Below are 137,574 nucleotides of genomic sequence, written 5' to 3'. Positions count from 1 at the left end.
TGTAAATTCTACGAAATCCATGTATCCTTGGGAGAATGGTGGGGGTGCAGGAGATAATCTTTGCATTCGATAGAGCACTGACCCTGATAAGGGCCTGTCTTCTATTCATTGAGGTCTTGTTCCATTATGTGTTGTCTACTCTGATGGATTTGGGAGGTATGGGTGGGAGTGTCCATGAGCTCAGTCCCTGAAGAGAAGTAGGACGCGATTTCCCGATTGAATTTGAAAATTAGCTGCCCTGCTTTAATAGTCTTGATTGGGAGGCTGGGTGCACCAGGTTCAATTTGTACCGTGTCTTTGGTCTTCTAGGCCTGGAGTTGGTTGGGTCCCCCAAGCATTGCTCTTGTATTATCGTGTTCTCGATGCTTGATGTGAGGGGTTGGAGCTCCCCCCCCACCCCAAGCCAGGGCTTAGGCTGTGAGTCGCTTTGGCGTAGAGGCAGCAGCATAGTGGACGTGAAGGTGCATTCGCCGTGTAATCCGTGAGAGATCTTGAAGCGTGTTCGATAATCCTGTCATGGTTTTGCCTTTTTTGAGCAACATAGATTGTTATTATCCTGAAATTCTTCAATAATCCTGGGCGTTTCTCCCTTTTGATTACGTTGTCGATTAAGTTTCGTCGTTTTTTCTCCTGTGTGAGCACGAGGGCAAGAGTCATTTGTCATCCTGTCCCAGCAAGAAACATATTCAGTCGGTTATGTGAGACGTGTGGTCTGTGCACAATTATGTGCTGTAACCTTTGTGGTTCTGGGAAAGGAATGCTTTTGGACGCTCGTTATTTTGTTCATAATGAAGATGAGTGGAGCCATGGCAGGGTGATGGGTGGTTGGTTGGTGTGGGGTTGGGTGGTAGGGTTAGTTAAGTCCTCACTAAGATTGCCCCCGCCCCGCCCCGCCACCAGTTCGAGCTAACCACATTGGATCTTTATTTTGTTTTTCGTTATTTTGGATTTAAGAATCCATGCCTGTCTCCTTCGGTTCCTCGGAAGATTACGAATCCTGGGGAGGCTGGAGTTTATTTCTTTGGATCTTCTCTCTTTGGAGCTATTAGAATGGGAAGAACCGATTGGGGGCGCACACCGAGGTGAGGTTGGTTCATTCTTGGCTGGGTTGTTGAAGAGAGAGACTGTTTTTCAGGCCTCCACATTATTGAAACCTTTCCATTGTGTGAGGACAGGTTTGATGAGGGATGTGGTAGCCTGGCTCCTTTAAGGGAGTGGGCTCCATGGACCACGTGATCGGTTTAGAGCCAATCACATGTGAACCCTGGCCAATGGGGAGTTTGCATGGTGCTCTAGAAACAGTCCCCAGGCAGTGTGGCCTGGCCAATGGGGAGTTTGCATGGTGCTTTAGAAACAGTCCCCAGGCAGTGTGGCCTGGCCAATGGAGAGTTTGCATGGTGCTCTAGAAACAGTCCCCAGGCAGTGTGGCCTGGCCAATGGAGAGTTTGCATGGTGCTCTAGAAACAGTCCCCAGGCAGTGTGGCCTGGCCAATGGGGAGTTTGCATGGTGCTCTAGAAACAGTCCCCAGGCAGTGTGGACCAGGGTGCTGAAATGTTAAGACTTATTGTAGAGTGTTTTGTGCCTCTTGCCTATCTGCCTTTGCCTTTCATCAATAAACCCTGTTGCTTAGTACTGGAAAACTCCGGTGTATGTCTCAAACCACCAGAGGGGGAGTTGGGAGCCCTCCTCCAAGTGGTCTTGCATGGTGTTTCCTGAATGTGCTCCTCATTGTGGCTGTTTTCCATGTGGAAGTAGTGTTTGTGTCTCAGTTGAGGCAGCGCTGTTGTATATCTCAATATCCTTCTTGTGATGGCGGCCAGTTCTGGGCGTGGTTAATCGTCCTGGGTCAGCACGGGCGTTCTTCCATGGAGGGGGGGTTCTCTTCATCTGGGTGAGCAGAGTGCTGTTAATCCTGTTACGGTTTGCTGGTCCAGGGGAGTATCTTGTTATGCTATTTAGGTGAAGCATAAGCGGCTTCCTTGTGGTGCACTCGACACAGGAAGGATCAGACGTGAAGACAACTCCAACACGTTTATTAAACTATATAGACTACTTTAACTTGGGTTCGACACTACTGTAAATCCTCGTATAGCTCCTCAGACTGACTAACCAGGGACAAAATTCTCCGACCCCACGCAGGGTCGGAGAATCGCCCGGGGCCGCCGAAAATCCCGCCCCCGCCGTGGTAGAAATTCTCCGCCACCCGGGAATTGGCGGGGGCGGGAATCTCGCCACTCCGATCGGCGAGGCCCCTGTGGCGATTCTCCAGCCCCAATGGGCTGAAGTCCCGCAGCTGGGAGGCCTCTCCCGCCGATGTGGTTTGAACCACCTCTGGTGGCGGCGGGATCGGCGGTGTGAGCAGGGTCCTGGGGGGGCGCGGGGCGATTGGACTCAGGGGGGTGCCCCCACAGTGACCAGGCCCGCGATCGGGGCCCACCGATCGGCGGGCAGGCCAGTGCTATGGGGGCACTCTTTTTTCCTTCCGCCACAGCCTCCACCATGGCGGAGGCGGAAGAGAATCCCCCAGCGCGCATGCGCCGGTGGTGATGTCAGCAGCGAACCGGCGAAGGCCTTTCGGCCAGGCGGCGGGCGTCAAAGGCCGCTGGAGCCGGTTTGGGCGCCATCGGTGTGGTGCCAACTGCTCCGGCACGGGCCTAGCCCCTCAATGTGAGGGCTTGGCCCCTAAAGGTGCGGAGAATTCAGCATCTTTGGGGGGCCCGACGCCGGAGTGGTTGGCGCCACTCCGCTACGCCGGGGCCCCTCCACCCCGTCGGTTAGGTGTAAGAATACCTACTGGTCCTCGCTATACAGTTGCGTGGAACGATGTTGGTTCTGTGGCCTGAGACTGGGGTTAAGTTGTGTTGTGTGACATATTTGTGACACCCTTTTAGGTCTGGGGTTCTCGTGTAGTTTTGCTGTATGACGAATGGGGTATAAAGGTGGGTATGAAGAATCCGTGATTGCTTCCTGCTTGGCATGGCATGCTCTGGTATCCCAGGAGAAGAGGTTGCGGGTGCCATTGGTACTTCTGGCGTTGCTGGAGTGGAATGAGATGGATATTGGTGAGCGCCAGAACATGGCACAAAAATATATCCTGAATGCTCGTGGTAATTGCGAGCAATCGCTGCCCGGGAAGGTGGGCACCATTTTACTATGTTTTCATGGCCTTACCCTGTTTCTCCCTTGTCCTGTGGCTGGGCTTAGAGAGACATCAAGTTATGTTTAATGATCGTATTGAGCTGGTTATTCTGCCTCTCTCCTGTCCCCCTCTGTATTCATGTATTCTGTATTCAGGGGCTGGTTTAGCTCACTCGGCTAAATCGCTGGCATGTAAAGCAGGCCAGCAGCACGGTTCGATTCCCGTACCAGCCTCCCCGGACAGGCTGGGGTGGATCAGTTTTGTAGTTTTGTTATGTTGTTTGTCAAAATGTAAAATCTCAATAAACGTGCCGTTTAAAAAAAAAAAAAATAAAATAAAATAAATTTGTAATGAGAAGGTGATTCTGGTGAGCTGGGTTTCCAATGAGCGCTCGTCAGATGCAAAGGGGTGCAGGATGTGGTTCCCGCCATGGAGCGGTGGGAAACTCAACCTGCTGTGAAATTCGGGAGGGGGAAATTCCAACTTTGTTTCCCACCGAGGGGGAACGGACCTTGCCACCACGATTCCCAACACCAGAAAATTCAGCCCTGCGTTATTTTTCTATCGGCACAATCGTTTCATTATTCTAGCTCTGCTTTTACAATCACTTCCTTCCCTTGTTTACCTATTATCAATCTTTTTACTTTTGCTTGCATGTCTCTAACGTCTTGCAGTAGTTGCATAATCTATTCATGAATTGTGCTCAGGAAACCATTATTTGTTCCGGTTAGACGTGGGGGGCAGACAGGCAGGGCTGCTCCAGGCAACATGCCAACCTTCAGGCCATCGCTGAAACAAAAGCAACATTCAAAAGATTGATACAGTTGAGAGAGTCGTATGACCCATTCAGACCTGTTTGTACCACAGCCTTCTCTCCCCAACGCACAAACCCATCAGCTTCCTAAATGATGGGGATATTTTTTTGCCCCTATTAAACTGCCCCGGAATCCATCCAACGCGCACATCTGTCCTTGTGTAAAGTTATCTGAGTCATCAACCCGGAAATTAGTTTGAATTTTCCTCCCTTTGTCGTAATGCCTCAGCTTCTGTGAATCAGCGTTCCATGGTTAGATTTTCTGTGCCATTAACTGTACTATGTCAAGTCTGCGGAGCTCCCCGGAACTCCAACCTTTCCACATAAATCTGCTTTATAACACTCAAGCTTATATGTGCAGAATCAGGCTTGGTAGCACGGTGGTTAGCATTGTTGCTTCACCACGCAAGGGTCCCAGGTTCGATTCCCAGCTTGGGTCACTGTCTGTGCGGAGTTCTCCTTGTGACTATGTGGGTTTCCTCCGGGTGCTCCGGTTTCCTCCCACAAGTCCCGAAGATGTGGGGCTGGATTCTCCGATCCTGAGGCTATGTCCCCATCCAGCGTGGGAACGGTGGCGTTTTATGTCAGAAACAATGGCGCAGAAAGGCCAGCGATTCACCGTTTCGCGGGGGGGGGGCTAACAGGCCGGCAGCGTAGAGCACCCGGCTCTAGCTGCCGATACGCCCCGGAGAATTGCCGGGTCCGTGGCCATGCTACATGCCGCTGGCCGCTCGTGGCCCCGGCCCATGAAGTAGTTCCCCCCCCCCCCCTTCGGCCGGCTCGCACTCCCCAGACCACCTCCCCACACTGCCCCCAGCCCCTCTCTCTCCCTTACTGGCATTGACAGGTTACAAATGAGGAAACTGTCATGAGAAGGGTTCAAAATTGATAAGGAGGAAGTGTTGTCGGTGCAGATCGTTGACGAGGCCGGGACCAGGTGAGATGCAGCCAAGGATACTGGAGGAATGAGAATGTAAATTGCAGGGGCGCTGGCCGTTTTCTCTCGACATCTTTTCTCTCGACTCAGGGGAGATGGCAGGGGTCCAGAGAATTGCAAATATTATGACCTTGTTCAAAAAAGGTGGTCATACATAGAATTTACAGTGCAGAAGGAGACCTTTCGGCCCATCGAGTCTGCACCGGCTCCTGGAAAGAGCACCCTACCCAAGGTTAACACCTCCACCCTATCCCCATAACCCAGTAACCCCACCCAACACTAAGGGCAATTTTGGACACTAAGGGTAATTTATCATGGCCAATCCACCTAACCTGCACATCTTTGGACTGTGGGAGGAAACCGGAGCACCCGGAGGAAACCCACGCACACACGGGGAGGATGTGCAGACTCCGCACAGACAGTGACCCAAGCCGGAATCGAACCTGGGACCCTGGAGCTGTGAAGCGATTGTGCTATCCACAATGCTACCGTGCGCCTGGAGAAAAGTAATAGCTCATGGAATAACAATTATAGTCGCAACGTGGATATAAACTTGACTGAATAAAAGGAAGCAGAGAATAACGATCAATGGATATTTTTCGGGCTGGAGGAAGATTTGTAGCGGAGTTCCCCAGGGGTCAGTATAGGGACCCTTGCATTTCCTGATGTATCTTAATGATTTCGATCTTGGTGTGTGGTGGGCATTTCAAAATTCCAGGACAATATGAAACTTGGAAGTATTCTAAACTGTGAAGAGGACACTGTAGCCCTTCACAAAGACATAGACAAGTTGGTGGTGTTGGGAGATAGGTGACAGGTGAAGTTCAATGCGGAGAAGTGTGAGGTAATGCATTTTGGTTGTAAGAACATGGACATCCAATATAAAATAAGGAATAGAATACTTAATGTGGTACAGGAGCAAATGCACATTGATCTATGAAAGTGCAGGACAGGTGGAGACAGTAGTTGATAAAACATATAGGGTATGATTCTGCGGCCTCTCAACCGCCGATTTCTCACCGGCAAGATTTGACGTGCCGTACGCTGGTTAAGGAATACCCAATGGAAGGAGTAGACTTGCTTTTGGGGAATGATTTGGCAGGAGAGAAGATGGTAGCTTCATCCATGATTACAGAGAGTCTGAGGGAAGTACTGCACTTAGCACATGAGATACCAACGATGGGGCATGTGGGAATTAGGAAATCGCAACGGGCAGTAAGTGACTCAAATTAAGAAGGCGTGTCGACAGACATTGATCACATATCAAATACAAGTGTAGTGAATCTAATTTGGCTGATACTGGTGAAATTATCTCTATGTAATGATTTCTAACACAGACTTGTCAAAGATAAAAGATAGAGAACCAGATTCTGAGGCCTCTAAGATTGAAGGTGACCATAAGAAAGAGGAGACCAAATCTACTAGTAATAACAGTGATGAGGAGTCGGATGAGAGCTCTGAATCCGAATTTGGTTCTGATTATGAAGTAAAAATAAACAGCTGTTACCAAATAGGTTAGTCCCTATTTATGGACTTCAGTAAGGCGTTTGATCAAGTTTCCCATGGCAGGTTGATGGAAAAAGTGAAGTCGCATGGAGTCCAGGGTGTACTAGCTAGATGGATAAAGAACTGACTGGGCAACAGGAGACAGAGTAGTGGTGGAAGGGAGTGTCTCAAAATGGAGAAGGGTGACTAGTGGTGTTCCACAGGGATCCGTGCTCGGACCACTGTTGTTTGTGATATACATAAATGATCTGGACGAAGGTATAGGTGGTCTGATTAGCAAGTTTGCAGATGATACTAAGACTGGTGGAGTTGCAGATAGTGAGCGGAACTGTCAGAGAATACAGCAAAATATAGATAGATTGGAGAGTTGGGCAGAGAAATGGCAGATGGAGTTCAATCCAGGCAAATGCGAGGTGATGCATTTTGGAAGATCCAATTCAAGAGCGGACTATACGGTCAATGGAAGAGTCCTGGGGAAAATTGATGTACGGAGAGATCTGGGAGTTGAGGTCCACTGTACCATGAAGGTGGCAACGCAGGTCGATAGAGTGGTCAAGAAAGCATACAGCATGCTTGCCTTCATCGGACGGGGTATTGAGTACAAGAGTAGGCAGGTCATGTTACAGTTGTATAGGACTTTGGTTAGGCCACATTTGGAATACTGCGTGCAGTTCTGGTCTCCACATTACCAAAAGGATGTGGATGCTTTGGAGAAGGTGCAAAGGAGGTTCACCAGGATGTTGCCTGGTATGGAGGGTGCTAGCTTTGAAGAAAGGTTGAGTAGATTAGGATTGCTTTCGTTGGAAAGACGGAGGTTATGGGGGGACCTGATTGAGGTCTACAAAATTATTAGAGGTATGGACAGGGTGGATAGCAACAAGCTTTTTCCAAGAGTGGGGGTGTCAATTACAAGGGGTCACGATTTCAAGGTGAAAGGGGGAAAGTTTAGAACAGTACAGCACAGAACAGGCCCTTCGGCCCTCGATGTTGTGCCGGGCAATGATCACCCTACTTAAACCCACATATCCACCCTATACCCATAACCCAACAACCCCCCCTTTAACTTACTTTTTAGGACACTATGGGCAATTTAGCATGGCCAATCCACCTAACCCGCACATCTTTGGACTGTGGGAGGAAACCGGAGCACCCGGAGGAAACCCACGCACACACGGGGAGGACGTGCAGACTCCGCACAGACAGTGACCCAGCCGGGAATCGAACCTGGGACCCTGGAGCTGTGAAGCATTTGTGCTAACCACCATGCTACCGTGCTGCCCGGTTTAAGGGAGATGTGCGTGGAAGGTTTTTTACGCAAAGGGTGGTGGGTGCCAGCGGAGGTGGTAGAGGCGGGCACGATAGCATCATTTAAGATGCATCTAGACATATATGAACGGGCGGGGAACAGAGGAAAGTAGATCCTTGGAAAATAGGCGACAGATTTAGATAAAGGATCAGGATCAGCGCAGGCTGGGAGGGCCGTCGGGCCTGTTCCTGTGCTGTAATTTTCTTTGTTCTAATATTAAGCAAGCAGCACGGTGGCACAGTGGTTAACACTGCTGTCTCAAAGCTCCAGGGGCCTGGACTCAATTCCGGCCTTGGGTGACTGTGTGCAGTCTGCACGTTCTCCCTGTGTCTGCGTGTGTTTCCTCTGGGTGCTCTGGTTTCCTCCCACAGTTCAAAGATGTGCAAGTTTGTTGGATTGGCCATGCTAAATTGCCCCTTAGTGACCAATAAGGTTAGGTGTGGTTACTGGGTTACGGGGATAGGGTGGAGGGCTCAATCTTTTTAAAAAAAATGATTTTTATCCCAAAATTTTCTCCCAACAATATAATAAACAAGGCGTAGAAAAAACAGAAACAAAAGCCCCCCCCCCCCCCCCAAACAAAGCAATACATTAACAACAAAAAAAGTTACAAACGTATAGTTGCAAAAACAAACCCCCTTAACAGACCCACAATCCCCCCCCCCCCCCCCCCCCCCCCGGGCCGGGTTGCTGCTGAGATTGACCACCCTCTAACACTCCGCCAGGAAATCAAGAAATTATCGAATGTCAGGGTTCAGATCCAACAACAATTACTCAGTCCTCTATCTTCTACCTTCTTAGCAGGACATTCCACTTCCCTGCAACCCTTTCCCATTGAGGATTCCTTTTCTTGATTGGTTTAATTTTGGTTTGAAATCGAAGATCAAATCTCAGTTTCTCTCGATTCTCCTAATAGAGGGAAGAATTATTCCCCTTCTTCCCTGTGAATCCCTTTCATTATTTTAACTACCTCGGGTGGACTGGCTTCCTCAACATCCACATGTTGAGGGAAATACATAAGAAGTTTACCCAGTCCGTTTTCTGATCACTAATGTCAAATTTTACCCATGAACGGGTAAAGGCAATGGGCTGGATTCTCCGGTTTTTGAGGCTATGAGCGAGGCATGCGTCTGGTCTCACGACCAAAAAGTCGGCGCTGCACCCGCACTGATGCTCCGCCTGGTGGGGGGGGGGGGGGGGGCTGGCAGCTGGGTTTGTGGCCGCGCGTGCGCATGGTGATGACCGACAGTGGTCACGCCGTACATGGTGCCGGCCGCTGGCGGTCCCAGCCTGCCAGATAATGCCGCCTGTAACCCCCCCCCCCCTCCTCGCTACCTCCAGACCAATCCCCACCACTCCTTCCAGCCCCCGCCGAAGCCCCTCCAGCCAGCGGAACGGTCGTCCCCCCACCCCAACTGTGGCAGGGCTGGCTGCAGCTGCCAAGTAAAGTCCCCGAAAACTGTGAGCGTGCCCGTCCTCCCTTCCGGCACCTTCCCCGCCTGCATGGAGTTCATTCTCCTTGATTTCTCACAGTTCTAATGGTGCTTCTAGCCCCCGCTCCTCCCCTACAACTGGCATATCTAGTCCACCGAGGAATTGCTTCTCCTCAAGTCCATCTCGGGGGGGGGGGGGGGGGGGGGGGGGGGGCTCGGAGGTGTACAGCCCCCAGTAGGAGGCCTTGAATGCGTCGGTGACCTTTTCTGGCTCTGCTGCTAGTTTGGTTGTTGGTGACGTGCCCATCTATGGGCTGTGATGTTTTCTCGTAAAAAGCCTTGTCGGCCAGGACGGCTGTGTCCAAGCTCCTTGGGGTCTTTGGGCATAGCTCCAGGGTCCCTGGTTCGATTCCCCGCTGAGTCACTGTCCGTGCGGAGTCTGCATGTTCTCCCCGTGTGTGCGTGGGTTTTCTCCGGGTGCTCCGGTTTCCTCCCACAGTCCAAACATGTGCAGGATAGGTGGATTGGCCATGATAAATTGCCCTTAGTGTCCCAAAAAAAAAGGTTAGGTGGGGTTATTGGCATAGGGTGGAGGCGTAGGCTTGAGTAGGGTGCTCTTTCCAAGAGCCGGTACAGACTCGATGGGCCGAATGGCCTCCTTCTGCACTGTAAATTCTATGATTCTGTACCATTGGGAAGTCGGCCAATCGGGGGCAGAGCATCGGAGGAGTGCCTTTAGGTGACGTCCTGAGGCCTTCCCAATGGCGTGCGGTGTACTCAGCGATGACGTCGTTTTTGAGGGCGTGGAGCATCTGAAAACCGGCTCCACCCCCTCCAAAGTACCGTACTCAGAGTGTACGCCATGCCACATTTCGACGACCTCAGGAAATTGCCTGAGGCCCCCCCCCGATGCTCTGCCCCGACCGGCCGAGTTCCCAATGGGGTAGGACACATGGGGTCTCACCCGTCGGCAACTCGGTGTGGTGGCTGCGGACTCAGTTCAGCCCCGCCACAGTCTGGGGTGGGCTGATCCGCGGGCAGGGGGGAGACATTACTCAGGGCTGGGGGTATTGTGGGGGGGGGGGGGGGTGTCCAAGGCGCGAGCCGGCTGAAGGAGGGGGGGCGGGCTATTTTGCGGGCCGGGTCGACAAGCGGCTTCCGCCATGTGGCATTGCGCGGTTACTGCAGGCCGCCGCCGTGCATATTCGCGACCACAGACCCAGATCTTCTACAGGACATATCGGCAGCTAGGGCCTGGTGCTCAATGCTGCTAGCGCCCCCCCCCCCCCTCCAAACGGGGAATCGGTGGCCATTTTGTGCCATTTTCCGTTCCCACGCCAGTGTGGGGACACAGCCCCAGAATCGGAGAATCCAGACCATGAATTCCCCAATTCCAAAGAAAGAAATGTAGATTGAAGATTCTCACCACAGGCCCACACCCAAAACATTTCACCCAATATGTACGTGCTTCTGTTTTTATTTTCACAGGTCTTCTGCTCAACAGGATTTAATTATCCTTGGGGTAAATGTGAAAATGAAATCTGTCACTGGGTCATTCTGAATCTTAACTTGCCGTCAAGCTGAATAATCGAAGGTGCAAAGTCATTTCCTTGGAGTTGTAGAGTAAAAGAATGAAAACAAAATTTCCCCTTCCCTTTTCCCAGAACATTGTATCAGCAGTCATGGGTTTTCCAGCAAAATGTCCCAAAATCTCTTCTGAACAATTTAATAAACTGTAAATCATGTGTTAGAAATGAAACTCCCACAGTATCATTATGAGCTAAGGAAAAGCCCTCTGGTCACTAAGTACATTATAATTCATGAGTCTTGCCAGGATTTCCAGGGAAATTAATAACACATTCAAAAATAACTGGGAATATTTACTTTATTTTGAAGGCAATTAAGCTGTCATAAAATTCTAGATCAAAACATTTCTAAAAGGGAGTGCTATATTGTCAGAGGTGCTGGTTGGATTTTTGTCTTCAAATCAGGAACTGTGAGTTGTGCCATTTCTTCTTGTTGAGATCTTGACTTCCAAATTCAGCCCACTCACCAGGTATTTTGATCTCTGAGTGTCTGGGCTGAAGCAGGCCCATGGTGGTAATGGAGGCTGCCTCCATTTACTGGGATATTGGTCCAATGCAATTCATAGGATTGTTATGTCCCATAGCCATCATATGCCAGCCCCATCACTCATTTAGAGATATATACATGGATTACTGTAGCTGTTGTGTTTTTTTCATGTTTGTAATTGATAACAAACTCTTGCCAAGTGTTTCATATGTGTTAACCACATTCTTATAACAAACGTTTTTTTTTTGGAAATGTTTTTTATTGAGTTTTCATATTTTATATCCAACAAATTACAAATTATTAGAAAACAAAACACGCAAAAATTAACATGTATATTTACAGGCAAGCATCTTCACAATAACAACTGTGGCCACCCCCTTTAACCGGAATACATATTTTACATTCCCCAATATGGCCGAGGCACATGTTTATAGGTATTTATTTACAATTTGGTTTTGGGCCTTAGCTTGCCATCAGACTGTCGCTTGCGGCTTTGTCCTTCCTTTTTTTTTGGAATAATTTTTATTCAAGTTTTCAACAACAAATTTTATCACAACAGAGAAAAACAGTAACCCCTCCCCTCCAATACAAAAACAATAATTTAACAAGAAAAAGAAATAAGCGTAAAACCATGCGAACAAACCCCCATAACGAACCCGTAGCCCTCCCCCCCCCCCCCCCCCCCCCCCCCGGCTACCTTCCCCCGATTCCCGTCCATTTTCCCCTGATTCTTGGCCACCCGATTATTCTTCCTCTTGTTTGTTGGCCACAAACAGGTCCCGGAACAATTGCATGAATGGCTCCCACGTTCTGTGGAAGCCGTCGTCCGACCCTCGGGTGGCGAATTTGATTTTCTCCATTTGGAGAGATTCCGAGAGGTCAGACAGCCAGTCTGCAGCTCTGGGCGGTGCTGCTGACAGGATTCTACGGCGGGCGATCAGGGAGGCAAAGGCAAGGGCGTCCGCCCTCCTCCCCAGAAATAGATCTGGCTGGTCTGAAACCCAGAAGACCGCCACGATCGGGCATGGCTCCACCCTCACCCCCACCACTTTGGACATAGCCTCGAAGAAGGCTGTCCAGTACTCCACAAGTCTGGGGCAAGACCAGAACGTGGTTGGCCGGGCCTCTCTGGCACCGCTCACATTTGTCCTCCACCTCCGGGAAGAACCTACTCATACGGTTTCTCGTTAAGTGGGCTCTATGTACCACTTTTAGTTGCGTCAGGCTGAGCCTTGCGCACGTGGAGGTGGAGTTGACCCTGTGCAGTGCTTCGCTCCAGAGTCCCCACCCTATCTCAATCCCCAGGTCACCCTCCCATTTCTTTCTTGTTGCGTCCAGTACGGTGTCGATCCTTTCTACCAGTCGGTCATACATGTCACTACAGTTCCCTTTCTCTAGGATACTTGCGTCCAGTAGGTCTTCTAGTAGTGTCTGTCGTGGCAGTTGTGGGTACGTCCTTGTCTCCTTTCGTAAGAAGTTTTTGAGCTGCATATACCGTAGCTCGTTCCACCTGGCTAGCCGAAATTTCTCTGTCAGTTCGTCCAGTGTTGCGATCCTGCCGTCCGTGTATAGGTCCCTGACTGTCAGTGTCCCCCCGTCCTGCCTCCACCTTTTGAAGGTGGCGTCAGTCAGTGCTGGCGTGAACCTATGGTTGTTGCAGATGGGAGCCTTGACCGACATTTTGTACAGGCCAAATTGCTGCTGCAGTTGGTTCCAGGATTGGAGGGTGGCTGTCACCACTGGGCTGCTGGAGTGTTTTTTGGGTGGGGATGGGAATGCTGCCGTGGCGAGGGCCCGGAGGGAGGTCCCCATGCAGAAGGCCTCCTCCGCACGCACCCACTCGGCCTCTGGCTCCTTGATCCATCCCCTTACTCGCTCGGCTGTTGCCGCCCAGTGGTAGAATTGTAGGTTCGGGAGGGCTAGCCCCCCCCCCCCCGGATTTTGTTTTTTGTAGGACCTTCTTTGGGATCATAGCATTTTTACCCCCCCCCCATACGAACGCCATGATTAGTTTGTCCAGCGCTTTGAAAAAGGCCTTGGGGATGTAGATCGGAATGGATCGAAACAGGAAGAGGAACCTGGGCAGTACGTTCATTTTGATCGTCTGGACTCTCCCTGCGAAGGAGAGCGGGAGTGTGTTCCATCTTTGCAGGTCCTTTTTAACTTCCTCCGTCAGACTGGTGAGGTTCCATTTGTGGATCCCTTTCCAGTCATGGGCTATTTGGATCCCCAGGTAGCGGAATTTGTGTTGGCCGTGTTTGAACGGCAGCCCCTTTAGTGCTGCCCCCCCCCCCCCCCCCCCCCCCCCTGCGGGTGTACTGGGAAGATCTCGCTTTTGCTCATGTTGAGTTTGTAGCCCGAGAAGGCTCCAAACTCTTTCAGGAGCGCAATGATTCCGTCCATGCTGCTGTGGGTCCGAGATGTAGAGGAGCAGGTCATCTGCAAAGAGTGAGACTCTGTGCTCGCTGCCTCCCCTTCGGATCCCCCTCCAATTTTTTGCTGCCCTGAGCGCGATTGCTAGCGGTTCGATTGCTAGTGCGAACAGCAGCGGGGACAGTGGGCATCCTTGTCTGGTGCCCCTGTGCAGCTGGAAGTATTGGGAGTTGGTATTGTTGGTCCGTACGCTTGCCATAGGAGCGTTGTATAGGAGCTTTACCCAAGCGGTGAACCCTGTTCCAAGCCCGAACCGCTCCAGTACCTCTATGAGGTATTTCCATTCGACTCTGTCGAAGGCCTTTTCTGCGTCCAGGGAGACGATCACCTCTTGTGTTCTCTCCCCAGAGGGGGTCATTATCACGTTCAGCAGGCGCCTGATGTTTGAGGTAAGCTGTCTACCTTTGACGAAGCCCGTCTGGTCCTCTGTGACCACCTCAGGTACACAGTCTTCTAGCCTTTTGGCTAGGATTTTGGCCAGTATTTTGGCATCTGCGTTCAGCAGAGATATGGGTCTGTATGACCCACATTCCGTTGGATCTTTGTCTTTCTTAGGTATCAGCGAGATTGAGGCCTGTGCTAACGTGGGTGGCAGTGTGCTCCTAGCTAGCGAGTCTCTGAACATCTCCCGCAGGTGCGGGGCCAGCGCTGTCGCGAATGTTTTGTAGAAGTCCACCGGGAATCCGTCCGATCCCGGTGCCTTCCCCGTCTGCATGGAGCTAATGCTCTCCATGATCTCTCCCAGTGCTAGTGGTGGTTCCAGGTCCCGTTTTCTGCCCTCTCCCACGACTGGTATGTCCAGTCCATCAAGGAACCGGTTCATCCCAGCCATCCCCGTTGGGGGCTCTGAGGTGTACAGCTCTTGGTAGAAGGCCTTGAAGGTTTTGTTAATCCTCTCTGGTTCTGTTTCCAATGTGCCTCTGGTACCCCTGATTTGCGCAATTTCTTTGGTGGCTGCCTGCTTTCTCAGCTAGTGTGCCAACAGGCGGCTGGCTTTGTCTCCGTGTTCGTACAGGGTCCTGCACGCCTGGCGGAGTTGGTGCACTGCTTTCCTGGTGGAGAGCAGGTCAAAGTTCCTTTGTAGTTCTTTCCTCTCCGCCAGGAGCTCTACGTTCGGGGCCTCGGAGTATTTACGGTCAACCTCCAGTATGGAGTCCACCAGCTTCTGCCTAGCCACCCTTTCCTCCCTATCTCTTTGCGCTTTGAAGGCAATGATTTCCCCTCTTAGTACGGCCTTAAGCACTTCCCAGAACGTGGAGGGTGAGACCTCCCCGTTTTGGTTGTTCTCCGTGTATTCTGCTATGGCCCGCGGTATCCTTTCGCTGAAGGCCTTGTCAGCTAGTAAGGCACCGTCTAACCTCCACGTCTCTAGCCGCACGTCCATGTAGTGTGGAGCGTGGTCTGATATCACAATTGGGGAGTATTCCACTTTGTCTATCCCTGGAAGCACCGTTTTCCCCACCACAAAGAAGTCAATTCTGGTGTACACGTTGTGTACTGGGGAGAAGGAGAATTCTTTCTCCCCCGGGTGGGCGAACCTCCAGGGGTCCACTGCTCCCATCTGCTCCATAAAGTGACTGAGTTCCCTTGCCATGTTTGAGGTTTTCCCCGTTTTGGGGTTTGATCTGTCCGTCTTTGGATCCTGTACACAGTTGAAGCCCCCCCCCCCCCCCCACCCCATGATTAGTCGGTGCGTCGCTATGTCCGGGATTTCTGCGATGGTCTTTTTGGTGAAACTCGCATTGTCCCAGTTGGGCGCGTACACGTTGACTAGAACTACCGGTGCCCCATCCAGGGACCTGCTGACCATGACATACCGCCCCCCTGGGTCTGTAACCGTCTTTGTCGCCCTAAACATTGTCCTCTTGCCGATCAGGATCGCCACCCCCCTGGCTTTTGTCCCATAACAGGAATGGTAGGTTTTTCCCACCCAGCCCTTTCTTACCCGCAGTTGGTCCTGCTCCCTCAGGTGCGTCTCTTGGAGGAAGACTATGCCGGCCCTCATGTTTCTGAGGTGGGTGAGGACTCTAGATCTCTTCACTGGGCCGTTAAGTCCCCTTACGTTCCAGGTGATTATCCTGGTGGGGGGCTTCTGACCCCTCGTTCCTGTGGGATTAACCATATTTATCTGGTGGACGCGCCCCTGCCCTCCGGGGTTTCCCTTTGTTAGGGGGCCGTCCAGGATGGCCGCTATCACTGCTCTCCCCATGCGGTCGGGTCTCTGCGCTCCGGGGTTTCCCCTTGTCCCGGGGGCACCCGCCATGGCCGTCCACTGTGTGTCCGCCACGCGGCTAGTCCCCTGCACTCTGGGGGGCCCCCTTCGCCCACAGACCGTACTGGGTGGGTGCTTACAGCGGTTCCTTGTTTCGAGCCCTTGGTTGTGGCACTTTGTAGCCTTGTTCCTTTTCTGGCCTCTTTTGTCCCTCCGTCCCTGCATTTCCCCTCCCCGGTCCCTCGCTCCCTGTGTGCTGTCCCCCCCCCCCCCCCCCCCCCCCGTCTCTCCCTTTTCCCTCCTCCCCCGTATACCCCTCCTTTGCCCCTCTATCCCCTATTCCTGTCCCCGTTTGCTCTCCCGACTTTGACGGGTGTTCCCTCCCCTCCCCTGCCTGGCGCCTTCCCCCCTGTTGGGGTGCACTGCGGCCCTGCTTTGTTGCGTGCCCCCGGCGCTAATTTTCCTGCTAGCGCAGTGGCTCCCCTCTCTGGGGTTATTGTCTCGCTTCTCCCCTGCCTGGCCTCTACGGTTTTCTGCCCGCTCTTCCCCCATCCTACCCTGCACCCCTCTCGCCTGCTCTCCCTTCTCCAATACTCTCGTTCCCTCGTGCTAGGGCCTGGCCTCCCACCTGGAGCGGCCCCTTGGGCAGTGGTTTGGTCTTTGTTCTGGGTGTTCCTGCCGGGGTGGGGGGGCTGGCATTGCCTCGCCCCTCCCCACCCCCCCCCCGTCAGCGTGTCATTGCCCGCTGCCAGCGGCCCCTCGTCCCTACCCCTGCTGGTTGTTTTCCAGCCCGTGCTCCTCGACGAACCTATTCGCCTCAGCGGGGGCTGTAAAGAAATAGTCCCTGTTTTGGTATGTGACCCAGAGTTTCGCTGGGTACAGCATACCAAAACGCACTCTGCTCCTGTGGAGAGCTGCTTTCGCTCTGTTGAACTCAGCCCGTCTCCTAGTTATATCTGCCCCAAGATCCTCATAGATTTGGATGGTGTGCCCTTCCCATTTGCAGGCTCTATTTTCCTTGGCCCAGCGCAGGATTGTCTCCCTATCCCGGTACCGGTGCAGTTTGGCTATGACTGCTCTCGGTTGTTCCCCTGCCTTTGGCTTCGGGCGCAGCGACCGATGTGCTCTGTCCATTTCCGGTGGGATGGGGTAAGTGTTCCTCCCCACTAAGCTGCCCAGCATCTCAGCCACGTATGCTGTGGGGTTTCTACCCTCGCTCCCCTCTGGCAGGCCCACTATCCTAACATTTTGCCTCCTTGAGCGGTTTTCCTGGTCGTCTACTCTGTCCTTCAGGCTCCCCTGTGTTGTGCCCAGTCTTGCCACTTCCCTCTCCAGGGCCGTGACCCGGTCGCTCGCGTCAGTCGCTGCTTTCTCCAGCTCCTTAATGGTCGCCTCCTGGGCTTCCAGTTTCTCCCCTTGGGCTTCCAATTTCTCCTCTAGTCTGGTCAGGGCCTGCTGCACCCCTGACATGGCCCTAGCCACTGCTGCCTGCACTGTGGCCTCTAATTCTGCCTTCACCTCTGCCTTGAGTACCTGCAGCTGCTCCCTCAGCTCCTCGGTAAAGTGTGCCTTCCAGTTCCCGCTCCCCCCTGGCCTCAGGGGAGAGGGAACCTGTCGGCCCAGCTCTTTTCGCTGCGGCGATACTTTTCGTTCCGCCGCTTCGCTCGCCTGAGCTGCCTCGCCCGGTCTGTATCTGGCGACCCTTCCCCCTCTGCTCTGGCTCTCTTCTGGCATTTTTTCCCTCCCACTTCCCTTTCTTCTTCCCTTGTTTTTCTTTCCCCCCCTTTTCGCACTCTATCTTTATTCTTTGTCTCTTCCCTCCTCCCTCCTTTCCTTTGCTACTTTATTTCCCCCCCCCCCTTTATATAACTCCTCTTAGGTGGGCTTGTTTTGGATGGGACAAGAGAGTGCAAGGAGAGTAAAAAAATAAAATAAAAAAGTAATAAAAATATGTATATATTTCCCCCTCCCCTCTCTTTAACAGTTTTCTTTGTGTAACAGTTCTTCTCTTTTTCTTCCTTTCCCCTCACTCACCCAGGGTAGAGAGAGGGGTTTCTGGTTCAGAGTCTCTTTGTTCCTGCCTCGTGGTGGTCGCTGCCGGTGGTGGTGGGGGGCTTTGGGTCGCACCCCGCGCTCTCCCGGTGGGTGGGGGGGGGGTGGTTAGGTTGCTGCTCCTCTGCTCCCTTCTTGCCGCAGGCTGGGCCCCATTTCCGACCGGGTCGCTGCCGCTCCTGGCCTGCGCTCTGGTGCCGCTGGGTGGTTACACTTCCCTGCCCTGCTCTCCCTGCTGCGGAGAGATAAACGCCCCGGCCTCTTCACTCCGCAGGCGCCCCCCTTTTAGTGCGACCGCTCTGCTCGCCGCCTGGAAGTCGAATCTAACAAACGTTTTTTGATTACAGCGCCTAGGAGGACTGATGAATCACACCTGAAGTGAAGGCTCTTATGCTCATTCTAGCCAAATTCAACATCAAAGTTATAGGTCAGGTGAGCTTCATAATACACTTTGGAGTTTCTAAGCCCTGGCCCATAATAAATGATTGACAGTTTTATTAGTCTAGAGACAGGTGCTTGAGATTGTTCAGCTATCTTTCCTTTCACGCTTGAATGCATCTCCAGTACTTTGCTTTGATGCGAACCACAATTATAAACATTCTTGCTATGATGGACAGCCCCTCACCACATCAAAAGGAGTGAAGGGGCTTCCTCTTATTCACAGCAGAAAGTACTTAGCACTTGGGGCTGCCAACTGGCGATGTCAAAGATCGCGCCCTTTGAACTTACCAGGGCTGCCGTTTCCAAGTGCCTGCTTATTCACAGGAAAGCCTGTTTACCAAGCTGTTGGAATCTTGCCTCTCAGGCTCTGCAATAACCAATTGCTTCAGCTGCATTCAAACTAACCTACACACCTGGGCTAAGCAGGAAACAAAAAAAAAAAGACTTTCAAACAGTCCCGCCCATTTTCCAAGTTTGAGAATTTCTCAGTGAAGCAGACAGCAGCAAGCAAAAAAATGCCGCATATGATTCTTTTATTCCCACCGTGACAAAGTGCACATTGCAACTTAGGATGATCTTCGGCAAGTATCCAAACCCTGACTAATGGAAATCACACCGGTGTCCTCCAGGTTGCATTCCTTGGATTTTCCTGAAAGCAAACAATTGAAAAGACAGAGTTCAGAGTTTCGGACAGATGGTAACAATTTATTTGATGAACTGAAAATAATTTGTTTTCCATTTTTTTCCCTCTCCAAATGATTCAAATAGCGTTCGAATGCAGATGGAAGTACTTGGACAATTGACCTTTCAGGAATTTCACCCGGATAACCTTGTGGGAGTACGGGATAGTGCCGAGAAGTTGTACTGGTTGCAAAAGGGCAAGTTGGACACATCCCAGAACCCAAACCACATCTGTTTCAATTACTTCAAAAAATATCCCGAAGCTCTTTGAGAAATGTTGGTGTGAAGACAACTGAATAAGTTTGTGCGTTATATTTGATTTTTAGTTGATCAAGTTAATGTTATAAAATATTTTAATTTGTGCAGGTAAAGGATGGAATTGCAGATTGGCAAATTAGGAAAAGGGTTTGACAATACTTGTTGAATTTACTACCCCTGCCCCATCCCAACATCGGCGTCCAACAGGGGTTGCAAATGTGATAGGCAGAATAATTCTGAATATCTCTAAAAGTCATTTAAAGAACACTATGCATCGTCAGGGGAGTGACCTCATTGATCTTCAGTGGTGAGTTCATTATTAGAATGACTAGTACTTTTAAACTCAACGCCATTTTGTAAATTCTCTGACCTACTTTTTTGTAAATAAATTTAAAGCACCCAATTCATTTTTTCCAATTAAGGGTGGTCAATCCACCTACCCTGCACATCTTTGGGTTGTGGGGGCGAAACCCACGCAAACACGGGGAGAATGTGCAAACTCCACACGGACAATGACCCAGAGCCGGGATTGAACCTGGGACTTCGGTGCCGTGAGGCAGCAGTGCTAACCACTGTGCCACCGTGGTGCCCTGTCTCCCACTTTACTCATGTTACATGTTACACTTTTACGGAGAAGAGCAGGTTTTTGAAAATGGCGCTGTTCATTTGATGACGAGAAGGGGCACAAGAGTTGGATGAGCTCCCTTATCAATGGAGAAGCAAAGACGAGCACAGCAGACAGAGCAGATTTCACCATCCATCTTTATTCTCATCTTTATTGTCTTTCTCTGATTCATCGGTCTTAAAAAGATACTTTGTGTACAAACATTCAACGTAATCACGTGGCATGCTGTCGCCTGCTATTCTAACAGTTGCTTGAAACAGGGTAATTTTTAGGCTGCCTATATTTCTGATTTTCTATACTTCTCTTCTTTTTTTCTGTTCTTAGTGCTCTTTATTGGACTTTTTCCGCTTAATTTCCTTTTCCCCCAGCTCTCTTGAGGGCACGGCCTCACCCAAGGGTATTGCACCACAGAAGCTGACAGTCAGTCCTGTCCATCAGGGAGGGAAGGTAGATCAATTCAATTTAGAAATACACTCCATTCAATTTGCACTACTGTTAGAAATGGATATTAAGAGATCAGAAGGGGTAAGCAGGTTGTTCAGGGGCCCATGGGCCTCTCCTGCATTGACTAAAGACATTGGGGAAAATTGGGGAAAATGGTACAGAAGTTCATCTGTATCAGACAGGTGACATCTTCCCACCTTCTAAATGACTTAAGAAAGCTCAAGTCCACACAGTTGCGAATAGTGAACTGTCGAGAGGTAAGGACAATGCTGAATGTTAGAAACCTGAAACGAAGAATGGAAATTACTGGAAATACACTGTAGGCTCATAAATAGCTGAAAATGGAGGTGACGGTTAACCCGTCAGTTCTGGGTCAGAACTGAAAGAGGAATGCTGATCAAAGTCTATGTATATCCATGTGGATAAGGATGTCCATGTGGATAAGGATGTCCATGTGGGAAGGACATCCATGTGGATAAGGACATCCATGTGGGAAGGATATCCATGTGGAAAAGAACATCCATGTGGAAAAGGATATCCATGTGGAAAAGGATATCCATGTGGGAAGGACATCCATGTGGGAGGGGAAGGACGTCCATGTGGGAGGGGAAGGACGTCCATGTGGGAGGGAAAGGACGTCCATGTGGGAGGGAAAGGACGTCCATGTGGGAGGGAAAGGACGTCCATGTGGGAGGGAAAGGACGTCCATGTGGGAGGGAAAGGACGTCCATGTGGGAGGGAAAGGACGTCCATGTGGGAGGGAAAGGACGTCCATGTGGGAGGGAAAGGACGTCCATGTGGGAGGGAAAGGACGTCCATGTGGGAGGGAAAGGACGTCCATGTGGGAGGGAAAGGACGTCCATGTGGGAGGGAAAGGACGTCCATGTGGGAGGGAAAGGACGTCCATGTGGGAGGGAAAGGACGTCCATGTGGGAGGGAAAGGACGTCCATGTGGGAGGGAAAGGACGTCCATGTGGGAGGGAAAGGACGTCCATGTGGGAGGGAAAGGACGTCCATGTGGGAGGGAAAGGACGTCCATGTGGGAGGGAAAGGACGTCCATGTGGGAAAGGACGTCCATGTGGGAGGGAAAGGACGTCCATGTGGGAAAGGACGTCCATGTGGGAAAGGATGTCCATGTGGAAAATTGACGTCCATGTGGGAGGGAAAGGACGTCCATGTGGATAAGGACGTCCATGTGGGAAGGATATCCATGTGGATAAGGACATGTATAAGGGTCAGCAGCTGGTTCTGCCAAAACCCAACAAATGAGTATCCTAACTTGCACTGACCAACATAGACCTGTTGGGCTAAACCTTCCATGCTGCTGTAAGAAGCTTTGTAAAGCCCTGCCAATCACCCCTTGCTCATTGACACGCACTGACTTCTGGCCTGGCAACAATCTCAGATTTTTAGATACTCGTTCTTGGTTTCAAATGCCTCCATGGTTTCACCCCTCTCTATCTCTCTAATGTCTTCCAGCTCTACACCCCTCCAACATCTCTGTGCTCCTCTATTTTTGGCCTCTTGCACACCTTGGATTTTCATTGCTCCTACATTGGCGGCCGTGCCTTCATTTTCCCGAGGGCCATGACCTGCGGAATTTCCTCCCTCGCTTCAAGACATTTCATAAAACCCACCTCCTTTTGACCACGTTGCTGGTCATCTGACTTAACATTTCCTTGTGCAGTTCAGTATCAAATTTATATTAATTTATATTATGTTAAGCACCTTGGGTTGGCTAACACAGTTAAAGGTGCTATGGAAATGCAAGTTATTATTGTTTTAAAAGAAAGCAGGCAGGTGCCTGGGGGCTGGTTTAGCACAGGGCGAAATAGCTGGCTTTTAAAGCAGACCAAGGCAGGCCAGCAGCGCGAGTTCAATTCCCGTGCCAGCCTCCCCGAACAGGCGCCGGAATGTGGCGATTAGGCGCTTTTCACAGTAACTTCATTTGAAGCCTACTTGTGCCAATTAGCGATTTTCATTTAATTTTATTTCAGTCAAAGAGAGTAGTCACAGAGCTGGAGGAAGCTATTGAGTGGTTGCCCTGGCGATGTGTACTGGAACCTTCAGCATACGCCCTACATTCCTGGTCTGCAATTACTGCTTCAATCTAAGTGAGTTTAATGAATGATTGATACCCAGCAAGGAAGACCATGGAATCCAAAGAGGTAACAATCTCTGGTGGAGCGTTTGCTGGGGTTTTCACCTGGGCTGCTTGATGGGAATTGAAGGTACAAGGTAAATATGAAAAGCAAGTTTACTGCATGTGGGTGAAGCCAGACATGTAGAAGGGGAAACTGGAAGAAACAGAAGGTATGAGTTAATCGGCCATGCATCGTGTGAGGGAATTGATGAAGGTTTAATGTTGCCAGATCCCCAAAGCACATATCTCACAGCGACCCTGTCAACTCTTGGGTGCTGAAACGTGAAGGAGCCCGTTCAGGCCTTGAACCTGTTCATTTCTAAAGCAAAGGGCTGAATCCTGGTGTCCATGGGAATAGGGGGCGTGATTCTCCGATTGCGGGACAGAGTGTCCATGCCGTCGTGAACGCTATCGCGTTTCACGACGGCGCGAAACGGGTGCAGACACTAGCAATTCTGTCCCCCACTGGGGACTAGCACGGCGCTGGAGTGGTTCACGCCACTCCAGCCTCACTTCCTGGTGTGCACTGGGGGTGGTGCCAACCCGGGCATGCGCAGTGGTGACACGCCAACCCCCGCATGCACGGTGGCCTTACTGAACGCTCCGGCCCCGACACAACATGGCACGGGGGTCCTGGGGCCAGACGCTCAACAAAGTAGGCCCAGGTGGGGTGGGGAAGGCCGGCCCGCCGATCAGTGGGCCCCGATCGCGGGCCAGACCCCATCAGAGGCTCCCCCGGGGACCGAGGACCCCCTCCCCACCTCGGAGAATCACGCGCCGTTGTCGGGGCTGCGCGGTTTCGGCGATTCTCCGGCCCGGCGCGGGGCTGGGAGAATCGCTCCCAGGTTATGGGGAAGTTATGGGGAATACACTGAACATTAGAGCCAGATGCTTCAGGAATGAAGTTAGGAAATACGTCTACGCACAAGTTTGGAGCAACCTTCTGCAAATGGCAATTGTGCTAGATCAATTGTTAATTTTAATTCTGAGATTGATTTTGTTAGCCAAAGGTACGAAGGGTTGGGAGTGAGTATGAAGGGTGTTAAGCCATTCAATTATCCCTTTGAAAGGCTTGAGGGGCAAAATGACCTCCTCCTGTTCTGATGTTCCCGGAGCTCTTCAGCCCTGAAGCAAATTGCTTTGAAAAGACAACATTTTATGATTGAATATGAAGCATTTAACAGGATAAAGGGGAGTAAATTAACCACACTGCTGCCAGATAAGCTCAGGAAACAGGACAAGAGGGGCGGAGTTCATGGTTTTGAAGGCGAAATTTAGGCACAGTTCCAGTTCTATGTGTACTTGCATAGAGAGACCAACAGCTGGAACTAATTTTCTGAAGGAATGGATGTGTGCAGAACACAGCACTCATTTAAGGAGTAACTAAATACCACATAGCAAACTGGTAGATTTTTAGATGAGATCAAATAGATGAGGTCAGCCTCATTCGACTCGATACATGTACAAGAATGTTAATTGCTTCAACAAAGAGCCAGCCAATATTCCTACTCACTTTGCAAGTAGAGGTTCCAACAGTTAATGGGCGACCAACCCATCAGCTGTCTCTACACACTTGCCCTTTATCTACTATTCTCCCCACCTTTCTTAGTTTCAGTCAGTCCTGTAGAAGGGTCCTACCTTTCTCAACTTTCATTAAGGGTCACCAAGCAAGACGCCATCCTATATTTTTTTCTTTACAAGTTCTATAATGTATTTCCAAGGAATTGTCCACTTTTATTTCAGGATTCCCAAAGTTTACTGCACTGAGAACAATGACCCAAACAGTGTTACAAGCCAGACACAGGATAAAACTACTCATTTATATACAGTGTGAATATTTAACATGGTTTAATAGGTGTCAGGATTCCACAGTCAGAAAATACAAATATTTAGATAATTAACATACAATATTTGGTACTTTAATAAAATACTCCTTCATACAAAAATACAAATGTTACAAATACTCCAGTGTACATGAGAAGTATACATATGTTACATACACATAAAATTGTACATTCACATAATTGGTACATATATATAAAATGGTACATTTACATAAATGGTCGTGTGTTTGCATGAGAAGATCACTCAATCACTAGGCATGAGCCATGAATGGTATATTATAATCATGCAAATTACATGTTTACTGCATTTTGAAACACAGTTCGATCCTACGTATTTACAATAGGCTTTTAGGCCAATGCAATAATAACTTTTCCTTGTGCAAAGTTTGTGCCTCCCAAGGTGAGGGACGCAAGGGTTGGCAAATTGAACATTTTGCAATTTCAAGCTGCCACCACCAGGAAACAATGCTCCAAGGCTCTTTGCAGATCCCACTATTGGTTGGACAGCAAAGCTCCCTCTGATCCATCTCAACCTTTTGCCCTCTGCTCTGCCCAGCGCACCAGTGGGGGTAGTTCCAGCTTCTCTCCAGGGTGATTCTTGTTGCCCTTTTTGAGTGAAACGTCCAGACTTTGTTGGAGTTGGCCTAGATTAGGGCCGGTTTCTGTGCCATGGACCAACCAGGAACTGGGTTGGGACTGCTGAAACTTCTCTCGCAAAGGACCTTTAGGTCCAGTGGAGGTGAGGGGGTCATTCCGTCAACCTAGGCTGGAGTCAGGTCATAGAGGTGACTGACATGCTGCCAGCTGCTCATAGCTTTTCCTGGCCTCTTCCCCATTTCAAATAGGAAATGGGTGTGGTAGCAATTAGTCCATATATATCCAGATGCCAAATAACGTTTTAAATAGACAGAATGGACTTGTAGCTCAATCACATTGGCAGCGTGTTCTAGGGAAGTACATGAAGCAACGTTTCCATCACTTCTCTGGTTTACTGGTTAATATCAGATTGATGCCAGTTGCCACTCCACTGAGAAGTTTGACCATGTTCAAAATGTCCTTGCCTGAAACTGTGTGTTCACATTTTTTGGACTGATGGCTTTGCAGGGGTTCCCACAACATGGCTTGCAAATTTGTCTCTCTCTCTGGCATTTCAGGAGTCCAGGCTTTCAAACCTGAAAGAGAACGAGACAGGAATCAGGACGAGACACACACACACAGTTATCATTGATCTATCATCCATAATACAACAAAACCATTAAATATTTAAGCTAAACAAGATTAACCCTTCCATTGTGCCACAGCTACCGGAAGTTCAATGTTTTGAAATATTCATTCTTTTAAAAAAATAATTCAGCTCCCAAATACCATTAGACTGATGAAACATCAGTGAGCACACCAATCTCCAAACTGGCTTCACTCTTCCATTTAAAAAAAAAAAGAAAGTTTAGTTTTATAAACATATGAAAAGTTCTGTTCTGTCCGTCTCTTGTTTTTTGTGTTTCCTATTCCTATATTTTCTTTGTGTTTAAAGAAAAATTGCCTCTGTTCTCCTGCCTTCGTGCATCTCTTCAGCCTGGGCACTGGGACTCATGTCAGTAAAACTCTGGCCCAGGTGAAAGTTTTCTCCGCCAGCACAGACCACTGTTCTATAATCTGCCTGATAGGCCAATCACACGTCTCCTGTGAAACTGGGACTCCAGCCTTGGAGCTCTATAAAACGTAGTTCAACAACGTGCCAAGTGTTTGAGCCGATAGGCTTCTTGAATCTTGTCGGAAGAACCAAAGGAAAGCATCTGAATTTGAAAGCCTAAACTGTCAAGATTAGATGTTTTTATTTCCCACATCACAAGTATGTGTTTGGCTTTGGGGAAATCCTGCTGGTTGATTTATTATTGGAATCACTGAAGATTGGTGAATGAGATGGGCCGTTCCATAAGAATTCAGGAATAGTCTTTGACAAGTTACTTCCTTAACTAGTGCTGTAAGACATGTGACCACCGCACAGCCATTAAGCCAGCATCCACCTTGGGACCAAATTTCTTCACTCTGCTATAATTCTTGTTGGGTATTGGCATAATTACAAAGTCCAGCAGGAAATGACTATTGCTGAGAATCTTCAGTATAATTGGGTCATTACTGTTTTAAAAATCCGAAAGGTTCACAAAGTAGGTTGACCATCAAATGTATGTGACAAAGCGTTGCTGAACAATAAAAAAAATGTCACAATGCACGTGACTAGGATAGGGCAGGGGAGTGGGCCTCGGTGCGGTGCTCTTTCAGAGGGTCGGTGCAGACTTGATGGGCTGAATGGCCTCCTTCTGCACTGTAGGGATTCTAATATCGTGAAAGGCAAAATCCTAATAGGCAGCAATGTCCAACCTCATGGATCAAGGGCTCACCACTTCCTCTGATCAGTGAATGCCGATTTGTTTCATCCAACATGTGTTTTACAATCTCATTTGATATCGTACACAATGTACAATATATATTCTGAGACATTGGAAAGGTATGTAAGTGTGATTAGTCCATCGATAATAGCTTTCGCGTATCTTCAAACATCGTCTACTGAAGCTCAAATTTCTTTCAGCTTTACTTAATTCACCATTTCTTGCCTTGCCCAGTCTCGGAGGAGGAAATCTCTTGTCCCCAGTTCTTTGCAAATATTTTTTCACCTCCATATATGGAGAAGGAATCTGATCAAAAACAGCAAGTGGTGGGCCAAGGGAGACATGAAGATCAAAGGGATGCTACAAGGCACACCTTATAAAGGGGAGATGCTGATGTATATAAGGGTAACGTTCTTCTACGCTGATGAATCACAGGATCACAGGACTGATAGATATAAGATGAATATGTTACTTCCATCCCACCGTCCCCCTACTGTCATTCCGACCATATACAAGGGAAAGCTTAACCCCATTTGTGGGAAGCTGAAGAGTTGGAATTATTGTACAAAGTGGATCTAACTATTTTTAGAGGGAGATACAGTCTTGATATATAGTGGGATCCATTAGTTACAGAGTTTTGCCTCACTGTCGCGGGCCCTTGACAGTTTGCCACAGTTCATGTTTAACAAGGCAGAAAGCTCCCATTCAAACTTCCATAGACTCAGCGAAGGCCATATTAACGGCAGCATCAGGGCACCATTCACGAACATTAAGGTGAAAACTCATTCCATCCCAAGTGTATTGCAAACTAGGAGGAACCTGTCCCCTGAATCCCTTTCAAAGCAATTCACACAGGGGATGTGTGAAATCTGTGAAGAAACATTGTCATCGCAGTTCATCTATTCACCTCGTTGTTGGTAGTTAAAGTGACATAATTGCAATATTAGTGACGCCTGTGGCTGCATATCTCATAGTTATCCAGCTAAATGTGTCGGCACAGGAGTATTTCTTGAGGATATCCATATCTGTTTTGAGGCTATAAACTATCTTCCTGGTGGCTCGAGCAGGCTTATCCGATTGGTAACTGAGCCATTATTACCAGAAGGGAAGCAGGCTCCATGTCCAGTGTGTTAGCTGAGGCATGTTAGGGGCAGTGTTGCATTTACTGTAATTGGCTTCAGGCATGCCGGCTGAGAGGAGGAATATCAAAGTCTTCCAGGGAACCATCCAGCAAAACTTGATACAAATGTGTGGATGTCAGAAAAGAACAGGATTAGGCTTGGTTTTGATCCCCATTCTTCCATGGAGGAATGCTTGACGATATTCACATCCACAGCTCAAACATAAAGATCAGTTCCTTCCGTGAGATCTATGGGCATCTCGTGCTTGCGGGAAGAACTTCAGTCAGCAACGCATGGAGATTTGTTTTGAGAGAATTTTTAAAAAAGTAATATATATTCACAACATTAACTTAGGCAATTATTTTTATTTACTTACCAATAATCATTGTTTATGGATTCCAGTAGACATGGACGCATGGGCTGAATGGCCTTCTTCTGCACCATAATGATTCAGTCCATGAATCTTCTATAGATCAATACAGGTCCAGTGTTTCATTGTTCTCAGCCATTTGTGTCAGTGTAACTGAGCAGAAAATGGGCAGAGGCCGGTTACACCAAATTTCTGCCAATTTAGTGCACCATCCAATTTTCCCCTTGGGTTTTGTACCAGCTCTTGAATTGCCCGCCAGTTTACAATTAAATACATGAACAGCGGATTTGAATATCTGTACAATTTTGTGCCATTAACATCAGTGCAGTTATCTGTTATCTGCCCACTCATTCAAAATACCTGTCCATGGCTAAAAAGAAGTGTGTGATTTCCCTGGGAAAGATCGTGGCATTAAGAGTTGTAGCAGCATTTTAAACTTCTTTCTCCGTTCTACCCTGTTGGCCCTCCTGCTTTCTGCCGTGTGTGCTGACTCTTTGCACGGCCACAACATTAGGACAATGAGCTCCCCAGGTGAACATCCCCTTTCACTTACTACTGGGTGAACTGATGCCGGTTTGGAAGAGGAGCAAGGCAGTGCCCTCACCGGCTGGTATCTTCCCACCCACATTTATGAGCAGGGGTAATCATCGGGCAGCAACTGTGCAGGATCAGCAGACCATTGACAGGTGCGGAGTTGTACCATTTACTGCGGGACAACCTGCAACTGATATATACCAGCATATGGCTGACACTGTCAATGTCAGTAACTACCATAAATCCTCTATTCCTATTGTCCTCCAGGCATGCTGCAGTCAGGCAACAGAGTCTGTCCTCGAGTAGCATTATTCTTTACTATCTCTGCTTTGCCAGCCATCAAACAGGGGTGGCTGCTCCATCATTTGTCCGCTGATTCTGAATCCCACCTACATATTTATTGCACCAATCTGTTTTGTCAGACAAACATCTTCTGCAAACGTCAAAATATGCATGATGAATATGGTCAGAAAGTCCATCAACAGTTTCTTTCCTGGCTTTTTCCCCTTCCTGTTTCAAGTGGATGTGGACATCACTGGCAAGGCTGGCCCATTCCTCATGGCCCTTGAACTGAGTGGCTTGCGAGGCCATTTCAGAGGGTAGTTAAGAGTCAAGTGCCTTGCTGTGGGCCTGGAGTCACATGTCGACCAGACCAGGGTAAGGGCGGCAGATTCCCTTCCCTAAAGGAACCAGCTGGGTTTTTAAAACAATCGACTGCAGTGTCACGGTCACTATTACTGAGACTAGCTTTATATTCCAGGTCGATGGGCCGAATAGCCTAATTCTGCTCCTGTATCCTAAGGTCTTTATTCGTTGAATTTACATTCCATCAGCTGCTCTGCTGGGATTTGAACCCATCCCCAGAGCATTAGCCTGGGCTGCTAGATTATGAATCCAGTGTCATTACCAGTTATGCGCTTTTACATTTATTCTAGTCTCCATTTATGGGGTTGCTTGCACAAAATTTCCTTCTCCCAAACCTTTTGGTGGACTCTTAAGGTTAGGCCCAAATGTAGATCACCCATACTACGCTGCAAACTGAGCTAACAAATCCAAGGTTCCAATGGTCAGGCAGAGTGGCACTCACGATCAGATAAGTGTTAATGGAATATTGCCCAAATAATAACCAATTGCCCACATCATTGGAATATCTCATTAAAAGGTAAGCAGCCCTGTTCAGTTGATTCAATTGCCTCACCTTTGTTCAGCCACCCCAAGTCTATACTGGTTTGAGTTCCTCATTGTCGTGTTACTACCTTCTAAACTCATTAAATAATATTTTAATATTTTGTCCTCGAGGTGTTTGGGATCGAGATGTCCCTACTGTTTATCCTAACACATGCTAGTTTGTTACATGGAGCCAGGCAGTGTAAATTAGGAAGTAATTCAGTGTTTCTGCCCTCTAAGTGTTTGGGGGTTGGTATTACTGTCTTGTGGCTGTCTCCGATTCACAGTTCCCTGAGCACTGGAAATGAAGGATTGCACTGGAAATGAAGGATTGCTAAAGTTACCTCTTGTGCCTTCCTCTGGTGGAGAATATTATTTTCCATATGGATTAAGTTGCTTCATTTCACCTATCTGTACAGAAAGGATTAGCGCTTGTGAACATGACCCCGTACGCGCACTGTATAGTGAACGGTTCACATTTGAAATCTATTTCTCATCCACTTGAAATCATTTGCCCTTGCGCCTTTTCCCTAAATTACAGCACCATCAACATTCATTCCAAAAGGAATAATTCTCCGGCTGTTTTGCGCCCGGTGTAAATCCTGTTATGTCGGGAGGATGCGGGAGAGTCCCCAAAAGGGGGTGGGATTCTCCGGTCGCTGTCGCTGAAATCCCGTTCGGCGATCGAAAGGAGAATCCCCATTGGCGCCGAAATCGGGGACAGTGACGCTTTTGCGATGCTTCACCCCCCCCTCAAAACTGGTGACACCACATGCTGTTGGGACGGCCTCAGGACGTCACCCTCCTCCCCCCCCCCCCGATGCTCCGCCCCCGATGGGCCGGGCTCCTGGCGGCGTGGGTCACTCATGCTATTTTGTTAGACTGAGTCCAGCGCAGCCACAGTCGGGGGAGAGCCGTTCCACAGGCAGGGGTGGAAAAAATCTAATCTTGATTCTTCTTCGGTGATCGCTCACTGAAGAGTATGATTGTTCCCCCAAAAAACTCTGTGTTACTGGTCATGGGTTCTGTAGGCCCTTTCGTGGGTGATGAGCCTGATCCTAGAGCTGAATCTTCAACCGTACACTTGGCAGGTGTTTCCGGGAGGTGGGATCGGTCCTTGGGCTCTAGATCACTGGTATTCCTATCTCACACTCCTTTTCCAGGTCTCCTCTTGCCGTCGGGTGTCCTCGAAGAATTGTGCCCCCTTCAGTCAGGAGATTCCCCCAAGCAGGTCTCTTCTGAGCCAGGGTCTCCCTGGCATTGAATACTATGTTGCATTTCTTGAGGTAAGCCGTCAGGGTGTCTTTGAAGAGCTTCCTTTGTCTCCCTCTTGTTCGGGAGCCTTTCTTGAGTTGGGTGAAGAAGGTTTGCTTTGGCAGTCGAGGCTCTGACATCCTAAGCACATGGACGGCCTAGTGGAGTTGGATTTGGATGATTGTGGCCTCGATGTTCTTGGCTCCTTCAAATACCCGAATGATAGTTCCCCTGCCCTCCCACCTAGTCTAAGGTTTTACCTTCTTGCAACCCTATTCACCACCTATTAAGATGGCCGGCTATCCTCCTACTTCCATAGCTGCTCCCTAACCAGAGATATGGAAGTTTCTCATGGGATGTGTTGAACATCACTGTTTGCTCTAGTGGTGCACTGTATCAGTAAAATCAACAGAATCACAGAGAAATCAATGAAAAACAAATTGGTCTCAAATGTTCCTCATGTTGTACTGATTCCAAAGACTGCTCTGTCAGCAAAGCCTGACAGGAAATAATAAAATTGGTCTGGCAGATTAACCCCGAACAAAAGGTTTCGGCTTTGGCGAGTGATGCACAGAGCGTGACATTTCACCAAAACAACCTTTGTTGATGTCAGGCCATCAAAGTGAGAGAGCTAGTGGCTAAGTGAGAATCTGTGTACTCTGTCAATCAGAGGCCTGGTTCCTGGAATCACCCACAAGTGGACAGCGATTTCCTGTGTCAGATTTACACCATTGTACTAAAACTGCCTTGAAATGGTTTTGAGTTGCTGCAAGCTCTTATGAGTGGATCAGGATTACGCAGGGAATCGCACTGGCCACCAGTTCTTCCAGCTATCTCACTGTTCCGCCAAGAGATAAATGGAGAAAGTTCTGCCAAAGAAATATAGGCCATGATATACTCATTGCGCCCACTTGGTGAGCGACAAGGCCGTTGAATCTCGCGAGATTCTCAATTCTTGTGACGTCTCGTGAGATTCATCTGAACCTTGCGAGACATCGCGATATGGATCTCACCCTTGCTGGCGAGATCCAGATATACATATTTATATGAACCATCAGGCTGAGCAGGATTCTCCCTTTGCCTAGGATCTAACGGCCTCCAGAGCGAGGCTTGGACCATTTAGTACTGGTCCAAACGTGGACAAGGCGTAACATTACCTGGGTGGGTTCACAGCCCACTGGAAACCCATGGGTGGTCAGGGGCAGGGCAGGGTAGCCACCTAGCTCTCCCTCTGGCACCTAGTACCTTGGCACTGCTGAGGCACCCAGGTAGCACTGCACCAGGTGGCACTGCCTGGGTCTGGGAAGGGCCACGGCCATGAAACGGGGGGTAAGGGGGGACAGTAAAGGGGAGGGTGGTGAACAGGGGGTATGAAGGGGCTTTATAAAGGTTGGGGGAGGGGGTCAAGGATCCTGAAAGGGGGGACCAAAAGGAGGGGGTGGGGAGACCTTCAGCGGGATGTCCTCTCTCTTGGGGGGGTATGGGGCAATGCCCATTCCGGGGGGGGGGGGGGGACATTGCCCATGGGTTGGGAGGAGGGTGCTCACTTGGAGATCGGGGAACCCTTTCAAAATGGTGGCCTGATCTCTGAGCAACCAGTCTCACTGGCCAGTTCATTTCTGTGTGGGCTGGACGAGGGAGAAACTCCCCAAAAAAATGAGTACGGTTCTGATCAAACGGTCTCGTCCTGCCCAACTCGGTGACACAACAAGGCCGTTAAATATCGCAAGAAGCCTTTCACGAGATTTACAAAGCTCTTAATAATAATAATCTTTTCATGATGCCTGGTGAGATTTAACAAGATATTGCGAGGTGTTTGCAGTCTGGATCTCGCCCTTCCTGGGCGGAATCCAATTGACATATTTAACTGAGCAATTAGATTTACTTAAATATGTAACGGCACTTGGGTGGGATGCCCCTGGGTAGTCCGGCTGTGGGCAGGGTGGTACCCTGACACCCCTGATGTCATCCAGGTACCTGGGCACTGCAGCCTAGCACCTTGACACTTCTACCCAGTCACCCTGGCAGTGCCACCCTGCACTGGTCTGGTTCTTACCCAAAACGCCGGTGGGAAATAACCATCCCAGTAAGGATCCCTGTGGCGCTCCACTAGTTACAGGTTGCCATCCTGAAATCCCCCTCTGATCCAAACTCTCCATCTTCTATCAGTTAGCCAATCCTCTATCCATGCTAATACACTACCCAACACCATCAACTCTTATCTTATTAAGTATTCTTTTGTGTGTTACCTTATCAAACTTTTTTTGGAAATCCAAGTATATTACATCTACTGGTTCCCCTACATCTATCCTGCTTGTTACCACCTCAAAGAATTTCAATACATTTGTCAGGCAGGATTTCCCCTTCATGAAGCCATGCTGACTTTACTTTATTATGTTATGTATTTCTAAATGCTCTGCTATTACATCCTTTATAATGGACTCCAACATTTTCCCAATGACAGCAGTTAAGCTAACTGGCCTATAGTTACTTGCTTTTTCGTTTCCCTCCCTTTTTGAATAAAGGTGTTACATTGGCAGTTTTCCAATCCTCTGGGACTTTTCTGGAATTTAAGGATTCTTGAAAGATTACTACCAGTGCATCCATTATCTCTGTAACTACTTCCTTTAATATCCTGGGATGAAGCCCATCAGATCCAGGGGACTTATTGGCCTTCAGCCCTATTAGTTTCCCAGTGATTGTTATTGTATTTATTTCCTCCCTGACTTCTGCCCACTGATTATTCAACATTTTTGGAATGTTATTAGTGTATTCACCATGAACACTGACACAACCTATTTGTTTAACCTCTCTGCCATTTCTCAGTTCCCCATTATTATTTCCCCAGTCTCATTCTCTAAGGGGCTTATGTTCATTTAGGCCTCACTCTCCCTTTTTATATATTTGAAGAAGCTCTTGCTGTTCATTTTTATATTACTCATTAGTTGTTGGGATGTTTGCCATCAAGGCCTGTTATCAATACCAGTCACAGAAATAATCTGATTAATATTAACTTATTTTTGTTATATTCAGTTGGAAAGTTGTCTTTTCGTTGAAGTGCGGTGCTCGTTAAACAACTGGGAGAACTATTGGCGAGCAACTGAGCTGACTGCTCCCTGAGAGGAAAGCCAAAGTTCCATTCTGAAAGCTGCTATAGCCTTGGGTTGGTCCCAGCAACGGGTCAACGTTAATGTAGCTAGCTCACACTGTCAAAACACTGCAAATTCTTTCAGCCAACAATGTCTCAAAGAGTAATTATAGAAACAAAAAGGAACACAAATCGGTGTTCAAATTTCTAACAATTCTTCCGGGGTTTTTTCCCTCAAAATGAAACCAGTTGGCGCCCAATCACACTCCAGCATCCAATTTTGGATAAACGTTATGGAATTCGAGAATCTTAGACACACTTTGGACAGCAAGCAGGGACAAGGAGGTCCCCAAGAGGGCTCAGAGGCCTTTGTAACCCTCGGGGAGCCAGGGACATGGCTGCATAGTGCCCTGGCACTACCCACAGGTACCCTGGCAGTGTCAGGTTGGGATTGGCATGGGACGGGGCCTGAAGTGATTGGGGGGGGGGGGGGCGACTTTGGTGAACCCATAATAGGGTGTCGCTCACTTTGGGGTTTGTTGCAGGTGAGAGGGGTTAGGGTGGTCTTTGCCGGCGAGAGGCAAGGAGGGGTATTCTCTGCAGGGTTAACCATAGATCGGGGTGCCCTTCTAAAAGGGATCTCTGAGGATCCAGCCTTACTGGCACCTTTGGATCCCACACATCAGATTTCCGGCGCAAATCACCCCTGGCGACAAAAAAATTTTGGGTGGATTGTGATCTGGGTCGTACCAATACACCTGGCAGGAATCGCACCGGAGACCACACTTTAAAAAATCTTTGGAAGAATTGCGCGCAATATTAATTTGTCTTATGGCCACACTACTCATAACCCAGTGGAATGAAAATGAGAAAATTATTGCTCATTCATTCTTGACTCAAGGAAGTCAAACGTTATCACAGAACGAGATCCTTGGTCACACCCAGCGGTCAGTTAGCACTGTATACTGAAACATCTATCATTCCCATTTAATGCCATGGGTTTGCAATATTTTGTTGTCCGAATACTTTAAGATAATCTTTGTTTTGTTTTTTTTGCCATTACTTGGTTTGGTTGCGAACACTTTGGGACTCAGCGGGTAAGCGGGCTTCACAACTTTCTTGAACTCCTTCTTTTTCAACAAATTGGAAGCTGACTCTTTCTTTGAAGCCTTCGTCGCCAGAGTTCTGAAATCAAATCAGAAATTGGTCAGAGAGGCTGACAACGTCCTAATCGAGGGAATATTGCTGACGCCATCCAATTTGGAGTGACTGACATTTTGAAAGGTTTCTGCATTTTGGCTACAATTCCGAAATACCAACACATGTTAAAAAAACAAGTTTAAAACAGCCTTATCTCAAAAAGCAATCTGCTGCTGCATTCAGTAAATGTATCAAAACATCAGAAGGAAATGTAACCTCAACTATCTGTACTCCCACTATGAGTTTCTCCTGTGATCTGCTCCCCCATTCTAGGTCTATCCCCCCTTCTAATCTCCCATTATTGATTTATAATCGGATGTTTCAGAAGCAGCATGGGCCAGGTGGCTTAACTTCCTGCTCTGCCAACATCAAATTGCTTTTATTTATGAATAGCCATGTTTAGTTCATCTGGGTGATGCTTCACAAAATAACCCTTCCTGGTCCAGAGATTTATTCTGTGTAACTCTACTGCTTTTATCTTACAGTCTCTGGCTGGAAAAGGCAACTTGGGCCTGATTTCAAACAGAAGTTTTCAAAATCAGGTCCAGCTAGTTCTGAGATCCTGGCCAGAATTCTCTGCTTGGGAGGCTAAGGGCGTGATCTTCCCAAACGGGAACAAAGTTCCCGAGCGAGCGCGTTTAGCCGCGTGTTTTACCCGGCACTCGCAGTGTCGAGATACGCATGGCTATTCAACGCAACTCGCTTTGAATAAGGGGCCTAAATGGGGAACGTGCGACCGAGGCCGCACATAGTCCTGTTTTGTACAATGGGGAGCTCCATTCGCCAGAACTCCCCGTTGTAGCGAGAGAGCGGGACGCCATTTAAAAATTTATGGGTCCCCGACCTCCCCCAGCCCGAACGCAACATGGGAGGGACCATTCCCCTTCCCGTCCCACCTCCCACCTGCCCGGGTCCCCCCCCCCCCCCCCCAACACCGGGCAACCCCAGCCCGATCACGTGCGTTCACAAAATGCCAGCTTGGCACCCTGGCAGCACCCAGGTGGCACCAACAGTGCCAGGGCACCATCCCGCCCAAAGGACATGCAACTGGGGGCCTCTGAACCCCTCGGAGACCCCCACGAGGGCCGTTCCATCTGGTCCCCGTTTGTGGAGGCTGGTACCAAACGGCGCTTGTCCGAGGTCCTCGAGCTGAAGGATTGAATCCCAAAGCCTCAGGTACCTCAGGAATCCGCACATTAGAGTAAGGTCTCGCTCTAATGTGCAGATTTGCCAAAACCTGATCGGGATTCCCCTTGCAACGCCTCGCGAGGTTGCATTAAATCTTACGCGGCGTTGCAAGTCAGGTAGATCCCGGGAGCGGGGTCTCCCGTCTTTTTCCGACCACGCTGTGCCGCAGCGAGATGCTTTTCCGGAGCAGTATGGCCGGATGATCGCGCCCTAAGTGTTACCCCTGGGACTGAATTGCGTGCACTTCCCGTTCCCGTTTGGGGCACAATTCGGAAAGCAAGTCAGGACATGCAAATGGGCCTGCGCTCTGCCAGCACAAACTGAGATCAATGCTCATTCCCGCTGGCATCTGATTTGTTGGAGCTGGAATTAGTGCTGGAGAGCCTGACAAGGTGGAACTGCTTATAAGCGCTCCGCTCACGAAACCACCCTCACTCCAGCCAGGAAGACGGCTACACGGAGATCTGTGCCACGCTGCATGGGCAGAATGCTAGATGCAGTGGAGGAGAAGAGGGACACCCTCTTTCCCAGGGTGGGACACCAACAAAGGCGGCAGCCGTCAGCAAGGCCTGGCCGGAGGTGGCATAGACTGTTAGTGCTGCCCGCCTGACCAGGAGGACTGGAACCCAGTGCAAGAAAAAGATGAATGACCTCCTCAATCACCATCCGTGCCCCTGACAGCACTCCCATCCCCCACATCACTCCCCACTCCCCTCGAGGTCAACCATACCCCACCTACCTGCATCTCTCTTACATCCCCATCCTCCACCAAACCCCTCCACCTGTACTGTCCTCTTTGGTCAGGTGCCTTGCACACACATGCCACCAGTTACTGACCCCTATAGAACCCACCTCTATGTATCTCACCGTATCCTTTCTGTGCCCCCAAGATCAAGGTGAACTATAACAGCACCAGAAAACTGGAGGCAGCATCCCTGATCTGTGCGTACAGATGGGGTACAGTCCCCCATGGAGCAGAGGCTAATGGAGTGATGCGACCATCAATTCACTCGAGACATGAGTAGAAGTAAACCGTGGCTTTAATCAACTTAGAACAGTGCCTGCCTGCGACTGATCCAATACTGAGAACCGCCTACAGGTCGACTGCTCTTTATACCTCCCTTCAAGGGGAGGAGCCAAGGGCGGAGCCCATACATGCCCCAACATGTTCCCCTATGGATAATGCCATACAATAGCCCATAGGAGAAGCCCACAAGGGCAGGAGCGTAGCACAGATACAAATACAAGGGCAACAGCACAGATACAAATACACTGGTGGATTATTGGTATAATACATTCACCACATTGAGCTAGTGGGCGAGGTTGAGGAAAGCGCAGTGTCTGAAATGGAGATTGGTGTGTACCAACCAAGTGAGAGCTCAATGCAAAGCTGATATTTCCATAGCAGGCGACTCACCCCTCTCCCTCAGACCGCTTCATCCCAACATCTCACCATGTCTCTTGTCTTTAATCTTGTAGGATCATCATCAGAAGAGGCCGGGCCATCTGGGGTGGCAGCCCAGCAGCCACATTCCCAGCACACCTGGAGCATCATTCTGAGGAAGACACTGACGTCTCAGCACTGCTGCCACCTGCACCCTCCACCATCGCAGAGACTTGCCCACTTTGCACATTCTGAATCATATCAGGTGGCAGCAGGGACTTCCAAGGGATCAGATGGTTGGAGGGCTGTCCGATGCCAGGAAACAGCTGTTGTCCAGTGGGTGTCGCATTTCTAGTACGTAGAACAGACAGTGCAGAAGGAGGCCATTCGGCCCATCAAGTCTGCACCGACCCACTTAAGCCCTCACTTCCACCCTATCCCCATAACCCAATAACCCCTCCTAACCTTTTTGGACACTAAGGGCACTTTAGCATGGCCAATCCACCTAACCTGCACGTCTTTGGGAGGAAACCAGAGCACCCGGAGGATCTATAGCCAGGATCTATAGGAGGGGGTGTCAGGAACTTTCCAGGGTTTACAGGAGGGGGTGTCGGGAACTTTCCAGGGTTTACAGGAGGGGGTGTCGGGAACTTTCCACGGTTTACAGGAAGGGGTGTCAGGAACTTTCCAGGGTTTACAGGAAGGGGTGTCAGGAACTTTCCAGGGTTTACAGGAAGGGGTGTCAGGAACTTTCCAGGGTTTACAGGAGGGGGTGTCAGGAACTTTCCAGGGTTTACAGGAGGGGGTGTCAGGAACTTTCCAGGGTTTACAGGAGGGGGTGTCAGGAACTTTTTAGGGCCTACAGGTGCAGCTGGAGGAGTCCAACCGCCTTCAGGGGGCAGGTGATGGTGCCGCCAATGCGTGGCACCCGGCCAACACAGAACGGGTGGCGTCCGCAGTGGGAGGTCTGGGGCAAGAAGTCAGAGACATGGGTCAAGATGTCCAAGGCTTGGGGCACACTGTGCGGCCGATGGCTGAGGCGGATGATAGGGGAGCACAGACACAGGCAGACATGTCTTCCAGGCCCACATGGACATTTCTGCGCCGCTCCAGAGCTTGATAATGTTATTGTTGAGGCCTCTACCCTGAGAGGGGCCTACAGGTGCAGCTGGAGGAGTCCAACCGCCTTCAGGGGACAGGTGATGGTGCCAAACGCCACGGCGCACGTGTCCTTTATCTGGGGTGAGCTCTGCTAATCCCCTGCCTCCCCTGCAGTGGGGCTCCGCTCCTGGTGAGTGGTCTGAGGAGTGGCAGCACCTGGTGGGCCACTGATTGAGCTTGGCCACGCCCATCCCACTGAAGGCACTGCTGGGGTCAGAGGGTGTCCAGAGGGGTGGCCTGCATGGGATCCCAGATGACCAGAGGCTCGGTGAACATTTACAGGACACACTGAGCAGTCAGCAGAGTGAGCAGCCAGGGGCCAGGCAGCAGCACCAAAGGGGTGCGTTTAATACACACGCTGCGGCAATGGCGGTCTAAACCAGGCCATCCCGAACCCGAGGGGGACACCCTGACTGCATGGACATGTCACCAACCCACTAATGATATTTAAATCCATGCAAACCTTTCCCTTTTTAACAAAGCAGTTCACCTTGCTACCCTCATGCCATAATCCCTCAAGGTTTTATCTATATAGGAAGTAGCAGCCAGTAGATACCATGTACGGCCTCTTACGTCTGTTACAAAAATACATTTAATCATCTGAAAAATCCCATTGATAAGTTACATAACAGCATTGGCCGTATCTGGAACTACTCCCGCAAAGTCATTGGCTGAAATTTTCCAGCCCCTCTGCGGTGATATGATCTGCATACTTGTCTGCCATTGGGCCAGAACGTCGGCTTACCATTGGCCCTGGTCGTCATGTGCCTCTCGACCGATTGGCCGAGAGGCTGAGTTAACCACGCCTCTATTAACGAGGTATAAATGGTCAGACGCCTGACGATCGTCCCTTTCCATTGTAGACGATCGCAGAGCTGTGTTCTAGTCTATTAAAGCCAGACTTTGGTAAATCACTCGCCTCACGTACAATTGATGGTAAATCACCCTCGCCGCAGCAGGTTTTCCCGCAGCGCAAGCAGTTCGCCATTGGCCAGCTGAGGGATCTTCCGTTCCTGCCGAAGTCAATGGTGATTAGCATGGGCCCACCCCTCCCGTGCCCCGTGGCGGCGGTCGAGTTCGGCAGGACTGAAAATCCCGCCCTGTTGGGGGAAGGGGGAAATGTTTTCCCCACTTTTCCTACCTTGCTCACAGCTTCGTAACTTTTCACAAAAGCAACATATTGTGGCTGCTGGAAATCTGAACTGAAAACAGAAAATTCTCGGAAGCGGGTAGCATTGGGGGCTGGGGTGGGTGGGGGGGGGGGGGGGGGGGCAGTGGGACTAGAAAATGTTGAGGTTGATGACCTTTCATCAGAACTGGAAGCTGTTGGTCATTTAAACAAGTACAGAGCCATGATAAAAGGGATCAAGTTGAACACGAAAGGGAAAGATCAGTGATATGAGCAGATGGCAGGGATGATTAAATTACCTAGTATATTGGGTGTCTCAGAGAGCGCGGCTCTTTCAAACACCTGCCTCTCAGCTCGACTAGCAATAACTCTTTTAAAAAAAAGTCAAACGTAGGTTAAAAAAAAGTTTTCTAAAAACAATATTATATCCTTTCTAACACTTAATTTCAGTATTGGTTATGGAATATGTGCTTTCAAAACTTAAAGTATTTGGAGAAACAGGTTTAAGTCATCAGAAAGGCAGCATGGTGGCATTACGGATAGCACAATTGCTTCACAGCTCCAGGGTCCCAGGTTCGATTCCGGCTTGGGTCACTGTCTGTGCGGAGTCTGCACATCCTCCCCGTGTGTGCGTGGGTTTCCTCCAGGTGCTCCGGATTCCTCCCACAGTCCAAAGATGTGCAGGTTAGGTGGATTGGCCATGATAAATTGCCCTTAGTGTCCAAAATTGCCCTTAGTGTTGGGTGGGGTTACTGGGTTATGGGGTTATGGGGATAGGGTGGAGGTGCTGACCTTGGGTAGGGTACTCTTTCCAAGAGCCAGTGCAGACTCGATGGGCCGAATGGCCTCCTTCTGCACTGTAAAATCTATGAAATCTATGAAAATTGGTCCTATCTCTGCAGAGTAGGAATGGGAGTTGCGTCTGCCCTAAAATCCTGCAGATTGATCAGATATTATGCAGCGGCTGATAAATGAATAATACTAAAGGCAATACATGTGAGATCGCAAGTGCTACATTACAGCAGTCAGACTACTATGTTGCCCTTTTGTATCCTTTGGTTTGTTTAGAAAATACATTCTCTTTCCTTGCAATCCCTGGATGAATTCTTTATGCTTCTGATAGCTGTTTGGTGTTATTGTGCAAAAAAGATCTTTTGTGTTCAACTTTTGGGTAATAAATTATATCGTTGCCAATATCAAGGAAATGTTGGCACGAGCGGATGCAAAATTGATCCCTCATTGAAACTATCGAACTCAGTTTCCTTGATCTCACCCCATAACTTTGGGGTGAGCTTAGGGTGGCACGGTGGCACAGTGGTCAACACTGCTGCCTCACAGCGCCAGGGACCCAGGTTCAATTCCAGCCTTGGCTGACTGTGTGGAGTCTCCACGTTCTGCGTGGGTTTCCTCCGGGTGCTCCGGTTTCCTCCCACAATCCAAAGATGTGCAGGTTAGGTCGATTGGCCATGATAAATTGCCCCTTAGTGTCCAGGGATGTGCAGGTTAGGGTACAGGGATAGGGCAGGGTGGGTGGGGGTGTGCATTTTGGTAGGGCGCTCTTTTGGAGGGCTGGTGCAGACCCAATTCTGCATTGTTGGGATGCTATATTAAGTGTTTATTTTCATTTTGAGTGGTTTGTTCAATTTGGCTGCAATGGGCACTTTAATTGATCTTCGCAGAGGATAAATGGCCTCAGATATTGTGGGCAAGGGCTATTGATAAGAAGTTATTGATCGACAAAGAGGTAACCTTAAGAGGTTATCAGTGGAGGTAGTTTGCTCCTTAAATTTGATCACAAGGTGAAGATTGATCTGGATTAGGAAGCCTTTTCACTCTTAACCTGAGATAAGCTTCAGTTGGGGAGAATTTTTTTTTAAAATGCTGTCTTTATTTTAAAGGAGGTTTGCAATGGAAAATTGGATTTTCTCTCTTTTCCTCAGGATCTGCCAACTAAATTACAGAGGAACAATTAGACACAAAAACATTTTATTCCAACTCTCACTACGTTGACTGCACAGGAATGAATGCACTAACCTTTCACGAAGGGTTACCTGCTCCTCCTGCTTCAGGATTGTTGAACTTTCAGCTGAGTGCTGTCGGGGATGTTTCAGGGGAGGTAAGACTCTTTGTTTCTTCACGGGGTGTCTTAGCTGCGGTGACAAAGGAAGTTCTGTCTCAATAATCGATGCTCAATAACACCGCGGACCACACAAAACACAGTTATTGACTCAGGCCCAAAACTAAAGTGTATCGCCACGAGTCCCAACCTGTCTTACCGAAACTAAAACCGGGGGAGGGGGTTCGGTTGAACGTGCGGCATTGTATGTTCATCCAGTCACTGCGTTGTTGGTGAAAACATGCGCTGTAGAACGTTGTAGACGGAGTGATCACATGATGACGCAGTGGCAAGTGAGGGATTTCTCCCCAGGGGAGCGGGCACAGTATATGCACGAAGCAGCTGCTACACTAGCGAATAAATTACTGCTTGTTACAAGTCTTATTGTCAGCGTTGTGGGAACCCAACACATAGAACATACAGAGGTCATTCGGCCCATCGAGTCTGCACCGACCCACTTAAGCCCTCACTCCCACTCTATCCCTGTAACCCAATAACCCCTCCTAAGCTTTTTGGTCACTAAGGGCAATTCAGCATGGCCAACCCACCTAACCTGCACATCTTTGGACTATGGGAGGAAACTGGAGCACCCGGAGGAAACCCATGCACACACGGGGAGGATGTGCAGACTCCGCACAGACAGTGACCCAGCGGGGAATCGAACCTGGGACCCGGGCGCTGTGAAGCCACAGTGCTAGCCACTTATGCTATCGTGGTGCCCACGGTTTACAAACCTGAAGAGGTGAAATCAGCTGCTTCATTGCTAAAGTTAGCAAAGAGGATGAAAAAGTTACTTCAGACAATTCTGGCCTTTGGAAGCAGCAAGGTTAACGTGCGATAAAGAGTCAGGAAGTCCAAAAGTGCTGTACATCCAATAAAGTGCAATCACTGTTGTGATGTCGGAACCACAGCAGCCAATTTGCACACAGCTAGCTCCTATAGTGTGATCACGGCTGGATTATCAGATTAGTGATTTTGGTTGAGGGATAATTATCGACTGAGACAGCAAGGAAAACCCCTCAGTTCCTCTTCTAAATAAAGCCATAGATTTATTAAAAGAAGGGGCCTTGACGTAACGTTTTGCAGCCTGGATTTTCTGCTCAGCCCTCCCGAGTTGACTTTGTTACGGCACCCTGGGCAATTGTGTGGTCAATTCCAGCCCCGGAGTCTCAACACAAGTGAATTAATCAATCATTTTTATAAAATTCCCAAACGCCTTGGCTGCCCAATAATTACAGTCACCAGGGTTGTAACTTAAAACATAATTACTGTTTATTTATAGCTAGAACTATAATGAAATACACATCAAATACATTTGGTTAATTACTAATTAATCAATAACTCCCACTTTAAGTTGCCACTCAGCCTCTATAGAGACGCACACACACATAAGGCAGACAAACACAGAGGAGTGGAAAGGGGTAAAAAAAAGACATTAGTGAAAGGGAAAAAAATATTTGTTTCAGACGATGGTTCTTCGTATGCATTCTTCACAGTAAACGTGCAGATCGCAGTCTTTGTTTTCCAGCCTGTACTGTGGTTTTAAAATACCGTACTCCCAACTTTCCTGGAGAGACAGACTCTTTGTTTCATCAAGTTCGCGGTTTGTCTTCAGGCTTCTGTGGTTTAGAAAATGCAGCACTCACAGGCAGCAGGCTTTCTGGTGAGAGAGAGATAGTTCATTCACCAGCTTTTTTGGGGAGAGTTAGCAGATTCTGGGCTTTGGCTGCCCAGCCTGTACTGGTTCTCCTGTAAATAGACTCATCCAGGCTCCCTGCCTTTTCAGAAACACGGCCTTTCCAGAGACAAATAGAGAGGAGAGCATAGCAGGACCTTCGTCGGGGCTGCGAGAAGTCAAACTGAAACCACCTTAGGTCTGAACCATTTCAGTGGAATAAGATCCAATCACCAACTGTCACCGGGCAAAGTACAGCCTTTTGGGCCAATTCATTGGCCATCAGCCAAATCCATCAGACCAAGTCCCAGCCCATCTCTTAAATTGGTGCCGGCCAGTCTACAACTCCAGTTTAAACCAACCTTCTGTTTTCTTCTGCCTGAATTAAAGATACATGCTTCCTTAAAGACAAATATATAATAATCATCCATGAATCAAAATTGTAACTGCAAAAAAAAGGGGGAAATAAGGATTTGGATTTAATTTATTGGCACATGTACCGAGGTACAGTGAAACATATTGTTCTGCGTGCAGTCCAGACAGATCGTTCTACACATGGAAAACATAAGACGTACATAAATACACAATTATAAATACATGGACACAGGCATCGGGTGGGCATTCAGAGTGTAGTAGTACTCAGTAGAGAAGATGTGTGAAGAGATCAGTTCAGTCTACAAGATGATCATTCAGGAGTCTGGTAACAGCGGGAAAGAAGCTATTTTTGAACCTGTTAGTACGTTTTCTCAGACTTTTGTATCTCCTGCCTGATGGAAGAATTTGGAAGAAAGAATAAATCAGGTGGGAGGGGTCTTTGATTGTACTGCCCGCTTTCCCAAAGCAGCGGGAGGTGTGATGTCAATGGATGGGAGGTGGGTTCACGTGGTGGACTGGGGGGTGTTCACGATTCTCTGTAGTTTCTTACGGTCTTGGGCCGAGCAGTTGCCATACCAGGATGTGATGCAGCCAGGTAGGATGCTTTCTACGGTACATCTGTAAATATTGGTAAGAGTCTTGTGGAAATTCCAAATTTCCTTAGTTTCCTGAGGAAGTATAGCCGCTGTTGTGCTTTCTTGGTTGTAGCGTCAACATGGGTGGTCCAGGACAGATTGTTGGTGATGTGCACACCTCAGAATTTGAAGCTGCCAACCATCTACACCTAGGCCCCATTGATGCTGGCACAGATGTGCATGATACTTTGCTTCCTGAAGTCGATGACCAGCTCTACAGTTTTACTAGCGCTGAGAGAGAGACTGTTATTACACCACTCCAGAAGGTTCTCTATCTCCCTCCTGTACTCTGACTTATTGTTGTTTGAGATCGAACCCACTACAGGCGTGTTATCAGCAAACTTGCAGATGGAGTTGGCCGAATACACAGGGAATAAACTGGAAGGAACCTTACTTACCTCCCCCCTAAAAGAATGAAACTTCAGGGCATAGGAGTGACAGCAATCACAAACACATATCCATCCGATCCATCCCCATTATACAAGTTCCCTTCTTGGTCTCTACATTGGTAACTAGTCAGCCCTTAAACACGTGACAAAGCATCCGCAATCACATTCTCCTTTCTGGGAATAGGTGCAATTTTAATATTGAACTGTTGTAATAATAAACTCCAACAGAATAATCTTGCGTCCACGATTTAAACTTCTCTGTACGAGCAAGTGGATTATGGTGTGTGTAAACCAAGCTTTGTTTGTTGTCATGTTAGTTGTAGACTTCAAAGTGCTGCAGGGCTAGTAGCAAGGCTAAGGTCACTGGTATCTGTGGCCACATTAATTGGTCTGGAAAAGTCCAGGCGGCCAGTACTGGTTCACCCACTAGCATGGCCGCCAATCTCTCAACCTCTACTTGGTGTTCTGTGGACCATGGTGTTTACGCTTGTCTCTGCAACATGCATTGTATTTCAGTCTCTAACTGAGCCACTTTCCATGGTTTGAGTCGAGACAGGTGTGGCTTTATTGATTCAGAGTTCCTTCTGTTCACATCATGATTAGTTAACAGAGCGCCCCCTGATATTTCCCTACAACTCTGTCTGTACTTTTTCGGTCTCTCGTGTAATGCAGTCAGTTTTCTGACCATCCAATGAATATTTAACCAAATTTTGAGGATCTTCTATAGTTAAACCACAAGGATTATTGTCAATGCTTAAGAGAAATATTTGATTTATTAAGAACCAATAAAGACGCTTTGACCCCCTCCAGCTTTACACTCCCTCTTTCCTTCACATGACTACATTCAGCAACATGGCAGCTGAGGGTTCAATCCTCTCAGCGTTGGTTGATTTATATGCAGCACTGTTTGTGCACCAACTTTTACCTCCTCAGCTGAGTTTTCCTAATCACAGCCCTTATCTGTATTTGGTAACTTGGACTGAAACAATTTGTGCTTTCCAGCTTTCAATTGTTCATTATTATCAGAATCAGAAGGTGGCATGTTATCGGCACCAGGAACTTTCTGGTTGTTAACAGATGCTGTTTCAGAACCTTCTCCATTCACCTTGCCCTTAATTTTTAAAAAGGAATTGTTTCCCAATTATTCAATGTCCTTTGCCTTTTGCTCCCTTTACCTTGAAGAGCCACTGTGGACCTTTAGAAGGTTGTGGGTTAACCAGCCGTTCACTTGGTGTCACGTCACAGTCCTTATTGTCCTCGTCCTGACTAACGGATGCCATGCTGGCGTGTATATTTCCCTTCAAAGCAGGCATACGCTGGGAAATATTTACACCTGAAGTGAATGGGAATGCTCCGAGAACTCCTCCTCAGACCAGGAAGGAAGGTACTGAGGGTGAAGGTGAGACTCGAAAGCCGAGGTGTTACCACAAGGTGGGACACATTCGTTCAGCTTGTTGGAAGCTGCATCTACAACTCCAGTTCAAACCAGCACAGGCTTCTGCTTTCTTCTGCTTGATTTAATGATACAGGTTTCCTCAAGTATGCAGCTCCTTGGCTGGGCCTGGTACCTACAGAAAGCCCTGGAGGATCCCCTGGTGTACAGTTGGAGAACTGAAAGGCTGGCTGTTGCACTGCTGGGTCACTGACGTCAGGGCTTTTGGCTCAGCTGTGTGCGGTCATGGTGGTGATGAGGTGAAGTGGGGGGTGGGGGAGGTTGGGAGAGGAATCCACCTAAAGAACTAAACTTGCCCCCTCTGTCTAGAGCAGCGATGGGTAACCTGTGGCCTGGGGGCTACATGCGGTCCATGTGCATTTTGAGTGTGGCCCACAAGACATTTTGTTGACTTTGCCCATGTGCCACTGATTTCCATCCTGATGTGCCATCAATTAATCACGAGACGAGAAGTGAACGAAATAGGCTTTAATAAGCTGAACATAAGAACTAGGAGCAAGAGTAGGCCATCTGGCCCCTCGAGCCTGCTCCACCATTCAATGAGCCCATGGCTAATATTTTGTGGACTCAGCTCCACTTTCCGGCCCGAACACCATAACCCTTAATCCCTTTATTCTTCAAAAAACTATCTATCTTTATCTTAAAAACATTTAATGAAGGAGCCTCAACTGCTTCACTGGGCAAGGAATTCCATAGATTCACAACCCTTTGGGTGAAGAAGTTCCTCCTAAACTCAGTCCTAAATCTGCTTCCCCTTATTTTGAGGCTATGCCCCCTAGTTCTGCTTTCACCCACCAGTGGAAACGACCTGCCCGCATCTATCCTATCTATTCCCTTCATAATTTTAAATGTTTCTATAAGATCCCCCCTCATCCTTCTAAATTCCAACGAGTACAGTCCCAGTCTACTCAACCTCTCCTCATAATCCAACCCCTTCAGCTCTGGGATTAACCTAGTGAATCTCCTCTGCACACCCTCCAGTGCCAGTACGTCCTTTCGCAAGTAAGGAGACCAAAACTGAACACAATACTCCAGGTGTGGCCTCACTAACACCTTATACAATTGCAGCATAACCTCCCTAGTCTTAAACAGAAAGCCTCCTGGCCTCTGATCCTGAACTGAGGCAGGGCCGGAGGTCAGCCACCTTTATACCGAGCCCGAGGGAGGCGGAGCCACCAGGCAGTGGTTTACCACAATACATGTAATACAGTAACAGTTTACCACAATATATATAATATACTAACAGTAGTTTACCACACATCCACACAGTATTTTTCCTACTGGTATGGGCAGCACGGTAGCATTGTGGATAGCACAAATGCTTCACAGCTCCAGGGTCCCAGGTTCGAATCCCGGCTTGGGTCATTGTCTGTGCGGCGTCTACACATCCTCCCCGTGTGTGTGTGGGTTTCCTCCGGGTGCTCCGGTTTCCTCCCACAGTCCAAAGATGTGCAGGTTAGGTGGATTGGCCATGATAAATTGCCCTTAGGTTCCAAATTGTCCTTAGGGTCCAAATTGCCCTTAGTGTTAGGTGGGGTTACTGGGTTATGGGGATAGGGTGGAGGTATGGGCTTGGGTAGGGTGCTCTTTCCAAGAGCCGGTGCAGACTCCATGGGCCGAATGGCCTCCTTCTGCACTGTAAATTCTATGAAATTCTATGACTGAAGTGATACACACACACAAAGCACGAGCAAGTGAAGTGAGCTGCGTGCTGGTTGCCCACAACATTGACTGTGAGAGCCGCACTTTTGTTTTTGCCATTTGAGGTTGACAGTTCAGTTAATATATGAATGATTAAGCATTTTCTACAACTCGTTATGAAATATTCACTGTGTATTAAATGTATTTAATCTGGTTCATGGGGTCATGGTTAGTGGACGTGCCCGACTTCAATCTTGTGGCCCAGTGAGATGAAGGAGGGCCACTCAGGCGGCCCACTCACTAGCCCAGGTGGCCCACTCACTAGCCCTGGTGGCCCACTCACTAGCCCAGGTGGCCCACCGCTGGTCTGGAGGCTTTGCACTTGGGCCTCCCACCAAGTCTCTGGCCCGCATGCAGGAGGCTAGTCTCTCCACCCAAATGAAAATTACTCTGGAATTTTGTGCATTTCTTTGCCCATTACAATACGAATTACCATAAGCGCAGTGGAAATGGATAAAAACACATGTTAAAGATGTGCACAAATGTTCAATTCCGCCATGAGCACTTCACAAAGCATCTGAAGAACCAAATAAATGCAACTTTAGCTTGGACCCGCTGCAGAGAATAAAAGCTGCTGCCAAAGCTTAATAAAGGCAATGGAAAATTGTCAGAATCAAACCTCAGAACATACGTTCCGCATGCTTATCCAAAACAATGTTATCTACAAACAGCACGAATTAAAACAACAATCGCAAACTGACATAGAGTACAGAATGAAAAGCCATGGTTACTAAATGTGAATGATGATCAAAGGCTGCCCTGAATTAAAACCATCAGGCGAACTGTTGCTTTCCTATTGAGCGACCAAGCGGAAAGACCAAGGCACAGAACGGCAGCACGGTTGAACATCAACAATATTGATGCACGCGCAATTGGCTTCGGGACAGGAAACAGCGAGGCATGATCGATGATTGTTTTCCAGATTGGCGGATGCAGAACCTGGGGGCGTGAGTATACGTTTCGGTAGAAGGGATGGGACAACAATACAGACCTAACTGAATGGTGGAGCAGATGTGATGGGCCGAATGGCCTACTTCTGCTCCGATATCTTGTGGCCCATGGTTCTAATGACAGTTCGAAAGAATGTACGGGGACCGAGGGGCCTGGTGGGTGCTTCATGTGCGTAGATCTTGGAAGGGGAGAGACAGAATGAGATGGTAGTTGGTCAGCCATGTGGACGTTGGGCTTCATAAATGGAGCCTTTCAAAAGCTCCGGTTAGGCCTTGGCTGGAGTATTGTGTCAATTTCTGGTCACCACACTTTTGGAAGGATGCGAGGCTCCTTGAGAAGGTGTAGGGGTGATTTGCCAGAATAGCTCCAAGGGTGAGGGGTTTTAGCCACAAGGGTAGGCTGGGAAAGCTGGGGCTGTCTGTCTTGGAGCAATGGTGACCGAGGGGAGATTTGATCAAGACATACAAAATTATGAAAGGTTTATGCAAATAAAAGCTGTTCCAATTATTGCAGCTAATGGCATAAGAAGTCAGATTTAATGGGCGCGATTCTCCACCCCCCACGACGGGTCAGAGAATAGCGGGAGGGCCTTCCCGACATTTTTCCTGACCTCCCGCTATTCACCCCCCCCCCCCACGCCCGCCCCCCGACATGAATCGCTGCTCGCCGTTTTTTACGGCGAGCAGCGATTCTCCCCTAGCCGATGGGCCGATTTCCCAGGCCTTTACGGCCATTTTCATGAACTCAAACACATCTGCTCTCACCGTTCGTGAAAACGGCCGCATAGTGCCGTCCTGGGGAACCATGGCACTGGGGAACCAAGGGTGCCATGGGCCCGCGATCAGTGGGCACCGATCGCGGGCAGCGGGTACGAACCCCACGCACCCTTTGTTCCTCCACCGCCCCGCTGGATCAGTCCGCGGGGCGGCTGAGGGGCATAACGGCCCGCGCATGCGCGGGTTTCACGCATATGCGCGATGACGTCATCCGCGCATGCGTGGGTTGGAGCCGTCCAATCCGCGCATGCGCGGCTGACGTCATCATATGCGTCAGCCATCGTTAACTTTGGCGCGCGGGCTTAGCGAAATTCGCTAAGCCCGCAATGCCGAAGTTCACGGGGCCTCGCTGCTAGCCCCGACCGGGGAGCAGAATCGGGTCCCGGGAGGGGGCGCGGAGGCTGCCGTGGACATGGCCGGTTTCACGGCAGCCTTTACGACTCTCCGTATTTGCGGAGAATCGCGCCCAATGACTTGGGCAGGAGATATGAGGGTGGGATGGGAGGAAGGACCTTTTTATACAGTGAGTGGTGTTGACCTGAAGCTCGCTGCCTCTGATGGTAGGACCAGTGACAATCAATGATTGCAGAAAGAAATTGGACAGGCACATGAGGGAAAATAAGGGTACGAAGCAAAAAGAATAGGGTGAGGGAATAGCTTGCTCTGAGAGGCAGCATGGATTCAAAGGGCTGAATGGCCTCCACCTGTGCCATTATCACCCTGTGTTACATGACAACTTCTCCCATCCCACTGGGAAAAAAAAGAGGGAAGGGCAGGAAATACTTTAACAGCTGAGCGGATAAGGCAGGAGTGCAAGTTACGTCTCATTTGAAATGAACCTAAAAATTACAGCATCAATAAACAGAAAGAAACAAGGTCGTTAAGACATTTTCAGCAATTGTCTGATGAACTACAATATTCCCTTAGTCTAAAATTGCTCAGATTTCAGGGGGCACCTTGGATGGGATATTGCTGAGGAAACGCATCGGGGTGTCTTTTCCATCCAGGTCATTGATGTCAGGAATTGGATTGTTGGCAATGATGGCGGAGGCTCTGTCCTGGTTGCTCTCCGAGGCACGGTTCATCAGGCCCAGACTGTTTTTCATGTGGCTGACGCACTTCTGAAACTGGGTTTGGTGTAAGGTCTGAAAATCTTGCTCCTGTGGAGAATGAAGAGAAGGAACATGCTTATTATTCATAGAATCATAGAATTCCTACAGTGCAGAAGCCGGCCATTCGGCCCATCGAGTCTGATCCAGCCCCCTCAAAGTGCACCCTGCCTGAGCCCTATCCCCGTAACACCTCAACCCCACCTAACTTCTTGGACACTCGGGGACAATTTAGAATGGCCAATCCGCTCTGCACCTCTTTGCACTGTGGGAGAAACCCGGAGCACCCGGAGGAAACCCACGCAGGCGCAGGGACAACGTGCAGACTCCGCACAGACAATCACCCAAGGTCAGAATCGAACCTGGATCCCCGGCGCTGTGAGGCAGCAGTGTTAACCCCTGGGCTCAGCCTCACTCACCTGGGACTTTGTGCACCCAGAACTGGCGATGAAGTAAGCTAGGAGGAAAGTAAGAACAAGAGGGGGCCATTCAGCCCCTCGAGCCTATTCCACCAATCACGGGTGTGCTCTACCTCAAGTCCACTGAGCGACCTCTGTTCCATATCCCAAACTAACAAAAATCTATCAATGTCAGGATTGACGTCATCAATCTCAAAAACCTTTTTGGTGGGCAAACTTCGAGATGTGTGTTAAGAAGTGTTTTGTGACTTCACCCATCAGTCTAGCTCTAATAATAAGGTTATAACCAATTGTTTTGAGCTCTCCAACCAAAGGATAGTTTCCCATTGCTAACTGTAATAACCACCACAAGTCTCAATCAATCCCCCGTGGGGCTCGGAAATACGGGCTCCTCCACTGAACCCAGCTGTTAAAAGGCGGGCAGGATTGGAACCAGCATCTTCGGATGGTCTCAGCTGGGATTGATGCACTGCCTGCCGCATTGGGGCCTTGCTTTTCTTTGTCTGAGGAACCATTGATGTTTAAGCCTTCTCAGGACTCCTGTGAATATTACACTGGCGACGAGGAGAAAGGGAACGGGATACTGCGATTCTGGACATCCAGACCACAGCTGAATTTCGCTGCAAGGGAGCAAGGTCAGAACAAAGTTAAAAACATCGCTTTTCAGGAGTGCGGTGGCCGGGACCCGATGGACGACATTGAGTGGAGGGTGCAGCAGTGAACCGCATGTCAGGAGCATCAGGAGCTCCCACCAACAGCATCTCTTCACCCCTGGGAGTGGCCACTGAGAAGCTACGCCAGTTGTTTAGAGTTCATGGCATGCCGGAGGTGCTCGTTCCTGATAACGGCACCCCTTTTACCAGCGAGGAATTCTCACACTTCATACAGACAAATGGTACAAAACACATTCGGACCATCCCGGACCACCCCCTGGCTGAGCGGGTGGTGCAGACATTTAAGAGAGGCATAAAGAAACAAGCCACGGGGTCCATGGAGACAAAATTGCCGTGGTTCCGGCTTAGCTATCGGATCACACCGCATATAACGGCCGGTGTGGCACCGGCAGAATCGCTGATGGGCCGAAGATTGAGAACCAGTCTTGGGCTGGCATTTCCCAATATTGGCGGGAAGGCGGAGACAAAGCAGGGGGCTGGATTCTCCTTTTCAGGGACTATGTCCCCATGCTGTTGTAAAAACTGTGGTCTTTCACCTCAAAAAAACGCGTGAAAAGACACCATATTCATAGCCCTGCAGGGGGCTGGCAGGGACCCGACCCGGACCGCCTGACAATAAAGGCCCTGCCCCCCCCCCCCATGGGGCACCCCGTGCCCTCCGATTCACCCGCCCCCCAACCATGGCGGCCGCCGACCGAGTCCGCGAGTATCCCGAAGGACAGGACCATGAGTGGTCCACGCCGTCGAGGCTTTGGCCAGTCGGGGGTGCAGAATAGCGGGGTGGGTCTCCAGCGCTGGCCACAGGTAGGCGATGTGTGGCGTGGCGGTGTTTCGGGGCCCAGAGAATCGGGGAACTCCCAATTCTGTGCGTGAAACTGGATTCTCCGCCCAGGCACCAGACGCGATTTTGGCGTCGGGGTTCAGAGAATCCAGCCCAGCATCTCCAGAAAAAGTTCCACAGCCAAGGGAAGCAGGACAGCGAGTTCAAGCGAGGGGACACCGCTAATGTTCGGAATTTCAGAGACGGTGCCCAGTGGGTACCAGGGACCATAGAGGTGAAATGAAATGAAAATGAAATGAAAATCGCTGAACATTTGTCACAAGTAGGCTTCAATTGTAGGTACTGTGAAAAGCCCCTAGTCACCACATTCCGGCACCTGTTCAGGGAGGCTGGTACGGGAATTGAACCGTGCTGCTGGCCTGCCTTGGTCTGCTTTCAAAGCCAGCGATTTAGGCCTGTGCTAAACCAGCCCCTTGAAGACTGGACCGGTCTCTTATACAGTAAAAACCAAGGAGCGGACCCTATGCAAACACATGGGTTACCTCAAAGGTAGGGAGCCCGCACCAGGAGCGGTCCCACCAGGTGTGTCAGCTCTTTGTCCTCTGTCCCATCCAGGGGATAAGGAGCAACACTCCCGAAGGGCCAGGATGCAGAGATACATGAGACGGAAGATTCAGGGTCAGGCATGGAGACATAAGCACCTCTAGCCTCAAAGGAGTTTGGCCAGGGAGACACCATTGACATCACCTGCAGACGATCGGCGCAGAAGCTTCGCTACCTGAAGCATTACACACCATTGGCAACTGCTGGAAACAGCCGCGGGTGAAGCGACGAAGGAGACCTCAATGACAGGATGACTTGTGGAGCACCGGGGGGTGGGGAGGGTGTAGTAAGCACCACGAGACCCACGGGGATTGATCTCCCATTGAGGCTCTAGGTGAGATGAGCATTTTCTTTGAGCTGTTTATTTTAGTTTTGCTGCCACTTCTTAGAATGATACAGCACAGGAGGCCATTTGACCCATCATGCCAGTGCTGGCTCCTTGATAGAGCTCTCCAACTAGTCTCTCTCCCCTGCTCCTTCCCCGGTTTCCCTTTCCAGGATTTATCCAATTCTCTTTTGAATCTGTCTCGGGCAGGTTTAGGGGCTGGTTTAGCTCACTCAGCTAAATCGCTGGCTTTTAAAGCAGACCAAGCAGGCCAGCAGCACGGTTCGATTCCCGTACCAGCTTCCCCGGACAGGTGCCGGAATGTGGCGACTAGGGGCTTTTCACAGTAACTTCATTGAAGCTTACCCGTGACAATAAGCGATTTTCATTTTCATTTTTCAGTGCATGGAAACACGCTGAGGAAGTGAGGCTATTCCAGCGCCCAAAGTCATTGCAAATAATTCAGGGACAAAAGAATGCATTTAACTCGTGGAGAAAATCTTACTGTACTTACAAAGCAGAGAGCTGCTAACCAGATGCCCCCCCCCCCCCCCCCCCCCCCCGGCTGACAACCACATTGTCAATGGTGTTAGAAACTCATTTGATGATCAGATTAGCTGCCTGTTTCAGCACGGGGAAGGACTCACTCCCATGGTTCGTATTGTCCAGCAGTTAGGTCTCAGCAGAGCCCAGCACTCGTGGACACTGGTATTGGATGACAATTGTAAAAAGAAGTTTGTTCAGCAGTTTTTGCGGGCAGCATAATCAAGGATCCCTCCCACCCGGCTTACTCACTTTTCCAACTTCTTCCATCGGGCAGGAGATTCAGAAGTCTGAGAACACGCACAAACAGACTCAAAAACAGCTTCTTCCCCACTGTCACCAGACTCCTAAATGACCCTCTTATTGACTGACCTCATTAACACTACACCCTGTATGCTTCAACCGATGCCAATGCTTATGTAGTTACATTGTATACATTGTGTTGCCCTATTATGTATCTTCTTGTATTTTCTTGAATTTTGTTTAATTCCCTTTTCTTCCCATGTACTGAATGATCTGTTGAGCTGCTCGCAGAAAAATACTTTTCACTGTACCTCGATACACGTGACAATAAACAAATCCAATCCAATCCAATTTTCGACAGCACCTTGGTAGACTGCTCTGCCTGTGCATTCCATTCATGTAGGATCTTGAAAAATGGTATTTCTGAATCTTGGCTGTTCTTTCCGAATAAAATATAAGAGCGTATCTTGACACTGACACAACATGGTAGGGAACCTGCTTGGGGGGGGGGGATGTTGCATCAGAGGTTAAAAGTGGAAGAGATGTGTTCTCCAACATGACCAAACAGTGGAGATGTACCAACAGGGTACACCTGTGGTGAGGCAGGCCGGGAGTGGGTTGCAGCCAGGGCAAGGGGCAAGGATAACACATGTCAGGTGGCTGGAGGCCAAGGTCACAATGGGTGCCACTGCGGAGGACTTAGAAGCACCTCAATAATAATCTTATAATAATCTTTATTGTAACAAGTAGGCTTACATTAACACTGCAATGAAGTTACTGTGAAAAGCCCCTAGTCACCACACTCTGGCGCCGGTTTGTATCTTGTCTGCACATGGGTCGTATGGTGGGGTATGCAGAGCAGGTGGATATCAATGTGGGGAAGAGCTGGAAATGCTACTTTGTGAGATACTGGGGACTAGCCTCTGAAACATTGGCATTCACACTCAATGTAAGGCAGGCAGCAAGCCAACTTCACAGTACCTGCTCCTTGGAAAGGTTGCTGTGTGTACCAGTACTAACCACTCTGTTCATTGGCTGTATACATCAGCACGGGGTCCAAAGTTGCAGCTTCCTAATGCCGCTAGCTTGCACTGCCTCAAGCGGAGGTTATATGTGGCTTGAGCAGGTACTGGACATCATACAGAGATTTAATGTGACCTTGGAAACACTGACACAACATGGTAGGGAACCTGCTTTGGGGGGGGGGGAGGAATGTTGCATCAGAGGTTAAAAGCGGAAGAGATGTGTTATATCTGCAGAGGCCCTCTAGACACACGATCAAAAGGAGCTGAAAGCTATAGAGGTCAATGACAGGAGTCAAGCCCCAAGGACCTGGATTCAGAGTCGCAAGAAGTTCCATGGCCTCAGGCAAGAGGCTAAAGTCAGTGAATGCATCTTCATATCCTACCAATTTTATTCACCACTAGCCTCACACACAGCTCAAAGCACCACACATCTATTCCTCACCTTCCAACAATCTCTCTCAGTCAAGGTTCGCATGCTTCACCTCACCCTTAAACAATTACCACTGCTGCCAGCGGGGGGGAATAGTGGTGATGGCACTGGCCATTGAATGAGGCTCGGGTAATTCTCCGGGCCATGGCTTCAAATCCCACCAATTTAAATTTACTTTAGACAGCCATTCTCAGGTACAACGAAAACTATCATTGATTCCTCCATAAACCCATCTGTTTCGCTATTATCCTCTCGGGAAGCAAATCTGCCGTCCTTATCCAGTCTCGACTACATGTGACTTTGAACCCACAGCAATGAGGTTGACTGTTATGTACCCCCTGAAATGGTCAAGCAACTAACTCCGTTCAGGGGCATGGGCAAATAGGGTTGGGCACCAAATGCTGACTTCCATGCCCACATCCCTTGGAAGAAGAAAGAAAATAAAAGCCTCACACCTACATCTCACAACCAGCTATTCAACCATGACAGTTTCACCACCCAAACATGTTGGAGTGCATGCACTAAAACATTTCCATTTCTGGCATGCTAGACTGATGCCTACATGTCCGAAACCTCAAGGAGGAGATGATGCTGACCATCACTGGGATGCGCATTGTTGAGGCCATGGCATACATTAGAACTGAAAGCAAAGGTAATGCTATCCTCATACCTACTCCTCCTTCTCACATGTCACTTCTCTCTTTCCACACTCCCTTCTGATTTATAAGCTACAGATAGTGTAAACATGTACTTCTTACTTTCCACCCCCCCCCCCCCTCCCCCGCCCCAAACGACAATCTTATCCTTGCGCTATTCTTGCTTCAGATGCCTATGAGCTCCAACATGACCAAACAGTGGAGATGTACCAACAGGGTACACCTGTGGTGAGGCAGGCCGGGAGTGGGTTGCAGCCAGGGCAAGGGGCAAGGATAACAAGTGTCAGGTGGCTGGAGGCCAAGGTCACAATGGGTGCCACTGCGGAGGACTCAGAAGCACTGCAATAATAATCTTATAATAATCTTTATTGTAACAAGTAGGCTTACATTAACACTGCAATGAAGTTACTGTGAAAAGCCCCTAGTCGCCACACTCTGGCGCCGGTTCGGATACACCTCGGGAGAATTCAGAATGTCCAATTCACCCAACAGTATGTCTTTCGGGACTTGTGGGAGGAAACCGGAGCACCCGGAGGAATCCCACGCAGACACGGGGAGAATGTGCAGACTGCGCACAGACAGTGACCCAAGCCGGGAATCGAACCTGGGGCCCTGGCGCTGTGAAGCAACAGTGCTAACCACTGTGCTACCGTGCCGCCCACAATGGGGCAACCTACAGAAAAGGACACTCGTGCATATGCACAATGAAATGCTTAGTAGATTGGGAAGGTGGGGGGGGGCAGAGTAAACCTGTGGTCAATGTCAAGAGGCATGGACGAGTCGAGCACCGACTTGGCACAGGATATTGTGCAAAGCTTAAAGCACATCCTCTCCAGCATGGCAGGGTGGCCAACCCTGATCCAATATCCGATCCCTAACCATGATGCAGCATCTAATTAATAGCTGATGCCTCAGTTCTATAGCAGCACAAACAGCAGCCACCCAAAGAAGAAGCTCAGATTTCTGCGATGGAAGCTAAGACCTACAGCCAACAAAGCTCTGACTACCAGTGTATCCCAAGGGACCGGGGAGGGCAGGCAGAAGCTCAGTTAATGTCTCACCTAAAAAATGCCACCTTTGACAAAGCATAACTTCCACCATACGTTTCAGCAATGATGAACATGCTAGTACCAATGTTTGCAAAAAATGCTTACCCGGGGAACCCAGTAGAAGTTTATCGTAAATACCAAAGCAGATTTTTAAAAATCTTATAATTATCGCATTAAGCGGCAACGCAGATGTAGGGTGGAGTCAAATTGGACCAGTGCAGGCAGCTCTGGAGAAATAAATGTTTACTTCTGGCAATGTGCTTTAGGGAATTCTGTCTCTATGGAGCTATTTATGTTTAATAGGAATGTACTCAGATGTCGAATGAAAAATAACACATTTCTTCCTTAGATTTTTAATATTTATTCTTTCACAAGACTTGGGTGTCATTGTCTATGACATTTATTGCTCATCCCGAATTGCCCTTGAGAGAATGGTGGTGAGCTGCCTTCTTGAACCATTGTGGGCTGTGTGTGTTGTTAGGGAGGGAGTTCCAGGATGCTGACCAGCGACAGTGAAGGAACGGTGATATATTTCCAAGTCTGGATGGTGAGCGGCTTGGAGGGGTACCTGCTGCTGGTGGGGTTCCTGTGCACCTGCTGCACTTGTCCTTCGAAGTGGTAGAGGTCCCGGGTTTGGAAGGTGCTGTTGAAGGAGGCTTGCTGAGTTACTGCGGTGCACCTTGTGGATGGCACACACAGCTGCCACTGTGTGTCGGTTGTGGAGGGAGTGAATATTTAGGGGGGTGGATGGGGTGTCAGTCAAACAGGCTGCTTTCTCTGAGATGGTGTTGAGCTTCTTGTGTGTTGGAACTGCACTCATCCAGGCAAGTGGAGTGTATTCCATTACGCTCCTGACCTTGTGCCTTGCAGATGGTGGACAGGCTTTAGGAGTCAGAAGGTGAATTTTCACCCTTATTTTTAAAAATGTTTTGCTATGAATCCCTTTAAAGTTTTATTACACAGCACAGTCCATTTCAGTTCATTTTAGCTCCACTGAAATACATTTGCTTTAAGAGGTTATCAGGGTAACTAGCAGACACTCCTTACCAATACCAGGCAACCAACAGTAACGACAAGAACAATCTGGCACCAGCTAGGGGGAGCTCAGGCTAAAGTGTCTAACAAAGATACTTTCTTATTTGAGAAAGGAGAGTAAGCAGGGCTATGGGGCTGAATGGCCTCTTTCAGTGCTGTAACCATTCTGTGCACACAGGCCAGACACTGAGTATAACCTAACAGGAGTTCAAAATAATCTGGAGGTGCAATTTTAATAAATGTTTAAAGGGATTTTAGCTATAACCTCATTTCAACAATGGAAGAGAAGTGGTTACGTTACTGACACATTTACTAACCTCTGTAAAATTCTGAAAAATAGCACCTCCCCCCCTTTAAAATGGGCCAAAACTCCAAACTTACTGGGTGGAGTATGTGTCCATACCCCATAGAAAATTTCCCTTCAGAAATCTCTAAATTCCTTCTTGATAAAAAGCTTGTGTACAATAGGCTCCCCTCCCTGACTCCCCTCCATTATAGAGTACAACCAATGGGCGATTTGCGACTGTTCTTTGGGACTTAAACATTTTTTTTAGAGTACCCAATTCATTTTTCCAATTAAGGGGCAATTTAGCCTGGCCAATCCACCAACTCTGCACATCTTTGGGTTGTGGGGGGCGAAACCCACGCAAACACGGGGAGAATGTGCAAACTCCTCGTGGACAGTGATCCAGAGCCGGGATGGAACCTGGGGACTCGGCGCCGTGACGCAGCAATGCTAACCACTGCGCCACCGTGCTGCCCATTCTTTGGGACTTTTGTGTGGTGCACACGATGCTGCCTGAGCTTCTTCCTGTTACGTGTGTATGTGTATGTGTGTTGTGGGGGGGGGGGGGGGGGGGGGGGGGTGTTCTGGCCTGTTTGCCAAAGCAACTGATGACCTGCCTGTTCATTCAGACACTCTAAGGTGCACTGTCACAACACACAGCTTTTGGTCGATTGACATTCCCCACGTACCAAATGACTGGACGGTTCCTCCAATTCACAAGGTCTGGAGACACTCAAGAAGCAGAACAATTTTTTTTTAAAAAAAGAGTTCCTGTTTAACGATCTATCTGAGGGTTGCTTATTACTCTGGGAATGCTTTTTAAGACAAGAGGTCATGCATTTCACAAGGATGGTCAAGAGGTTTCTTCCTGTGCATGTCAAGCTGCAAGCCATCACGTGCGGAAAGCCAGGGACATGTATTCTTCTTTCTCCTGAGAATAGATGGCTGCATGAAGAATTGTCGTTTTCTCATTTGTATCTTCAGTGTAAAACTACTTTTAAACAGCCAGCTGTAGTGTCCAATGATTCAATTGTCGTGTTTGGCTGTGTGAGTCTGCTTTCTATTGATGCTCACTGCGCTTGATTGGTTAAGCCTGGGCGTGCACTCAGAGAAAAGTAAACAAAGCAGAAGAAAGACCTGGAAGCCTGGAGTACAGATTTTGAAGCACGGTGTATAAATTCTGTTACATAATAATGGAAGCGTAAATGTTACATCTGATTTTCCATGTGCAGTTGATGACAGTTCTATGAATATATAAATGTTTATTTAAGCATCTTCTGTAATTGGTTATGAAATATTTGGCTTGTACTAAATGTATTTAATCTTATTCATGAGGTTAATGAAAATGCCCAATTTCATTCATGTGGCCCACGGACATGATGAAGGGTCATTCATGTGGCCCTCTCAACAGCCTAGGTTATCCATTACTGATTTACAAGAACTATGGTAGCAGATACCTGGGAACACCACTACTTGGAGGTTCCCCTCCAAGTCCCTCCAGAACTCCAGAACTAATGGGGAACAGGTACCTGCCGTGTCTGAGCCAGGTGAAGAGCCTCTGCAACCAGCCCTCCCACACATGCTGGAGATTCAAGGAGAAACAGGGCACCATCAGGCAGAAGAGGCCTTCAATAGAGTGAAAAGAGAGATAGAGGAGTGTGTCCATGTGCTCTCTCATGTCGTGGCTCGAAGATCTCAGAGGCAGCTGCTTCGGAGACCTAGGTCCAGCAGTGTTTGCTGGATATGCACTCAGTCAGGCATTCCATCACTGTAGCCATCAGTGGCTAGGTGAGAGGGGTATCCTCCAGGAGCCCCATGTACTTGTAAATAAATATATGCACTTGCCCTGTGTTGGTGTATCCTGGATTCCATCTTGCCACCAATCGCTTTTATGATCGCACGCACTCCACCCCTTCCAGGTGAAGAATATCCTGGAGGACCAAGGATGAGTTTTTCACCCACGCACGCATGCCTGTGCATGGAGATACTGCCCTGTAACAAGGTTGATGAGAGCCTCCCTCCTACACTATCTGCTTGGATCCACAGTCTTAGGACTCTACAGGGAGACTTTTGCCTTGTCATTATATCCACAAGCCACCAACAAGATTGCCCAGTGCTGAATCCTAGCCGCGGTCATGGATGAGATTGCCTTGTCCTCCATAAAAAGGCCCAACAGGGGTTTATGGTAAAGTGTCAGCGGTAGACATCTGGATAGATTTCTTCACGCCGAATGTCACGGTCAGATTTTTGATTTGTGCACAGCGTCGCTCCAGGGTTCGTGATGCATAAGCAATCGGTTGCTCAGTGTCAACATCCCAACAATGGGAGCAGACTGCCTGTACTCCCTAGGGAGAGGCATCACATGTTAGTCCCAGCGGTCTTGTGGGATTGTAGTGTGCCAAGATATTGGAGAACAGCAGCTGTTGCTTCATTTTTGTGAATGCTTCGTCCTGTGGCACTTGCCACGACCACTTCTGGTTTTTCCTTTTTTTTTTATAAATGTTTTTTATTCAGTTTTCATGTTTTATATTGAACAAATTATATTGAACAAATTACAAATTGTTAGAGAGAGAGAAAAAAAAAGAACACGCAAAAATTAACATATATATTTACAGGTGAGCATCTTCGTACTAATAACTGTGGCCTCCCCCTTTTCGCCGGCATACATATTTTACATTCCCCTTTTTTAAAGAATATTTTTATTAGGGTATTTGCAATTTTTTATAATAATAATAACAGCGATGTAAACATGGCACAATAAATATTTTCACCCCCATCACAAACTTCACACCCCCCAACAATAAAGCAACAGTCTGCACCCACCCCCCCCCCCCCCCCCCACCCCCCCACCCCCTGCCTTTGGAATACTGCATCTGCTGACATTTTAATTTTCCCCAAGAAAGTTGACGAACGGCTGCCACCTCTGGGAGAACCCTAACATTTACCCTCTTAAGGCGAACTTTATTTTCTCGAGACTGAGAAACCCAGCCATGTCACTAACCCAGGTCTCTACACTCGGGGGCTTCGAGTCCCTCCACATTAATAAGATTCGTCTCCAGGCGACCAGGGAGGCAAAGGCCAAGACATCGGCCTCTTTCGCCCCCTGAACTCCCAGCTCTTCCGACACTCCAAAGGTCGCCACCTCCAGACTCGGCACCACCCATGTTTTGAGTACCATCGACATTGCCTGAGCGAAACCCTGCCAAAACCCTCTAAGCTTCGGGCATGCCCAAAACATGTGGACATGATTTGCTGGACTTCCCGCACACCTTGCGCACCTGTCCTCTACCCCGAAAAACTTGCTCAACTGGGCCACCGTCATGTGTGCCCGGTGGACTACCTTGAATTGTATCAGGCTAAGCCTGGCACATGATGAGGATGCGTTAATCCTGCTTAGGGAACCCGCCCACAGATCCGCTTCTATCTCTCCTCCTCGCTCGTCTTCCAACTTGCCCTTTAGCTCCTCCACCAGAGTTTCCTCTGATTCCATAAGTTCCTGGTAGATGTCCGATACCTTCCCCTCTCCCACCAGGTACTGGAGACTACTCTGTCCTGTATCCCCCATGGCGGCAACAGCGGAAAGGTTGGAACCTGCCTTCTCAAAAAGTCTCATACCTGCAGATATCTAAACCCATTCCCTGCTGCCAATTTAAATTCATCCTCCAAGGCTTTCAAGCTGGGGAAGCTCCCGTCTATAAATAGGTACCCCATCCTCCTAATTCCTGCCCTCTGCCACCTCCGGAACCCACCATCCAGCCTGCCCGGTACAAACCGATGGTTATTACAAATTGGGGTCCAAAACTATACTTCCTCTATTCTCTTATATCTCCTCCACTGCCCCCAGATTATCAGAGCCACCACCACCACCGGACTTGTGGAGTATCGGGCCAGCGAGAACGGGAGGGGTGCCGTTATCAATGCTCCAAAACTTGTGTCTTTACGTGACGCCACCTTCATTTGCTCCCACACCAACCTCTCCCCCACTACCCACTTCCTAATTATGCCTATATTTGCCGCCCAGTAGCAATGACAAAAGTTCGGCAGCGCTAACCCTCCCTCCCCCTGACTGCACTGCAGCAGCACAGCCCCTTATTGCACATAACACTACTTATTCAAACCAGCACAAAAGTGATCAGCAACAAATCACCATTACAATACTCTCCCCAAGGCTCCAGTGTCTTTAGTTCACATCCAGTCTTTTTTCCTTGATGAAAGTCAATACATGGTCTGGTGTTTCAAAGTAGAATTCTCAGTCCTCATGTGTGACCCACAGACGTGCTGGGTACAGCATCCCGAACTTCACCCCCTTCTTAAAGAGGGTCGATTTTGTCAGATTAAACCCGGCTCGCCTCTTGGCCAACTCCGCGCCCAGGCCTTGATAAGTGTGCAGCTCACGATTCTCCCACTTGCTGCTCCGTTATTTCTTGGCCCACTGCAGAATGTGTTCTGTGTCCAGGAACCGGTGCAAACGTACCACCATCGCCCTCGGCGGCCCGTTCACTCGGGGCTTCTTCACGACAGCTCTATGCGCTCTATCCACTTCCAGGGAATGCCTCAGCCCCCATCACCTTCTCCAACATGTTTGTCACATAGGCCCTGGCATCCGATCCCTCACTGCCCTAGGGGAGGCTGACGATTCTCAGGTTCTGCCTCTTGGACCTGTTCTCCAAGTCCTCCAGTTTCTCCTGCATTTCATTTCTGGGGGTCATTCATCATCTCCACCTTGGTCTCCAGCACGGTTAGGTATTGCTCGTGCCCGGACATCTTTTTCTCCACCTCCTGGATCGCACGTCCATGGATTTCTTGATTCTGCACCACCTGATCAATCGAAGCCTTGATCGGGTCCAGTGTGTCCTTCTTAACCTTGGCAAAGCAATCTTCAAAAAACTTCACCAGCTGCTCCGTCGACCACTGTGCCGACTCCCTGTGGCCCTTGCTCTCCGCCATGCATTCCCGCGTTGCCAGCTCTGCTCGCGCCTTTCTTGTAAAACTTTGTCTTCTCACACGGCCACTTCTGGTCCAACTCTCCATGGAGGGGGATTTCTCCTCACTGTCTCACTCTTCACCGATTCATCCAATAAAATCTGGGGAAAAACGGGAGAAAAGGGTCCAAAAGTCCGTCACAGGCGGGAGCTATCAAATGTGCGACCTACTCCTCCGTGACCACCACCGGAATCCCACTTCTTTCTTTTGCAATGTTTTTGGTGTGTCAGTAAGGTGGCCAGGTTGGGGATAAATTTCCCATAAATTGATGAAGCCAAGGAACAACTTCAATTAAATCGTGTTTTGTGGGGGTCCATGGTCCTTTTATGGACTTCACATTGTCCTCTACAGGGTGCAGGCCACCTTTGTCAATTTGGTACCTGAGCTATATCACGTTGCTCGCCTGAAACATGCACTTTTCCTGTTTGAGATGGACGCCTACAGCTGAGTATCGTTGCAGGGCTTCCTCCAAGTTTGCCAGGTGTTCTTTGTCGGTGGCCCCTGTGGTTAACACACCTTTTAGGTACACTGCTACCTTGGGTAGCTCTTGAGGAATATTTTCCATTATACGCTGAAGAATGGCACACGCCGATCAGACTCCAAAAGGCATGCGGATATATTCATACAACCCCTCATGGGTGTTCCTGGTGACTAACTTCCTGGATGCTGTATCAAGCTCCAGCTGGAGGTATGCATGATTCAATGTCCACTTTGGTAAATGTGTGGCCTCCAGCCAGCTTTGAGTAGCGATCTTCAATGCTCGGCACGGGATACCGGTCAAGGAGGAAGGTTCTTTTGACAGTCAATTTATAGTCTTCCCAAAGACAGACTGACCTGTTGGATTTTACTACTGGAACTGCTGGTGTAGCCCATTCTGCAAACTATGCCGGGCGTATTATGCCAAGGCACTCCAGGTGCCCAGGTTTGGCCTATACTTTGGTGACCAAGGCACAGGGGACCGGTCGTGCCCTGAATATTTAGGCAGGGCCTCCAGGTCGACATAGATGTTTGCCCTTGCTCCTTTGATCTTCTCAAGGCAGTACTGAAACACCTTGGGATATATCATATTGGCCCTCGGTTTGCATCCTCAAGATTTGCTACCAGTCCAATTGGATATTTTGCAGCCAGTTGCTGCCCAGAAGACTGGGTCCTGGTCCTTGCATGGCCATTAGGGGAAGTCATACCATCTATTGCCCAAGGGTGACCGAGGTCACAGTGCTTTCTACGATTCGTAGGTGCTCCCCCCTGTACGTGGCCAACCTGGCCCTGGTGTCCCACAGGCATAACCGGATGCCGCTCAGAGGTACCTGAAGGTCTGTTTCCCACACTGGAGAAGGTGACTCCTGTGCCCACTTCCATTTCCAAGGGCTGATGGTTGACCCGCAGTTTAATTTTGACGGGGCAACTTTGGGGGTGGCGATGGATTTCAACTGCATTAGTTTATCCTGTTGGGGCGGGTGGATTTACAGGGATCCGGGTCTGAGGTGGCTTTGGCTTCCGGTCTGGGCGATACGCGTACTGTCAATTCTGGCGGCCTTGTCTTGGGCGTATCCTTTGATCTCAGGTACTACACTCTCATGACTGTTCCCCGTTCTGGGGAAGCTTCTCTAACAGTCCTGGAGTTTTGCAGTTATCAGCCTTGTGTTTGCTGTGGCTGAGTAGTGACCAGGTGATGGACCGGGTGCAGAGGCGTTATCTACATGGTGCTTGTTTTCTGATACGGAGGACGTCCGACACTGAGCACACCGCAGCCCATCGAACGTTGGAGTTCCTGAGCCCCTTTTCCAGCATTTTCCTGGGACAGTGCCAGTTCTATGGCTCTTTTAAGATACAGGGCGGGCTCTGCAAGCAGTTTTCTCTGTATTGCGATGTTGTTTATCTCAAGTACCAGCTGGTCCCGTAGCATTTCCAGCAGCGATGGTCCCTACTCACAGTACTCGGCCATTTTCCTGAACCTTGTTAGGAACTCCATTGCAGGCTCTCCGTGGGGCCTTCCGGTGTATTAAACCTGTCGAGCTGGACAATAACTGATGGTCTCGGGTCGTAGCGGTTTGCCATTAAGTTCTGAAACTCACTCGCCAAGATATTGGTGAGGACCTCGGCCATTAGTGGAGTGGCCAGAGAGAGAGAATCTGACTCCGCCACCTTACTTGCCGTTGAGCTACGAGAAGCTTCCGACTCCGTTGATGAGTTTCTGCGCGAAGCTTTCTTATCCTTGTTCTTTATGGCATTTCAGTAAAGCGGGAGCTCTTCCCCAATAACTCACACAAGTTGCCAAGGCATAAACAACCCGTGGCACCAGGAAAAAGGGCAGAAAGTTCAGTTCTCCAGCAGAAGCCACCTTGCCCACGTCTTCCTGCTAAATTTACCCCCGGAAGGCATTTTTACATTTCTAACTAGCTTCCCCTCATACTCTAATTTCTTGCTCCTGATTAACCTTTTAGTTATTCTCTGCCATTCTTTATATTTTTTACCAATCATCTAACCTCATCTTTGCACAGTTATATCCAAAGAAGTGCAGGTTAGGTAGATTGGCTATGCCAAGTTGCCCCTTGGTGTCCATGTTAGGTGGGGTTACGGGGATAGGGTAGGGGAGTGGACCTAGGCAGGATGCTCTTTCAGAGGGTTGGTGCAGACTTGATGGGTCAAATGGCTCCTTCTGCACTGTAGGGATTCTATGATTATATGCTTTTCCTTAAGTTTGATGCTTTCCTTCACTTCTTTAGTTAACCACAGATGGTGGGTCCTCTCCTTAGAATTGTTCTTAATAGTCGGAATATACTTATTCTGAGTATTTCGAAGTCTCCTTAAATGTCTGCCACTGCTTCCCTATTGACCTATCCTCTAGTCTAGTATCCCAGTTCACCTCAGCTCCCTGAGCTTCCGTGCCCCGAACCTTCTCTTCCTGTGTGTACCATCTCCCGGCATCCACGAGTGACCATCAGGAATGATGCAAACAGCTTCAGGTTCCTGGACGTTCTGGAAGTCTCCATCACGTGCATGCCATGTACGTTGAACCTGAGTCGCAAAACAGAACAGTCTAAACGCCGGCTGACATGGTGGAAAACCTTATGGGGAAACGTGATTCTGGTCAGCTGTGGTTTGGATGAACATTCATGAGATACGAAAGGGGTTTCCGACGTACATCAACCGGAAAGCCATTGACCTGTGATGAAAGTTGGGAGAAAAATTTTCCGATCTTGTTTTCCGAAAATGAGAAACCAATTTTTTTCCAACTCGCCATTACTTCCTCCCCTGCCTGCACGATTCCTGCCATTGGCAACAGGGGAAGATTCCGTTGTGTAGAAACTCGTGCCCTCTCTGCATAGATTCAAGGTACAAAATAAACAATACCAGCTTCAATGGATTCTTACGAGGGAGAGAAGAAAAATCACTTTCTTCCCTTCGACTCACTCCTGGATGTGGGAGGGTGAGCGAGCAATTGTTTGAAATATTTGAACAGACCTCGCAAAGATGTGCAGGTTAGGTGGATTGGCCATGATAAATTGCCCTTAGTGTCCAAAATTGCCCTTAGTGTTGGGTGGGGTTACTGGGTTACTGAGTTATTGGGATAGGGGGAAGTGTTGACCTTGGGTAGGATGCTCTTTCCAAGAGCCGGTGCAGACTCAATGGGCCGAATGGCCTCCTTCTGCACTGTAAATTCTATGATAACTATGATAACCCTCATTCAATTGGCCATCTTTATGCGTGGAATTAGATCTGCCAGCAGGCTATCTAGTCAAAGGGGCTGGAGTAGCAGCATAGCCAGCCTGATCCCGTACCCGCTCCCTGCCACATAACTTCCTCCTCAATGGATTCTTCCAACACGTGTCACTGGGTGAAGAATTAAAAACAGGTCAGTTAGAACGAAGAAGTTAACCAGAAAGTATCATGACCTCTAAAATTCCTTGGAAGGTTTCAAGAGTGGAATTTTCCAGGGCGGCAGAGGGGGATGGGTGGGGGAAAATTCAGAAGCCGAAGTGGGATGACACTCCTTGACGTCTCTGAGTGATCGCCAGGAAGAAAGATCGGCTTCCCACTGAGTGGAGGTAGGCAGTTCATTAGCGTAATGAAGGCCCCAATTGGAGGCCATTGAGAGGACCCGCTGGCGTTTCGTCGGTGGTGGACCATCCTGCCGCCATGTGAGGGGGCTGCCAGCCTCATGGAGCGGCTTCGCTGCAGTGGTTTGGAGGCATCTCCTAAACGTACCTTTCCATGAGTGGCTTCTTGATCCCCGACCTGCCTCAGCCATGCCCACCTCTGCTGCTAGGCTGGGGTGTCTACCACGGCTACAGAGCTGCTGGACCTCAGTTAGCAGCGGCATCATTAATTGGACGGTGGGGTGGCTAATCTGGAGACTGCCCCAGGGAAAATAAGCCCCCCCCCCCCCCCCCCCCACTCCCACATCTGTCCCCAGCAAATGCAGACTCAAGATCCCCCACTTGGTCCCAACACCAGTGTCAGGAAGGTTGTGGAAAAATCCGACCCTAAGATTCGAATAGGAATCAAAAATCGTACGATTGGATTCCACAGACCTTTCACGCAGGAACTAACTCCAAGTTGAGGTGAACCATTTAAAACTGAGGAAGGTTTGTTTCCGAGAACTGCGCTGCTCAATGGAAAGGGGGCTGAACCTTTCAAGCATTGCTCGACTTGCTTCCATTCCAGAGTTCAGCCTATAGTCACGCCGTTGTCTCGCCGTTGACTGCACTCTAAGAGATGAGTGGTCCCACCCACAATAACTGATTGCAGATCCTTAAAACCACCTGCACAATGTCACTCAGCATGCAACTCTGTCGGGTAATGACCCCACATCAGCGCAGGCCTGTATCATCACAGAGCCTCGCTGACAAACAATCCCAATCCCAAACTGGGAAGGTCATGCACGGGAGCCGTTCCTTGACGCTTAGAAAAAACAAACCAAAATACTCCAGTGACTCTGCAAAGTACTGACAGGCCATAAAGAAGATAAACATCTTCTCTTGCCAATTAGGCCACATGTATTATTGATTATTGCTGCTTGTAGAACTTGCAACGACAAAATCCTCCACTTGTGTGGACAAGAATCCTTTTGACTTTCCATTCTCAGATTTACTGGTTTATAATTTTGTTTGCTGAGGGGCCAGTGCATTATATTAGGATCACACCGCATGTGGCACAAGTGGGAGTTATGTAAAGTTTCTGGTTTGTGTAGCAATGTTGACAAAGGACCACAACTTAAACAGTTTACCAGAAGATCTTCAGCTCTTACATTCCGTACCTGTAACCACACTGGTAAGAACTCCCGTGCTACCAAAACGTCACTGCCAGTAGACATTGTGTGGCAATATATTCACAAATAAACAGCCTATGGGCACGATCTAATCGAAAAAAATGAGAGTCCATTCTGGGCGGGATTAGCGGGGTTGCTTGTAGAGACGGGAACGACCCGGCTATCTAATTCAGTCTGTTACTATTTTGGGCCCTAACTGGGAACGGCCCGCGAGGCAGCACTTTTAGCGTAATTTCCAACGAGATGAGCTACTCATTGCAGAAAGAGATTAGGACGCCTATTAAATGCCGCCCCGACCTCCCTACCCCTTGACCCCCCAACTCACCGATAAGATGGTCCTCGGGTACCCCCTCCACCCCACCTCACAGGGGCTGGTTTAGCTCACTCGGCTAAATCGCTGACTTTTAAAGCAGACCAAGCAGGCCAACAGCGTGGGTTCGATTCCCGTACCAGCCTCGCCGGACAGGCGCCGGAATGTGGCGACTAGGGGCTTTTCACAGACACTTCACTGAAGCCTACTCGTAACAATAAGCGATTTTCATTTCATTTCATTTCACACGAGCGAGGAAGCATCCCCGGGACCAATCCCTGGCACGGGCAAAATGCCAACCTGGCACCCTGTCAGTACACGTGCTGGCTTGGCACTGCCAGGCAGTGCAAGGGTGCCCAGGTGGCACCAGCGATGCCAGGCTGCCACCTACAATCCCTCCCCCCCCCACCCCGTAGTGCCATTCTGTCTGCTCCCCGATTGTGGGGACCTTTGCTGGATGGTGCCGGGCTGGGGTGTGTCAGTATTCTCTGTTTCTCTCCCTCTCTCTCCATTGACACATGCTGGGCAGGTTCCACAGATGCTGGAGTCCCAATAAGTGACTGTTAAAAAGCTGTTCAATGTCTGAGGAACAAATTAGATGAGCCTGTGCTGGCGTTAGCTGATTTCCACTGGTGTGGCAATGACTACTGGATTCTGGTCAGAAGTGGACAGATCTTTAGCCCATACATAGGCTTTGGGATGGATTGTAGCATCATGCTGTCACCCCATTGAGATCAACTGATTCTATTCTGAAGAACAATTCAACCTATCACTTCGCTTACAAAGTTGAGTATCAGTGCATGTGTATTACCTACAAAGTTACAAAGGGAGAACTTACCTGAATGTTTTCTTAAAGAGACGGAGAGAGGTGGAAATGGGGCACAAAAGCTCTGTTTGAATTTTCCACAACCTTGCCCTTATGGAACTGAAAATGTTGCTACTGAGGAAAACAATCCGCAGTTTAATGGCAACTGATCATTTACATAGAATAATAATCCTGGGGAAAGCAATTCAAGATAACAAAGAATACTAACCCAATCATCACTTAAGCAGTTGGAGTCTGGTTGTGCATTCTGTTTTATCCGAAGGTCTCTTGTGTAGATGCTGAAAACAGACTAGTAGGTAAAAAAAAGTTTGTTATTAACTCCATCACAAAGAAATTCATATAGATTAACATACTATCGTCATCTTTAGAATACGATCGATTTGTTTATATTTTTCATTATTTTAAAGAAACATCTTTCCATTTGTCCTCAATGAAGTGGGTTACCTGTGCCTAACACAGCACGGTGGCACAGTGGTTAGCACTACTGCCTCACAGCGCCAGGGACCCGGGTTCAATTCCTGCCTTGGACGAGTGCCTGTGTGGAGTCTGCACGCTCCCCCCGTGTCTGCGTGGGTTTCCTCCGGGTGCTCCGGCTTCCTCCCACAGTCCAAAGATGTGCAGGTAAGGTGGATTGGCCGTGATAAATTACCGCTTAGTGTCCAATGATGTGCAGGTTAGTTGGGGTTATGTGTTTACAGTGATAGGGTGGGAGCGTCGGCCTAGGTAGACACTCTTTCAGAGTGCAGTCTCGATGGGCCAAATGACTTCCTTCTGCACTGTAGGTATTCTACAGATCACAATCGATTGCAGCAGGACATAGATAGACTGATTGGTTGGGTGGGCAAATTGGCAGATGAATTTAACACAGAGAAGTGAGTGCTGATATGTTTTGGTAGAAGGCATGATATAACAATATAGGCTTAATTGAATGGCGGAGCACACTTGATAGGCCGAATGGCCGACTTCTGCTCCTATATCTTATGGTCTATTGTCTTAATGACACAGTTCTATAGAATGTACAGGGACAGAGGAGCCTGGTGGTTCCTGTGCGTAGATCTTTGAAGGTGGCAGTCAGAATGAGATGGTAGTTGGTAAAACACGCAGTACTTTGGTATTCATAAATAGAGGTTTTAAATACTAGAACAGAAGTTATTCTGAACCATCAAAGAGCTCTGGTTTTTAAAAATTAATTTACGGGATGTGGTTGTCACTGGTTAGGCCAGCATTTATTACCCATCCCTCATTGCTCTTCAGAAGGTGGTGGTGGTATGGATATGAGCACTGCCATTGGTGCAGAGCACTGGCTTCCCATTGGCTCTGGCTGGTCATGTGCCTCTCGTCCAATTGGTTGGGACTAGTCATGTGACTGCTCTCCAATTGGTCGAGGGGCAAGTAGGCCCCGCCTCCGAGGCGGGGTATAAGTACCCAGAGTTCCCGGCGGTCGGTCATTCTTTGTAGTCGACCACCGGGCTAAAAACTAGCTGATTAAAGCCACAGTTCGGATCCTAAATGTGTCTTGAGTCGAATTGATGGTACATCAGGTGGTGAGCTGCCTTCTTGAACCGCTGCAGTCCCCGAGGTGTAGGTACACCCACTGTGCTGTTTGACCCAGCGGCAGCGAATGAACAGCGACATATTTCCATGTTAGGGTGCTGGGTGACTTGGAGGGGAACCTCCAGGTGGGTGGGGCTCCCAGGTATCTGCTGTTCTTGACCTTCTAGTTCACAGTGATCAAGGGTTTGGAAGATGCTGCAGTAACCAGGGCCTTCAGTTGTTTCTTGATATCATGTGGAGTGAATTGTATTGGCTGAAGACTGACATTTGTGATGCTGGGGACCTCCGGAGGAGACCCAGATGGATCATCCACTCGGCACTTCTGGCTGAAGATTGTAGCAAATGCTACAGCCTTGTCTTTTGCACAGGGCCCCTCCATCATTGAGGATGGGGAAATTTGTGGGGCCTCCTCCTCCAGTGACTTGTTTAATTGTCCACCGCCATTCACGGCTGGATGTAGCAGGACTGCAGAGCTCAGATCAGATGTATTTGTTATGGAATCGCTTGGCTCTGTCTATTACTTGCTGCTTATGTTGATTGGCTCACAATTAGTCCTGTGTTGTAGCTTCACCAGGTTGACACCTCATTTTTTGGTGTGCCTGATGTTGCTCTTGGCATACCCTCCTGCACTCTTCATTGAACCAGGATTGATCTCCTGGCTTGGTGGTAATGGTAGAGTGGGGGATATGCCGGACCATGAGGTTGCAGATTGTGGTTGGGTACAATTTTGCTGCTGTTGATGGCCCACAATGCCTCATGGATGCCCGGTCTTGAGTTGCTCGATCTGTTAGAAAACTATCCCAGTTAGCACAGTGGTAGTGCCCCACACAACGCGATAGAGGGTTTCTTCAATGTGAAGAGCGGACTTTACCTCCACAAGGGCTGTGCGGTGGTCACTTCTACCGATATTGTCATGGACAGATCCGCAGTAGGCAAGTTGGTGAGGATGAGGTCAAGTACTTTTTCCCCTCTTGTTGGTTTCCTCATCACCTGCTGAAGCCTCAATCTTGCAGCTATCTCCTTTAGGACCCGGCCAGCTCCGTCTATGGTGGGACTACCGAGCCACTCTTGGTGATGGACATTGTAGTCCCCACCCAGAGGATATTCCGTGCCCTTGCCACCCTCAGTACTTCCTCCGAGTGGTATTCATCTTGGAGAAATACTGATTCACCAGCTGATGGTGGACGGTACGTGGCAATCAGCAGGAGATTTTCTTGCCCATATTTAACCTGAAGCCATGAGACTTCATGGCTTGGTAGCACAGTGGTTAGCATTGTTGCCTCACAGCGCCAGGGACCCGGGTTCCCAGCTTGGGTCACGTATTGCGCGGAGTCTGCACGTTCTTCCAATGTTTGTGTGGGTTTCCTCCGGGTGTTCCAGTTTCCTCCCGCAAGTCCCGAAAGACGTGCTTATTAGGTGAATTGGACATTCTGAATTCTCCCTCCGTGTACCCGAACAGGCGCCGGAATGTGGTGATTAGGGGCTTTTCACAGTAACTTCATTGCAGTGTTAATGTAAGCCTACTTAGAACATAGAACATAGAACAGTACAGCACAGCACAGAACAGGCCCTTCGGCCCTCGATGTTGTGCCGAGGAACGGTCACCCTACTCAAACCCACGTATCCACCCTATACCAGTAACCCAACAACCACCCCCCCCCCCCAACCTTACTTTTTAGGACACTACAGGCAATTTAGCATGGCCAATCCACCTAACCCGCACATCTTTGGACTGTGGGAGGAAACTGGAGCACCCAGAGGAAACCCACGCAGACACAGGGAGGACGTGCAGACTCCGCACAGACAGTGACCCAGCCAAGAATCGAACCTGGGACCCTGGAGCTGTGAAGCATTTATGCTAACCACCATGCTACCGTGCTGCTCTTGTGACAATAATAAATAAAGATTATTGATGGGGTCCAGAGTAGATATTGAGGACTCCCAGGGCAACTCCCTCCCGACTGTATTCCCCTGTGCCGCCATCTCTGGCTGAAATGCCTGGTTGGAACCTGCCACCACCACATGCTCAAGCCATGCACTCCAGCTCCCACCTACTCGCTATGCAAAAAGACCCTCCCCATCTCGGCACCGCTTCACGTGACAATCACCCCAAACCTGTGCCCTCACATTCCAAATCGCTCCAACAACGGGAACTGCCTCTCCCCAACCACTCTGGTTAGGCCACAACTGGAGTATTGTGTCCAGTTCTGGTCACTACACTTTAGGAAGGTTGTGAGGGTCTTTGAGAAGGTGCAGAGGAGATGCAGGTTAGGTGGATTGGCCAATCTAAATTGCCCCTTAGTGTCCAGGGGTGTGTAGGTTAGGTGGGGTTACAGGGATAGGGGTGGGGGAGTGGGCCCAGGTTGGGTGCTCTTTCAGAGGGTCGGTACACACTCGATGGCCCGAATGGCCTCCTTCTGCACAGGAGGGATTCTATGGATCTTAAACAAAATATTAGGAAGCTGCAACACTCCACCATCAGAAAGACTGCATTGGTTCAAGAAGAAGTAAATACAATTATCATTTCAGGGCAATAATGGTTGTGCAATAAATGTGAACTTGCCAACAACGCTCCATGTTCTTTCTACACATTTTAAATTGTCTTCAAAGATGGAGAAACACTTCCAGTGATGGCGGGCGGGAGGCAGCCGCACACTGGAGGGCTCCCGCTCGGGAATAGGAATTTTGGAGTTTTAACTCCCGGTCTCGGGGGCAACGGAGGCTGAAAAGGCCATAAGGCACAGGGAGGAGAAATGTCCATGTTTGGGAGAAAATCAGCCGTGAAAAAGGGAGTTAATGAAAGTCCGCCGGAGAGTGAAAAAGTCAGCGCAGGAACTGTAAGGAAATCGGAGGCTGGAGCACCAGGGGGAGGCCAAATCGCTCACAGCAGAAGAAATGACCAAGCTGATGGCCGTGGAATGTGAAAAACGGTTCACAAACCACATGGAAGCGATGAAGAAGGAGATGGGGGCGGTATTGAAAGTGCTGGTGGAGGAAGCGATTACCCCGGTGAGGACGGCGGTGGCAAGCACAGTGGCGGAGGTGCGGGAGCAAGGCGAGGCGCTGAAGGAAGTGGAAGAGGCATTATCGCAGCACAGTGATCAACTCACCTCCATGGGGAAGGAGCTGCGGATAGAGACCAACAAGGATCTGCGAGCCAAAATGGAAGACCTGGAAAACAGATCCAGGCGGCAGAATCTGAGGATTGTGGGTCTGCCCGAAGGGGTGGAAGTCGCGAGGCCAACGGAGTATTTTGCCACGATGTTGGCGGAGCTATTGGGGGAGGGGGACGATCTCTCCCGATATGAACTGGATCGCGCTCATCGGTCTTGGAGGTCTATACCAAAGGCGAGTGAGCCGCCAAGAGTAGTAACTGTGTTTCCGTAGGTATAGCGTGAAGGAGAAAGTCCTGTGCTGGACAAAGAAGAAGTGGGTGGTGCAATGGGCTGGAGCTGGTATACGCATACACCAGGACTTTACGGTGGAGATGGCGAGGAGGCAGGCTGCCTTCAGCCGGGTGAAGGAGGCACTGTACATCAGCCAGGTGCAGTGCGGCATAGTATATCCAGCTAAGTTGAGGATGATCTACAAATCCAAGGACTTTTATTTTGGGACGGCGGAAGCAGCGGAGGAGTTTGCGAAGGCAGAAGGACTGTGGCAGAATTGAGAAATGGTCGTGTAGCAATGTAGCCTCATGTAACTTTATATTTTCACTGCGTGTTGGTGTATGTACTAAATGAGTCGACGCTGTATATATTTGGACAAGGGAAGAGATGGGACTTTCATTTGGAAGGTTCTTTGGGACTTGGGTGTGTATGGGGGGGTTGTGTGCGAAAGGGGATCTCTTAGTTTTCCTGGGACCGGGCAAGGGGGAAGGAGACCCGGGCGGGGGCCTCCACGCTGGCTGGTTTAAGCCGGCCAGTGAACGGGAGTGAGGTGGGGGGAGGGGCTGCGGCCATCGGAGCCTGTTAGAACAGGTTTCGGTGAGTCTAGCCGGGGTGAAAAGTTGGGGGAAGGAACGAGGTTGGGGGGGGAGTTTACAAGAGGAGGTGGAGGGGAGGAATCTAGGAGGGGTGGGGGGGGGCTGTCTACAATTCATGGGTGTCATTCACAGTACTCTCTCGGGGATTGGTTGGCATTCAATATTAGGGGGGGGGGAATTGGGGAGGTGGACTGTATATGTCAATGGTGACCGGGGCGATTCCTGATTCCTTTTTCTTTTTCCTTTTTTTTTCCACCTCGGGAGGGTTTATTTTATTTGATGCTTACATTGTCAGGTGGGCCTTTGTTTGGGGGTCGTTGGAAGGGGGATTGACGTTGTATTTGTTACCGTTTACTGTTTGTTGGTGGGGGATCAAATTCTGAAGAAAATGTGAAAATAAAAATATTTATTTTATAAAAAGACGGAGAAACAATTCCCAGAACAAAGTGAACTTTATGGGCACACAAACTATTAACGTGCCAGCTCCATTCCTGCTTATTTTATCAAAGTGCTTCAACCTTCCCAAGAGTTCCTGTCCATTCTTATAGGAATACCACTTTAGCCTATAGTGGATTCCTACAAATTCATGCAGCCTCTTTTTGTACCAATCCCTTCTGTAATAAATGGGAAATACATTTAGCAAGAAGTAGTGTGCCAAAGGCATTCCGATAATAAGGTTTCTCCCACCGTTAAGCAAACACAAGAATTGCTGGGGCAGGTTAGTCCCAACAAGTCAGATCATGAGTTTCTTCCCATCGAGTGAATTTCGTACTGAATGGTTTTGTTTGATTTACTGGAAACTGGCATAGTAACATTTCACCTGTTTCACAATGTCCTACTCTAATTGCAGCACTGAAAAGTGTTCCAACACCCGGGGCCAGTGTGTGGTCAATTCCAGTCCCGCCTGCCCCGGATTCACAACACAAGTGAATTTACCAATAATTCTGATAAAAATCCCCAAAGTCTTTGGCCCAATAATTACAGTCACCAGGTTTGTAAATGTAAACACAATTACTGTTTATTTATAACAAGAACTATAATATGCAGCAGATACAACTGTTTAACTGTTAACTAATGCCTAACTCCCACGTTAACTTGCCCCCAAACTCTACACACCCACAAATACACACGACAGACAAACACAGAAGGTCGGAAAGGGGTAAAAAAAAACTTGTGTGAAAGGGAAAAGAGTCTTTGTTTTAGATGATGGTTCTTTGCAGACTGTCTTCACAATGAGATTGCAGATTAAATTATTTGTTGCAGCCTGTATTGGACTTCACTGTAGATTCATTCGATCAGTTTTTCTGTAGTTTAGAAATATCGTGTTCACAACCTTCCTGGAGAGGCAGAATCTTTCTCACCAAACTTTGTTTTCAGTTTGTGGTTTGTCTTCAGGCCTCTGTAGTTCCAGGAGCACAGCGCTCACAGGCCACTGGAGGGAGACACAGCCCTCACAGCAGGCCTTTCAGAAGACAGTTAGCTGGATCTTTCTGTAAAGAATTAGCTGTGTATGTTCACCGTGGTGCCATAATCAAAACTGAAACCTTCAGGTCTCTGAGAACCATTTCATTGGGATAAGATCCAATCACCACTTGTTACCAGGCAGAGCACAGCCTAATGGGCCAATTCATGGGCCACTAGCCAAATCATTCAACCCGAGTCTGAGTCTCACTGGTGCCAGCCAGTCTAGTCTGCAGCTCTCATTTAAACCAGCACAAGCTTATAGATTATTCTGCTTACATTAAAGATACAGGCTGCTTGTCTTAAAGACACATGTCCATTAATTATCCATGGATCAAAAACGTAATGACACAAATAAAAAGGAGAAATAAGGGAATAAACAGGAAAGTTTACATGGAAGAGGTCTTATGGCGTAGTGGGTAGCACCCTGCCTCTGTGCCAAAAGCTCAAGGTTTGGGCCCCTCCCCAGGACCTGATGGTCAAAGAAAATGCATTCATAACGCAACCCAACAGGGTCGCGTATCGTAATAATCTCATCAAGGGCAGTCTTCCGATACCATACCCTTTCATTTGCATTATGGAAAAGGCCATAGCCGCAGCTAAGTTCACACAATGTCCACGCCCAGGGACCTACAGAATACTAGCCCAGGTTGAAGCAGCAGTTAAACTTCCTCTGCTTCTGTCCCATCGGGCGAACCCCCACCAGCTCAATAGAGAAGCTCATATTCCATGAATATGAGGAATGATTCCCCCATATCCTTTGTTACACCAAACATCCCCCCCCTTAAGTCCGTTCTCCCCCAGTACCTTCGCTGTGGGAAAATCCCTCCCGCTGCTTTACGATCCGTCTGAGATCAGTCGGGAGTGGGACTGGATCTGAGGGAGCACTGAAGAGAGTTAATGACTTGAGTTTCTCTTTGGTAAGGGCACCCGCTACCTCTGTTTCCACCTTAGAGGCCGTGTCCCAGTTATCTGGGGTGTGGCTGCTGGGTTGGCTTTGAAGTGTTGCCCGGGTCTGGCGACGGCCATGGCCGTGAACAAAACATGCGGGAGGGCAGTGCCCCTGCTCCTGAGTTGGTCCAGGTCTTTATTTACCACCTTCGCTTTGTATGACACTGGTCCCGTTTTCTCCATCACAATCCCAGGGGCCCAGCTGGGACCATCTCCAAAGTTCCTCACGTAAACCTGATCACCTGTTTGAAACGTTCCTCCTGTCCCTGCAGAGTCGTAATTCCTTTTCTGGTTCCCTTGTTGAGACTCCACCCTCCCCGCCAGGTTTGGGAATAGTAGGGTTAATCTTGTACGATGCCACTGTTCCGTTAACAGTTCCGCTTGGGCAATTCCTGTTGTTGTGTGAAGCGTGGTCCTATAGTCGAATAACAATGTGCCAATTTGGTCTCTATGGATGCTGCAGTTTGTATTTTCGTGCTAATTTTAAAAGTCTGCACCGCCCATTCTGCCAACGAATCTGATGACGGGTGATAAAGGGTTGTTCTGATGTCTCTGATGGATGCCATTGGACAGCATGAAGCTTTGGAACGTATTACTGGTGAAAGCAGTGCCGTTATGGGAAAGCAGGACTTCTGTTATTCCCTCCGTGCCGCAATTTTCTGATTGTAGCGTAGGAGATGATAGCGTTCATGCGGTGCATCTCCAACCATTTGGAGTGTGTATCTACCAGGACCAAAAACATGGAACCATAAAAGGCCTGCCAAAGTCGGCATGCCCTTGCACCAGGGCCCGCCAGGCCCCTCCCATGTATGTAAGCATCTCTAATCAGAAGTTCCATGTGCTCCGTGGCTGAAACTTGGAGGCAGGTGCAATTCCTCCCCAGGACAGTGAGGGCCTGGTAAAAATCGTCTAATGACTCACCGGGGAGCTGTTGTCTGGTAGCCAGCAGATGTCGGGCGAATACTCTGTTTACCGGTTTAAGAAACTGTCCTTTCAGCTTATCCATGGCCGCGTCATAATCTTTTCCCTCCGCAATCATTGCGTAGGCCGTCTTGCCCACGCTGGAGTGGAGGATATGAAGCTTCTGTGCCATGGTGGGGGGGCTGTTTGCGGACACCAGGTAACCATCGAAACATGCCAGCCAATATTTAAAGATTTCTGAAGCGTTCTGAGTTTGCGGGCTGATTCGGAGGCATTCAGGTTTGATCCGGAGCTCCATCTTCAAAATTCTAGCTTATTAAATTGATGAACCATCAATTGAACGCGTGACGAGTTGCTGTACAAAAGTAGGCTTTAATAAGCCAGATGTTAGCCCTGCGGTCGACTACAGTAAATGGCCGACCGCCGGGCGTGCTGGGTATTTATACCTCGCCCTGGAGGCGGGGTTAACTCAGCCTCTCGACCAACCGGGGAGCCGTCACATGACTGGTCTCAGCCAATCGGTCGAGAGGCACATGACCGACCAGGGCCAATGGTAAGCCGGTGTTCTGCACCAATGGCAGGCAGCTATGTTAATCATACCACCACAGGGTCATTGCAACCTCTTCCAATGCTGGTAAAGGAGGAGGGCTTGTGGGCAGCGGGAGGTGACTCAAAGCATCGGCGTTAGCTATACGGGTTCTAGGACAGTGCTGGAAAAGTTGCAAGTAAGCTGCAAGTAACAGGGCCTAACGCTGTATCCGGCTGCAGGCAAAAGGGGGAATTGCATAATCTTCATTAAAAAGTCAAAATAAGGGCGTGTGGTCCATTACTATTACGAAGAGCCTATCATAGACGTATTGGTGGACCTTTTTCTTTTTACATCAAACACAACCGCCAAGCCCTCTTTCTCAATTTGAGAATAACTCTGCTTGGCATCCAAAATGGTGCTGGAAACGTTTATGACAGGCCTCCCTGTTCCTGCAGTGGAGTGAAAGTACCGTCTCAACCCCGGAAAAGGAAGCATCACATGTCAAAACGACAGTAAGAAGTCTTACAACATCAGGTTAAAGTCCAACATGTTTGTTTCAAACACTAGCTTTCGGAGCACTGCTCCTTCCTCAAGTGACCTGTGCTCACCCCAGTCCAACGCTGGCATCTCCACATCATGTCAAAACGAGTTCTTTCTTAGCGTCAAAATACGTTTTATGACTGCAATTATTGTTTAACTTCATTGAAAGCCTCTACCTGTGGTGCTTCCCAAGACCATTTCCGGTACTCCCTTAGTAGGGGATGTAAGTAAGGAGGCCAATTCTAGATACATTTCCCGTAATAATTTACTAATCCCGAGAAAGCTTTTAACTTCATGGTGTTTCTTGAAGTTGGTGTTTCCTTGTTGGCCTTTGCTTTATCCTCTACAAGACCTTTCTTACTCACCCGATAGCCCAAGCAGGTCACTTTATTTGCTTGAAAAACATTTTCTTCCTCTTCACGTGTACCTCAGCTCTGGGGCATCTCTGAAAGATTTCTTCTAGGGTTGCCAGCTACTCTTGTTCTGAAGTCTCCATGACCAGGACGTCATCCATGTACACCGCCATTTTGGGTGCCCCTTGGAGTATGTTCTCCATGATCCATTGGAATGTGGTGTATGCTGATGAGACCCTGAAAGACAAGCGAGTGCACTCGTCTAGGCCCTTGTGCGTGTCGATTGTAAAATACATCCAGGATGGCTCGTCTAATTCAAGTTGAAGGTCAGTGTGGCTCATATCCAACTTAGCGAATGTCTGGCCACCTGCTAACTTGTCGTACAGGTCGTTGATTCGAGGCATGGGGTGCCTATTTAGCTTGGAAACATGATTGACGTTTGGCTTATAATCTCCAGAGGCACACCAATTTGTCCGGTGTAAGGACTGGGATGACAGGCTTTGCCCACTCTGCAAACTATACGGGCCTTATTAGGCCGAGATTTTCCAGACGCCCAACTTCGGTTTCCACCTTTTCCAATAGGGAGTCAGGAACCGGTCTCGCTCTAAAATATTTGGGCGTAGCATCGGGGTCGACATAAATCTTGGCTTTGGCTCTTCTTATTTTCCCAAGTTTTTCCTGAGAAACTTCAGGGTATTGGCTGATGATTTCACACAGTCTTCCCACCTGGAAATCTCCAACCAGTTCAGCCTGCTCTGCTGGAGCCAATCTCTCCTCATTAAGCTTGGTCCTTGCCCCTACACAATGATGAGTGGGAGTCTGGCTGATTGCTGCCTGTAGGTCACTGGGATCATTGTGGTGCCCTGTGTTCGCAATGGTTTCCCCGTGTAGGTAGTTAGTCTGGCCTTCGTGTCGTCTATGTTCAAGAGTTGAAGACAAGTTTGGAGGTGATCTTATGTCTGCCCCCCCCCCCCCCCCCCCCCTCCCCGATAACAGAGACTGCAGCTGCCGTGTCCACCTCCATTTTCAATGGATGGCCATTTATTAGCAGTTCCACAATTATTGGGGTGGACCATGGCCATAATGATGTGGTTTAGTTGCATTGTCCCTGTTTGTGGTAGTAGGTATACCTGTGTAATGCAGGCCAGTATTGGCGACTTCCTTGAAAAGCACTTTTTTACCTATTCCTATATCTTGGCTGTGCTCTTTGGCAGTGTTTGCAATAGTCCATCGTCTGCAACCTTCCAGAACATGTTTCCGAGTCTTCTTGTGGCCATCATTGCATTTCCTTGACTGCCAGGTGATGCGAGTTCAGCTCCGATATTGTAATGGATTATCTGACATCTTACTTCCACAAGCACCGTCAGTTCAGGAATGACCACTGTCACACAAGACCCATCCCCCTAACCTTGCTGTCTGATATCCCGTGTATCTCCTGAGACCCTTTTCCTACATTTTCCAATGATGGAGCTGCTTCGATCATTTTTTAAAAATCCAGGCTGAGTACAGCCAATAACTTTTTTCGGTTGTCAAGTTGTGTATTCCACATACCAATCTGTCTCGCAACATTTTGTTCAGGGATGACCAAATTCACAATGTTCTGTCGATTTTCGTAATCTGGCCAAAAATTCAGTGACAGGTTCCGCCGGAGTTCTCTCTGCTGTGTTAAAGCAGTTTATCTGCAGTATAACATAGGGCTTCAGATGATAGTTTTTTTTAACCAAGTCTACTAACTCTTTAAAAGTCTTTGAGTCGGGGCATCTGGTTAGGTCAGACTTTTTATCACTCTGAATCATGCTGTCACAGTAAAATCACTTTCTGTTTCTCATCTCCCTCAATATTATTAGACTGAAAGAAGTAACATATATGCTCTGTGCATTGGGCCCTGTCTCCTCTACATAAACCATAGGTTTCAAGTTTACCAAAGAGAGGCATTTGTTTTCTTACTGGAGAAGCTGCTTGTTCTTGACAACAAAGGTTGTTCAGTGAAAAACAATTGTTTATTCCTCGTCGCCAATGTAATAATCTCTGTGATCCAAGACTAGAGAACATATGATCTTTGAATGGGTGCACCAGTGGTAATTGTAGCAACCACTGGGATTCTTGAAGAAAATATGCCGAAAATATGCACCACTTATCTTGTGTGTGTAGAGATGAGGTACAGCATGTTATAGGAAAAGTGAATCTTAGATTCTTCCTCAGATTCGCCGCTGTCATTAACGTAACTTCAGCTTGACAATGCCACAAATGCAAACTTGTCATTGGCTACAGAACATTGATAGTTTGAACATTGCTAAATAGATGGACATGTTGCTGAAGCTTTTCAGTTTACGTGCATCAGGACTAATGCAAGCATACCGGCTGGGATTCTCCGCCCATGCAATTGGAGGTGGCAGCCTGGCATTGCTGGTGCCACCTGGGCACCCTTGCACCGCCACATTTCTGCCCCGACCGACCGGCGGGATTCTCCGTTACGCCGGCCGGTCAATGGGGCGTCCCATTGTGGGGCAGCCCCACGCCGTCGGGAAACCCCCAGGCGCCGGCATAATGGAGAATCCTGTCGGCGGAGAATCCCGGCCACCAAATTTCAAACAACCACGACAATTCTCCGACAGGAGAAAAGGGTGCGGATTCGTTGGCAGATGAACTCTGATTGGTTGAGGCGTTGCCATGGAGGAAGAAACTGGGTATTATAGGCTCCCCAAGCTCCCAGGTAATTGAACAAATGTGCAAGGCTTGAACATATTCCTTTTGTTTGCAGAGAATAGATTTGTGCGTATGAATGTATGTGGCTTCAAGCAAGTATACATTAGCCACAATACAAGCTCGGCTGATTATCTTAAATACATAATTATCAATACATATAAATTATTAACATAAATATCAATATATAATTATATATATATATAACATTAATGCATAATTATAGATGCTTCTAAGGATGACAACTCAGTCATAGGTAAGGAAGGCATGCTCCCTTTTTTATGGCACTCTCTGCTTTAAATCAGGGAGGTTTAAAGGTTCTGCTTTAAGAAGCCAGGGAGAAGGTATGTGTATAAGCTAAGCTGTAGGATGGGGATTGGAGGAGGTGGTAGGGTGGGTCAGCGGGGTAGGTGGGGTCATGGGGGTTGATCAGTGGGGTGTGTGGTTAGTGGGATGTTGGTCAGTGGGGGGGGGGGGTGTCAATGAGAGTACTGGGAGGTTGGGGGTAGATAGAGGTGGGGAGGTTACTCGGGGGGGGGGTGGAGTGGCCACTTGGGGGATGGTGCGGGTAGTCAGGGGTAGTGGCGAGGTAGTAGGGTGTTCCCCTGGGGAGGAGGTTAGGTGGGGCAGTTGGGGGGGGGGGGTTTGGGGGCATTCAGGGAGTGGGGAAGCCAGTCAGGGATGGCTAAGGGGGTTGTGAGGATGGTTGGTAGCTCCCATGGACGTACGGGGGATCTGTAAGAGAAAATAGGGCTAGTTGGGATTGAAATTGGAGTATTGCAGGGCAATTGGCTAATGGAAATTTGAACTTTCTGAGCAATTACTGTGCAATCCTCACTTGAGGGGCGAAATTCTCCGACCCCCAGCAGGGTCGGAGAATCGCCTGGGGCCGCCGAAAATCCCGCCTCTGCCGTGGCAGAGATTCTCCGCCACCCGGGAATTGGCGGGGGCGGGAATCTCGCCACTCCGATTGGCGAGGCCCCTGCGCCGAATCTCCGGCCCGGATGGGCCGAAGTCCCGCCGCTGGGAGGCCTCTCCCGCCGCCGAGGTTTGAACCACCTCTGGTGGCGGCGGGATCGGCGCCGCAACCGGGCCCCCGGGGTCCTGGGGGGGGGGGGGGGGTGTCAGTGGCGATCGGACCCCGGGGGGTGCCCCCACGGTGGCCAGGCCCGCGATCGGGGCCCCTCCTCAGACTCCGGGCCAGTGCCCTGGGTGCACTCTTTCTCCACCGCCGCCGCCACGGCCTCCGCCATGGCGGAAGTGGAAGAGAAACCCACATCGCGCATGCGCCGACCGGCGAAAGCCTTTCGGCCAGCCCCGCTCCCGGGCGGCGGGCCTGAAAGGCCGCTGGCGCCGGTTTTTTGCGCCAGTCTTCTGGTGCCAACCGCTCCGGCGCGGGGCTGGCCCCCAAAGGTGCGGAGAATTCCCCACCTTTGGGGAGGCCCGACCCCGGAGTGGTTGGCGCCACTCCCCTACGCCGAGATTTCCACAGGGCCTCTTTGGGATTTCCCCTGGGAGTAAATGTCCCAGAGATCAGAAGTTACGGATGAAGTATTTATGCTTCAAATTCAATTTAAATTCCTCCCAGATGGATTAAGCAAATCACATAAATAATCCAGACAGGATGTGGTGGAGCTTCCAGACTTCCAAAAAGCACTGCATGAAAGATTAAATTCCAAGCAATCAAGATTCAGGCTACATTTTGCTCAGGGATAGAAATTGTCTGAGAATCAAAGAATAGAATCACGGCAGAGCAGGAGGAGGCCACTTGGCCCATTGAGTCTGCATCGACCCTCTGAAGGTGACCCACACCCCCACCCTATCCCCATAACCCAGTAACCCCACCGAACCGTTTGGGGCAACTTAGCCTGGCCAATCCACCTAACAGCACATCTTTGGACTGTGGGAGGAAACCGAAGCACTCAGAGGAAACCCACTCAGACACGGGGAGAACGTACAGACTCCGCACAGACAGTGACCCAAGGCCGGAATTGAACCCGGGTTCCTGGTGCTGTGAGGCTGCAGTGCTAACCACTGTGCCGCGGTGTCTGCATGGGTTTCCTCCAGGTTCTCTAGTTTCCTCGCACAGTCCTCAAGGATAGAGCGCAAAAGGCACTAATTGGATGCATTCTGCTGAGTGGTGCAGATGTGGTGGTGAGATATGCTGAGTGGAGTGTCTTCAGCATCAACATGGTGAATTCTGTCGTGGGAAGTAACTGAGGAGGATTCTGGGAGAAGTTGGCTCACTCACCACAACGAAGAAGGACTCCTCCTCAGAGGAAGAGAAATAGAGAGAGAGTGAGAGAGAGAGAGCGCGAGAGTGAGAGAGAGAGCGCGCAAGAGTGAGAGAGAGAGCGTGAGAGCGAGTGAGAGAGAGAGAGTTAGAGAGAAAGAGAGAGAAAACTTTGCCCGATAATAGGCCACTAAGCTAGCAAACCTCCCCCCCCCCCCACTCCCCGTCCTCCTCATAGACACGCAGACTCTCAAACCAACCAAGGGGCTGAAGAGATGGTCAAATTAGCAGAAAGCAGGAGAGGAAAACTGGGATGGCGGATACGCGGAGCGAGGTAGAGCTGGACATAGCTGACCGAGGCGGGTGGCCGAGGCTCACGTTGGACTACCCGCCAATGAGTCAGTGGATGGAGCTCCTCACGCAGGAGGATAAGGACGTGATCCAGCTGGAAACGATGGTGACGGTGAAAGGGACGGTCGCAGATGCCTGGCCCCCTTCAAGGAGGCGTTGGAAAATATAGAGCGGTGATTGGAGGCACAGGAGCTCGAAAAGGTGACGACTGACCAAGGGGACCGAATCGCCTCATTAGAAGCGGAGGTGGTATTGTTGGTGGCAACCCAGGGAACTCTCAAGGGAAAAATGGAGGACCAGGAAAACGGATTGTGCCGTCAGAATCTCTGCATTGTGGGCCTGCCGGAGAGTATCGAGGCAGAAACCCCATGGAGTACATAGCTCGGATACTGGGCAATCTGGCCGGGTGGGGCGGGGGGGGGGGGGGGGGGGGGGGGGAACTTACCCAAGCCCCCAGAAATAGACAGGGCCCACAGATCACTCTGGCCGAGGCCAAAAACAGGGGAGCAACCAATGCCCATCTTTGCCAAGCTACACAGGTTCCAAGATAGAGAGTGGATCCTGAACTGGGCAAGGCACACGGGGTCCTGTAACTGGGAAGGGCACTCGATCCACGTGTATCAGGACACTGGCGCAGAACTGACCAAACGCCAAGCCGAATTTGGCAGCCAAGGTAGCTCTGCACAAAAGCAAGGCGCGGTTTGGGATACTATACCCGGCCAAGATGTGGGTAACCTTCCAGGGCAAGAACAGCCAGAGCTCCTCATGGGGAGAGGGGCGGACGCCCCAGCCTTTGCCACCCTGATCGCCGGCCAGAGACTCCTGCACAGCAGGCGATCAGCAGCACCACCTCAGGCTGTGGACTGCCTTTCCTACCTTGGTAGAATTTCTCAAGCTAGAGAAATTAAAATACTGCGCTCAAGGGTCGACGGGTGGCTTCCACAAAATGGCTGTTCAACAACTTGTTCCAAGACCTGTTTGTAACCAGCGCCCGGGGTTGGGGGGGGGGGGACGGGGGGACGGACACAGGACAAGTCACAATAATGAAGAGAAGGGGAGGGGGGGAGCAGTACAGGAGGTGGGGGGGGGGGGGGGGGGGGATGGAAGCACCAAGGAAGAACGCAGGCCAAGAAGGAAAGGCAAGAACCACAAGGGACAACGGGCAACAAAAGAAAGAGTGTGTACGACTCATCCCACCCCCCCTGCCCCCTGGCATGGCTAAGCGCCAGGAGGCAACCAGGACAGGGGCGACGGCTGACCACCGGGGGGGCATTGTTATTATTATTGTTGCGGGTAGATCATTTTTGTTGGGTTGGCGGGAGTTATAAGATCGATTGGGATTTTTAAAATATATATGTATTGATATTATGACACTTTCTGGGCAGTTTGATGTTGCGTTTGTTTTCAGTGAAAAATCTTTAATAAAAATATTTTTAAAAAAACATGGTGAATTCCACTGTTCTTAACTCACATCAATAATTGGTGCAAACGGCACTAAACCTGCAGAAACAATTCATCTCTGGTGACAACTCCAGAGCTGCAAACTTAGTTGGACAAAGCACGCAAGTTAACTGAAACTTTCATGTGGGCAAAGTGCACCTGGAGAGTAAAAATGGGCCCCGTGGATAGTCTGATCACAGAGAATGAAGGTGAAAGAGATTTCCATTCCCCTTTGCCCGAACAAGTGTTTCCTGGCCTCAGCTCTGAATGGCCCTGTTATGAGGTATGTTGATAACACAGAATCCTGAACTCTCTTTGATTCAATGTATGAAAGCACAGTACTGTGGTCACTTGTGGCCGGCTTCTGCCATCTGTGCGCTGGGTCAAAGGTGATGCCCATGTTCTTTTAGCGCGTATACTTCTAACGCCTGAGCCATGCCAGTGATTACATTGGAGTATCTGAATACAGGTCACGTCCACAGTCTACAAAGATGCACAGCTACACTGCATCGGTAACAAAAGATCTCAGGGAATCAGCTGCAAGTGCTGCCTGAGATTGCTATTGTGATCATACATACTTTGAACGCCTTGGACATTTGTGCATCCAGCCGAGCGATCTTGGCTTCAGAATTTTCCCTGAGCAGACTCCACAATTCTGCGGAGCCAGGGTGACCTGTGGGGAGTAACCCAGTCAGTTAATTGGTGAATGAAGAATCGCGGAATCAAGAGAGGCAGACGACTAGGATCTGTAAATGCGTGACCGATGTTTGGGGATAGCAGAACCTCAGTCGACCGGTGTATGGAAACTGAGGCTTTGTCAACACCACCCTGTGCTGGGGACGTGGGTCTTGCCGTGTTGGGGCTTTCATGCAGCAATCTCAGCCACAACTTGAGCAAAGGTATCAACTTAGAAAACCAACAGCAGGCCAGAGGGATCAACAGAGCGGACAACTCAGAATAGGCCCTGGATGTAATCATGTGACATGTTACTGTGATGGGGACAAAATTATGTCGTGAAAGGATTTTGGCCAAATTGGGTATCTTTGCTCGTTTCTCCTGCACACAAGTGTCAGCTGTGGATGTTTCTCGGCACTCCTGCCACTGTGTCAGAAGGTTGTAGATTTAAGTAATCTCCAGGATTTGAGCGCAAAAGTCAAGCTAGCCCTTACGTTGCACCGAGGGAGTGCTGCACTGCTGGAGGTGCTGTCTTTCAGATGAGACGTTAAACTGAGGCCGTGTCTATTGTTTCATGTGGATGTAAAAGATCCCGCGGCACAATTTCAGGGGAAGCGCAGGTGTGTTACCATGGTGTCCAGATCAATATATCTCACTCAACATTAGATTATCTGATCATTATCACATTGCTGTTTGTAGGGGCTTGCTGTGTGCTTCAGTACTTCAAAAGTGTACTACATTGGCTCTAAGGCACTTTGGGCCATGCTGTGGCAACAAAAGGTGCTATATAAATGCAATCCATTGTAATATCGTAACAGTTCCTGGACTTTGTTCCATCATTAATCAGATCAAGGTTGGTCCGCACCCAAGCTTCATTGTTCCACCGTTACTCCATATCTCCTGATATCCCCACTAAACAAAAATCACAGTCTTGAAATCATTGTCTCCCAGTAGAGCTATCGGGAAGAAAATTCCAAGTTTCTATTCCCTCTAGTACCAGTGTTGGGGCTGCCCACTGACCAATTTCTGAAACACTCTCTGAATTAGTGTTTGAGAGGAGAATAGTTAATTTTTAAAAAAAAGTTTTAGGAGTACGCAATTCTTTCTTATTTATTTAGGGGCAATTTAGCGTGGCCAATCCACCTACCCTGCCCATCTTTGGATTGTGGGGGTGAGACCCACACAGACACGGGGAGAATGTGCAAACTCCACACGGACGGTGACCCGGGGCCGGGAACGAACCCGGGTCCTCGGGGCCGTGAAGCAGCAGTGCTAACCACTGCACCATCGTGTCGCCCCGGACACTAGTTAATTAACCCACACCAATGCTTAGCACTGTCCCCTTTCTTACTTTTATGGCGTAGAGATCAGTAAGGTTCCGTCATCAATGTTCCATGGTCAATGGCTCTGGTTTCCATAGAAGGCCAGTTTCTGGTGAGTCAACGCTTGCAGACACCCCGTTGCTCTGAACCTTTATAAAACTGACTCTTGCGGATCCACCTACGATTGGTGTAAACCTCCTCCAACTGATAGCCTCCCACGTTGCCACTTTGAGCTCCCAGTGACCATTGCTCCAGACCTCCCCGGTGAACAGGATTTTCAAACAGAATCTATACACTCCAAGCAGCCACCAGCTTTGCTGCCAACTATTCTTTTTGTTGTTGCCAGTTGTCTTAGGTTGTGTAAGCCCTAGCTGTGTGATATTCAAATTATCCCATTGTGTATGATTATGATTCAGGTGTTGTTGTCATCTGCTACATCATTACTGTATAAACACCAGGTCCTTCAACGTGAGATATGCTGCTTGTCTGTTAGCTGCATAATACTGTCTGCAGAGTCCGGGTCCTGCAATGCACTCGAAATGACAGCCACCATTCTGTTTTGATCAACACTGCATTACCTTTCAGAACAATGCCAGTTTCTGTCAAGGGCTCAGAGAGAGTATGAAAGCAATCTCCATGTAATAGCAATATAAAAGCAAAATTCTGCAGGTGCTAGAAACCCGAAATAAAAACAGGAAATGCTGGAAAACCTCAGGAGGTCCACCAGCATCTGTGGAGAGAGAAACTTTTCTTCAGGGATCTATGTTACAGTCATGAGCACAGTTATCTCTGCAGGCTAACTGATGGTCCTATTTATGGTTTTCCTTCAGTGAACCTCGAAGTTGAATGGCTTCCTGTGTGCTGCCAACTGTGCTGTCAGTCTCAGCTTTGAATGCTTCGTGTCAGCAGTAAGAAGTCTTACAACACCAGGTTAAAGTCCAACTGGTTTGTTTCGAATCACTAGCTTACGGAGCGCAGCTCCTTCATCAGGTGGATCAACATCCCACATTTTAGACATGGCTTAAGGCTGCCTCAGGATCCTTTATGTTTCAATCAAGTCGCCTCTTACTCTTCTAAGCTACAGCAGATACAAATCCAGCCTGTCCAACCTTTCCACAAAAAATAATGCATCTGTTCCAGGTATTGGTCTGGTAAATATTGTCCGAACTGCTTCCAAATCAATACTGTACACATTACACCAGATGTGGTCTCAACAATGCCCTGTACAACTGAAGCATAACCTCCCTACTTTTGTATTCAATCCCCTTGCAATAAATAATAACATTCTATTAACTTTTCTAATTACTTGTTGTACCTGCGTACTAACCTTTTGTGGTTCATGCACAAGGTCACCCAGATCCCTTTGTATCTCAGAGCTCTGCAATCTCTCGCTATTTAGATAATAAGCTTCATAGAACATAAAGTGCAGAAGGAGGACATTCGGCCCTTCAAGTCTGCACCAACCTACCTAAGCCTCACTTCCACCCCGCAACCCGTAACCCAATAACCCCTCCTAACCTTGTTTGGGCACTAAGGGCAATTTAGCATGGCCAATCCACCTAACCTGCACATCTTTGGGCTGTGGGAGGAAACCGGAGCACCCGGAGGAAACCCATGCAGAAACAGGGAGAACGTGTGGTCTCCGCACAGAAGTGTCCCAGCGGGGAATCGAACCTGGGATCCTGGCGCTGTGAAGCCACAGTGCTAGCCGCTTGTGCTACCGTGCTTACATTTTATTCTCCCTTCTAAAATGGACGATTGACATTTTCCCACATTTTACTCCATTTGCCAGGTGTTTGCCCACACATGTAACCTATCGATATCCCTTTGTAATCTCCTTTGTTCTCTTCACAACTTATCGTCCTACCTATCTTTGTATCATCTACAAATTTAGCAACCATACCTTTGGTCCCTTCATCCAAGTCATTTATATACATTGTAACAAAGTTGAGGGTCCAGCCCTGATTCCTGTGGCACACCACTCATTACATCCCGTCAATCAGAAAATGACTAATTTATGTTGGCTCTCTGTTTCCTGTTATTTAGTCAATATTCTATTCATGCCAATATGTTACCCCTGACACCACAGCTTTTATTTTCTACAGTAACCTTTGATGTGGCACCTTATCAACTGCCTTCTGGAAATCTAAGTACTGCGCATCCATCAGTTTTCCTTTATCCGCAGCACATGTCACTCCTTCAAAGAACTCCAATGAATTGGTTCAACATGATTTCCCTTTCACAAAACCATGTTGACACTGCCTGATTATCTTGAATTTATCTAAGTGCCCTGCTGTAATGTCTTAATAATAGTTTCTAACATTTTCCCTGTGACAGATGTTTGGGGCAGCACGGTAGCATGGTGGTTAGCATCAATGCTTCACAGCTCCAGGGTCCCAGGTTCGATTCCCGGCTGGGTCACTGTCTGTGCGGAGTCTGCACGTCCTCCCCGTGTGTGCGTGGGTTTCCTCCGGGTGCTCCGGTTTCCTCCCACAGTCCAAAGATGTGCGGGTTAGGTGGATTGGCCAGGCTAAATTGCCCTTAGTGTCCTAAAAAAAATAATGTTAATGGGGGGGTTGTTGGGTTACTGGTATAGGGTGGATACGTGGGCTTGAGTAGGGTGATCATTGCTCGGCACAACATTGAGGGCCGAAGGGCCTGTTCTGTGCTTTACTGTTCTAATTCTAATTCTAATTCTAAATCTAATTCTAACTGGCCGATAGTTATCAACTATAATAACTAGCTACTTCTTTCAAGACTCTAGGGTGAAGTCCATCAGGAGCCGGGAAGCTGTTAGCCCGCAGCACCAACAATTTGCTCAGTACCACTTCCCTGGTGATTGTAATTTTCTTGAATTCCTCCTTTCCTTCCATTTTCTGATTTACAGTTAGTTTGAGTTATTTCTATCCTCAATGGAACACATTTAATGTAATAAAGTATCCTAAGATGCTTCATTGAAGTATTATTTAAAAACCTTTTATGGTGACCAGATTTAGCCTATTCACCGAGTGACATTATACAGCATGTGAAGAGTTAATGACAGCAAGTAACATCAGGAAATAATTAAAAGAGGTGAGTTTTAAGGAATGTCTTGAAGGAGGAATGTTAGGTGGAGAGGCAGAAGTGTGAGGGGAGGTTATTCCAAAGCTTGGGGCCCAGGCACAGAGCCAATCAAATATGCTCAGAGGTCAGCATGAGAAGAACAAAAGATACCGCAGAGGGTTATGGGGCTGGGTTTGATGACAGAGATAGGGAAGGATGAGGCCATGGAGGAACTTGTAAACAGGAATGATATTTTTAAAGCAAGACATTGCTTGGCCAGGAATCAATGTAGATCAGTGAGTTTGAGGGTATAGGAGAATGGGGATTTGGTGTGAGTTAAACATCGGCAGCAGAGTTTTGGATGATCTCAAGTTTACTGAGGGTAGAATGTGGGGAGACCAGTCAGGAGGACATTGGAATAGTCAAGTTGTGAGGTAACAAAGGCCTGAATGAGGGTTTCACAGCAGATTAGCTGAGACGGGGGGGGGGGGGGGGGGGGGGGGAGTTGGACAATTATTTTTTGTATCAGATATCACAACTCTGTGATAAAGCGCCAGTGGATGGAGAGTACCATGGTGGCCAAGTTTCGAGATCAACAAATCATTGGACACAGATTTGGAAGACAAATAGATCCTTTGGAAGTTGCATAGTTTGCACATCTGGTGCCGCAGAAACAAAGCTTTATTGCTAGATGCTGGAGGGTTTGATAAGGAATAGGACAAACTTATTTAGCAAGTCATCGCTCAGTATGAAATTGATATCACCATGTCCTACTGTGAGCTTTCCAATAGCCAGGGAATTTAACGATGCTGTGGCAATATGGGGAAAAAGATAGTTTTTATCCCCCCCCCACCTTTTATGGTGACCAGATTTAGCCTATTCACTGAGTGACATTATAGAAATGTACAGCATGTGAAGCGTTAATGTCATGTTACAATTAGCCACTAGATGGAGCGAGAGACAGTACTATAAAAGGCACTGATTCTTAAGCTTCTGGGAGAGAGTGGAATAGAGGAGGGGAGGCTGGAGTAAAGTACATAGTAGAGCTAGAGAGGATAGAATATAGTCACAGTTAGAGTATAGAGATAGTGTTAGTGAGTGTAGTTTCATATAATCTATTTGTTTACTGCAGGAATAAGTGTTGAACTTTAATTTAAGTAGTGTAAATAAAATTAGCTTTGTTGATGAACATAGCTTCAATTGTCTTTGTGAACACTACACTTTACTTCCTGAAGTCAACCGCACAAACATCACCCCACACTATAATATATATATATATATATAATATATATATTTCTCGATACATGGAGAAATGGGTGGGAATAGGATTAGGAACAAATGGCGAGGAATTTGCAATGAGCAATTTTGAGAAGTGGGCATCATAGTTACGCACACTGCGCTGAGCACCTTCAGTTTGTGCGAGAGAAACAATGCCATGATGGATTACCTGTTACATCAAATATTGACCGATTAATCAGACTTTTAAAAATTATATGGGAGAAGAAGTTCATAGAATCACAGAATTTACAGTGCTGAAGGAGGCCATTCGGCCATCGAGTCTGCACCGGCTCTTGGAAAGAGCACCCTACCTAAGCCCACACCCCCACCTTATCCCCATAACCCAGTAACCCCACCCAACCTTTTTGGACACTAAGGGCAATTTATCATGGCCAATCCACCTAACCTCCACATCTTTGGACTGTGGGGGGAAACCGGAGCACCCGGAGGAAACCCACGCAGACACTGGGAGAACATGCAGACTCCGCACAGACAGTGACCCAAGCCGGGAATCGTACCTGGGAATCCTGGAGCTGTGAAGCAACTGTGCTAACCATTGTGCTACCCGCCCCCCCCCCCCCCCAAGTTCTGAGTAAACAAATAATTAAAGAAATTAAATTTAACCGGACGATATGAGGTTGGTCATCTTTAGTGATGCTTGGCAGGCCAGTTTTACAGATGGCTATTTGGATATTCTAGCACAGCAGGATTATTATAATTCTTGGTGAAATAGAATGATAAATGCTGTCTATTGTTCTGGGAAGCTGAGAAAATTTAAATGGTAATGAAGAGCACCTCAGCTGCTGAAACACTGGCATCAGTAAAAGCAATAGATATGGGATGGTGGCAGTGAAGATGGAGAAAAGGGTGGGGGTGATGACACTCCAGTCTTGACCACAAAATTTTGTCTTATTTCCATTGGTGAGGACCGTCACCAATATCCTGTTGTGGAGGAGCCTGAGGGTGTTTACAGCCAACCTTGGACAGGGGCTTCCATAGCACTTCCTGATTTGACTGAAAAGCCTTGGTCAGATTGATGAATACCATGTAGAGTGGTTGATGTTGCTCCTGGTATTTCTCTTGACATTGCGAGCAGTGAAACTCATGTGCGCTGTTCCAATGTTTGGTTGGAACCCACCCTGATTTTCCACAAGGATTTCTTCAGAGGCTGGGAGAAGGTGGCTAGTGAGGATTTGGCTGATGATCTTCCTGGCGAAGGAGAGTAGGGAGATTCCTCGGTAGTTCCAACAGTCCACTTTGTCTCCTTTCTTGAAGATGTTGGCGTCAACAGTTGATGAAGATGATGGGTGATCTCTGCTGTCCACACACACTAACCATTCCTACAGTCCACACATGCACACACGGTGCCTACAGTACTCCCACACATGCTCTCTACAGTTCCCCCACATACCCTACAATTTATACCCAAACACACTCCAGGTACTGTCCTGTTAATCCCCTTCCAGTCAGTAATGGTAGGAATCAGCAAGTTAGCTACTTTTTCCGTGGGACTTGATGCTACACCATGTGATGCCCTGGTCCACCACAGAAGTTTGATCAATAATCCTTTAACTGCTTTTTCCCCCTCTCAGACACTTTAGACAATAGATGGTCAGCGGTTCCTTACCTCCACACCTCTTCAGGACTAAACTGGCACATTGGGCAGCTCGTTCACTTGCGTCCTCCTTGGACATGACTGTCGACCCTCTGCAGAAAATCACATTGCAACTCATAAAAGCAAATTCCAAATGGTGCACGAGCGTGATTCGTTTTTAAACTACAATGGGCTGCCAAGGAATTTCATGCTGTAACTGATATGTAATGATATGTATAATGCCACTATCGTAAAGAGTTAATAGCTGAATCTATGTGTAAATCAAACACTAGAGGGTGTTACTAATTCACTGTATATAAGACAGCATCTCTAGGAATTCTGGGAGAAGCTGAAGAGAACATGAAGAGAGCAGAGTGCAAGTTGAATGGAGAATTATAGCACAAGGTCAAGTCATAGCGTAATTTAATAGATAGAATATTGAATACTGATGCTACAGATTCAGTATCATTAGTTTATTATCTGTAACTCAGTAGAGTGTGTGAACTTCATTTTAGTAAGTTGTGTAAAATAAATTAGTTTTTGATTCAATCTTCTTATTTGTACATTCTTTGTCAACACTACATAGCTGGCTATCTGGGAGGAAAAGGCAAGGAATATAACTGTAACACAGACAGCGGAGTCACTCAGCACAGTCACTCAGGCAACTGTTTAATTTAATCACTGTTTCTGAGACAGAGTTTAGCTTTCACTGAGTTTCATTGGCCGAGTTGACTGGACACTAGCAGTGAGTTCCAAAGCTTTTTCGACAATTTGATCTCCTGTTGCCAGAACAGCTATCTTTTTGCTGTATCTAGTTGCTTCTTGTCCAGTGTCCTGTTGTTAAACCGTTCCTGGCAACCAGTGCCATCAGCTGGTCACTCACTGTGGGAAGAAAGACTCGCTCGCGTTTTTCCTAAAATTACCTTCACAGCTCCTGCTCTGCCATCTTGTCACATTTATTTTCAAATCTACAGGGAACTGGTGCATACTCAAGGGACCAAGTGGTCTCCTTCTGTGTAGTAACAACTCTGGATAAATCTATTTCTAAATATCCTGTATAGCTCAGTTAGCTTTGGGGGCAGCACGGTAGCACAGTGGTTAACACTGTGGCTTCACAGCACCAGGGTTCCAGGTTCGATTCCCCGCTGGGTCACTGTCTGTGTGGAGTCTGCACATCCTCCCCGTGTCTGTATGGGTTTCCTCCGGGTGCTCCGGTTTCCTCCCACAGTCCAAAGATGTGAAGGTTAGGTGGATTGGCCATGCTAAATTGCCCTTAATGTCCAAAAAAGGTTAGAAGGGATAATTGGGTTATGGGGATAGGGTGGAAGTGAGTGCTTAAGTGGGTCGGTGCAGACTCGATGGGCCAAATGGCCTCCTTCTGCACTGTAAGTTCTTTGTTCTATGAGCCGTAAGAGTCTTGAATGATCTGTGGTCATTGCTCAAACTTCATCTCTCGAAAGAAACCTTGTTCCCCTCTCCATGGCCTCCTAACATCACAGCAACCAAAGGGGTATCTCATTGAAACCTACAAAATACCGAAAGGAATAGACAGGGTAGGTGCAGGTACGATGTTTCCCTTGGTGGGGGAGTCGAGAACCAGGGCACACAATTTCAAAATGTGGGGGGATGCTACTGAGAACAGCGCTGAGGAGAAATGTTTTTACTCCGAGGGTGATGAAAGTTAGGAATTCGCTACCCCAGAGGACAGTGAAAGCTCAGTCAATTGAGTATGTTTAAGGTAGAGGTGGACTGACTGATTAACGGTAATGTTATGGGGATAGTCTGTGCAAAAGGCATTGAAGGCATCAGCCGTGACTGCATTAAATTTAAATTGAGGAGCAGTCTTGATGGGCTGAATGGCCTAGTCCTATTCCGATGGCACCCAGGAACCCATTGTCATGAAATAATTGAGGCACTCAGTACACTGGAGGGATACAGTGACAAACCGGTTATGGCAGGGGAGATACGGAGATGTTAAGCACGATTCAACGGGAACAAAAAGCATCCAGTTTCGGATACATTTAGCGTTATTCAATGGCACCTTGCCAGTTTTGCTTTGGCCTCATTGAGGAACGCACTTGCATCATTTCCTGTCCTGATGCGCTTAACTCACCATTGCCTGGATCGGGACAGATCTTTTAACCCCCACCCCAGCAGCCCCACCACAGCTTCCAGACCCCCCACAGCACCCAGGTTGTCTCTTCGGGGATCCTCGAGCCCCCCCCCCCCCTCCCCCATTCCACATTTTAAAGGTAAGGTGCCCTGGCACGGGCACCTTGGCACTCACATCGTGGCAGTGCCAGGGTACCAAGCTGGCAATGCCAAGGCGCCTGGGTACCAGGACTGCCAGGGTACCACCATGCCCAGAGCCTGACCACCCGGGGGTCTTCAATGGGCAGGGAGACCCCCACCAGATGCTGTTAACCCCCCCCCCCCCCTCCCCAGAAGCTGTTTGTTTGGACCAGCACTAAAACGCGGCCAGTTGAGGACTCACTGGGGAGGCCATTAATTCCCGTGCTCCGGGAGAAAACGGTGTAGACATATTTGAATGAGCCATTAGAAATAGAAATAGAAAATCGCTTATTGTCACGAGTAGGCTTCAATGAAGTTACTGTGAAAAGTTGCTAGTCACCACATTCCGGTGCCTGTTCGGGGAGGCTGGTACGGGAATCGAACCGTGCTGCTGGCCTGCTTGGTCTGCTTTAAAAGCCAACGATTTAGCCCAGTGAGCTAAACCAGCCCCATTAAATATGCTGATTTGGATCTCGCCAGTCAAGTCGCGACATCTCGCCAGGTTCAATGTCCTTGTTCTGTCACCAAGCCTGGCGTGACGAGGAGTAAATCCTGCCCCTCATCGCCCGTGGCTGGACAATTTGGAACAACGGGGCGCAGTCTCGGGTTAAGGGGCCAATCATTTACGACTGAGGCGAGGAGAAATTTCTTTTTTCGGAGGGGTTGTGAGTCTTTTTAAATTGTTTACCCCAAAGGATTGTGGATGCTCCAACATTAAATATATTTCACACTTGGAGCGGCAGATTTCTGTTGCCTCAGAGAATGGAGGGGGCAGGAAAGTGGGATTGAACGCCACATCAGCCTGATGGGTGGCAGAGCAGGCTCGATGGGCCGAATGGCCTTCTCCTGGTCCTATTTCTTCTTGTGCCATTACACCAATAATCAGGAAGCCTGGACGGATTTAATTTAAAAATGCAATTACTAAATCTGGAATAAAACTAGCCTCAGTAATGGGGAGCGTCAGATTAACGGATTGCCATAAAAATCCAAACTGGTTCATTACCATGCTTTCGGGAAGGGGGTCTGCCACCCTTATACGGCCTGGCCTATGTGACTGGAAAGCTGAGTCCAGCGGTGTTCTCCAGGGATTGGTGCTGAGGTCGCCTGTTGTTTGTAATGTACATTCATCTGACTGTGAATGTAGGAGGTGTGATAAGTAAGTTCGCAGATGACACCAAAATTGGTGGTGTGGTAAAAAGTGAGGAGCTAGGCCTCAGATTACAGGATGATGTAGACGGGCTGGTGAGGTGGGCAGAAGAGTGGCTAATGGAATTTAACCATGAAAAGTGCGGTAATGCATTTTGGGAAGAATATACAACGTATGGTCGGACTTCAGGAAGTACAGAGGATCAAAGGGACCCTTGGTGTGCAGGTTCACAGATCTCTGAAGACAACAGGACAGGTAGTGAAGGTGGTTAAGAAGGCCTATGGAATTCTTTCCTTTATTAACCAAGGTATTGAATATAAGAGCAGGGAGGTTATGCTGGAGCTGCACAAAAAGCTGGCTGGGCCCCAGCTGGAGTACTGAGTGCAGCTCTGGTTACCACACTATAGAAAGGAAGTGATTGCATGGGAGAGGGTGCAGAGGAGATTCACCCGGGTGTTGCCTGGGCTGGAGCGTTTCAGCAATCGGGAGAGACTGGTTAGGCTGGGGTTGTTTTCGCTGGAGCAGAGAAGGCTGAGGGGGGACATGACTGAGGTATAAAATTATGAGGGACGTAGAAGGGTGGATAGGAAGGTACATTTCCCCTTGGTGGAGGGGTCAATGACCAAGGGCATAGATTTAAGGTAAGGGGCAGGAGGTTTAGAGGGCATGTGAGGAAAATCTTCACCCAGAAGGTGGTGGGAATCTGGAACTCGCTGCCTGAAAGAGAGGTAGAGGTGGAACCCTCAACATTTAAGAAGCTTTTACATGAGCATGTGAAACGCCACAGCATACAAGGCTATGGACCGTGTGCTGGAAAATGGGATTATAACAGTTAGGTGCTTGATGGTCAGTATGGATGTGATCGGCTGAAGGGCCTCTTTCCTTGCTGTAAAACTCTAAAGACGCAAAATGCCACCTTTGTGGCCAGGGGGAAATACACTTCTTTAGCGCCTGCTACCCCACTTAGCCCAATTCAGGAAAAGCACCATGTCTAAATTTAACCAGGGGAACAGTTTGCCTATTCAACTGTGGGAACCATCCATCCAGTCCTTACTTCACCTGACTACCCCATACACACAACTACCAGCAAAGGGTCAGTGGATACCAGTCAGGAGGAGAAGCCCGGGCAACATTCGGCTCTTTCCTCTTAGGCTGCTGAGGTCAATTACAGCACTGGGCTAAAGTAATCCAGCACAGCCCACATCAGAAATGAACGTGGGATCTTGCTGTGCTGTATGGCTCAGCTACGCCCTGACCTCTACAGGTAATCAATGGGGGGGGGGGGGGGGGACCCTACCCTCAAAAGGGTTCCCGTCTTGCTTTTGAGAGCATTTGTTACATACATAAAAGATAAAACTCATGAAAAGTTCTTGCGATCATGCCATCTCTTGCAGCGGCCTGAATTCTTAAACTTACTTGGTACTAATACAAGCATTCCACAGGTCTCTGAAGTACACATTCGGTCCCAACATTCTGCCGAGGATTAATTTGCACGTTATCAGGAAGAGTGTACAGTAGCAACTTGAATGGGCCTTTCTCTTGCTGATTTCCTAACCCACCCCCAGTCCTTGTATTGACGTGCAGTTCTTGCCCAGGGCTGTTGCAGAAATGGTGGTTTAATGAGCAGCCTCCATTCCTCTGTTATAGCGACAATGATACATAATGATGGAACACCGTGTGCATTCCGAAACTTACCAACATTCCAGCACCAGGAGGAGATTTCACCTCTGCTTGCTTTACGTTCAACACTTTAGGATGTTGCAGGTGCTTTATCTTTACCTGTGTTGACTCTCTGAAGGGGCTGTCCAATTTGTCCCATAACCTCATTTTCACACGATCCGAAGGGGCGGGGGGCAGTGGTAAAACGCCCTTTACACATCACTTAACATGTTGTACAAACTCCTGAACCAACTATCTTTTTACGATGAAGTTATCCACACACTTGCCGTATATCTACTGTTAAATAGAACAGTACAGCACAGAACAGGCCCTTCGGCCCTCAATGTTGTGCAGAGCAATGATCATCCTACTCAAACCCACGTATCCACCCTATACCGTAACCCAACAACCCCCCCCCCTTACTTTTTAGGACACTACGGGCAATTTAGCATGGCCAATCCACCTAACCCGCACATCTTTGGACTGTGGGAGGAAACCCACGCACACACACGGGGAGGACGTGCAGACTCCGCACAGACAGTGACCCAGCCGGGAATCGAACCTGGGACCCTGGAGCTGTGAAGCATGCATGCTAACCACCATGCTACCGTGCTGCCCGTGTTGTTCACCTCCCCTCTTTGCTTTGCCAATGCTGTGAAGGTGCTCTTAGATCGGACAGGATTCGGGATTAGTGATGGGCCCTGCCCTAAACATTAGCATTTAACCTCGTTTAAAAACTAACCCCAACCCAGTGGTGTTCAAAGGTAGGAGGGGGTTTTCGGGGGGGGGGGGGGGGGGGGGGGGGTGAAGGTAGGAGGGGGAGTCGGGGGTTGGGTGAACTGGGCCAACACTAACTTTACAAGGAAAACCATGGCAGAAACCCTGACATAGACTTCCGCCGACTGATTGAAAATCGCTTATTGTCACAAGTAGGCTTCAAATAAAGTTACTGTGAAAAGCCCCTAGTCTCCACATTCCGGCGCCTGTTCGGGGAGGCTGGTACGGGAATTGAACCCGGGCTGCTGGCCTGGTTCTGCTTTACACGCCAGTTGTTTAGCCCACTGTGCTAAACCAGCCCCTGCTGGTTATGGGCGGGGCAGGGGGGGGGGGGGGTGATACTTCCAACTATGTACAGGACGCACAGATCCAGCCTCAAATCAAGAAACAGCCAAACATGGCGAGAGAACTAAGTGCCTCCTTGGAACAGATGGGGGCGGTGGACCCATGGCGGTTCACACACCCAAGGTAGAAGGAGTTCTCATTTTCCCAGATCCACAAGATCCAACAAGAATTGACTTCTTCGTACTGGGGAAAATCGGTGCTTCCAGGACTGATACGAGCGGAATACTCTGCAACCTCCGACCACGCTCCACGTGGATTAGGCTCGCTTTGTCAAAGGGAGCAGAGCTGGGGAGGCTGCCGTTCTAGCTGGCCCAGACCAGATTCCGATACCTATCATTATAACTATAAATTGCCGGGGCAGCACGGTGGCCTAGTGGTTAGCACAACCGCCTCACGGCGCTGAGGTCCCAGGTTCGATCCCGGCTCTGGGTCACTGTCCGTGTGGAGTTTGCACATTCTCCCTGTGTCTGCGTGGGTTTCGCCCCCACAACCCAAAAAAAATGCGCAGAGTAGGTGGATTGGCCACGCTAAATTGCCCCTTAATTGGAAAAAATAATTGGGTAATCTAAATTTACAAAAAAAAAATAACTATAAATTGCCCAAATAGATTGTTGTTAGCAAATCTTGTCTTTAAATTGCACCCAATCCTTTGCATTTTAATTAAGGGGCAATTTAGTGTGGCCAATCCACCTCCACTGAAAATCTTTGGGTTTTGGGGGTGAGACCCAAGCAAACACGGGGAGAATGTGCAAACTCCACACGGACAGTGACCCAGAGCTGGGATCTTACCTGGGCCCTCGGTGCTGTGAAGCAGCAGTGCTAACCACTGCGCCACCGTGCTGCCTCTTTGTTAGCAAGTCTTAATCATTTGCCTCCCCTGAACAGTTATTTTATTATCTGGACATTTGTAACACGGCATGCTTTCATCACATAAAATGGATCAGTGTTGTTTATTCCCTATCTCACAATAGTATCATCAGCAGTTGGACCGACTGAATAGTGTATTCACTTGTTTCGCTTCAATTTTTTAATCTAATCCTAACCTGAAGCTACTGTGTATCTTTTTTTTTAATAAATGTTTTTTATTGGGTTTTTGAACAAAGTATATTTACCGTTATGTACACAGGATAAGAGACATACACACACACATATAGAAGAGAAGGGCACACCCAAACATACCAAAGAAAAGAAAATAGTAAATAATTTTTTTAAAATACAATAAAAAATAAAATAGAATAACTGGTAGGGTATTGTGCACCAGCTCAACAGCAGCAACTCTGTACACCTGGCAAAATTATTTACAACACATAAGTGGGCGACTGTTGGTGGGGGGTTGGGGGGGGGGGGGGGTGGAGACTGGGGAGGTAAATATACATTTGGGTGCCAGAGAAACAATTACAGTGGGCAATGGTCGAATGGGTTTGGTGTTGGTGTTGTCACTTGCTTCTCCTGGACGGATCTCGCTGCCGTCTCGCGCTCACCACCGCTTCTGCCATTCCTCCTGTCTTCCGTCTTCATTCTCCTCATTCCCTGCTCCTGGAGATGCCATGTTCGTTATTGTATCCCGTGCCTTCCTTCCGGCTCTCATTTTCCCTGCCTCCCCCCCACCTCCCTGGTTCCCCTCTCTTGTTCCCTGTCTCTTCCCTCATCCCCCCCTCTCCTCCTGTGATTTGCCTTTCTTTCCTCTTAGGTTTAGCTGTTGCCCCCCCCCCCCCCCCCCCCCCCCCCACTCCCGGTCTGTCTCTCCCTCTCATGCTTTGGCGACTTTCCCCTGATTCTTGGCTACCTGGTTATTTTTCCGCTTGTTCGTTGGCCACAAACAGGACCCGGAACAATTGCGTGAATGGCTCCCATGTTCTGTAGAAGCCGTCGTCTGACCCTCGCATGGCGAATTTGATTTTCTCCATTTGGAGAGATTCCGAGAGGTCAGACAGCCAGTCTGCAGCTCTGGGTGGTGCTGCTGACTGCCAGCCGAACAGGATTCTACGGCGGGCGATCAGGGGGGCAAAGGCAAGGGCGTCCACCCTCCTCCCCAGGAATCTTAAGAATTTTTTTCGCTAAAGTCCTCAATTTTGTGTTTGGTCTGGCCTTTGGCTTAGTCCAGATTGGTCCAGTAATGTCGATTTGTTATCCATGGTTGCTTAAAGTTCAGGCGAGTGCAACTTAAATGCTGTGCAGGTTCTAAAGATGTCGCTGCAGTAACCTCTTTATCAGAGAGTCTTTCTGCACTTGTCGTGTTTGGGTGGCTCCCATGGGCCCGACCTCTTTGGGGTTTAGTTTTTTTTTGTTGCAATTTGTTGGGACTTTCCCTGTGATAGCGGAGGATTTTCGGGCCTTTTACAATCAATTCCTGCCTTTAGCCGAGGTTTCTAAACCTTCCACTTCTTCTTTTTCTTCCTTAAAACAAGCTCGGTTGTCACATGGTATGACGCCGATTCTGAATCCGCACTGGCTGTTCTGACTTTTTTCCTTTAGTACCGCACTGAAGCTTCAGAAGTGAATCTTTCTTTTTACTCACCCAGGCTGGATCCTTTGACTCTGTGCTCTGAGCATTCACAACCAACTTTCGCAAGGTCTTGTGGAGTCCTCAGCAGCACAGTGGAGATTTTTGTTCTGCCTTTCTGCTTCCTATTTTGGAATGAAACTTCTCTCACACGATCTCCGTCTGTGTCGCCACTTCAGGCGCTTTGTCTGCTCAGAATGCCGCTCCTTTCATTTTCCAGCTTTTGAATTTCTCTTCCAGCTTTTCCGAAGCCCTACATTTTTCTAACAGCTGCCACCATGTTGTATGCTCAGGTCACACAAAGAGGTTCCAAATCTTGAATAGTTGAATATTACATTCATTTATAACCCATAAATGCTGGCTGTAGCCCAAACTATGCCCTAGCTCCATGCTTGTTTCAACACAGATCTCTGTCCAGTCCACAACTGACTCTAATCTCAGCTCTTGTGTGTCTTTACATCACACCGTGGGCAGTATGGTTTCCCAGTCCCCCATTAACCCTGGGTTTACCTGATACCTGTAATACTACATATACTGACTGACTGACTCTTTTATGGTTAAGGAACACGTATGCTTGCCTTTTCTGGAATTTACCTTTCCGGGGTTGAATAAGATTGGAGTTTAATTCCTAGGAGTTGGGTAAAATAGAAGGTTGCAAAAGGAATTTATTTAGCAATTGCAGAATGAATATGCTCGGAGTGCATACACAATATTGGGCAAATATAGAATGGGGCTCCTCCTAGTCTATATTATCACAAAATAATCTCTGATAGTTATCTGTGAATGTATTGAATGTGTCAGGAAACTACATGTGAGCTTCTAAAAGATACAGCGGCATAATTTCCGTGCATCAGATGCTCTGAGTGCCACTTGCACATTAACTGCAATCGACAATTGTTTGAGAGCTTGTGTTAAAAGCTTTCTTGCAGTGAAGAGTCAGCAATTTGCAGAATAGATTGCCACCTACTGGATTAAACTCAAACATCAAATAATGAGGTGCCCATTCAGCCTCTTTTTGAAAAGAAATGGTATTTTATTCCAAACGTATATAAAAAGTTACAACGCATACACAATTCGGAAACAAACTTCCCAACACACACTATACAGTTTGTACAAATTTTCCCCCTTTATAATAATAAAAATAATCGCTTATTGTCACAAGTAGGCTTCAATGAAGTTACTGTGAAAAGCCCCTAGTCGCCACATTCCGGCGCCTGTTCGGGGAGGCTGGTACGGGAATCGAACCTGCGCTGCTGGCCTTGTTCTGCATTACAAGCCAGCTGTTTAGCCCACTGAGCTAAACCAGCCCCTCCCTCTCCCTCAACCCTCCCGTCCCACCCCCGTGACGAACAACTCCTCAAACACAGTCACGAACAACCCCCACTTTGCCTCGAAATCCTCCGCTGTACCACTTAACTCATGTTTAATCTTTTCCAGCTGGAAAAAGTCATGCAAGTCCCCCAGCCAGGCCGCTAACCCCGGTGGAAATGCTGACCGCCACTCCAATAACATCCGTCGCCCGGCAAACAGAGAGGCGAAGGCTACAGCATCGGCCTTCCTCTGCTCCATGAGCTCCGGCTTCTCTGAAACCCCAAATATCGCAACCAAAGGTTCCGGGTCCACCTCCTCCTCCACTATCCTTGCTCGGGCTGCAAACACTCCCGACCAGAATCTCGCCAACTTTTCGCAGCCCAGAACATGTGCGTGATTCGCTGGTCCCTGCCCACACTTCTCACACTCGTCTGCCGCCCTCTGAAAGAACCCACTCATCCTCACCTGAGTCATGTGCACCCTGCGTACCACCTTGAATTGTATCACTCTCATCCTTGCACATGAGGAGGTCACATTTACCCTTCGTAACGCCTCACTCAATACTCCCCAGTTTATCTCCGCTCACAGCTCCCCCTTCCACTTCTCCTTAATCTTCACCACCCACTCACCTCCCTGTCCTCCCAGCTACCTAGTAATATAATAATCGCTTATTGTCACAAGTAGGCTTCAATTAAGTTTTTGTGAAAAGCCCCTCGTCGCCACATGTAGCCCCTAGTCGCCCCTAAAAGCCCCTGTTCGGGGAGGTCGGTACGGCAATTGAACCCGTGCTGCTGGCATTGTTCTGCATTACAAGCCAGCTGTTTAACCCACTGTGCTAAACCAGCCCCTGGAAAGAGCACCCCACTTAAGCCCACGCCTCCACCCTATCCCCGTAACCCAGTAACCCCACCCAACCTTTTTGTATACCAAGGGCAATTTAGCATGGCCAATCCACCTAACCTGCACATCTTTGGACTGAGAGAGGAAACCGGAGCACCCGGAGGCAACCCACGCAGACACGGGGGGAACGTGCAGACTCCGCACAGACAGTGACCCAAGCCGTGAATCGAACCTGGAAACCTGGGACCCTGGAGCTGTGAAGCAACTGTGCTAACCACTGTGCCGCCCTAGTAAATCGTCTGCATATAGCAACACCCGATGCTCTCTTCCTCCCCCCATAATCCTTCGCCATTCTGCCGACCCCCTCTGAGCCCTGCCAAAGGCTCTGTAGTCAGCGCAAACAGCAGCAGCGACAGCGGGCATCCCTGCCTTGTTCCCCTGTGTACGTCAAAGTTCTGTGAACCCTTGTCATTGATCCACTCGCTCTTGGTGCCACATGTAACAGGCGCACCCATGCCACAAACTTCAACCCAAACCCGAATCATCCCAGGACCTCAAACAGGTACCGCCACTCCACCCGGTCAAATGCCTTCTCCGCATCCATCGACACCACTACCTCCGGTACCTGAGCTCTCGATGGGGGTCATGATCACATTTAACAGCCTCCTTATATTACTGTAGCAAGCTGCCGAGCTGGAGACATTCCTGGACGTGGTGGAGGAGAGGCGGACCATTCTGTGCCCCTGCTCGGGAGGGAGGCTGCCAGCTGCGCTATTCGCCGTGCCTGGGTGTAGGTGGCAGAGGCGATCAGCGCCACCAGCAACACCGTCCAGACCGGCCAGCAGCCCTGAATAAAACTGCACGACCTCCTCAGGGCAGCCAGGGTGAGTAAGCAACACTGTGCCCCTGGCATTAACCCCATCCCACACACTAGTAACCCCGACCACCCCACCACCACATGGATGGCGGCCGAACCCCCCACCCTGCACCACATGTCGGTACCCATACCGGCGGCCATGGCCGGGACCCTGGCCACTGAGGCCACCAGCTACCCACCCCCTGGGCTGCATGCGTCGGACTGTCTAACACTGTCGTTTTCTGTTCCCCCCCCTCCCCTCCCACAGGAAAAGGCCGCCCATAACCCCTGGGAGCGGGAGAAAACTGGAGGGGGACCCACCGGACATGCAGCCCCTGACCATGGCAGAGCAGAGGACCCCGGACGTGGTCAGCGGCTCGGAGGAAAGGGAGGTTACCAGAGTGGAGTTCGACCACGGGCGAGGAACTGAGACCATGCTGAGTTGCGGTTCCCATGCCAATTGTGTCAACAACCCCCCAACACCACCCTCAACCCCACCCTCCACCACCCTCACCATGTTGGCGCGGATTCACCTGTGCACCGAGGTCTGTGAGATCGTGGCCGGGTCCCCACTTGGCGCCTGGAAGGACCCTATGGTGTAAAGGTTCAGGACACCCATCACCTTGACGGCCACCGGGTGCGGGTGTCCTCCCCCATTGCCCTGCGGTGCCAGGCGTGCCAAGATCTGGCAGGTATGTCGCACGGTCTCCCTGCTCAAACGGAGTCTTCGGTCTGGCAGGTTATTGAATGGCGGGCACTGCCGGTACTCATGCGGCGCCTCCTTGGACTTCCTCCTTCTCGGTCTGTTGGGCGGTCGGCTCTCCATCCTGGGTGACTGCCTCTGGGGCAGGCTCTGCTGCTGCCCGCTTCGCTTCCTCCTACTCGAGCAGCTCCAGGGCATCCCCCAGGGCTGCGGCGGCCAGCAGGAAGGCCACCATTGCTGGCTGAATTCCAACATCCATTGTCCTCAGGGGGTGAAAGGCCAACATGTTAGCATGGTGGGTACCACTGTGCCCAACCAGGACCGCGGTTGGCACTGTGGGCTCTGCACCCATGTGTGTGTCCCCCATCCCTGCAGCCCTGGCCCCGTCGGTGCCCGCCACCGTGGGGGCCACAGCCCTGGTGTCTGTCCCTGATGCCAGGGGCATCATCGGCTGACACCGCCCTTGCCAGCGGTATGCTCCGTGACCCTCACCGGGCCCCCTGTAGGGGCTACTGTGGGCATTGCCCTGGTGGGCCGTCTGATGCCCCGCCGGCGGGTGGGGGCCGTGTGGGGGGGGTGGGGGGTTATGGCGGAGGGTGGTGTGCGGGGGTTTGGGCACCCATCAGGCCGGAGTCACTCTGCAGAACCAGGGGCCGAAGTGGGTGGTCAGTGAGATGCGCAGCATGATTGCTACCTTGCAGTCCGTGCCTGGACACTGCCCCAGTCCTGTGGAGAGGGTCATCCCGGCCACTAAACTTGTTCCCCCGTTACCCACCCCCCTCCCATCTGACCCTGGCAGGGCCCCCCCCCCCCCCCCCAGCCAGCCGGGCCAGTTTCCGACCCGGCAGCCCACAGTTACGCCTCTCCCTGTCCATCCCACTCTCTCTCCCTCATCAGCCGTAAGGCCGGTTTCACAATGTATAAAAGCACAAGTGCACCGCGCTGTCGGGAATTCGGCCCATCGGAGGCAGAGAATCATGGAGGTCCTGGAGAATACCGGGTCAGGCCCGCTAATGATATGCAAATGTTGCTTACTGTACGTGCGTTCCAGACCGAATCGACGCTGCTGTTGAGGTGACAGAGAATTGCGATTTGGCATCAAATCTACACCCGCCGCAATTTTGCCATCGGAACCTATTCTCCGCCCAATGGCGTTTCCTAGTTTCAGTGTCAGCAAACAGAGAATCCCGAACCGTGTCTTTGGTCCCTGTCATGTGAATGTCACTTTAAGAAATGTTTGTAAATCAAGAGGGATTCCAATTGGAGGAAAAAGAACTAAAATGGACTAGGTTATTATAAATATTTGCATGTTTTGTTTTGTTAAACAACAAAAATATAGATACTGTCAATGTTGTTTAAAAGAAAGTGAAAAGGTGAAAAATGAAACCTTCTTGAAGTTGATAGTTTAATTTTTTTTCTTGGGGGGAGGTGTCATGTGAATGTCCCTTTAAGAAATGTTTATCTTCTTAAGTGGCTGCAGTGATGTCATTGTGTGGGTGGAGCTGGGCTCTGCTCTGCTTTTGACTTTTGTTTTGTGCTGAAAGCTGGTTTTGGCTCTGTGTTTAGTTTCGCTTTCAGTTGGAGAGCTGCATGTGAACCAAGCAGATGTGTGTATTGATCTTTCCCTCTACAAGCTAAAGAATGTCTTCAGCTCATTGATGATTTCAAAGTAATACCTGTTTCTTTAGAGAATTTAAACCTGCTGTCTTTGTTAAAAATTGTTTTGGGCTTATGGACGTTGTTAGGAAAGTTACTAAGGGTTACCCATAGAATATTGTATTTGGGAAAGTATCAGTTGATAAGGTGTTTACCATGCGTTTACAAAGTGTTAATTGAATTCATAGAATAAACATTGTTTTGTTTTAAAAATACTTTAGATCGCTGTTGCATAACACCTGTAAAGTGGGTCCTTGTGCTCCCCGTAACCAAAATCTATTAAAGGTTGAGGGTCAGGTGAACCCCATGATATACTTTGGAGTTTTCTAAACTCTGGTCCATAACACCCTCCATAACCTCCACTCCCTAACCAATGACATCATTCCTCTTCATGGCCACTGGCTGAGGCGTAACCCAACTCTTTACAAGCATGGGATCACATTTCACCCCGAGATGAACATCCTAATGTGCAGCAACACCAAGGTTAACGTTGTCTCGTTCCGCCTCTACATCGTTTCTTGACGCCATCCTTGCCTCAGCTCACCTGCTGCTGAAACCCTGACCTAGACATTTGTGACCTCTACACCTGACTGCACCAAAACAATCCTCACACATTCTCACTCCATAAACCTGAGCTGATCCAACATTCCGCTGCCCGTGTCCTGGTTAAGCATCTCTGTAATCACCTCCAGCTCGGCAATCCATCTCGATCTGTGTGTCCCTCTAATACTGGCCTCCTGCGAGTCCCTGGATTTCGATTGTTCCCCCAGTGGCGGCTCTGCCGTCAGCTACCTCGGCCTGAAGTTCTGGAAATCTACCTCTGCACCTTTGGACCTCTTCTAAAATTTTCCTTGAAGCCAACCCCTACGATTGTCAGCTGCCCGAGCTCTCCTCAATTGGCCCGTCGTCTAGTTTTGTTTCGCAAAGCTCCTGTGAGGAGCCTTGGGACATTTTATTACATGAGAGGTGCTACATAGGGGCTGTTTAGCTCAGGGCTAAATCGCTGGCTTTTAAAGCAGACCAAGTAGGCCAGCAGCACGGTTAAATTCCCGTAACAGCCTCCCCGAACAGGCGCCGGAATGTGGCGACTAGGGGCTTTTCACAGTAACTTCATTGAAGCCTACTCGTAACAATAAGCGATTTTCATTTTTCACATAAATAAAAGTTGCAGTTGTTGGTGAGAGTGCTACCCACTAAGCCGCAGCTGACACAGCAAACAGGAATGGCGGTTGCTGCGGAAACGGTCAACAGCAATGCTGCAAACAGCAAGCGAAGTGATTGTAACAGGAAATGTATAATTGCGCACTGCAGGAGGCAGAGAAAAGCCACCTCTGTGATCAAAAGAGTACAGCGCACTCCGCCACCGTCAAGGCATTGGGCTATTTGGGCAAGGTCACCGACTGACCTTCACTCCTGTGTGGCTGCTGATTCCTCTGTTCGCCGCAGTTTGAAAATAAAATCAATTATTGCTTCTGCGTCTCTTCCCCACCCTCCCCGAAAAAACATCTTTTATTTTCTAATTAGCGAGCAAATCAGTTTTCGAATGGAATTCAAGCTTGGAATGTCAAGTTGTTCTGCCGCCTGTATTGTGGAGCTCCGCAACACTGCCACAGCCAGATGGCATCGACAGATTGCCAGCATCTCTCAAACCGGCTTAAAAGTTGCTTTTTTTTAAAAAACCCGTGGCTGATAACTCATGATGGGGTTGTATCTGGGAGATGTTCTGATGTTTTTTTTCTACAGTTGTAAAGATGGGCATGGAATTTCATCTTTAATCTTTATTATTGTCACAAGTAGGCTAACATTAACACTGCAATGAAGTTACTGTGAAAAGCCCCTAGTCACCACATTCCGGTGCCTGTTCGGGTACACAGAGGGAGAATTCAGAATGTCCAATTCACCTGACAAGCACGTCTTTTGGGACTTGTGGGAGGGAACCGGAGCACCCGGAGGAAACCCACGCAGACATAGGGAGAACGCACAGACAGTGACCCAAGGCGGAAATCAAACCTGGGACCCTGGTGCTGTGAAGCAACAGTGCTAACCACTGTGCTACCGTGCCGCCCAATTCACCCCGGCAAAACAGAATAAAAATCATTTACATTAATTTTGGCAAGGCCCATCTTGCCATCTCCCCCTCATTGTCCTGTTCTGGTTGTTTTGTTCAACTGAAGTTGCAGTATGCAGGGTAATGATTTAGAAATCTCACACACACACACTGATACAACTAATGGGGCAATCGATGAACCCAATCACTTATTTGGGATGTTGATGAAGTATGTGTTCAAAGTTCATTTTTGAATTAATTGATGATAAGGTTTTTAAAAGAGCAAATGGGAGAAACAGAAAACACAGCATTTGCATCTGAAGTAATTACTGATCTGGAATATCTACTCTCAGTGGGATTTATATAAATATATTTTTAAGCAAGGCCTACCCAGGCCTCTGTGATTTAGGACGTTTTGTACATCATTGCTACAATTTCTCCCACACATCATAACAAGGTGGCTTCATTAACAATCCATACATTTAGTCATCTTCCATTTAATTAATCCTAAAGTCTAGAATTAAAGATTGATTCTGTTATGTTGAGTGAAGTGAATTGTTTCCATGCAGGTACCGGATAGCCTGGGCAATAACTTTTGAAAGCTGGTCTTGGAAGGGAAAGGACAACTGGAATAAGGAAATGAAATGAGGGCAATCCAAGAGAAGGCTGCTGTTCCATTTCAGGCCGCACTAAAATCCAATGCAACGAATGGTTAAAGAGTGTTGCATTTCCTCTGCAATCGGGTAAACACGCCTGTTAAATTATGCACCGACACTGGGTGAACGTAATTATTTATTTTAAACCATGGACCTACTTATGCGAAACCCAAACAGTCAGGCACTTGTCATAATAAGAATAACCTTTATTTTGGCACGAGTAGGTTTGCATTGACACTGCAATGAAGTTACTGTGAAAATTCCCTAGCTGCCACATTCCGGCGCCTGTTCGGGTACATCGAGGGGGAATTCAGACCGTCCAATTCACCTAACAAGCACGTCTTTCTGGACTTGTGGGAGGAAACCGGAGGAAACCCACGCAGTCACGGGTAGGACGTGCAGACTCCGCACAGGCAGTGACCCAAGCTGGGAATCGAACCTGGGACCCTGGCGCTGCGAAGCAACAGTGCTAACCACTGTGATACCGGGTCGCCCGTAAACATGTCTTTGTACAGAAAATAGTCTGTTGCAAATATTTACAGTGGCCTCTGATGCAAGCTCCACCAGAAAGAGCTGAGCATAAACTTCCATTTTGAAATCTCGCGACGTACATTTGACATTTTCTCCCTTCACAGAATTACACAAAATAGAAGGAGACCATTCAGCCATTGTGTCTTACTACCCCTTTGGTGGTGCTATCCAATCAGCTGCCACTTTTTGCTCAGATCCTTGGGTTTGTTTTTCCTTTTAATGAACATATCCACTTTCCTTTAGACAATTGAACACCCATTCCCCATCAATAATCCATAATTATATGACAGAATGCAGAATCCTAAAACAGTTTGCTAACCATTATGAAACTGCAATGAACACGTCAATCTAACAGCCAAAATGCACACATTGGGTTAAAATGTGCAGTGAGCCGCCTCCAACAGCATCTTTAGCCTTTAGTTAGTCCCTCAGTTACTGAAAGTGCAAACTAATAGCATTGATAGGGAACCGTCAGCAGAGATCTAAGTGAACAAGGCAAGCGACTGTGCAACTTAACCAATCAGATTAAAAGCTTGAGAAATATGAGCACCAGGAAATGTAAATCACAGCGGGTGCATTCAACATCAAGCCAGACACAGAAAAAGAAATTAAAGGGAGGATAGAAAAGATTGGATTCAGGGAAAGAATCAAAGAAACAAGGGAAAGTTAAAAATCTATATTTAAATTAAAAAGTCCAACTATAATTAAGACCTGAAGGAACGAGGCGCCACACTGGCAATGGTTACTTTTCACTGCCAGAGTGGTTGGCTGGTGCTAATGAAGACTTGCCATCGGGTTAAAACATCCCTTAGGCTGGAATGGACTCTCTCCATTCGCTGTGTATCTCCTGTGCAACATTTGAGTGGTGAGGCAAGCAGCGAGGTGTTGAATTCCTGAAGCAAGTCAGACATCTGCCCCTCGCATGAAGTTGTTGTGAATAAATAAAGTTGAGCGCCATTAACCTGGCCATTATTTGGACAGCAAACTAGAGCCTGTCCAAACACGATGATACTTCAAACATGAAGAAATTGCTTCGGCAGACTACCTGACTCACATTCCTCCCCCAAATAAATAAAATGTAAGTGCACTGGAACAGCCATTGAAAACAGGTAAACCCAATCTGGAGTCAGCAGTTCATTAACTTCATTGGTGCACTGAGTTCATTAAAAATGCCTTCCAGTGTAGCATAATAAACGGATCCGTAGGTCAATTCTGGGGCCGCTGACTGGCTTATTGCACAGGTTTCCCTGATGCCACCCCTGGCTGTGACTTGGCATCTATTCTACACAGTCAAGAACAAAAAGAGTGAATGAGTTGGAGGTGAGGCAAAAACTTTTAGTTTTAATTTACCAGGTCTCTGAACATATGGTAAAACCTACAGCAAACCAACACCCCCCCCCAAACCCGTGTCCAACAGGATGACTTCTCCAGCAGATTACAGTGGAGGATGGTTACATAGGGCATGGTCTACCGGCCACGCATCGCCCGAAAAGCAGTGCAAGGTAGCCAATAACTGCCTGGAGATCCACTCCCGAGATCTACCCGGCTCGCTATGCCTCGCGGGATCTATCGAGAAGTCGCGATGTGAAGCCCACCCATTGTTGGCAGGATTACCTTTTGGCAAATCTGCATATTATAGCGAGTTAACTAATCTAACCGGATGGGCATTAGATAGCGGGGTGTTTCTTGACACTGCGAGCGCCAGGAATCATGCTCGCTGTGGGACTCTGTTCCCATTTGGTTAGATCAGGCCCATAATATCATTTAAATGTCTGAATTGAATTCGAGTCCCTTACACAAGTGTCGCCTCCAAGCGGGATTGACAGGAGAATTATCCGATCATCTTCATTCTGACCAGGGCCTGTTGTGTCATTATAAACAACTGCAAATAAATCGTTCCAGTCTCATGCCACCTTGAAGGTTGCTTTTTGTGTTTGTTCTCTAGTTCCTTGCTCACTGTCTAAGCTAATAATTTACTTGTCCTTCACCAATAATTTATAAATGTCTGGCATGACTCGTGTCTAGTTACAGTTCAAATGCCGTTTGTGCTGCTTCTCGTGACTAATTCACCTAATTGATATCAGCTTCTATTGACTGCATACAATAGTCAATAACTGCACATATGGATTATTAATCTTTATCTTTGAGGAGTCCACACGGACGGAGAAAAATTATTTTCCGCCTCAACACTGGATTTATTTACAAAATAAAATATCCTCCGGTAAAGATGGTCAGATCACGCCCGGAGTCGGAGGCCTCTCACAAGATTGATCTGGCTCAGTTTGCTTCGTGAGACCTAACAGGATCTCGCAAATTTCGCAATCTGGGGATCGGGACCTACATTTGCATATTTAAGCGTGCAATTAGGCACACTTGAATATGCACTCGCCGGATCTAACCAGCGCCCAGGATCGAATCCCCTCACTGAGTTTAGCACTGGTCTCCACAAATGGGGCCGGGTGGAACAGCACTCATAGGGGCCACCCAGGTGATCAGACACCACTGGGTGGTTGGAATCTGGGCAGTGTGGCACCTTGGCACTGATGATGCCACCCGGGCACCTTGTCACTGCCACTTGGGCACCCTGGCAGTGCCACCTGGAAGAGTCATCTGGGTGCCAGCCTGGCACTTCCAGGGTGCCCAGGTGACACTGTGCCATGGTGGCATTTTGCCCGCGCTGGGTATCTGGCCCAGTGGTGCCCTTTTAAGGTTGGGTGCGAGGGGTACGATGACCCCCCTACAGGTAAGTTGTGGCCTTGGAGGTGGGGGGGGGGGGGGGGGGTTCCAGGGGTAACGTTGGGGGAATCAAGAGATGGGGTTGCCATTTACAATTGGCCTCTTCCTGTTCTGGCGAGTACAGCTCCATAGTGCAGGAAATGAAGGTAAGTGCGGCCTTCCCCGCCAAGTCTCGAAATAAATAACAAAGCTCTGTTCAATAGTGGGGAAGCACCACGCCCACAATGGAACTCTTTCTCCACCCCCCTCCCCCCCGCTAAATCGTGCCTGATCTCACCAATGCACATTAGTACCAGGGTTGGTAGCAGGGCCTGGAGGACCAGAGTTCAAAAATTTGTGTGGTGGCAAAATCTGAATAAACTGTTTGTGAAACCACGTAAATGTATGAACAGGCTTCAGCAGTGGGAATGAAAGGCTGGATATACCGATATACATCCTCATAGCCACTCCTCACAGTAACTCTCAGTTTCTGTGAAGGACCTGTTGATTCCTGCAGCCAGCTGGCTTACTTTCTGTAAACCTTGCATGTGAATTAACTGTGTGGAGTTCAGTGTTTATTGGCACTTTATGATTTATAATGGATAAATACCTTTTCTTTAATCTCACAGCTGGAGATTTTTAAAGACATACATGTATGTAGAGAGTATTTTATCATGTGGTTTATTTTAAGTTTCCTTAATTCTTAATTATGCAATTATCTGATTTCAAATCAACCCAAATAAATGTTTTGGTTCAAACAAGACAAGATGGAAAGTTCACATCGAAAAGGAAAAGCTAAACTTCACAACACAAAATATACTTTACAGCTTCCAATGTGTAATCAGGTCACTGAAAAGTTCAGCTTGTCTTTCGGTTCTTTCAGTGACAGCAGTTCTTTCAAATTCTGCATTGGGAGCATCCAGTACGTAACTAACTCGCAAAGATGTCTTTACTTTAATCCCCTGAATCAAGGTTTTTCAAAGCGCGGGTTGCGACCTGTGGATGGGTATGGGCAGATGTCGGGAGGGCCGCACTGTTCCTGTGATGGTCCCGGTCGCAGGAGAAGAGACAAACGGCCGCGACTGGCATTTATACTGAGGACGATGGCTGCTGCCAGCTTTTAGATGAGAAGGAAATGAGGCTGTGTGAAGTCTTCCAGCCAGAGGTGGCAGCAGTGAGCAGGTCAAGGGCCCTGCACGTACACCTGACGTCAAGTACCCTCTACGTACGTGCTTTTGGCGCCAGATGACAGAGGAGAGCTTCTTCCTTTTTCTAGCTGCTGGCAAGCAAGGCAAGAGGACTGTGAAGATGAATCATTTTCTTACAAGTAAGAGAAGACAGAGACAAATATAGGCAGTTTACCTGCTGGCCAGGGTCTCCCATCTGAGTCTGCTGGAGAGAGCTGCTCAGGAGAATCCATGGCAGGACAGGGCAGTGCTAGTGTTAGCTCTGTACACAGCTCCAGGGCGTCTGGTGAACAGGCTACAAAGAAGAAATGCAGGAACAAAGCAGCATAAAGATGATTTCTTGAGGTTTGGTTTTGTCAATTGTGCCAATGCAAATAAGGATGCAGAGAAGTACTGGCAAATAGATGTTTCAGATTTTGAAAGAGAAGTGGTGGGTGAAAAATTCCTTTTTAAGGTTGAGACCCTGGCGTCAGTTACTAACTTACAGCTGAATCCAAAAAAGACGACACTGCTGAACCTGGCCAGTAACAGCACCTTAAACACGCCAAAAGCCTGTGAGGCTGTCAGCATTCCGGAGTAGTATTTCTCTGGCGTATCCAGTGCTCAGCAAAATAAACATATTGTTGCTATTGCCCTTCATGACAACCTATATGTGTAAGGTTGGATTTTCCGTTCTCACAAAGATGAAGCCGGCAAATAGGAGTTGACTGAAGTCTGCACCTGATATGTGCATTGCCCTCTCCTCCTGTGAACCTGATTGGAGTGAGATCATGAAGACCAAGCAGACTGCCCTTTCGCATTAAAGGTAAAAGAACATCGGGTTGTGTCGCTAAGTTTGGCCGGTGTGGGTCACAAACGTCAGCCAGCGCCGGTCCTGAAGGACGGCCGATTGGCAAAAGCGGATCCCGGGAAAAAAGGTTTTTGAAAACCACTGACCAAAATCATCAATACATCATCCAGACCGTATCTGCATAATTTCATAATTGGTCAATGTAATTATTGCCTTGTTTTAATTGCCGTTTGACTGCCTATGTGATTTGTCCTTTCCAAGGGACAATGTTTCTTTTGCAGTATCTTTCGTTATCTGACTTTGCAATAATTGTCTATTGTCCATTTTATCCAAGGCATTTGAAATGCAATGAAAATGAAAATCGCTTATTGTCACAAGTAGGCTTCGATTAAGTTACTGTGAAAAGCCCCTAGTCGCCACATTCCGGCGCCTGTCCGGGGAGGCTGGTACGGGGATGCTGAGTTTAGCACAAAATGTCTCCATAAGACATAGAACATACAGTGCAGAAGGAGGCCATTCGGCCCATCGAGTCTGCACCAGCCCACTTAAGCCCTCACTTCCACCCTATCCCCATAACCCAATAACCTCTCCTAACCTTTTTGGACATTAAGGGCAATTTTTCATGGCCAATCCACCCAACCTGCACATCTTTGGACTGTGGGAAGAAACCGGAGCACCCGGAGGAAACCCACGCAGACACGGGGAGAACGTGCAGACTCCGCACAGACAGTGACCCAGCGGGGAAATCGAACCTGGGACCCTGGCGCTGTGAAGCCACAGTGCTAGCCACTTGTGCTACCGTGCTGTCTCATTTGATGCTTATCGAAAGCAGTATCTGTTTAGCAGCATAAGCTTTAAATCCTAACACAACTATTTAAGTAATTACTACTTCTTTAATTACAGCTTAACTGAGGTACACAATCTAGTAAATACCTGTTTCTGGCTGGTTCCTAATTATGTAATAACCCTTAATTAATATGAGTGATTGTAAAGTACATAACATAAAATGGTTTCTTCGCAGTGTTTGCACAAAATGGCTTTTTGACCATATTTGCTTATTACAATGAATATAACAGGCATTCAATCCATAAAGAACAGATAGATTTTTAAGAAACTTTCCTATCTTTAGTGTAAAACTTTAATAAAAGGTGAAATAATGCTTATAAACTTGAAAGTCTGAATGTTCAGTGTCAGTAAGGGTTAATTGTTCCGTTTGCTGCCAAGATACAAGCTTGAAGACACCAGAGCTGTGTGCATGCTCCGCTCATAGCAAAAGTGAAACTAAGACTGGGCCACTTGACACATTTCCCTTCATGTCGTGCTGATATCCCTCAAAGGGATATTACAGAACAAACCAAAATGTTTCTCACCATCCTGCTCCCTCTCCATGGCCTGGACCCTCTTCTGCTTTAAATATTTATTCAATCTACTCTTAAAAGATGCAATCTGTAAAGAATTGACAATCCACCAAGACCGAACCTTGCACACATAAAATTGCACAACATAAATGGAGTGCTGTTTTGCTTTTAGTGCCTTGTCCATCTCTTTGAAAGAGCTACCTAATTTGTTCCTTTGCTCTTTTGGCTCATCCCTGCAGATTTTTATTCACAAGTACACATCCAGGAATACACAAATATATCTCATTGTCGATAACCTATCCCACCATAGACTCTACCTAACCCATTTAATTTCTCGAGGGCAGATTCTACGTAAATAAACCTGAAAACATGATGGGTACGCAGGCAGGAAGTTCCCCGACTCCGCAAAATCACCTTGTGAGAAATTGCACAGGTCCACTGGGCTCCTGTGAGGACGGGCGTTAACTGGAGACATACCCACCTGCCCCAGAAACAGTGCAGGGGCAGCCACATTCACTGACGGGTGAAAGGCCTGCCCAGGTGCTCTGGGACATCGTCCCAGTTGTAATAAAAAGTGAAAACAAATGTTTTAAAAACAGCTTTCTACCCTTCACCCCTCGCACCCCCCTCCCCATGCTCCATCCATGCCAACTCATGCCATATATTAGCCCACCAACCCTCATAATATCTATGTCAACCTATGTCCCTCTACCCACTGCCACAACCCTTTATAGCCCGTGTCAACCAGTGCCAATCCATGCAACCCTGCACACCCTCTATGCCAACTTGCCAAGCATCCATCATGGGCAGATCTCAGTAGCCATGCTGAGATGAAATTAAATAAATTTCTAAATATTGATTGCAGATCATTGTGTTAAAAAAAACCCCTCTTTTTGTGATGTTCTCCCCCCCAACCCCCCAATCAGATCTCTTTGGCTGAGGAAATACACTGGTGGTTCTGTGATTCACCAAGGTCCCAGGTTTCCCATTCCCTTTAGGAATGCCATTGAACAGCTCACCCTTCCAACAGGGTACAGATGGAATATGCTGTGAGATGCCCCACTCTGGCAAGATTTGGGAAAATGCATTCCCCTTTTAAAATGCGAAACGATGTTCCAAACTCCAGTCCGAATTGCGGGTCTCTGTGCCCTCTTTAGTGAAAATGCCATGGGCTGGTCACTGGGGGTAATGTGCTGAGAAGACCCACTTTCAATCTCCCGTGCCAACATACTTTTTTTTGCTTTGTTGGTTTAATTTGGAACAGCCATTTCCAGCAAGGCTCAGTATCCTATCCCTCCAGAGCATACTAGAACAGTTCCAACACTCACAAAGAGTAATCTCCATGACAATGGCCGGCAAAGTTCTTTAATCCTTGTGCACAAACCACCTATTCATCCCAGTTTAATGAATCAAGGAGCAGGGCAGAGGAGGGGCAGTGGCCCAGTCCGATCTCTGGTACAATTAGTTTCAGGAATCTAAAACCGGCTGAATAATGATAACACAACACATCGGCGTAACAAGACCTGCCAGAGTGCTTCTTCTGAATGCCAATAGCTATAGATAGCAGTCACAGCAGATGTGTCAACTTCTGCTTAATCTTTATTGTCACAAGTACATGGGGGCAGCACGGTAGCACATTGGTTAGCATAGTTGCTTCGAAGCTCCAGGGTCCCAGGTTCAATTCCCGGCTGGGTCACTGTCTGTGTGGAGTCTGCACGTTCTCCTCGTGTCTGAGTGGGTTTCCTCCGGATGCTCCAGTTTCCTCCCACAGTCCAAAGATGTGCAGGTTAGGTGGATTGGCCATGCTAAATTGCCCTTACTGTCCAAAAAAGTTAGGTGGGGTTGCTGGGTTACGGGGATAAAGTGGAGATGTGGGGATAGGGTGGAGGTGTGAGCGAAGGTAGGGTGCTCTTTCCAAGGGCCGGTGCAGACTCGATGGGCTGAATGGCCTCCTTATGCACTGTAAATTCAATGAAATTCTATTAGTAGGCTTACATTAACACTGCAATTAAGTTACTGTGAAAAGCCCCTGTTCGGGTATACAGAGGGAGAATTCAGAATGTTCAAATTACCTAACATCACGTCTTTTGGGACTTGTGGGAGGAACCGGAGCACCCGGAGGAAACCCACGCACACACGGGCAGAACGTACAGACACCGCACAGACAGTGACCCAAGCCGGGAATCGAACCTGGGCCCTTGGCATTGTGAAGCCACAGTGCTAACCTGTTCAGTGATTATTTGCACAGCTCAGTGGCTTGTTGCAAAGGGCATCAAAACTACCGGTCAAAGCAGTTTGAGATCCGAATGCCGAGGTTTTCTAACAATTTTACAATGATCACTTAAGCATGTCAGACAAAGTTTTAAAAAAAATTTAGATTACCCAATTAATTTTTTCCAATTAAGGGGCAATTTAGCAATGGCCAATCCACCCAGCGTGCACATCTTTGGGTTGTGGGGGCGAAACCTACGCAAACACGGGGAGAATGTGCAAACTCCACACGGACAGTGACCCAGATCCGGGATCGAACCTGAGATCTCAGCGCCGTGAGGCTGCAGGGCTAACCCACTGCGCCACCGTGCCGCCCTATGTCAGACAAAGTTATGTAATATAATCCAGGTTTCAATAGTTTCATAGGCTTAAAACAAATAACAAAACTTATATTTACTTTGAAATAATCTCCTTTAATAACAAACAAATATTAAAAATTACTTTAAAAGACCCAATAACAACAGTAATGCCTGTATAAAAGAGCAAAAAAACTGTTTAAAAATCTTCTACATACAAAGAAAAGTACAGCACAGGAACAGGCCCTTCGGCCCTCCAAGCCTGTGCCGATCCTGATGCTCTAACTAAAAAGAAAACCTTTTCCCTTACTCGGTCCGTATCCCTCTATTTCCTCCCTATTCATGTTCCCATCCAGATGCCTCCTAAATGTTGCTAATGTGCCTGCTTCCACCACATCCCCCAGCAGCACGTTCCAGGCATCCACCACTCTCTGCATGAAAAACCTACCCCACACATCTCCCTTAAACTTCCCCCCTCTCACCTTGAACCTGTGCCCCCTTGTAATTGACACTTCCACCCTTGGGAAAAGCCTCTGACTATCCACCCTGTCTATGCCTCACATAATTTTGTGGAACTCTATCTGGTCTCCCCTCAGCCTCTGTCATTCCAGTGAAAACATTCCTAGTTTATTCAACCTCTCCTCATGGGCAACAGCCCCGAGACCAGGCAACGTCCTGGTGAATCTTCTTTGCACTCTCTCCAAAGCTGCCACATCCTTCTGATAATGTGGTGAACAGAACTGCACGCAATACTCCAAGGTTTTATATAGCTGCAAAATGATTTCCCATCTCCTGTACTCAATGCCCCGGCTGATGAAGGCAAGCATGTCACATGATTTGTCCCGGACAAATTACCACCTGTTACCTGGCCATTTGGGCCAATTTGTTGGCCAAATCCAATTCGCTGGATGCTGTCAACTGTCTATCAAAGAGCACGTGGCTACAGTAATAATACTGTTAAAATCCTCTAGTCGCCACGTTCCGGCACCTGTTTGGGTACACAGAGGGAGAATTCAGAATATCCAAGTAACCTAACACCACGTCTTTTGGGACTTGTGGGAGGAAACCGGAGCACCCGGAGGTAACCCACGCAGACACGGGGCGAACGTACAGACTCCGCACAGACAGTGACCCAAGCCGGGAATCAAACCTGGGACCCTGGCGCTGTGAAGCAACTGTGCTAACAATAGTGCACAGTATAGGTAACTGGGAGGATTGGCAAAACAAGGTGCTCTCTCAACCTCTTCTTAAAACCTTTGATAAGAATAAACAGCCTGACCACCACCATGGGGTGGGTGGGGGGGAGAGAGAGCCTCTGCAGGGTAGTCGACTCTTGCAAACCAGACCTGTAAGTCCATCTGAATCACTGGCACTCTCGGCTGCCTCTAGATGCCTACCTCCAGGGAGTTGATCTTCCCTTGTTACGTCAGGAAACTAAAGGCCGACTGGGAAATGTAACTCTCAAAAGGCTTTTCGCGAGCCTATCCGCATCTCCATCGTGCGGAGGCAGGTGGCCTTCCCAGGCCCCCATAGGCACCTCTCCCCAAAATGGCGGGCAGGGGGAAGAGAGATTCTGAGACCGGCTTGCCTGCCGGCCCCTGCCTCGCCGTTTCCCGACGTTCGGGAGGTGGGTCGGAAATTAAGGCCACAAGGTGAGGCAGGCAGTGGTGTTCTGTACTCAGCAGCCCGTTTATCTCCATTTGGGGGGTGGGGCGGGAGAACCTCTTTTCTGCTGCAGAGGGTTTTGGACTTGCGTCCCAGAATGCATTGCATACCTGTTACCATGGCGCCTCTGACGTTGCCAACTGTCACTTGGCCATCCACTTAACTCGGGATGACAACAATCGACCGATTAATTATTCTAATCAAGTGCTAATCTGGCACTTGAGCTTCTGACCAGTTTAAGTGCTGCCGAATAAATATAGGCCTGTGACTGAGGCATTGAGCTGACAAGAATAAACAAGAGTGTGACCAGTAGGTCCTGACAGCGAGAACTGACACTGAATAAGTGTCAGGATGATGGAATGTTTTAAGCAGGTTAATTTGCTCCATTTATTTTCCCTGTTGCGAGGAGGCGCTGGCTGGTGGTGGCAGTTTCGAACACTCTAACGCTGTTACCCGTAGCAACTATGAACATCGGCACATTGAAGGCGGTATTAATCAGACAAGCTGTTACGGTGAAGCTCCCATCATTTCTCTTCCTCTCTTCTGACTAGCTGCCGGCTAATGTTGGCAGGGCTGAACTTTGCCCTTGGCACCAAGGTGTGCTGGCCGTTAACTCCACGCAGTGGCGATTGCCGCGCGTTTACCCTTATAATCAAAGGCCGGGGTTCATTATTCCGCGCTGACTTCACTGAATGGCTGACAGCCCTGCCAAGATGGTAGGTGTGTAATGATCAGTATTAACACTTGAAATTTACTGCCTGTGAAGCGATGAGAAACCTGACAAGGTGGTGTATAAATCAAAATTTTCTTTTCAAAGGGAGATGCATGATCTGATGAGTTTAATCAGAGAGATTATCGCTCTGTTTAAACTGTTCCAAATCCAGTGTCATTGAAGGCTGAATAGCATCCTCCTCGTGACTGAATTTGCTGCATTGAATTTTTAAGGCAGACCTATTTTGTTTACAGTCGCTATTTTCTGTCCTTCCTCTTTTTTGAAGGATGCCCATATATGTGACACGTCCTTCAGGTGACATGTCGTAAGAGAACCGGCCATGACAGCACCGCTCCATCACAGCCCCAGGGATCCGGGTTTGATTCCGGCCTCGGGTGACTCCCTGTGAGGAGTTTGCACTTTCTCCCCGTGTCTGCGTGGGTTCCCTCCGGTTTCCTCCCACAGTCCAAAGACGTGCAGGTTAGGTGGGGTTATGGGGATGGGGTGGGGGAGTGGGCCTAGGTAGGGAGCTCTTTTGCTGCAGACTCGATGGGCCGAATGGCCTCCTCCTGCACTGAATTCTACGGTTTCCATGATTTCTGTAAAAGGATCGTTTAGATCCAAAACGTTAACCGTTTCTCTCCCTCCAGAGCTGCTGCCAGACCTGCTGAGTTTACCCAGCATTTGTATTGCATGGTTATGTTTGGCAAGTACTGCAGTGGTTTGCTGTTGCTGGTTTGCAATATGGCTGATCGGGAAACCCTTCCACTCATGACACTATTTTGGGGTTAAAACAATTAACCAAGTAAAATCAATCAAACAAACTGAGGGACAAATTAAAGGGGCAGCCCCTTAAAGGGATACCACCCTGGGCACCTTGGGAATATCTGCAGGCTGGTAATCCAGCTCTTTGTCTTCATTATGAATCTAACTCCTTCGGCCAGCCAGTCTTGAACTGGAATAGATGAACCTGTGAATTAGGAGCAGGATTAGGCCACTCGGCCCCTCGAGCCTGCTCCGCTATTCAATAAGATCGGGGTTGATCGGGTTGTAACGTCAAACCCACATTCCTGCCCGATGACCTTTCACCCACTTGCTCGCCAAGAATCTACCCGGCTCTGCCTTAAAAATACTCAAAGATACACTTTGAGGAAAAGAGTTCTAAACACTCACAACCCTCAAGAGAAAAAAAAATATTCTCCTCATCTCGGTCTTAAATGGGTGACTCCTTATTTTTTTTTAAAACAGCGGCGCCTCGTTCTAGATTCTCCTACAAGAGGAAACCTCCTCTCCACATCCACCCTGTCAATGCCCCTCAGGATCTTGTATGTTTCAATCAAGGACCTGGACCAGGATCTTCAGGCCCAGAGGCAAGGACACCATCACTGGGCCAAAAGGTCTCCACTACTGTCCTCTTACCAAATCCAAACCAGGGTAAGACCAGAGCAGTTTTTGGGAACATGCAAATTGCTTCTCTTGTTTCTCATTTCCAGTCCTTTTTATTCATTTAACATTGATTTTACATTCCTCTTAATTCTTTATTTATTTTATGAAATAATTTCCAATTAAGGGGCAATTTAGCGCGGCCAATCCGCCTCCCCTGGGTTGTGGGGGTGAGACCCACGCAGACACGGGGAGAATGTGCAAACTCCACATGGACAGTGACCCGGGATCGGGATCAAACCCGGGTCTTCGGCGCCGTGAGGCAGCAGTGCTAACCACTGCGCCACCGTGCCGCTCCTTACACCCCCCTAATTCTTCCCTGCACGTGAAAAACAAAATAACATTGCAATGAACAAACGCTTTGGGCGCGATTCACGTTGCCGAATCGCTCGAAGTGGCCGGTGAATCCCGGGACCTCTCCCAGGCTTCTCGGCAGCCTTCACACCTCACGGGATTCACCCAAGTCCCTCGAGGCTTTGGAATCTGAATCATGCCCACAAGGGGCGTGACCAAATGGTGCTCGGCGAAGCCAGGTTTAAACCAACTTCGCAAGTTCACCCGGGATCCACCAGCCTCGCGGAATCAACCGGCCTCCCCAGTCAGGCTGCAGCTGGGGGCCATTCAGCACTGGCCCACAATAACATGGACCAGACGGAATGGCGCACGCGGGGGGGGGGGGGGGGGGGGGGTCTCCCAGGCCATTAGAGACCCCTGGGTGGTCAGGGATAGTGCAGGGTGGCTTCCTGGCCCTCTCCCTGGAACATGGGCACCTCAGCTCTGCCCAGCTGTCACCATGGCACTGCCAAGGTGCCTGGATGGCACTGCCAAGTTGGCAGGAGCACTGCCCAGGTGTCAGTCCAAGGGTACCCAGGTTCCAGGATGGCATTGCCAACGACCGAGGGGGGGCCATGCCCATGAAAGGAGGGTGGTGTGCAGGATGTAAGCAGGGGCCTCTGGGAGAATGGGGGTGAATGGCTGGGAGTCCTGGAAGGGGGGGGGGGGGTGCTGTAAGTGGGAATGGGGGAGGGGGCTGAAGAGGGGGGGGGGGGGCAGGGACCCCATAGCAGGATGTCCTCATCTGGGAAGCTGTGGGGAACCCACAATCTCACTTGGAGATTGGGGTACCCTTTCAAAATGGTGGCCCAATCTCGCAGTTCAGCACCCCAGTGCTTGAAACAATTCTAAGTGTGGGTTAAACACCCCAGGGCCCCGAACCGTGTCATTGGATAGCGGTGGGGCACGCACCGGCGGGAAATCCCTGAAAAACCTACCACAAATGAACTTAGAATTTTTTGGGGTGAATCGCGCCCTTGAAATTGACAAAAGAGTCAGATGTGACGAGGGGCAAATCGGGAGTTGAAATGCGCGGCTGGGATTGCAGATTCAATGGCAACTTGCAAACAGAAATTGTTTAGAGGGGAAAGATTAGCGAGGTTATGGAGTAAGAGGAGACGGCTTGGGAGTGGATATTCTTGAATAAAAATCTGGAATGACAACCATTGTCGCAAAAACCCCTCCTGGTTGACCAATATCCTTCAGGGAAGGAAATCTGCCGTCCTTACCCGGTCTGGCCTACATGTGACTCCAGACCCCACAGCAACATGGCCGACTCTTAAATGCCTTCTGAACTTGCCGAGCGAGCTACTCAGTCCCAAAGCAATTAGGGATGGGCAATGAATGTCGATCCAGTCAGCCACACCCACATTCTGAATTTGTTAGCAAAAATGCCGGCTATTGTTTTTAAAAAAATATTTCTGAATGATCCCACTTTTCCTGCTGGCTGTAGGTAGGAAGCCATTGATGTGGGTCTGAGTCGCATGTAGGCCAGACCGGGTAAGGATGGCAGATTTCCTTCCCTAAAGGATATTGGTGAACCAGATGGGGTTTAACCACAATCGGCAATGGCTGTGATTCCAGATTTTCTGTTGGGTTCCATCAATAGTAACAAGTAATAATCCAGATCTAACATAGAATCAAAAGTGAATTTGCTCCTTCCCATTGGCTTACACTTTGGATTTTTTGTGTAGAGGCCATTCCCAGTTTGCTGACACAAGGGCCGGGATTCTCCCGGAATTGGCGGGGCGGCTCGTACCAGCGCCAAAGAGCGCCATGAACCACTCCGTGCCCCCACGGCACAGGCCCGCCGCAGATCGGTGGGTCCCGATCGCGGGCCAGGCCCCCTCCCCCCCCCCCCCCCCCCCCCGGAGCCGGACCCCCCCGCGCTCACCCGAGGACCCCGCTAACCACCCTCCAAGCCAGGTCCCGCCTGTATGGACCATGTCTAATCCACGGGACTGGCCGAAAACGGGCGGCTGCTCGGCCCATCGGAGCCCGGAGAATTGCCAGGGGGGGCCACTGCCAACGGCCCCTGACCTGCGCGCCGTGATCCCTACCCCTGCCCGAAAACCAGCGGCCAGGAATTCGGCAGCCGGCTTCAGAGCGGCGGGGTGGGATTCACGCCGCCCACGGGCGATTCTCCAACCCGGCAGGGGGCGTCGGAACATCCCGCCCCTCAAGGATTCTGAATCCATGTTATTATTTTGTGTTGGAACCTATTGGAAGGGTAGCTGTTGGCTCAGAGAAGTTACAAATATTCTCAATGGAAAAAATGGATGGAAATTCGGAATCAAGGCCAATTTTGATATCCTTGTGTATATATATATTTTAAAAAGTTTATATCATGTTCATGGAACGACAAAATCTCAATTATAAACCAGGCAAAAAAGTCACGAAGGTCAACTTCCTCAAAGACGTCTTTGTTGAATCTCATTTTAATGAAATCTGTTGTTTGCACAGTGTGAAATATTTATCAGTTCAGTTAAACTCTGATCCGACACTCCCACGGAAGCCAGGGCAGAGTGCAGAGCACTGTGCTTCCTTCAATGAGGGACCAACCACTGAAACAAAAACATGGCTCCTGATGAGGGAATGCAAAGTGGACCCATCCTCAGCATCCTTGTAAGGGAGGCCTGTGGGGCAGGGTTGGAGGTTTGGATGGGGCCTATAGACTGCTTATAGGGCAGAAGGAGGCCATTCGGCCCACTGATCCTCCAAAATGACACTCCCATGCCCACTCCCTCGCCCTATCCCCGCACATTGATCATGACCAATCCACCTAACGTGCACATTTTTGGACTGTGGGAGGAAACCCACGCGGACACGGGGAGAAAGAGCAAATTCCACACAATGACCCGAGGCCGGAATTGAACCCGGCCCCTTGGCACAGTGAGGCAGCAGTGCTAACCACTCTGCCCGAGGACTGGGATCGATCCATTTTCTCAGTCAATTACGTAGTGCTGCTTCATAAACCCTTGGTGTTGACAATGGAGGGCTTTCCCCAGCGGTCTTCCCAGTGGCTAAATGTAGTTCTATTGCTAGCAGCGCACCCCCCCCCCCTCAATGGGAAATGCTGCACGAGTAGAGAATCCCGCCATCAGCGAACGCCAGGATACACGCGGCTGGGGGAATCCAGCCCACTATCGAGTCATTATCATATTGCTGTTTGAGGGAGCCTACTGTGCGTAAATTGGCTGCCACTTTTCCTACATTAAGACAGAGGCTACATTTTTTAAAAAAATGCTTCATTGGTTGCAAAGCAATTCCCGAAACCTTGAAAGGGGCTATATAAATGCAAGTCATTCTTTCCGTCCATTTTGCCCAACGGGACAGAATTGCCCGTCGGGAGGGTTGCTATTTCCTTTGTACACACGCGGCAGTGTCTTTGCGGAGTGATGTAGGTAACTTTCTTTCGGGTGGAAAGCTGAAGAGCAGAAGCCCAGTGAATAATGTTTTCCACGCACAAGTTTCTGACCATCGATTCACTGACTCACGGCCAGCTCGCCAGCAAATCCAAGTTTTCCTGGTTAACAAAAAGTCTTTCAACCAGTTCCCAGATGTAGCCTGATTAACTGAGAACACAGTCTGCTGCTGCTGCTTCAAACCGCAGCTAATCAGACAGGAAACTCTGTATCCCTTCGCAATTTCAGGGTTATTAGTAACCACTTTATAAATAAAAACTGTGCAAGGTTTTTCCACCCACTAGAGGGCAGCAGTCCCCTAAACAGTGTAACCAGGACACCTCCACCCATTTCTTTTCTGCGTCACAGCCTGGGCGAGTGAGTGGGCCGCAGGAGTGTCTCTCCTTCCTCTCACTGGGCCGCAAGATTGAAATTGGGCTTGTTCGCTCGCCCTGACCCGAGGAATAAGATTAAATACATTTAACAGACGCTGAATATTTCATAACGAATTGTGGAAAATGCTTATAATCACATATATATTAATCGAAGTATCATCAACTCCAAATTGTAAAAAGAAAATAAATCTTTGGAAGCGGGGGAGCAGGCAGCTCTCAAAGTCAATGCTGCGAACAATCAGCATGCCCCTCACTTCACTTGCCCTTGCAAATCGCTTCAAACGGGTAGAAAAGAAAAATCTACCGGGGTGGAAACCGATGGCGGCCCTGCATGTGGGTTATGGTCAACAAAATGTTCGTGGGCTGCACTCGGAATCCCGATGGGCCCCAAACCACAGGTTGCCCTTCGCCAGTCCAGATCACGCAGGAGCATGTCTCGGGTTTGGACAATTAAGGGTTCACAATGACCGGGGGCCAGACTTCAGCCGGGGGGGGGGGGCGACGACTAGCAGGGCCAACCCAGAAACAAGTGGGCCAGTCCCTCAAACACTGGGCCTAGAGGTTAGAATGAGTGAGAATAACAGCTCCAGTCATGCGCCCCATCGCCCGCTGTTACGGCCCATTTGGTAACCATGCTGGGTTCACGTCTCACTCCAGCACAGGAGCTGGAGAAGTCCAGGCCGACACTCCAGCTCCGCATTGAGGGGGTGCTCCTCGGGGATGAGATGTTAGAACCCAAGCCCCCCCCCCCCCCCCCTGTCCTCTCAGGTAGATGTAAAAGACCCCATGGCATTATTTCAAAGAAGAGTTCTCCTGGCTTATTTATCCCTCAGTCGACATCACCAAATCACATTGCTGTTTGCGGTGTGCAAATTGGCTGCCACATTACTAAAGCATTTCACTGGCTGTAAAACACCGAGACATCTCAGTGATTATAAATAAAGTGTATTTAATCGGAAATAAATTTTCAACTCAGTACTGCTGTTGAAAATTGGCACGCACATCGGGCACCCGCTACATAAACCAATTCTCCCCAGCCAGTAGGATCCCGGCAGGTAATAACGCAGTTCAAGACGGGAAACGGGAAAACACGGCAAAATCGAGACCGACACCCACCCAACACAGATCATCTACCACATGGCAAGTTGACAATTATGATTTAAGATCTCACACAGATGCTTAATCAAGACCAGATTTTGTTGTCCAGAAGGGAAGTTACGCAAGCTCTTCCTCACAAGTGCCAATTTTCAAGAGCGTCTGGATGTGCATAGCACTTTCCACAACCCCAGGAGGTCCAAAGTATTTTACAGTCTTGAACTGTGTTATCACCTGCCGGGATCCTATTGGCTGGGGAGAATTGGTTACCCCATGTTCCTTGGGGAATGTGAGCTCGGTGTTTGGGGGTGGGGGGGTGGGGGGGGGGGGGGGTGCAATCATTAGCAGTGTGGCTGTATAAATAAACTGGTCAGTGTGGTATCAGCTGGAAGGGGAACCAGTAGTGAATTATTCGCCCTGTGCATATATTGTAAATAAAGTTACTTTCTGTTTGACTCTCCCAACCCGTGCTGCATTCTTCGTGACCCTCTCAAAACAATGCTTTCGAAGTGTGATGGAAGAAATGTGGCAGCCATTTTGCACAGCAAGCTCCCACAAACAACAATGTGAAAATGGTCAGAGGACCGGTTGGCTGTGGGACAAACATTGTCCAGGACACTCAGCAGAACTTGCCCGCACTTCCTCCAAATCTGATCATGGCACCTTTTCTGTCACCCGCCAGGGCAGACGGTTTTTAATGCTTCATCCGCAAGTTAGCAGCTCCGATCCTGCCGCTCTCTCGGTGCTGCACTGAACACAATGGAATTACAGACAGAGCAACATTCAGGCTTCTTGTGACATTGTCATCACTCCATGATAGAGCAGAATGAAGTAGGGCGAGGACACTCAACTCCACTCTCGCCAAAGATTAAATTTAACATTCGATAAATGGTCATAAACATCAAGCCGAGTTGAGTTGTAAAATAATGATCTTGGGTGTTGTACACATCTCTAGTTTCATATCCCTCTTCAAATGTTTGCATTAAAGATTCATATTAAAGGACATAGTAAAAGACAATGCATTCAAACAGGCAGGCATTGACGTTCATCCCCATTTAGGATTGCACTTTATTGTTGATTAAACATCCTCCTGTTACTCTGGCACCAGTCAGAGAATCACTGATCCAGAGGTTTGCTGGGGTGAGGTATCCAGTGGTGGGGCCAACGACAGAACGGCACAGATCACTCAGAATTTATGGTTCCTTGCAACAAATGGCTATCTCTTTCTTCTCCCCTCCCCCCTGCCAACACCACCAATAATGGTGGGTGTATTAAGATCACCATTATTTTCCCAGCACGTTCTGGCCTGTAATCAATAGAAATTTGAAAAGACTTACAACCCTGATCGATAACAGTATGCCAAGGTTCGTATGGTATAATTCTGCACAACACTGTTCGATCTTTCAGTGCTGTGATCTATGTATTGAGGGCATGCGTATCTTGCACAACACAGCACCACCTTCTCAAGGGCATTTAGGTATGGGAAACGAAAGGCCTGCCAAGCCAGCAAGGCCCACATCCCATGAACGAATACATTTAAAAAAACTCCCTCTGCAACATCAAGTCAGTGTGCAGGTAGCAGACAGCAACTTTCCTAAACCTGCCGACTCTGCAATGCAACAGGTTAGCTCAAGCCTCAGACTCATTGCATTTAGTGAAAAGCAATTGGGTAAACTGACCACAGGATAAGTGGAACTCAAGACTGCATTGACAATGAGGGCCGGGCTGTTCTCTCATGGCTCGAACAAACACAGAATTGTTACAGCGCAGGCTATTCGGCCCATCGCCAAACGAGCCTCATGAGTTGGTGCCATTCCCTTCTCTTTTCCCCCATAACCCTGCAAGTTGTTTTTATTCAAGAACTCATCTAATGCCCTCTTGGATGCCTCGATTAATAATAATATTATTATTGAACCCGCCTTCACCAGACCCCTTTTCTCACATCACATTCGGTTCATTTCCAAAGAAAACTCGGGCCACGAGTGATGCCGGCTCTGTTTCAAAACACTAACTCTGCCCCTCATTCCACACGTGCTGTGGAGTGCTTCCGACTTTCTCGGTTTCTATTTCACCAAGTGCATTATCGCCCAGCAGTGAGAATTCAGCAACCTAATGGAATGCCCTTACCAAGCATTTTTACATCAGCCAGTCTCCCATCTCTACTGCGTGGAGGAAGCAACCTCAACATGCTGCTGTTCCTCTTTTACTGTCAAGCCTGGTCCCACTGGATTCTCCTGTACGACCAGAGACATAATTGCTTCTTTCACTGGGGGCATTGAACAGCCAACTCAGTTTGTTTCTCTGTCAAAGAGCGGCAGGTGTAAACGCGCACGCTGGCGGACTGAGGGTACCAGTATGTGAGGGACACCCTCTCCAGCGTTTTAATACTCAAGTCACTATCTCTTCAGCTGTGCTCATGACAAGGAATAGGCACACATCTCAAAAATCATGGATCTGACCCTACTGGGCAGGAGGCGGCCATTCAACCCATCGAGTCTTCACCCAACCTCAGCCCACTCCCCCACCCTATCCTTGCAACCCCGTAACTCCACCTAACCGTTGGACACGGAATATTTAGCATGGCCAATCCACCTAACCTGAACATCTTTGGACTGTGGAGGAAACCGGAGCAAACCCACTCAGACACGGGGAGAAAGTGCAAACTCCACACAATCACCCAAGGCCGGAATTGAACCCGGGTCCCTGGTGCTGTGAGGCAGCAGTGCTAACCACTGTGCCACCGTAATGGTGATTAAACATTTATTTAAAAGGTGCATAACCCTCAATAAAAATTGATCCATCGGTCAGTAATGGTGAACCCAGCAACGAATCAGAGCGGGGGGGGGGGGGGGGGGGGGGGGGGGGAGAGGACCAAAGATATGCTGCATCAGATTGTATACTCCTGCTCTTTGTTTGAAGGATGTTGCAACGTCTGGTTTATGTCTCATTAGAACCTAACTCTGCCTTCAAGTCACAATTCTCCGCCTGACTCGAGGGTCAGAACACCTCTGCCAGTTCTGTACATTTCTATGTTCTGAAATGGTGGATTCGACCAGCTCCATGGTAACAGCACAGCCAAAGCAGCAACACCTTGCATTCATGTAGCACCCTTAAGGTCGTGAAACGTCCCACCGCACTTCACAGGAGATTCACCAAATAAAACCTCACCTTGGGTCAGCGGCGTGAGGAGATAGCAGGACAGATGGGCAAAAGAGGCAAGTTTTAAGGAGCAACTTCAAGGAGCAAGGAACAGAGTTAGAAGAGCAAAGCGTGGGATTATCACTGTCAGTGGGATGTGAAGTGCCAGAATTACAAGTGTTTGCCATGACAACTCACTCTTTAGCTTGGGTGGGGATGTGCTAGAAAAAATATTCACGTCTGTTCAACAATATTTAGATTGTTACATGGAGTAACCTGGCGCCCGCCAGTTCCGCTGTGATGGAGAAATTTACAAAATCTAACATAAAAACAGCAAATGCTGGAAGTGCTCAAGTGGCTCTGGGAGGATCTGTGGAGATTGGCTTTCAGGGTCGGTGACCTTTCTGCACAACGCTTGGCCAGTTCCTCATTCTGGGTTTCCCCTCTGATTTTCTGAAGTGTTGGGTTTGTGCTGATGCAGGTTCTGCTCTCCTGATAGTTAAGTCACTCTGCAGTTGCGAGACCCGTGAGTTGCAACAGATGTTGGGTCGTGTAAGGATTACAAATCTAACTGCTGGGCTTGTCGGCAGGTATATCGAGATCGGGAGGCGACAATTTGACGTCCTACTCCACGCCTTGTTTATAAAGCTCTGGCCAGCACATCCTTTACCCCAGGGACATGCAAAAATGAAAAATATTTCTAAAGTCCACACGGTTTCCGAGTTCAACGCTGGGCACTTACATTTTATATTTTCTTCCAGGTTTCCTCCAAATCCTTCATGAGGACGTTAATGATAATCGTTCAGCCGTTGATTTCTCCATCATTTTAGCCTGACATCTGATCTCTACATACATGACTGAGACGTGGGATCTTATCATGCGGCCACCCTCATGCCAGTTTCCCTTCTACCCCTCTCCCCAAAGGAAAGTGAGGAGAGCCGTCTCCCTACACGCTTGATACGAAACTGAACTCGAGGGAACTCCTGCAGTATTATCCACTAGAATATTAACAATACATTTATCCTCAGAATGGATCAACTTTCAGTCACTTTTATTCAAACCACCTGATCCCATCGGATATTCATTCATGCCCAGTAAATAGGCTATTCAGCCCATGTCGTATTAAAGGCGCGATATAAAGGCAAGTTGTTGTCAGCACAGCGGGACAGCAATGGCGGTCGTTTCTGAAATTCCTTGTGTTACTGGTTACAGCCGCCACTGTTGCAGAGGGAGAGAGAAAACTGGGACTTGATCCACCTGGAATACCCAGCAAGCTGCCAATCAAAGAGCAGCCTCAGAGAAGCTGGGAGACCGCGTCTTATTGAAGACTCTCTCAGCTGAGGACCCTTACAAAGTACATGCAATCCTGCAAATGGAGCTCCCCTCTTTTAGGCTACCTGTGCAAGGACTTCAATGGCACTACCATCGCTGAATCTCCCACAGTCAACAACCTGGGGGTTAGCATTGATCAGAAACTGAACTAGACTAGCCACATTAATACCGTGGCTACCAGGGCAGGTCAAAGGCTAGGAATCCTACGGTGAGTAACTCATCTCCTGACCCACCCAAAGCCTGTCAACCATCTACAAGGAACAAGGTTGGAGTGTAATGGCATACTCTCCACTTGCCTGGATGAGTGCAGCTCCAACAACACTCAAGAAGCTCAACATCAGCCAGGACAAAGCAGCCCCACTTGATTGCTCCCCCTTCCACAAACATTCAAACCCTCCACCACCAACAAACAGTGGCAGCCGTGTGTATCATCTGCAAGATGCACTGCAGTAACGCACCAATGGTTCCTTCGACAGCACCTTCCAAACCCACGGCCACTACCATCTAGAAGGACAAGAGCAGCAGATACCTGGGAACCACCACCTGGAGGTTCTCCTCCAAGTCACTCACTACCCTGACTTGGAAATATATCTCTGTTCCTTCACTGTCACTGGGGCAACATCCTGGAACTACCTCCCTAACAGCACAGTGGGTGTACCTACACATGAAGGACTGCAGCGGTTCAAGAAGGCAGCTCACCACCACCTTCTGAAGAGCAACTAGGGATGGGCAATAAATGCTGGCCTAACCAGCGACGCCCACATTCCATAGATGAATTAAACAAACTACATTTCCCATGCAAACGCTGTCACAAACACACCCAAGGGATTTTGAAATAGTTTTTTTGCATAAACACAATTTGACATAAAAGATGTTGCTCAGTAAGAAACCGGCGGTGGGGTCCAGCAAGATGGACTGGATCCGATTTGTACATTTCTGTCCCTTTCACTTCCCTCAGCCTCACATAGTGCAACAGAATCCAGGGTGGACATGAGGCAAGGATTAGCACTATTGCAACCAGCCCCAGGTGAATTTCCCCAAGTGTCTCTGCTCTGGGCGAGACCCTTCGATTTGTCACCGTCTGACTGGAGTACCCCCAAATTGTTACAAGCCCCCCCGGGGGAGGAGGGGGACTGGCTCTGTGTCTTTATTCAACCCTCCCTCTGCTGGGAGCAACAAAGGTTTGATCTAAAAGGTTCCCTTTCCTCTTGGGTACTTTTCCCAGACCAAATACCTCTTTCATAACAGAGCCAATTTAACTAGGCTTTTTTTGAGTTCAGACCGAGTAAGTTCATCAACTATTAAAATGGCAAGGAGAAATAGTAAAACCTCTGCGTCTACATTCATATGGAACAGAGGTAAGAATGGAGTCCAATAGTAAGTAAATATCAATTAAAAAGTTATCTGGAACTGCCCTTGAGATGCGGGGAGTAGATGATGATGATGCATTGCAGCCTTTACAAATTGATTCCAGTATAGTTGATTTGTGCAGGAGAATGGTTTATTCTTTGATTCAGGTGTTCTGTGGCTTGGGAGAGAGATTTCAGTTCTTTTTCCAGTTGCGATCTTTCTGCTGGCCAATGGTTTCCACAGTCAGAGAGAGATTTCCGATATTCCTTTCTGTAAGGGCACTGCACTGTATCACATAGCTCCCACTTGTTCATTGGTGCTGGAGGGTCTGAATGAGCAATCAAGCAGGCTGCTTTGCCTGGATGGTGTCGAGCTTTATAATACCCAATTCTTATTTTTTTCCCCAATTAAGGGGCAATTTAATGTGATCGATCCACCTAGTTCACACATCTTTGGGTTTTGGGGGCGAGACCCACGCAGACACGAGGAGAACATGCAAACTCCACACGGACAGCGACCCGGGTCCTCGGTGCCATGAGTCAGAAGTGCTAAGCACTCCGCCACCGTGCCGCCCCGGTGTCAAGCTTCTTGAGTGTTGTTGGAGCTGCACTCATCCAGGCAAGTGGAGAATATTCCATTACACTCCTGACTTGTGCCTTGTAGATGGTGGACAGGCTTTTGGGGGGGGGGGGGTGTGGTCAGGAGGTGTGTTACTCGCTGTAGGATTCCTAGCCTTTGACCTGCCATGCTAATCACAGTATTAATGTGGCTAGTCCAGTTCAGGTTCTGATCAATGGCAACCCCCAGGACGCTACGACATGGCTAAAGAAAGAAATCCACTGACAAGCGTAAAAAAAATTTTTATTGCATTT

General features: G+C 48.7%; 1 protein-coding gene and 1 long non-coding RNA gene across 7 annotated transcripts; one reads left to right on the top strand and one right to left on the bottom strand.

Annotated features, from left to right (window-relative positions):
* Positions 1–18,863: 18,863 nt before the first annotated feature.
* On the bottom strand, positions 18,864–100,959 carry LOC119973538. Of its 4 annotated transcripts, XM_038811822.1 has the most exons (10): positions 100,751–100,959; positions 95,929–96,008; positions 88,563–88,657; positions 71,175–71,255; positions 51,354–51,557; positions 42,361–42,476; positions 35,328–35,449; positions 25,405–25,515; positions 24,138–24,257; positions 18,910–18,996 (listed from the first exon to the last, which is right to left on the bottom strand). In XM_038811822.1, the coding sequence occupies exons 1-9, from the start codon at positions 100,804–100,806 to the stop codon at positions 24,160–24,162; spliced, it is 963 nt and encodes a 320-aa protein (XP_038667750.1). In that variant the 5' UTR covers positions 100,807–100,959; the 3' UTR covers positions 18,910–18,996; positions 24,138–24,159. The 4 variants fall into 4 exon arrangements, with proteins under 4 accessions (XP_038667751.1, XP_038667753.1, XP_038667750.1 ...); XM_038811823.1 differs by lacking the exon at positions 24,138–24,257 and having other exon boundaries at positions 18,864–18,996; XM_038811824.1 differs by lacking the exon at positions 18,910–18,996 and having other exon boundaries at positions 24,193–24,262; positions 100,751–100,957.
* Positions 100,960–123,876: 22,917 nt separating this feature from the next.
* Positions 123,877–131,783, top strand: LOC119973539. Of its 3 annotated transcripts, none has more exons than XR_005462344.1 (3): positions 123,877–124,012; positions 125,461–125,646; positions 131,393–131,782. It is a non-coding gene; the product is annotated as an uncharacterized LOC119973539 (long non-coding RNA). The 3 variants fall into 3 exon arrangements; XR_005462342.1 differs by lacking the exon at positions 123,877–124,012 and adding an exon at positions 124,079–124,216 and having other exon boundaries at positions 131,393–131,783; XR_005462343.1 differs by lacking the exon at positions 123,877–124,012 and adding an exon at positions 124,083–124,220 and having other exon boundaries at positions 131,393–131,783.
* Positions 131,784–137,574: the final 5,791 nt, after the last annotated feature.

The sequence above is a fragment of the Scyliorhinus canicula genome, chromosome 11 (genome assembly GCF_902713615.1).
Source record: "Scyliorhinus canicula chromosome 11, sScyCan1.1, whole genome shotgun sequence".
In the NCBI taxonomy this organism is placed as follows: domain Eukaryota; kingdom Metazoa; phylum Chordata; class Chondrichthyes; order Carcharhiniformes; family Scyliorhinidae; genus Scyliorhinus; species Scyliorhinus canicula.
This window is presented reverse-complemented; position numbering and strand designations above follow the sequence as displayed.

What these genes read in the sequence shown, in the direction of transcription:
- LOC119973538 (XM_038811822.1), bottom strand. Translation starts at nt 100,806, where the DNA reads ATGTTGGGACCGAATGTGTACTTCAGAGACCTGTGGAATGCTTGTATT. An exon ending in AGTCCTGAAGAGGTGTGGAG is followed by an intron (nt 88,658 to 95,928) that starts GTAAGGAACCGC and finishes TACTCCCCACAG; the next exon opens with GTCACCCTGGCTCCGCAGAA. An exon ending in CAGGTAACCCTTCGTGAAAG is followed by an intron (nt 35,450 to 42,360) that starts GTTAGTGCATTC and finishes ATTTGATTTCAG; the next exon opens with AACTCTGGCGACGAAGGCTT.